This window comes from Mixophyes fleayi, chromosome 4 (assembly GCF_038048845.1).
Source record: "Mixophyes fleayi isolate aMixFle1 chromosome 4, aMixFle1.hap1, whole genome shotgun sequence".
Lineage (NCBI taxonomy): Eukaryota > Metazoa > Chordata > Amphibia > Anura > Limnodynastidae > Mixophyes > Mixophyes fleayi.
Genome location: NC_134405.1, coordinates 206,483,000 through 206,627,178, shown reverse-complemented (window position 1 = coordinate 206,627,178; position 144,179 = coordinate 206,483,000). Strand labels below are relative to the sequence as shown.

At 38.9% G+C, this 144,179-nt stretch overlaps 1 protein-coding gene across 4 annotated transcripts; it reads left to right on the top strand.

The window, feature by feature from the left end:
• The first annotated feature begins 50,174 nt into the window (after window positions 1–50,174).
• CPLX2 (complexin 2) lies at window positions 50,175–143,263 on the top strand. 4 transcript variants are annotated; one of them, XM_075209202.1, is made up of 4 exons: window positions 50,175–50,401; window positions 113,492–113,590; window positions 122,568–122,743; window positions 140,280–143,263. In XM_075209202.1, the coding sequence occupies exons 2-4, from the start codon at window positions 113,560–113,562 to the stop codon at window positions 140,475–140,477; spliced, it is 405 nt and encodes a 134-aa protein (XP_075065303.1). In that variant the 5' UTR covers window positions 50,175–50,401; window positions 113,492–113,559; the 3' UTR covers window positions 140,478–143,263. The 4 variants fall into 4 exon arrangements, with proteins under 4 accessions (XP_075065303.1, XP_075065305.1, XP_075065304.1 ...); XM_075209204.1 differs by having other exon boundaries at window positions 50,175–50,405; XM_075209203.1 differs by lacking the exon at window positions 50,175–50,401 and adding an exon at window positions 88,458–88,476.
• Window positions 143,264–144,179: the final 916 nt, after the last annotated feature.

The window sequence follows — 144,179 nt, the reverse complement described above, 5'->3', positions numbered from 1 at the left end:
ATGTTGTTGTCATTATCTTCAGCTTCATGCTCACCCTCATCAGTGTGTACATCATCCTAACACAATATGAATTCAACCCTGCAGGAAACCACCATTACAGAAGACTCTGTAACATAAATGTCAAAAACAAAAATGTAAAAAAAAAGCTTTTACCTTTTTAAAGAAAAAAAACACATCTTTAATAAAGATGAAACTTTACTGTAGAAAAACATAAAATTGCCAATATGTCATTTTACCCAAATATTAATAAGCATTTCAGCAAAGGCCTTCCTCATGGAATTTGTAGTTCATTTTACAACACACCTGTCACGACTGGAGAGTGACAAGAACAATGCTACCTCTGTTTTTGTGTGACCAATGGCACTGAGACTGGAAAGTGACAAGAACAATGTCACTGGAGAGTGACAAGGACACTGCCACCTCTCCTATTTCTGGGTGAGCTATGGCACAGTAGAAGGTGACTGGAGACTTCTGAAAACACTGCCAGCCCTATTATTTCTATTTCAGCAATGGAGCAATGGTGCGTAGACTGGCAAGAACACTGGCATCTCTCCTGTTTCTGTGTGAGCTATAATAACACAGTACAATGTGACTGCAGATTTTGAAGAACACAGACAGCCCTATTATTTCTATTTCAGAAATGACAATTAGCAATGGAGCAATGGCACGTGGACTGTAGACCGGCAACAACACTGGGACCTCTCCTGTTTCTGTGTGAGCTATAGCTCAGTAGAATGTCACTGGAAACTTTTAAGAAAACTGGAACACCTCCTCTTTCTGTTTCAAATATGACGCTGCCCAACTGCACTAGAGACTGCCAAGAACCGTACTACCCCTTCTGTGTCTCTCTGTGAAATGGCAGCAGATATCTGTGGAGTGCGGTACTTATAGAATCCAAAACTCACAAGATCCGATGATGCAGCGATGACGTTTTGCCTCGTTTTCACTTCCGAGGACTCGCAAAGTTAGGGAGGGCTCGGTTCTCGGTGAACTGAGCCCGAGCATCTCTAATTACAAGTATAGTTCATGTGAATCTTGAATGAAACAGTTTACCTTTCTTCACTTATTTCCTGAGAGTTGTTTAATGGGAAATTTGTTTTAACAAATTCAAGGGCTACAGCAATTTGTGGGTAACCACAGGTACACTGGTAAGCAGTGATTTCATAAGTTGGTGTAATTAATATATGGCATCTACACATGTTCAAATACACAATCCAACTGTAGACTAAGCACAAGCAAATATATAAATGTTGTAGCCATTTACATAAATGTATGTAAGAGGTAAAGGGCCCTTGGTCATTTTAAACGAATACACAATATTTTAAAATGTTGTTTGGTCTACTAAAGAAAATTTGATAACAGTTGCTATTTTTTTATTGATTTACAGGTTAATTTTCTACTCACCAAATATATTAAATACAAATTGACAACCTGTAAATCATCAGTATTCCAATTCTCACCAAAAATTACCATACATTGCCAAATTACTGTAATCCCCAGTGTGTCTGTGTTATAGAATAAGAAGAATCTATAAAAAATTGATTTAGTAGATCACTGTGGGATTCACAAAATATAATTTCACTGGTTTCAGACACTTGAGATTGCTTCAAAACCAGTGAGATGAGTGTGCTGGGGGGAAAAATCATAGTGTTGGCCCTTTGAAATACATGGTAGTTTCCTCATCAATTGCAATGGGCCCATTCATTTAAAGATATTCAACCCTGTTTAAAGAAGTAAATAAATAAATAAGTAGTCAGCACCCTTCCCCCAAATCCTCAATAAGTGCCAGTACAAGACAGCATGGAGTGGACAGAGAGAATACACAGAGAAAACCAACTTGCTTCTTCTTGTGGGCTATGGGGATCAGGGTAATGAACAAGATTGGGACTCCTAGAGTGGGAACTTTGCCCTCCCCCCAGTGGTCTCAGTATAATAGACATGGGCCCTAAGACCAATGCCTATTGTATCAAGAAAGTGGGGAAAAAACAAAAACACACACAATTTGAAAATAAATTATAAATGCATTAAACACTCACCACACTCTGGATAGCCACTTTATTAAATATAATATACAATATTTGTACCTGAACCATTGTAGTCCAAATGGTAAATAAAATATTTTCTTCTTTCTTCTTAGTCGGATGTACTATGAACCACAGTACATACTTAAATGCAAGAGTATGTAACTTACCTGTACAAAACATTATTTCTACACATTTACAGTTGAATACATTTGCGATCTGAGCATAGGCATAAACATTTTGTTACAAAATGACAGGAAGCAACTAAAATCCTAGTCCATTCACTCAACATTTTTGTCTCGTCGATTGTAACCTACTTCTCACTGCCCTTCCTGCTTCTTACTTTTATGACCTTTAATCCATCCAGAATGCTGCGGCTAGGTTCATCTTTCTCTCACATCGCTCCTCTTCCTCTACTCTACTGTGTAAATCATTTAATTGACTCAATATCCAAAAATCGTAGTAGTTTTCATATTATTTCATATTATTCACATGAAAAAAGGAAAATTATATCTGATGTATCAAGCTTAATAGCCAAATGTGTTTTTTGCTAGCAGTTGCAAAGCTGGGCGCATCTTGTGATGTGTGCAACTCACCATAGGCTGCGTGTGAATAGGCTGTTTTTATGGACTGCTTTTTTAAGTGTAAATTACACTCAACATGTGTCCAAGTCAGCATCAGACACACTGTCATAACACATTGCATATATTATTTATTGTGCTTAGGAGTGTCTATTCACATCAGTCAACTATATGCACTGTTGATTCTCACATATGTTAGCTGGCTGGTCTACAGAAGCACAAGGAACATGCACAAAACTCATTTTTAATTGGATATAAAAAAAGGCATGTTTGTAGATCACAGAATGTCACTGCATGTTCTGGACTGAATCATGCATAAAGGTCTACATTTTGACCCAAACTGTAATAAAACCTTATTTGTTCATTTTTAAAAGTAGAATAATAAATATTGTGTAAAACTGATGACAGGCACAATGCCTACTGAGCTACAGCAGCAAACCATACAGCTCCTGCGCTCAGAATGCCTCTCACTTGCTAGGTGAATAAATTATGCATTTGACTAAGATGACAAAGATTTTCAATTAATACACACACTGCCTGAAGAAATAAATTTCTCTTCTTTGTTAGCTTCCTTGGAGAACGTGTTTGAGTACACATGCTGCATAATAGATCAAACGTTGCTTTTACATTGCATAGAACTGTTCACGCTGCTATAGACTTTATATTAAAATAAAAGTAGTACTTTCCAACTATTTTATAGCCAAATGTATTTGTAGATGGTCATGCTGCTATTCTGTAATACAGTGGTCACCAAGGAGCTGTAGTATCAAAGACCAGGACATTTTGCAACTTCTTTTTTATGAACAAACTTGTATTATATTGTCTTGGACTGAGAGCTCTGTATACAAAGGTTTGCCATAATAAATCTGTCAATCTCTGCTATCTGACAACTCTTATTTGCCAGAATCAATAACTGTGGTAATAACTTGAGAGGACCACTATTTTGCAGAACAAATGACAAATGACTTCTGATTTATTCATTCTTGGAAGTTTTCTCATTTATTTGATTATTGTAATTGCTTTAAAGGACATTCCTGGTTTGAAAGGTTTGTCCCTCTTCAAATGCTGCACGGCCTCCTTTCTATTAGTCTATATGTTGGATTCATTTCAAAGTATCTGTCTTTACATTGTATAATGTATTAATTAACATTTGCAATGGACTGTTATATCAAATTTAAAAGGTATGAGCAATATTATTCAATGTGATCATGTCATGATGATGGCGCTGTTCTCTGCATCATTTCAGGAGACAATTTTCTAGTGTATTATATACCTACCCACCAGAAAGTCTGACCTGGCATTTCAATTTACACTTTGACAGCTATTGTATTGGTGTAAACACATTAAAATGTGTCAGCTAGTGTTAAAGACCTTTTAGAATCTCCAGTTACATGGTTCTCCCTCTTTTGCCACACAAGATCCCTCCCAAATGTGTACGGTGTATGTTGAAGCTCTATCAGTTTTAGTATTTGGACACTTAAAAAATAGAGTTTGATGGTCTTACAGTTCTTGTGGGGATGTTCAACAAATAATTTATATAGTTTTTACAACCATAGGCATTATAAAAACTTAAGAGAATTAAAGCAATTATTAGTCTTATGGGCAATAGAGCTTGGATAAGTGGTGACATAAAATAACTTCTACATTACTTTATTGTATTGTTCTCTATTCTCACTTGTCATATCCCTCCTTTACGAAGCGGGTGCAAGACAATAAGAATAGGATGAAAAGTAAACAAGTTTTCTGCATAAGATAGCAATACCGAGTATGACAAATGAAGTCCTGCAAAGGGCTAAATGCTCTTAAACACCAGGCTTGTGGGCTCCCATTGCACTTTCCTGCATGTGTTAAATATCCCCTTCTTTTTTGAATTTATGACCAGTAGCCTCCCACTAGGAGTGGTCCAAACAATCATATATACCAGCTAAGAACAGAAAGTTCTCTCTCTTTCCCTCTTCCTCATATTCTTTCTGACTCTGTTGTCAGCACCCGGGAATCTAGGCCAGTTGGCCATTCCTATTGTTTGAAGTCTAGTATTAACTCAGTAGTTGAACTTTCATTGCTTTCTTCGAACCACCATCATTGATCCAATTAAAACTGTAACCTTTGTTTGCCAAAATTAAAATCTGTGTTTCAGGTTATAATTATGTATTGTTATAATATGCTTGGTGGAAGATGAGATTAGCAGGCATTAGGCTGCTTATGGCTTTTCAAGCTGCCCATATTTAAGCTATTGAATGAATATGTTGGTGAATTGTAACCACATTTAATAACATATGGGGGTAAATGTATGAAAGTCCGATTTGTTCAACTCGCCGGAAATCGGCGACTTTGCAGCTAAAATTTAAAGGTGCGATGGTCGATGGCCCATGGACTAATAACCAATGAGACCGTTTTTTTTCAAAACTATACGCAGGCAAAATAGTGACAAACACAAACACAAGTGATGCACACACAAATCCTTTTGATTTGTGCACTCTCTTCTCTGTGCTGCTTGACTGGATCTGCCTTTGCATCAGGTGCCACAGGGGCAGAAGGGTCAACAGGTAGCACAGGGGCAGGAGGGGCAACAGGTGGATGTCCAATATAATGAACATTTATTTAGTCTCACAATATTATAGTCAATTGAATAGTTAATGCATGTATTCTGATATGAAATTTACCTGGGATTGTTGTTGTACTTATGCAATCAGAAATCCGCAAGATCCGATGATGTGATGACTTTTTGCCTTGCTTTCAGTTCCGAGGAAGAGGGAAAGTATCAAACCGGCTCGGTACTGGGATTTGGGATGTTAAAGGATGGCTCGGTTTTCGGAAAACCGAGTCTGAGCATTCCTAGTTAGGACCACCTTGGTGAGAATGAGAGGAAATTAACACTGTGTATTACATATTACATCGTGTCCCATTCAAACTATATATTGAAGTCCAATTTTAGCCATCTGCATGAATTTTTAAAAATCAAGGGGGACAGACTCTTCACCCTCAGCAACACTTCTGCAATTGTGCTATATAACTTACCTGAAACTAATTTAATTATCTTGTTCCGTATAAAGAAATCTTTATATATAAGCACAATACACAGCATTTGAGTGCATATATATATATATATATATATATATATATAAAATTATTATTATTATTATTATTATTATTATTATTATTATTAATATCATTTATTTATAAGGCACTGTAGATATGGGGTTAGAACATACAAAAAAATGGCACAAATACATAAGTTGAAAAGTGACAAACCAAAATAGATACAACCAACAAATTTACCTAATTTCAACCTACATAATCACATAATCCCTTAGATTGTACGCTCCTCTGAGCAGGGCCATCTCTCCTCCTGTTTCCACCACTTCTAACTCTGCTCTCCAGCTACTTAGCCCTCCTCCTCAAAGGTCCTCCACCCCACATCCACTTTCGCTCCCTCCTCCCCCCTGGGGGTCTCCCTGTCTTCCACGCCCCCCTTCTTGGGCCCCATCATTTTCGGATCCTCCCTCCCCCTTCCCCGCCCTCTCTAGCTGTGCATTGAGCGTACTGAGTTGCTGTGTTTACTGTACTGTGCTGTCTCCCATTGTATTGTGATTTTGTTTGTCTCTGTACGGCGCTGCGGATGCCTTGTAGCGCCTTATAAATAAATATTAATAAATATTAATAATTACATAAGAAAAATGCTAGATGATAGACTACTGCTTCTAAGAGAGATAGGAGGACACTAATATTTTAGGAATAACTACTGTTTATGAGGGGCATTCCTGGGGTACCATTATCAGGTAAGTAAGTAGCATTACAAGTTAATTTATAGTACTATATGTTCAATTTAGAGAAGTATATGCAACTGCATTGGACAAAATTTAAAATGTAACCTTTATTGCATAGCAATAAATATGTTAAAAAGCTAAATATTCTTAAGGTTAAAATAAATGAGTTTTCAGTCACTAGATACTTTAATGTTTGCCAGGAAAAAATCCTTAATTGATTAAATTCTATTGAAACCAAATTAGAATTTTATATCATATAAGTACTATAGTATAAGCACTTTATTTGTATGGCATATTTACCAGTTAAGAGGAGAGCTGGTAGGCTTGAATGGAAATAAGAGGTTTAAGGGCATGTTTGAAGGCTTGGAGACTAGTGGATAGTCTAATTTAGCATGGGAGTGCATTTCAGTACCTGGGGGTAGTGCAGGAGAAATCCAGAAGGTGGGTGTGGTAATCATAGGGGAGTTAAGGTGGCAGTCATTAGCAGAGCATTGTGGGTGGGAGGAGTGGGGAAATTACGTTGAAGATGTAAGGAGAGGAATGGTTGGGGGCTTTGAAAGTGAGAGTAAGGAGCTTGAAATGGATTTTGCAGGGGACAGGTAGTGAATGGCAGAGGTAGAGTTAAAAGAGAGGAAAAATAATCTGGCAGCAGTTTTTATGACAGATTGAAGTGGGAGAGAGGGGATTAAGGAAAGCCAAAGGGGAGGAAGTTACTGCAATGTGAGAGATAACGAGTGGATGAGAGTTTTAATTGATTGGTTGGTGAGAAAAGGCCTTATCCTGGAACTATTACAAAGGTAGAAGTGTCAGACATTGGAGAGGGACTTAATGTGTGATGTGAAAGAAAGGGAGGAGTTGAAGATGACATCCATGCAGCAGCAGACATGGCAGACAGAGGAGAGGGTAGTGTTGTCAATAGAAGAGGGCAGGAGGGGAGGGGAGACAATTATTTCCATCTTAGACATGTTCAGCTTGAGAAAGCACTGGGACATCCTAGACAAGATGGCCATCTGGAAAACACAAGAGAAGGAACATAAGTCACATTTAGCAAGGCAGAACTAGTTTCACTCAAGTCATTCAGAAGGAGCAAAAGTTATCACCGCTTCAGTACCTTCCAGCTTGACACACTAAACCATCTTGCCTATATAAATAGGTGTGCCCTCACAATAATAGGCATGTCACAAATCTTCACATGTGCTGTGAGCCCTAGTTTTCAGATTTGTAAATGCCTTATACTTTTCATGAATGTTTTACCTGTCTTTTGGGCATACTAAGAAATTCTGAATATTAAACCTTGAGAGCTATTTGTGACAGGATGGACCGCCAATGCCACCCTGTCTGTTGTTGCTGGGAACCAGCTGGGCTTACTTTGCCAACGTTCCCTTTCGTTATCCCAAATGCACCCTCTTGCCGCAGTAGGAGGGGCTTATAATGCTGCCACCATTGAGCTCCTTCTATGACACTCAGAACCATGTTCTTTCCTGGTCACTGATGCTGCTAGTGTACCTCGTTGCTGGTGTACCTGGGCTGGTTACTCCAGACCTCTTACTATGGATCCAGGTTGCTGTGAATGGATCCCCCTTGGCCTATCACATGGACCAGGGCTGCTTGGTAGCAGGCAGACCGGTGGTACTGGAAACACTTGGGTCCAAACCTCAGACACAGTCGGAGAACGGATTAGATTTGGGTCTAATCTGTAGATCACAGGAATACAGCTATATTATAGATGTTTCCAAGCAGATCTTTGAAGCAAGATGGTTTATTTTCTCTCACCCTGGTTGAAGGTACCAAGGTGATCAGGTCAGAGGAAGTCAGAAGAACACTTACATGCTCACACAGCTCATCTTTTATACAGTTCAGTTTTTAGAAACAGGATGTACCCTGTTTCCCAAAACATAGATTTACATGCATTTCAAGGCTAACAAAATTTACACTTATCTATGAAATTCACTCTGGGCAAAAGGCCACACAGTAACGACCCCCTGCTGGGCCTTTGGCCAGAGCAGGCATAACACTTCATCACAAAACTTCGTTGGCCATTCCTGGTATCAGACTTCCTTGCACATATGCCTAATTGGAGGTTTCCACTAGCAACCTTACAAATCCTAAACAATGACACTTCCATACTAAATACATCCCAATACACACAAGACCTCTATCCACAAAGGCTCATTGTATCAGATATATGCATCAGAAATAAGGCATATCCTTTAGTAAGGTGAAAACAGGAAAGACCAGTTTTTACCCTGGTCTCAGAATATATACAATACAAACAAATAAGTGCCTATGCAATTTTATAAATATGCGCCCTGCGCTATTTCCCTTCAATAAATTGATACCATAAGTTATTTATGAGTGATCCAGTCACACTATTGTTTTAAAACTTGCCAGAGATAACGCTACACTAACCGCATCCACTAGGCAAAAATCCTGTGTGTCGCAGTTAGATTGATAACACTGTTTACCTTAAAGAATTGTGCTCCAACTGTTTAGTATTTCACCAGATCTATAATGCATACTTGCCAACCTTCTTCAGCTCTCTTCCGGGAGCCTGCCAGTGGAAGTGGGTGTGAGGGGGGCGTGGCGGCCAAAATCGCGCCATTCACTTCACTAGGAAGTGGGCACAATTCAGGAGATTGCCACACTCACCCGGGAGTCCGGGAGACTATCGCAAAATGCGGGAGTCTCCCAGACATTCCGGGAGAGTTGGCAAGCATGCTATAATGTTTAAACACATCTCATAAATATTAAAGATATTGTATATGGCAGGAAAACAGATATCACTTTGAAGATCTTGTATTTCATGGCTTGTTAACTACAGGATGGGAAGGTCAACATGCTTAGCAGACATTTTATACAGGTGTAAAATGGTACATGTTAAAGTCTTACAAATAAAAACACACTAATAACTACAATGTAAAGATATGCCTGGCATTGTGGAATAAAATGTGAAAAAACTGAAGAAGGCTAAATAATAGGATTAACTATTAGAAATGCAGTACTATAGCCAGAGAAGTAGAAAATGCCGTAGACCATATGTTTTTAAATCCATTTTCCTTTTAGTTTCAGTATTCATCTTACTGCTGTGACACAAGGTCAGCCACAAAGGTCGCTATCACCCTGCTGTTATAGAGTCAGTCTGCAAAGATTTCCATTTTTATTAAGAATTCACAGGCTGCTGACTACAGAGCATTTGATTTACAGATGGGAGGCTTTCGCACAAAGGTAAATATTTATAGAATTCCTTGTTTTCACTCCAGGGCTTAGATTCACTAAAGGTCATAAATCAGTGATAAAATTTGCATTCAGAAAGATCCACATGCAAGATAGAACAAATGCATAGCTATAATTATATTTACAGTGTTTTTCAAGGGCTGGCATGCTGAAAAGAGCATTCAATAAAGGGAGTAAATACTCTGGCCGAATTGCAACATTTATCACTATGGGCTGATAGGACTTACCTGGTCAAATAGAGCATCCCAGGGTAAGTTGACCACTTGGCAGTCATATCCTATATTAGCATGCCCTCTTCATCCTGGTACACCTGCTGCTTCTGACCCTCTTGACCAATCACAATAAATGTTGCAATTCATCTTGGGGTATTAAAGTCCTTTGACCCACATTTTATATTCCAAAAGTGATTACATGAAGCATAGTATAAAGATTTAATTTGCTATAGTTCATTAAAAATAGATTTGCAGTGGTAATTGTGTTACAGAATTAGGTCAGACCGGTCCACCAGGGTACAGGTATCAATCAACGAAAAACAGGCCCTCAGCTTTTAAAGCACAGCTAAATCCCAAAACGTACACTCATGCAACTTTCCAAGTGTGCGACCACAATGGCGGAGAAAGCTAGCCCAGAAATGGGTAAAACAGTAGTGGTCCACACTTGAGGAATAGTGAATCCTGGTAGACTGAGTGTACAGGCAAGTTCTCCTTTTAATTTTTTGGGACAAACATACAAAATACTGTTGCTGCAAGTAGAAGTGAGTCTTGCAAATATGGAGCACTGAAATTGGTTGGTAGCTAAAAGAACACATCTGTACTTTAGAAGATAAAGGGCTCTTGGCAATTGGAATGCAGTGTCCACCTACCATGAGGAGCAGGGACAAGAAAAGAATACAATGCCTACCACACCTCTTCAACATTTTGGCTGGAGCCACACTGACCAGAGAACGTTAAGAACTACATGCACAGTCAGAGTATTCAGTTTGCAGCACACTGTTTCACTTGCAACATCCCACATGCCCACAAGTAATATTTAATTGGTTATAAACATTACGGCACAAAAATACATCATGCTCAGTATCAAATACACAAGAGGCTTGAGTGTCACACAAAACATTTGTACATTTTTTAATTGGCCTCTTAGAAAATGTAATCTTAAGATCCACAAGAAGGAATTAATAATTAATTTAAATGTGGTGCATGTGATGATGAGGTTGGGTGTTTTGTGTCTTTTATTGTATCAGTTGAGGGATATAATGAAAAATAAAAGATGGTGGGGTCAGTGCATATGGGCAGCAGGCTATTGAAGCACTGTAATTTGGTTACTGTATACTCTTAGGTTGTTGAGTTTGGGTAGTGAAGATATCTCAAGGACCTAGGCAGGTAGGTATTATTGTTTGGTGTTAATATTTCCAAGGAGCTAGGATTGTTTCATAATCTTATAACTGGGATTTTACAAGGAGGTGAACTTGCTGTTTTTTAACATATATTGCAGATGTTTTAGGATTATTTTGCAATGCTATAGTGAAATGAATGGGCTAAAGCAGCGGTTCCCAAAGTGTGCGCCGCGGCCAAGGGTGCCGCGGCGCTGTCACTGGGGTGCCGCGAGGCAGACATAAAAAAAAGAGAAGACAGAGGGGGCAGCGTAAGAGAGAGGGCTGAGGAGGGGGGACAGCGTGACAGAGGGCAGAGGAGGGGACAGCGTGACAGAGGGGGCAGAGTGCCTGGATGCAGAGGGGGCAGAGTGTCTGGATGCAGAGGGGGCAGTGTCCCTGGATGCAGAGGGGGCAGTGTGTCTCTGGATGCAGAGGGGCATTTTTGCATACTACTAAATAAGTATTTTTGTCGTGACCTAAATACTTATTACAATTTTTTGACCCAACTACTTCTAAAACAGGACTGCTCAGTAATTATTTTGGAGGGGTGCCTTGAAAAAATTTGGAGACTCTAAGGGTGCCGCGAACTGCAAAAGTTTGGGAACCACTGGGCTAAAGCATAATAATAATAAAGGATAGTGATAGGTATAATATTTTAGTATTGTATTTATTATGACTTGCTGGGATTACTGCATTTTTTTCTTGATATCAGTGGTTGCTTGGTCATAGAACAGTACTGAAGGACAGGGAGTGCAATAGAATATGACTATGTTTTCCTAGAAATTGGGTGTAATGTTTTATAAAGCTATCTAGTGGCTATGTATAATTACTTTCTGTCTGACAACGCAATAAAAAACATTTTATAATTTTTTTGTTAAATCCCTACAAAGCTTTAATAAATATGACTACGCCTATTTGACATAGTTCAGTGGATCCCAACATTTTTTAAATTGTCAGACACCTGCCTACACGATTTATTTTTTATGACATGCCACAATTTAAATAACAGAAAACAGCTTGGACCATGAATAAATATGGGTATATTTGAAACCCAAAGTAAATCCAATTTAATTAAATTAATTTACACATAACCCCACAGCATATATTTATCATATTTCTGAAGCTTTTCCCTGTTATCCATAAATTCTTGTGAAACATCCAGCCTGGTATTGTTACATAAATGTGTCAATGATCCACTGCTGGGTAATTACTGGATTAAATTATGGCTCCCTAGTATCCACAAACATTTTATTCTTCATTTGTGGATATTTAAGCCAAAATATTTATTTTCTTTTAAAAATTTTTAGAATTCTACTATAGTTCATATGGTAATAAAAACCTGTGACATTGAATTTCTCTGCATCTACTTTGTTATCAGTTTTGACATCAGCCCATTCTGCACCTGTGTGGATGATCACAATTTGCATTTTCTCATTGTTAGAGATGAGTGAAATCTTTCAAACTGTTACTCGCAATATTTGCCTAATTCGATATTTGGGCACAGAATTTTTGCATATTTGTCCAGCGTAATTGGACTTCATTCCTCCCAGCACAACTTATAGACTATAATTTTTGCAAAAGGTAGACTTTGCTGGCTGACTAATTATGATCCTGGGCTGTTCCTCCATATGTTATCTGCTTCCATTTGATTATCTGGTACCCTGTAATCACTATCAACTTCTGAGTTGATGTGCTTAAGACCTGGGGACAATTGAGCACCTGCACACCTATTAGAATGGGTATGGTAACATTTGTAATGTCCAATATAAATTAATAGGGACCAACTCTAATTCTTCTGTATTTTAAAAGTAACAGGTGGACAGACACCTGCAATATAAATCTAGACTTCAACAACAGCATTCATGAGAAAAGGGTACCTGGTGGGCAAGAAACTATAAAGAAGAAATATATCCTAACATTACCTGGCTCTCAGGGCACACTGACTATTATTATGTAGCAGCAGAAATCATAACATATTTATAAAAACGTAAATACTATATAGTACACAAATTATGTGAGGATACATATAATCTCCTGTAATTAATACTTGTGTAGACAATGGGTTCTGATATTTTAATTTATAATCAGTGAGTTCTGCTGTCATCACTTCAGTGTTTATTGGGAGAACTAGATTATAAGGAATAATGAACACCCCGCCCTACCTGTAAATTATTGTGGATAACAGTCACCTTGGATTTCTGTGACCTATATAAAAGCACTTGACATCCAGCTTTGTGCTTTTATACAGTCTCTAAACTCCTCTGTGATTTCTAATATCCATATAGTTTATAGTATGGATCATATTATATGACTAATCCATATAAACTGATAGGGCCTGAGTCATTAAGGAAAGTAAGGCAAAAAAAAGGAGTAAATGTTCTCCGGGACAAACCATGTTACAATGCAAGGGGTGCAAATTAGTTTATTATTTTGCACATAAGTTAAATACTGGCTGTGTTTCATCTAGCACACAAGTACTTGATAGCTTTATTTTCATCCTGAAATTTAAAGTTGATCTAGGACATGCCCTACCCCAACTATAACTCTGTCCCCACATTTTAAATTGACCTCCCCCTCCAAAGCAGCATGGTTTTGCCAAAGTGCAAAGTTACTTCTTTTTTACGCTTTGCTCTCCTTAATGTCTCAGGTCCATAGAGTGTACATTTACCATGTAATGGAATAATTGTCAACACATTGAATTTGCACGTCTTTATTTCTGATAATGGTGTAAAATTGTGTTATATAACCAAAAATACATGGCACTCCCTTCGTGATTTCTGATTTCGCACATAGTAATAGCCAGTGGTTGAAGTGGAAATTTAAAAGTGGTGGTATGAAATTTAGAAGTGGTGAATGGAAAAATGTAAGTGGCTGAAATTTGATCATTTTACAATCAAACAAGTAGGCGAATTGGCTGTATGGCATTCCACTGTATACAAGCCCACTTTCACCACTGTTCATAGCTGGTATAAAATAAACATTAATATATCATTTCACAACAGATTCCTGTAGAAATCCAAACTGCTTTGCTCCAGTAACACTTGTCTACCACCTCCATTTTAACTGTTTGCAATCTGCAAGGCATTATTTGTGAGTAAATTTAAATCTTTTAATGGCCTATCAAATGGTATTAAACCTTTGTTGCCAGAGGACAGCACTAGTTTTTATCATTTTCACACTTCTGTGATACAGTAGTGTGACAGGACCGGTCTTACTCTGCCACAGTCAGTTACCATCTTGATGGATTATTCTTAGGCTTGGTACACACTGGAGAATTTTCTGACCAACGTGTTATCTACAATTATTGTAACCACGCTCCACATATTTTAAACGATTAACGATAGACCATATGTCCGTGCATCGACTTTTCACAGCCATATTGTCATGTTAAAATATTTTGATTTCCTACACACTGAAATGACATATGATGTCCCTGCAGCAATATTGACAAGAAATTTAAATACTGGGCAGAACATCTCCGGTAAGAACTTCCAAAAAACTTCATTCATTCTATCATTATATTTTTGCTTTTCTCTATATTTTTCATCAGATAATTTTTGGATATTGTTCAACAATAAATGTATTGGATTAACAATGTGTATTTTGTCTACTATCGATAAATTTATATTTATTTAAAACAAAGGCACAAGTATAAAATATGTCCAACAGACATGTATGGTGTTCCAAAACACATCTACAAAGTACATTCCCATGTGATTTTCTTAATCACTAGATGTACACAGGTGTATAATTATGCAAGCAGACATATCCAACACACATCTATACAATACCTCGCTACATGCTTTTCTTGTAGACTGCAGACAAAGTATGAAAAATTAGATAAGCAGACATATGTTATACACATAAATGCAATAGACAGCTTCTATTGCTTTACCATTGGAAGCACCTAATTGACAATTGACTGATGTGCGAACACCGTACCATGTGGGAAAGCTAGAGACATCAGAAATGTACAGACACACGCTCCGAAAGGAGTCGCAGTTTGAGGAATTATCGGCAGTTGGTCGTGAAATCTGTCGTGAAACCATACACACTGCATGATTGGAAGGTGATTGGAATGAATTTTAAATAGTACGACCAACCAAAAGAACCAACAATCGACACTTTGGGATGACTTTCAACCAGTGTGTAATTATATACACCATGCGGAATTGTGTCATTGAATGAATATGAACTCTTTTGCCCTGAATTCCCTACAATTACATGTTGCTCAAAATGCTTCATTCCAAGCACCCTTTTTCTATACTACTGTTACGAGCCACGGCGGTACATTGCATCCTGGCGTGAGGTAGCAGCCGAGCACGTGCATTAGTGACAATGAACTGTTATCTTGTGGCATAGAGTAGGAGGGTGTAGGGACATCCTCCAACTCCAGAGGGAGCTCTCGCATGATTCTATTTGTCATTTATATTTTCATACATGCTCCTGGTTTGTGATATGACCTATGCTAGTTCTAAGCTAGTAATTAGTCAGCAGCCTCCTGAGGCTGATTGTCAGGCCTGTCCTCCTCCTTTCTGATTTGTCCATCAAAGTATTTAAGGACTGTGCCTCACTGCCGGTTATAGTTCCTGCTCTGTGCATACTTACCTGTTCCCTGCTCTCTTACTTTTCTCTGCCTTTGGATTGATCTTGCTGTGTATGACCTTGGGCCGTGTACTGGACTCTGTTATATTGCCTGTGACCCCGACCTCTGCCTGTTACCTGGATTCGTTGTTTGCCGCCAGCCCTGACCTTTTGCCTGGACTACACCTCCGCTGCCCACTGTACCCCATGACCTCGGCCCATTTGGACTTTGCTATTCTTCCACCTGGCCCTCGAATGCGCTGCAGTAGGTTTATAAACTTGTACTACTTTGAGCTTAAGACCTGGGGGCATCTGAGTACCTGTGAGCACGTTCAGCTCTAAGGGAAAGGCGGCTGCTATAGGCGAAGACCTCTGTGACCAGTTCACAAGTTTGACACCTGCCGTCAGTCATAACAATTACCAGGTTAGGCAGGTTAGGGAGGTTAGTGCAAAATATTAAAAAAATAAGTGGAAAAGAGATTGAAATTAATTTTCACTTTAACTGTAGAGCAACTTGTTAAGTCTTTGTGTCCTGCACATCTATGTGTCCCCAGTTTTCAGGAAAGAATGACACGCAGTAAATCAGACAATTATAATGTTAACAACAGCTCAGGCTACTTCAGTAGCTGGATGTGCTGATCTTGTGCAAGGCAGTGAATGTTGACTAGATTGACAGTAAGTGCCATGATGCGACAAGGTCGTACATACTGTCTTTTTTTTGCTTTTCATATTCATATTAAAAGAGTGAAAGGACTGCCAATGCGTCTACAACCAATAGTTTACATCCTACTTGCCCTAACTGCTATGGCGATGCAGCATGATAAGTCACATGTTGTGGACTGCATGCAACCAACTTCTAATTGACCACAGAATTAGAAGCCAGTTAAGACAGTGCTGGGAGACAAAGAAAGTGATAGTTTATCAAGACCAAGAGACAGCACCGAGTGTAGTTCTTGTAAGATAATTACTAGGCAAAATACATTTTTACTGGTTAAATTTCATCATGTTGGGAATTATTATTGGGGCAAATGACATCCTGCTGGGCATTATTACTGGACAGATTGCATATTGCTGGGGGCATATTAGGTCCTGCTCTGCACTATTACTGGAAAAATTACATCATGCTGGGAATTCTAATTGGGCAAGTTACATCTTGCTGGGCATTGTAACTGGGAATCTTAATTTTTGTTGGATACTTTACTGGATAATTAAATGGATAATGCTATGAGAGTAGTTTGACTTAAGCAGATAAGACTTTGACTTAAGCAGATAATGGTTATGAGTCATTTGTGTCCTCTATGTTTAATCTGACATTACTCCATTTTACTGAAATAGAAGCAATTTCAACTAAATGATTAATATTTGGGAATGGGCCAGGGTGGCTTTGTGTGGGGCCATTTATGTCTGCTTAACAGTTCTCCATGGTAGCTCAGCAAAAATGTTATGTTTTTGGTATTGAACCCCACCCACTTTTCATTCACTATTCCTCTCTGCTTTCTGTATCTACCACTGTGAGTTTGGGAGGGTGAAAGTTCGATTTTGGAAGGAAAAAGGTTATCTAAGAGCATAAATTAATAATTTGAGACACTTGTCAAACTGATGCTGGAAGATTGTGGCTCATACATTCACCTCATTTTGCAACTGCATGCAAACATTAGAATAAACTATTCCATTTTAGAACATTTTGGTGATCATGTTCCATCTCCACTTCTTTCATTACTCTGTTCACTCATCAATATCAATGACAAACATTTCTTTAAAAAATAATAGAATGAAATAGATTGGGTTTTTGACAAGCAAAGCCAAAATTTAGTTATTTTTATTAAACATTTAATCAGATAATTCTAACTACTCACTTGCAAGAAGTACAGAGAAATGGAGGTTTTTTCCCCAAAATAGTTAATTAATCATGATGATGAAATTTATTATGACAAGGCAAGTAACATCTGTTGCCGATTGTGGATATTACTAGAGGGGTTGATATGTTAATAGGACCAATATTCATTAAATCACATATTAAGGCAGGTATATGCAGAACATTTGTATCTCTACATTCCTCAGAGTTATGGGCTATCTCTAGGGGTAGATTTGGGTGCATTAGGCAAATAATTTCTGTTTATTTTTTTTATAGGCACCAAAACCTTGATATGGAGAAGGCAGAACAGCACACCGGACCTCAGTGACACTATGCAGTTATAGTGGACCAGGGCTTACCTGAGCTTCAGAAGGGAAATATTGTCCACAGCTAAGATGGCATTGTCTGGTGGGGGACTGTTACCTTCATAATATCCCATTGTGGAATACTGCAAAAGTTGCATAATATGTAGTTAACACATAGGGTCTGATTCAAGTCTGGACACAACGTGAATGTAAGTTGCATTTTAAAAAAGAGCATGGAACTTGTGCATAGTTCTGACCATATTCAAATCCATCTAAAGATTCTTTTCCATTGGAATCTGGGTGTATGTACTCTGTGCCTCCACAGTATTTGCAGTATAAATTGCAGTATATACACAAGTGTATGCAGCACAAAAGGTCATGTTAGAACGCATTTAAAAAAATTTGATCATGAAGTAAAATTAAAATAAAAACCTGTTCTCAGCATAATAATTTGTATACATATTCAATTTTAAATAATAATTTTTGATTATTTTTTTTACATTACACAAATATAATTTCATTGCATACTGTACATACAATCCATTTTGTATAGTTTATCTTACTTGCATACAGATGTTCTGTGCTAACTAGTGGCACCCATATGTGTGCTTATAGATCCTGATTCATTAAGGAAAGTAAGTTAAAAAAAAGGAGTAAGTTTTCTCCTGGACAAACCATGTTATAAAGCAAGAGTTGCAAATTAGTTTATTATTTTGCAAATAAGTTAATTACCGGCTGTTTTTTCATGTAGCACACATATACTTCATAGCTTTATTTTTACACTGAAAGATAAAGTTGATCTAGGACATGCCCTAACTGAGCTATAAATCTACCAACACATATTAAATTTACATCCCCCTCCAATGTATCATTGTTTTGCTGAGGTGCAAAACAACCTTATTTTTTCTGTTTTACTTTCCTTAAGGAATCAGGCACATTATATCAAAGACTATGATGTAACAGTCATCTCTATCAGTCGGCATTTATACAGCCCTGTTGTGGATGCAAATGATGCAGCTGAAACGAAGCGCACTTACAATAAACCCAGCATTTGAATCGGCTACATCTGCATCAGAACGCCCTTATTGTACACAGCTAGCCTGCCCCTTACCTCCTCTGTTCCACTTCTCAAGTTGTGGGCAGTAGTAAGTGACATTTGCATTCAGGCATGAATTTCAGACAATTGACTTCATTGGCATAATATCCATTTCTGGGCATGTGCAGATCTTTTTCACACAAGATACGCTACACAGATGAACATATGTCCGGACATGAATAATAGTGTGCAGTACAAGGTCCTCCCACGTGGACCTGGCACTTCCTCCATGTTTATTATTTTGGCACAACCTATTCCTGGCCAGATGCCATTTTTACAAGATGAACTTGCAGCCATGTTAAACTGAAAAGTAGGGCACCTGTTGAGATGCACAGTTGCAACAGCAGCAAAGAGGGGGGGCAGAACTTGCTGAACATTATGGAGGACCATGCAGGATTATTTGGTGAATTTGCGATGATATTTTATTCTGAACACATTTATAAATAGATACATACATACAAAACAGTCCTGAGTATCTGGATCTATAAGGAAGGTTCCATGGCTTTGGCTTACCACAGCTTTCAATGCCCTGAAAAGAAACTCTGTTTCAGAGTGGTGCATGGTGAATCACAAAATCACATTGGCTACTAGAACTGTGTGCTTGACACTATTGCTACTGCTTTACCTACATGTCTTTGTGATGTTACGGGGCTGCTTCGGTGTTCGTACACAAGGTATATGAGATTGTGCTACAACACCCACTAACATGCAGTGGCTGCTCTACTAATCTCTACCCAAACCAGAAATGTTTCCAGTGCTAGATTTAACATGTGGGAACTAGCACTGCTAGCATCCCCAAATCTGATCATAATTTGTGCTCCACATTAAATCCTGCTGCCCTTCTGCCTTGATTGCAAAATATTTTTGCAGGAAAATGAGATTAGACATCTCAGACATTCCGTTGAGTCATCTTTTGACTTGGATCTTTGTACTAATGACAGATGCCACAGACAGAATAACACAGGAGTATTATGTACAGGATATGCAGTGGTGTCAGACACTGAAATTGTAAAAGCTGGTCCTTTAGGATCACCATATTCAGCTCAAGTAGCTGAATTTGAAGCATTGACAAGGGCTTGCTCTATAACAAAAGACAAATCTGTGGCTATTTACATGGATTCATCATGTGCATTTGGGGTGGTTCATGATTTTAGTGCAATATAGTAGCTGAGAGGGGTACCTTACCGCCTTAGGAAATCTCATTTCACATGTACAAGTCAAGGAATTGATTGATGCAATCCAGTTGCCTAAACAAGCTGCAATTTTAAACCATGATCAAGCTCACATGAGTGCGCAACTGAATGTATTTCAAGAAATTGATGAACACAAACTAATTGACATGCAAAAGTTTTGTACCTCACAGGAAGGAGCCAATTGGAAGTCAAAGGGATGTGTGCAAGATACCAATGGTATCTGAAAAGATGGACAAAGTAGGCAGGTGGCTTCCAAATCAATTCTGTCAGCACTAACTGAAGCAGCACATGGGTTAACCCACATTGGAAAAGAAGGTATGTGCAGAATGATTGGGAATCACTGGTGTTCATCCAGATTCTCATCCCATGCAGTAATGAAAGCATATTAATGCCTCAATCTACAGATTGAAATCATACAAATGCCAAAGGTCAATTTTACAAAATATGTATTGAATTATATAAGAAATTATTATTGTGTTAAGAATTATAGTTTTGATTTGTATAAGACTAAATTAAATATTATAGAGATTTGCATTCATTAACATAAGGTATATAGGCAAATTTAGAGCATAGGTATATGTGGGTAGGAAGCATACTATATACACTGCACCAGTCACAGGTTGAATTTAGAGATTCAATTTTCAACTTAAAGTGGATTAAGGTAGCTACAGATGATGACATGAGTAGATCAGAGGCTTTTGCTATGTTATTACCGGTAAGCGTACCACAACCGAACCACTACCAAGCTCATGAAGAAATGGCCGGAGAGACCGTGCCAAGTGGCCCTACTTGGACTATGTAATGATTAGGAACTTTTTACTGATTGTTTAATACCAATAGCTAAAAAGCTGAAAGGAGACGTTTGGTATTGAAAGAATGTAGTCGACCGGGCAGAGAACTCAAAGCCTCAAAGAAGCACACAAAGGTCCAGAGACTGAACCATTTTCCAATATTTAACAATTAAAGAATCAGCCGAGAAAAAAGGAGTAAAAAGCTGAGATAATAATTGATTATGTTTGACAGAAATAATATAGGGAAATTGGTTAGCGGTATACACAAACACAAGTAGGATCAATGGGTATGTGGTTGTGGATGTAACAGAGGGCTCAGAGTGCCCTGAGGAAAGCAGCACCAGTGCTCACACGACAGCCCCTCCTGTTATATCCACAATTAGAAAGGTATCTCCTACACCTGCTGAAGGCACAATCACAGACATTTGTCACATTGGAAGTGACAACAAGATTCACTACATCTGTCACCACTACAATGGAAACTGAAGCTAACAAAGTTACAGTTACATCTCAGTGCATAACTGCACCCAACACTACCTGGAGTTAGAGCACATGGTGGATATTACATACTACAAACTGATCCCCCTAGCAAATTAGTAGGGAGAGCTGCAAATGCCACTATGATAGACAATTCCACTTGCATATCTAATGTCACTCTTTGCTCTTTACTCTTTATGGAGCAAATATTTCAGGGTTATTATGGTCATGCTCTATACCCAGGCACTCATTACGTTACAACTGACATTTCATAGGCCCTACCTTAAGGTTTATATTATGCATGTAGTAGTGGGGCCTATAAATGGCTATCTATAAATCCTTTTGGGATATGTAGGAAAAGGATTGCAAGTTATTAAATAAGAACTGATGCATACTGACTAGTTCTCAATTTTCTTACTGCAGTGACCTCAGGTAATTGTGTGACCCTAGAAATTGTTTTTGGAGTAAAATGTTAAAATTTCTTAAATTTTGAAGAAGTAATTGAAAAAAATGAATTAAATAATCCATATTAAGAACACACACACACACACACACACACACACACACACACACAGACTAGGATCAATTTGATAGCAGCCAATTAACCTACCAGTATGTTTTTGGAGTGTGGGAGGAAACCCACACAAACACGGGAAGAACATACAAGCTCCTCACAGATAAGGCCATGGTCGGGAATTGAGCTCATGACCCCAGTGCTCTAAGGCAGAAGTGCTAACCACTTAGCCACCGTGCTGCCCTAGAGAACATAATTACACAAGTGTTATACCAGATTCATGGTTCTCTTGGCTTGACCCCACTACATGGCTCTCAGGACTAGGTAACTGGTTTGTGCAAATTTTACATTGTTTAGGGAAGCTCATACTTACTGCAATCATTTTTGAAGCCATTTATCTGTGTCTTAAGATATTGTAATACATCATGGATGAACACACTGAAAGGCATGATGCCTATTAAAAATGTCCTGTAGTCAGAATACTTTTAGAGGGTGGAGCTGTTAAAGAAAATGTATTATTATCTTTCTTTTATTTTCCATTTGTATCTAGTAAAGTATTTCCTTGATTAAGAATATATATATATTCTTAAAAATATCTGCTTTATGGAACAATGCATATTATAAGTAAAACACAGCTGTTTCATTCTAGCATCCTGTGGTTGGACAGCATCCTGTCTCTAGCAAATGCTGGCTAAAGTTAGCTTTTTTCAAACAGTGATCTTTTTAATTATGATAATAAGTGTTAGAGAGTGAGGACAGCCTATTCTTGGAATTAAGGAAGCCGTGGAAAATAAGATAAGACTGTAAGCCCTCTTCAATCAAGCCAACAAATGAAAATAAAGAACCTCTTCTTTAAGTCACCACGTCCTTAGAAGTTCTTGGAATGGGCATGAGCTTAAATGAATATTACTGAATTATGCATAAGCTGTTTTACTATAGATGTATAAAATCAGACTATTGTAACCAAATATATGCTTTTGGTGTTACGAGCCGCGGCGGTGCCCAGCCGCCGCGACTCACTCACCTGCATCCCGGCCGTCGCTATGGCGACCGGGACGTCACTTCCGGCCCTGACCCGGCCGTTGCCAGGGCAACGAGAAGACGCTTCAGCGCTGCGTCCCGGCAATGAGAGGAAGCCGGGCGCAGCGCTCACCATATTCTCTAGCCTGTGGGCTAATTAATGCAACTTATTAATTATGCTGGGGGCTGTGTCTAATTCAGAGCAAGGCTCTGATTGGTGACCACTGGTATTTAGGGCAATGAGGTCTGCTGCCTCATTGCCGGTTATAGCTTCTGTGCTCCAGTCTGCTGACCTGCTTGTTCCAGTTCCTGTTTCCTGTATCTACGTTTTGACTTCCCGTGTATGACCCTTGGCTTCGTATTTGACTTCGCTTGTGTTTCCTGTGACCCTGATCCTTGGCTCGTTTACCCGTTCTGCTACTTTGCCTGTGACCTCTGACCTCAGCTTGTTCGTTGTTACTGTTACCTGCTGCCGGCCTTTGACCTCTGCGTGGACCTGACTCTTCTTGCCTGGGTTCTCCCCAGCTGGTACACACTTCACGACCCTCTGTCAGTCTGCAGCCCTAGTCTGTCCCCACCATCAGGGGCTCCAGTGAACACCTGACTGGCAGAGTAGACTCCAGGTTGTGTTGTGCTGGCTGGAGGGGTTCCTAACATTATAACCGGCCCACTCACGGAGACGAGGTTGGAATGGATGCAAGTGGATCCTCACCGTCTCCGGCACAAGCCCTAGCAGCCCATGTTGAGTCCTTATATCAGATGATCCAGGGATTGGCTGAGCGTCTGTCTGTTCAAGAAGAAGCCGCAAAAGTGTCACAACTCACTCCAAGTTCCGTCTGTGAACCTAAGATGAACTTGCCGGATCGCTTCTCTGGAAATAGGTCCCTGTTTCGGAATTTCAGGGAGAGCTGCAAGCTCTATTTCCGATTGAGACCCCGCTCCTCTGGGTCAGAGCATCAAAGAGTCAGGATTATCATTTCCCTTCTACAGGGTGACCCCCAGTCCTGGGCGTTTTCCTTGCCGCAGACCAGTCCTGCCATGCAGTCAGTAGACGCTTTCTTCGAGGCGTTAGGTCTATTATATGACGACCCGGACCGTATTGCCTCCGCTGAAGCTCATCTACGGGCCTTGAAACAAGGCCGGAGCTCGGCAGAGGAATACTGCGCTGAATTCCGTAGATGGTCACCTGATAGTGGATGGAATGATCCTGCCTTGCGGAGTCAGTTCCGTCTTGGCCTGTCGGAACAGGTCAAAGACTCTTTGGTGCAGTACCCATCTCCTACCTCTCTGGAGGATCTGATGCACCTCTCCATTAAAATAGACAGGAGATTTAAAGAGCGGAAAGCCGAAAAGGAGACATCATCACATCTATCCGGCTTCATTCCTGTTCCCACGGATGGTGAGGTACCCATGCAATTGGGAGCGTATCGTCTCTCCCCTGAGGAAAGAGACAAGAGAAGATCACAGGGCTTATGTCTCTATTGCGGCACAAAAGGCCACTTCTCCCGTTCCTGCCCGAATAAGCCGGGAAAAGAGCATGCCTAGGGAACGAGGGGAAAGTTCACCTAGGTCTGCAGATTGTCTCCCCGAAAAACGCCTTATTGATCCCTGCACAGCTCACGTTTAGTGCTCGTTCAATGGACCTGTCCGCCTTCGTTGATAGTGGAGCTGCAGGCAACTTCCTGGACATCGGGTTCGCCCGAGCTGCTAAAATTCCGATGGTAGAACTCAAGTCCGCTATTACTGTCTGTGGCTTAGATGGAGGTCCGTTGCCTGGTGGCAAGATTTCCTGGGAGACCTCACCACTACAATTAAAAATCGGAGCTCTCCATTCAGAGTCAATAACCTTTCTCCTTATCGATTGTTCATCAGTTCCCTTGATCTTGGGCCACCCATGGCTTTCCCGTCATAACCCTGTCATGGACTGGGTAAAAGGAGAAATTGTCCAGTGGATCTCTTACTGTACACAGTCCTGCTTGTCACTGCCCTTGCGGGTGATTCAGTCTATTCCGGAGCAGCTTCCCTCACAATATCATGAGTTCTGGGATGTGTTCTCCAAGAAAGCTGCTGACACCTTACCACCTCACCGTGACTTCGACTGTGCCATCGAGCTTATTCCTGGTTCCAAGTTGCCTAAGGGTCGCCTGTACTCCCTCTCTGGTCCGGAGACCAAGTCCATGCAGGAATACATTGAAGAAAATCTGGAGAAGGGCTTCATCAGGCCATCTAAATCTCCCGTAGGAGCAGGATGCTTCTTTGTATCCAAAAAGGACGGAGGACTAAGACCCTGTATTGATTACCGGGGATTGAATCTTATTACAATCAAGAATACCTATCCCCTTCCGCTCATCTCCGTATTATTTGATCAGTTGAGAGGTGCTACTGTCTTCTCAAAAATCGATCTTCGTGGAGCATATAACCTCATCCGTATCAAGGAGGGAGACGAGTGGAAGACGGCATTCAATACGCACTCTGGCCATTATGAATACTTGGTTATGCCGTTCGGTCTTAGCAATGTACCTGCAGTATTCCAGGACTTAATCAATGAGGTTCTTCGGGACTTTCTTGGTAGTTTCGTGGTCGTCTATTTAGATGATATCCTCATCTATTCTAGATCTCTGTCGGTACATCAAAATCACGTCAAACAAGTTCTACGAAGATTGCGAGAGAACCACCTTTACGCCAAACTAAAAAAGTGTGAGTTCGAGGTGCAGAAAGTATCCTTTTTAGGTTACATAATCTCTTCTGAGGGATTCTCCATGGATCCAACTAAGGTTCAGGCTATTCTAGATTGGGTGCAACCAAACAACCTCAAGGCGGTGCAGAGATTTCTGGGCTTCTCCAATTATTATAGAAGGTTCATTCCAGGTTTTGCGGACATCGTGGCTCCCATTGTCGCCCTAACCCGTAAAGGAATGGATCCAACTAATTGGTCGCCTCAAGCAGTAGCCTCATTCGAAAGCCTGAAAAAAGCCTTTGTCTCTGCTCAGGTCCTTAGACACCCAGATCCAGCTAAATCATTTGTTCTTGAGGTTGATGCCTCTGACGTCGGTGCTGGGGCCATACTATCACAGAAGGACCCTCATACTAATCGTCTACACCCGTGTGCCTATTTCTCCCGTCAGTTCTCTTCAGCAGAAGCCAACTATGATGTCGGGAATAGAGAACTATTGGCAATCAAATGGGCCTTCGAGGAGTGGCGACATTGGCTGGAGGGTGCTCCACATCAGATCTCTGTCATTACCGACCACAAGAACTTGCAATACATATAATCGGCCAAACGTCTAAATCCCAGACAGGCCCGTTGGTCGTTATTCTTTACCCGGTTCAATTTCCTGATCACCTATCGACCGGGTTCCAAAAAAGTCCAGGCAGATGCTCTGTCCAGAAGTTTCTTGGCACACCTCGTTCCAGTTTCTAACCCAGAGCCTATTATTCCTCCTTCCATAAACCATGCTGGATTAACCCAAGATCTGAGTATCACACTTCAGAGATTCCAGAGATTGGCCCCTGATACTACTCCGGAGCAACGTCTTTTTGTTCCAGTCCATCTAAGGAAGGCGATTCTTGAAGAGGCGCATAATAGTAGGTCTGCGGGACACCCTGGAGTTTATAAGACGCTGGAGATCCTTTCCCGTACGGTCTGGTGGCCATCCTTGTCCGCTGACGTCAAAAGTCATGTCCTCTCATGTGAGGTTTGTGCCAGGAACAAAGTCCCCAGGACTCGCCCGGTGGGTCAATTGCTTCCATTGCCCATTCCTGCAAAACCTTGGACACATTTGTCCATGGATTTTATTGTTGATTTGCCACCTTCTGCAGGACATAATACTATTTGGGTTGTGGTAGACCGTTTCAGCAAAATGGCACATTTCATTCCATTAACCAGGATTCCTACAGCTCGAGATCTGGCCATTCTCTTCATACAACATGTTTTCCGGCACCATGGACTTCCTTCCGATATTGTTTCTGATCGTGGTTCACAATTCATAGCACAATTCTGGAAATCCTTCTGCACCCTTCTCGGAATCCGGATCAGTCTGTCATCTGCATACCACCCTCAGTCTACCGGGCAGACTGAAAGGGTTAACCAAGCACTTGAACAGTTCCTCCGATGTTATTCCTCAGAATTCCATGACAACTGGTCCTCTTTGCTGCCTTGGGCAGAGTTTGCCTACAATAATTCATCTCACTCATCTACTCAAACTTCCCCGTTCTACTGTAACTTCGGTTTTCATCCCAGGTCTAATTCTCTGTACTCTCTCAAATCTGCTGGTATTCCGGAGATTCATTCCACAGCTGCTGATCTGAAAGTAATTTGGGGGAAAGTTCAGTCCTCCTTGTAAAAGTCCTCATTGTCGGCCAAAAAAATTTCGGATCGCCACCGTACCACCTGCTCATTCAAAGTGGGCCAGAAAGTATGGCTATCAACTAGAAATCTTAGGCTCAGGCAGCCTTGTAAAAAACTAGGGCCTAAATTTATTGGGCCGTTCATGATTACCAAACAGATCAATCCGGTAGCTTTTAGATTGAAGATTCCTAGCTCACTAAAAATTCCGAACACATTTCATTGTTCATTATTGAAGCCGGTATTGTATCCTAGCCAATCCTCAACTGTGCCTGGGGGAAGTTCGAGTGAGCCACTAAGATATGTGGTTCAAAGGATTTTAGATTCCAAAAAAGTGCAAGGACAGGTGCACTTCTTGGTGCAGTGGAAGAACCGCGGGTTAGAAGAGCGATCTTGGGTTCCGCGGAGACTACTCCATGCCCCTAAACAATTGAAGGAATTCTTCAGGAGGTTCCCAAGAAAACCTGGATGTCGGGGTCCCTCGACCCCTCCTCAAGAGGGGGGTACTGTTACGAGCCGCGGCGGTGCCCAGCCGCCGCGACTCACTCACCTGCGTCCCGGCCGTCGCTATGGCGACCGGGACGTCACTTCCGGCCCTGACCCGGCCGTTGCCGGGGCAACGAGAAGACGCTTCAGCGCTGCGTCCCGGCAATGAGAGGAAGCCGGGCGCAGCGCTCACCATATTCTCTAGCCTGTGGGCTAATTAATGCAACTTATTAATTATGCTGGGGGCTGTGTCTAATTCAGAGCTAGGCTCTGATTGGTGGCCACTGGTATTTAGGGCAATAAGGTCTGCTGCCTCATTGCCGGTTATAGCTTCTGTGCTCCAGTCTGCTGACCTGCTTGTTCCAGTTCCTGTTTCCTGTATCTACGTTTTGACTTCCCGTGTATGACCCTTGGCTTTGTATTTGAGTTCGCTTGTGTTTCCTGTGACCCTGATCCTTGGCTCGTTTACCCGTTCTGCTACTTTGCCTGTGACCTCTGACCTCAGCTTGTTCGTTGTTACTGTTACCTGCTGCCGGCCTTTGACCTCTGCGTGGACCTGACTCTTCTTGCCTGGGTTCTCCCCAGCCGGTACACACTTCACGACCCTCTGTCAGTCTGCAGCCCAGTCTGTCCCCACCATCAGGGGCTCCAGTGAACACCTGACTGGCAGAGTAGACTCCGGGTTGTGTTGTGCTGGCTGGAGGGGTTCCTAACATTTGGACTGAAGCTTTCTGAGATGTATACATTCTCTTAGATTCTTAGATGGCTGCTGTGTTAATCATTTTCTGAAATATTAATTGAAGTAAACCTTTATTACTTTAAATTACTTTTGATCTGGACAATCGGCTATTTCTACCTTAAAATATACCTTAGAATGCTTTAAATGTGGATTTGAATCTTTACATGATTTTTTGGTTTATTTCGAGTAGAATAGGTCACCTTATTTATTATTTTGGTGTTTAAGGTGACCCAGGTTGTAGTTGAAGTTTTAATACCCTTTCATACATTACAAACAAGATTATTTTTAAGTTTTAATCAATCAATCTATAATCAATCTATAAAGCTGTGCGATGCCCGCACAGCTTTATATATGTGCACAATTTCATCCAATCCATGGCGGGGGTGGGGTAATTGATCACCACCGCCCCCCCCTAACGCTGGAACGCACTACCTCCCGACCCTCTCTTCCCTTACTGACTGTTGGGAGTGACGTCATCATCACGTCCCGACAGTCAGTGAGGCGCCCGCCAGAGTGGAGCAGAGCAGCAGCATGGAGTAAAATTCCTGGTAAGTACAAGTGTGTGTGTGTGTGTGTAGTGCTGCAGGGGGGGGACATGTTCAACAAGGGGGGAGACGGTGTGCTGCAGGGGGGAGGACATGGTGCTGCAGAGGGAGGACATGGTGCTGCAGGATTGTCAAGCAGGGTGGGACATTGTCAAGCTGGGGACGTGGTGTGCTGCGAGGGGATATTGTCAAGTGGGGGGGCGTAGTGCTGTGGGAGGGGGCATGATCAAGCAGGGGGGGGCAGTGTGCTGCAGGAGGAGCAGATTGATGGGTCATTCTCAAAAGTTTTTTGTTCCCATATCTAACACTTGGATACTTCCCTCTAGAAATCATGTGTTTGCCCAGGGGCAGCAGTAGAGTTTGGACAGCGTTCTACATGAAACATCACTGCATCCAGACTGCTGGAGGAGGTAAGGCTTATCTTCTTTTTTTTTTTTTTAACAAAAGTGAAGTGTGTGAGGGCCTGGGAAGTGGGTATTTGCTATGTCTTGGGGAGAGGGGGGGCATTTTGAAATTTTGCCTAGGGCGCCGAGAAACCTTGCACCATCCCTGTGTATATATATATATATATATATATATATATATATATATGTGTGTGTGTGTATATCTATATGTATATATATATAGTATCATATACATATAGTATCATGGTATCATAGGGCATGTCCTAGATCAACTTTAGATTTCAGTGTACAAATAATCTATCAAGTATTTGGTGTGCTACATGAAAAAACAGCCAGTATTTTCCTTATGTGCAAAATAAAAAACTAATTTGCTCATGTGCACCCCTTGCATTGCAACATGGTTTTCTCCAGAAAACCTGAGTAAGCAGACTTACTCAATTTTTTGTTTAACTTCCCTTTATGAATCAGGCCCAGTATATCTACTGAAGTTTATTGGGCATGTCGAAGTCAGATAATTGGATATGGTCATTTCATTTAATATCTAACAACTTGGTTGTCTTTTGTCTGAAGTTATGCGAATAGCACGCCACGGCGTGGAGGAGCGTAACTAACCGCAATATGTGGCAAACACTTATACATGCATTTACACGCACAAATACACTTGTAAATAGTTCACATGTAAAAGTAGTTGCAACACATAGTCATTTAGTTAATTGTAAAGCGCTACGGAATTTGCTGGCGCTATATAAATAAATGTTCATGATGATGATGATGATTTAGGTAGAAAGTAGCAGAGTTTATGGTTAAATATTATAATGTTATATACATGTTAGTGAGATCTAGGGTTCAGGTCACAGGAAACATATCTAGTCTGGTATCATTCAAATTCCCTATTTATTCGCAGACATCCGGTTCAATCACTGAACTGATCGCACCTTGCGTATGCTAGATATGAATTGTAGGGAATAAACGGTTAATAATGATATTGTCTGTGTAATGCAAATAGACCAGTTTAAACAGGTTCGTGGCAGGAAGATTAGGAATGCATCGCCAGGAGACCTGACCCCCACCTATGGATGTAATCTTTTGAACTGGCCAATGACCTGCATTGCACTGGACCCTCCTGAAGCCTAAACCAATGGAAGCAAGCCAACTCATCTGTATTGCTTTCACTGTACCGCTAACTGTATGTAAGCAGGGGTCCTGGGACCAGTATTCAGTCTCTTTGACCACAGACTTCTGGATTGAATGCTGTATACTGGATCCAGGGTGCCTGCTACATAGCGGCTGTACTTATTTTATTCTTGTTATTCTGCTACTTTTGGCTATTAAATTACATTGTGCATTGGAACCACATCACTGGAAGTGGACAATCATTATTGGATAGCAACTAGACGGCCATAACAGGCATCACACACTTTCTTTTTAAATTGGTTTTCTAGCCAAATAAAAATTCTCCCAACCCTTCTCCAGCTAACAAAAATGGAAATCTATCTGGATTTTTTTTTCTATTTATCTGGCTTTCAATTTCAGATGCAGCATTTTAACACAATGATCTGACAGTTTCTACTAATATGTATAGAAATAGAAAAAAAATAGGTGCTAACAACCATACAAATAAACAAGACCATATGAATAAACAATGTTTATCTGAACTACAGTTCTCAATATTAGGACTCTGAATCCTGTATAACTACAATGAAATAAAAAGAGATAAATACAAATTTATTGAACATAAAAATGATAATAAACTCGCTGTATATAGCTATTGAAGAGATAGTTGTGTCATTAATCACAATGCATAAAATTCATAATACACCACACAAGAGCTGTCCAAAAACAGCAAACATTGCACAAAAGTATGATGGTAGTCTCTCAGACCATATAAAAAAATCCACAGCCCCCTTAATTGGGGGAATTAGAACTGTGTCACCAGATGTAATATGGGTAAACAGATTTCTTTACAGTCTCTCCTTTACTGATCCATAGATAAGAAATCAAGCTGTATAAGGAACCCTCCAGCAATGGAGACCAGCCACAGCACACCTACAACAGCACTGAAAATGTTTTTGCCGCAGTTATCTTCTCAGTGTCAGCGGCAGTATCCGGAGAGGTATTCAAGAAAGCAGTCCCAAAAGCAGTTCAATAATAATGGTGATTTTCTCAGATATTGTCAATAATTACCGAACCCCATGGTTTAGATAGGCAGAACTCCAATAGCAAATAAACAGAGTTGCCTCATGTGTTTCTCACCACCACTGAGGTGGTTTCTTCAGAGGCAAAAAAAAATATATAAAGTTTTATGGATAGTGTTCAAGTTGAAAAAGATGTAGTGGAATATTAATATTCTGTTTAGTTTCTGCAAACAATTAGCTAAAACATAATATACTTTCTATATACATACTGTAGATTTTCATGGTGGCAGCCTTCTGTTTATATGTCAGGATGGCGATAATTTTCAAACAAAAATCCAATTCCCCTTAATGATTTCTAGCACTAATCTGACACATGATAACTGAAGATTCATAGTGCAGTAGCAAAGATAAACTGGACCAGTACAGGTCACCCTACAGTCCATTGGCTTCTGTAACATTGGACATTGGGCCCGTAGGTGACCCACATTTCCACATTCAAAGCATGTTGGGCAACTTGTTTTCTCTAATGAAGCTCTATCCAGCAGTGCAGTTTCAGACATAGAGGCATTTTGGTCTTTTGCACTGTCTTTGTATGTGGAACGGACATAGTCAGAAATGCCAGTGTTTATGTTATCAACTGCTTAGTGCCCAATCTCTCCACAATCATAGTGAGTTCATCAAACATTTGTGAGTTGCCTTGCACAATCCATTTCTGAAGTTCTCTGTCAAGACCTTGAGTGAAGTATTCTGTTGCTTTAAGCTTAGCTGGTTTCTCACTCTAAAACTGCAAGCCATGAAACTATTGAACTCATTTGATGCCAGAGTTTCTTGCCTCAAGTGTTGATAGTTCAGTGCTCCTATTTCAACTTAATCTACGTAAGCTTGTTGGGCTTCGCTGCACAAACATGGTGCTAGAATCTCAACTCACCTCTCCCCCACCTGCCATTTTGCACACTTAATGGCCCATTCAATCCCTATTAGGTACACCTCGACATCGTCTGCTGGTGTCATTTTCTGAAAAGCCGGACTGCACTACCTTGTCCTGTATTGCCTATATTAAAAAATTCAGTTGCGCATGCAACAGACACTACACTCCTCCTGAGTGGTAATCACTTGCAACACTTGTGATTGCTGTGTAGCAGTAATTTGCAACAGGCTCTTTATGATCTCCTCCATTTTGTCTGTTTGGCTTGGAGAAAAGTGGAATCTGGCTTCTCTAAAATCTCAAGATCACACCTCTTGTAACACTGATATCTTCAAGATGATACTTATAACATATTTCTGGTATAAAGCTTTCTTTTAATTTGTTAGGGGGGGCAATAATATTCAAACAAGTCCAATTTTCCCATGGCTATCTCTAGCACTCATCTACCACTTTCAACTTTATACTAGATTGACCAGCTTGTCCAGCATCAATATCCCTGCCTACAGGAAAAACATGTCTTTCTAGCCCTGAGCTCCTCCCCAGCTCTAGACTAATTGACAAGTGTCAAACCCATGGTTTTCTCCCTCTGAGTCTGACACCTCCCACCTTCCCTACTTTAAAGGTGATCAGAACAGGTGTTCTGTCTGCAAGACCTCATTACGCTGCTATTTCAATCCTGTACTCACATCTTTGTATATGTCAATGTGGGGTGCTCCTTATGTGTCCAAACCTATTTTTCCACACAAATATAAATTAGAGAAGCCACTCACCAAGTGTTCAAAGAGAATTTTTAATTTATTCATTATTCATTTCAGGATGCAGTATTCAGATGCAAATATTATATATTATAAGTTTTAGATCCCACCAGGACTTTTATCACGACTATCGACCTCAATAAAATATAACAACAAGGACCAGGAATTGGCAGCAATGAAAAAATAAGAAACTCCTTTTGAATGCCTGGTGAGTGTTCTCTCTAGATATATGTTTTTTATATATATATATATATATATATATATATATATATATATATATATGGAATAGAACACAATATCAGATTGGCGCTTTACCCAATGTATGGATAATAAATACAATGATAATCAAAAAGTGATAATAAACAAAGATATAACTAAACATAAAACATAAACAAAACACCTCCACAAATATGTGTGGCAGCCAAGTCTCCAATATCGAATGGTTAGACCGAAAAGAGGTATCAAAGTGATAAGTTATGGAAGGACGGCGCCTTCAGGTGCAAAAACAGATAATTGTAAAGCTTACTGACTATATATACACAATTATCTGTTTTTACACCTGAAGGCGCAGTCCTTCCATAACTTATTATTTTGATATATATATATATATATATATATATATATATATATATATATATATATATATATATAAATATGCACACATATATATAGTGTGCATGTATGAGGTATGTCTATTAAATAATGAGACTGTAATTCCACCTAGAAACAAAGCAGTCAGAACCGGTTATAACTGCATACATAGTAACCTTGAACCTGTCTGAACCTGCATGACAAGCTGCAACACTCTATGATGTTCAGTTGATTGTGAGTCACCATTTAGTTTGGTTGTGTTTTCTGTAGAGTGCCGAAAAAATGGTAAGTTTAAAAGTTGAACAACGTGTCAATTTGAAATTTTTAGTAAAATTGCACAAAACATCAACAGAATGTTTTCAAATGCTTACTACAGCCTATGGAAATGACTGCCTGTCTCGTGCCCGTGTGTTTGAGTGGCACAAAAGATTTAGCGAGGGACCCGAGAATGTCGAAGATGATGAACGCCCTGGACGACCTTGCACTTCAAGAACCGAAGAAAATGTAGGAAAAATCAGTCAGATTGTTCAAAAAGACCGCCAATTCAGTGTTCGAATGATAGCTGAATCAGTGAACATTGACAAAGACACCGTATGGAAAATTTTGCGTGAGGATCTTAACATGACGAAAGTTTGTGCAAAGACGGTCCCAAGGGTTCTCACACCAGAGCAAAAAGAGCGTCGCAAGGAATGTTGTGTTGACATTCTGCAACAACTTGACACAGATCCAAACCTGTTTCATAAAGTAATCACTTGTGATGAAACCTGGATCTTCCAGTACTATCCTGAAACCAAAAGACAGTCAATGCACTGGAAAACCCCGTCATCACCAAGAATGAAAAAAGCTTGTCAAAGCAAGTCAAAATTCAAAGCAATGCTCATTGTTTTTTTCGATATCAAGGCTGTAATTTTGGAAGAATGGGTTCCAGAAGGAAACAACAGTTAATCAGCATTATTATAAGGAAGTTTTGCAAAAGCTGAGAGAGAGAGAGTCAGAAAGAAACTGCCGCAATTGAGGAAAAATGGTTTGTTTCTTCACCAGAACAATGCGCCTGCTCACACAGTACTTTCTGTGAAGCAGTTTTTGATCGACAAACACATTACTACACTTGAACATCCTCCATATTCACCCGATTTAGCACCTTGCGATTTGTATCTTTTCCCTAAAGTAAAACCAGTGCATAAAGGGACACATTTTGAGTCAGTTGATGCTGTAAAGAAGAAAATGGCAGATATGTTAAAACAAGTGACAGAAATTGATTTGCTCCATGCCTTCGATCAGTGGAAAACAAGACTACAGCAATGTATTAGCGCAAATAGGTAGTATTTTGAAGGGGACAAACATTAAATTTGTAATCCCAGAAAAATAAAGGTGAGTTATTTTTTAATCAGTCTCGTTATTTAATAGACATACCTTGTGTGTATATATATATATATATATATATATATATTATATATATTAGAGATGAGCGCACTCGGATTTATGAAATCCGAGCCTACCCGAACGTTGCCGATCCGAGTCGGATCCGAGACAGATCTGGGTATTGGCGCCAAATTCAAATCTGAAACTGAGGCTCTGACTCATAATCCCATTGTCGGATCTCGCGATACTCGGATCCTATAAATTCCCCGCTAGTCGCCGCCATCTTCACTCGGGCATTGATCAGGGTAGAGGGAGGGTGTGTTAGGTGGTGTTCTGTCCTGCTATATCTCGTGCTGTTCAGTTCAGTGCTGTGCTGTGCTGTGCTGTGCTCAGTCCAGTGGTGCTGTGTCCTGTACTCTGTCCTTCTGAGGTCAGTGGTGCTGCTGGGTCCTGTGCTGTGTCCTGTTTAGTCCAGTGGTGCTGTGTCCTGTGCTCTGGGCTTCTAAGGGCATAGTTATTTCCCCAATATTCCCCTGTGTTTAAAAAAATAAAAAAAAGTTATTTAAAAAAATACCAAAAAACTAATTTCATTTTTTTTTAATTACCACAAAATTTGCACAACCAATCCTGCAGTATAAGCCCATTGGTACTGCAATATTACCAAGTTCACACATTCAGCAGTAAAAGTCCAGTGGTACTGCAATATTACAAAGTTCACACATTCTGCAGTATCAGTCCAGTGGTGCTGTGTCCTGTGCTCTGTCCTGCTGAGTTCAGTAGTGCTGCTGGGTCCTGTGCTGTGTCCTGTTCAGTCCAGTGGTGCTGTGTCCTGTGCTCTGTGCTTCTAAGGGCATAGTTATTTCCCCATTATTCCCAAGTTTTTAAAAAATAAAAAAAAAGGTATAAAAAATATTAAAATAATTTTTTTTTTTAAAAAAGTAATTATAGCCAAATTTGCAAAACCTATCCAGCAGTATAAGTCCATTGGTACTGCAATATTACCAAGTTCACACATTCTGCAGTATCTTGTGCTACATATAATAGAGACAAAAAATTTGGAGGATAAAGTAGGGAAAGATCAAGACCCACTTCCTCCTAATGCTGAAGCTGCTGCCACTAGTCATGACATAGAAGATGAAATGCCATCAACGTCGTCTTCCAAGCCCGATGCCCAATCTCGTAGTACCGGGCATGTAAAATCCAAAAAGCCCAAGTTAAGAAAAAGTAGCAAAAAGAGAAACTTAAAATCATCTGAGGAGAAACGTAAAGTTGCCAATATGCCATTTACGACACGGAGTGGCAAGGAACGGCTTAGGCCCTGGCCCGTGTTCATGACTAGTGGTTCAGCTTCACCCACGGATCTTATCCCTCCTCCTCCTCCCCCCCCCTACAAAAAATTGAAGAGAGTTATGCTGTCAGCAACAAAACAGCAAACAACTCTGCCTTCTAAAGAGAAATTATCACAAATCCTCAAGGCGAGTCCAAGGGTGTTGGTGGTTGTCAAGCCTGACCTTCCCATCACTGTACGGGAAGAGGTGGCTCGGGAGGAGCCTATTGATGATGTAGCTGGCGCTGTGGAGGAACTTGATGATGAGGATGGTGATGTGGTTATTGTAAATGAGGCACCAGGGGGGGAAACAGCTGATGTCCATGGGATGAAAAAGCCCATCGTCATGCCTGGTCAGAAGACCAAAAAATGCACCTCTTCGGTCTGGAGTTATTTTTATCCAAATCCAGACAACCAATGTATGGCCATATGTAGCTTATGTAAAGCTCAAATAAGCAGGGGTAAGGATCTTGCCCACCTAGGAACATCCTCCCTTATACGTCACCTGAATAACCTTCATAGTTCAGTGGTTAGTTCAGGAACTGGGGCTAGGACCCTCATCGGTACAGGGACACCTAAATCCCGTGGTCCAGTTGGATACACACCAGCAACACCCTCCTCGTCAACTTCCTCCACAATCTCCATCAGATTCAGTCCTGCAGCCCAAGTCAGCAGCCAGACTGAGTCCTCCTCAATACGGGATTCATCCGAGGAATCCTGCAGCGTAACGCCTACTACTGCCACTGCTGCTGTTGCTGCTGTTAGTCGATCATCTTCCCAGAGGGGAAGTCGTAAGACCGCTAAGTCTTTCACAAAACAATTAACCGTCCAACAGTCGTTTGCCATGACCACAAAATACGATATTAGTCACCCTATTGCAAAGCGTATAACTGCGGCTGTAACTGCAATGTTGGTGTTAGACGTGCGCCCGGTGTCCGCCATCAGTGGAGTGGGATTTAGAGGGTTGATGGAGGTATTGTGTCCCCGGTACCAAATCCCGTCGAGATTCCACTTCACTAGGCAGGCGATACCAAAAATGTACAGAGAAGTACGATCAAGTGTCCTCAGTGCTCTAAAAAATGCGGTTGTACCCACTGTCCACTTAACCACGGACATGTGGACAAGTGGTTCTGGGCAAACGAAGGACTATATGACTGTGACAGCCCACTGGGTAGATGCATCCCCTTCCGCAGCAACAGCTGCATCAGTAGCAGCATCTACAAAATGGCTGCTCGTGCAAAGGCAGGCAACATTGTGTATTACAGGCTTTAATAAGAGGCACAACGCTGACAACATATTAGAGAAACTGAGGGAAATTATCTCCCAGTGGCTTACCCCACTTAGACTCTCATGGGGATTTGTGGTGTCAGACAATGCCAGTAACATTGTGCGGGCATTAAATATGGGCAATTTCCAGCATGTCCCATGTTTTACCCACACCATTTATTTGGTGGTGCAGCATTACCTCAAGAGTGACAGGAGTGTGCAGGAGATGCTTGCGGTGGCGCGCAAAATTGCTGGACACTTTCGGCATTCAGCCAGTACCTACCGCAGACTAGAGGCACATCAAAAAAGCATGAACCTGCCCTGCCATCACCTCAAACAAGAGGTTGTGATGCGCTGGAACTCCACCCTCTATATGCTGCAGAGGATGGAGGAGCAGCAAAAGGCCATTCAGGCCTACACAGCCACCTACGACATAGGCAAAGGAGTGGGGATGCGCCTCAGTCAAGCGCAGTGGAGACTGATTTCTGTGTTGTGCAAGGTTCTGCAGCCATTTGAACTTGCCACACGAGAAGTCAGTTCCGACACTGCCAGCTTGAGTCAGGTCATTCCCCTGATCAGGCTGTTGCAGAAGCAGCTGGAGAAAGTGAGGGAGGAGCTGGTAAGCCATTGCGATTACACCAAGCATGTAGCTCTTGTGGATGTAGCCCTTAGTACGCTTTGCCAGGATCCGAGGGTGGTCACTCTTTTAAAGTCAGAGGAATACATTCTGGCCACCGTGCTCGATCCTCGGTTTAAAGCCTATGTTGTGTCTCTGTTTCCGGCGGACACAAGTCTACAGCGGTGCAAAGACCTGCTGGTCAGGAGATTGTCCTCTGAAGAGGACCGTGACATGCCAACAGCTCCACCCTCATTTTCTTCCACATCTATGGCTGCGAGGAAAAAGCTCAGTTTTCCCAAAAGAGGCGCTGGCGGGGATGCTGATAACATCTGGTCCGGACTGAAGGACCTGCCAACCATTGCAGACATGTCTACTCTCGCTGCATTGGATGCTATCACAATAGAAAAAATTGTGGATGATTACTTTGCTGACACCATCCAAGTAGACATGTCAGACAGTCCATATTGTTACTGGCAGGAAAAAAAGGCAGTTTGGAAGCCCCTGTACAAACTGGCTCTATTTTACCTGAGTTGTCCCCCCTCCAGTGTGTACTCGGAAAGAGTTTTTAGTGCAGCGGGGAACCTGGTCAGTGAGCTGCGAATGAGGTTGCTTCCTCATAACGTTGAAAAAATGATGTTTATAAAAATAAATAATCAATTACTCAATGAAGTACAGCACTGCCCTCCAGATAGTACAGAGGGACCTGTGGTTGTGGAGTCCAGCGGGGACGAATTGATAATGTGTGATGAGGAGGAAGTACACACTGTAGGGGGAGAAGAATCAGAGGTTGAGGATGAGGACGACATCTTGCCTCAGTAGAGCCTGTTTAGTCTGTACAGGGAGAGATGAATAGCTTTTTTGGTGTGGGGGCCCAAACAAAACAATCATTTCAGCCAAAGTTGTTTGGTAGGCCCTGTCGCTGAAATGATTGGTTTGTTAAAGTGTGCATGTCCTATTTCAACAACATAAGGGTGGGTGTGAGGACCCAAGTACAATTCCATCTTGGAACTTTTTTTTTTTGCATTATATGACCAATCAACAGTCGTTTGCCATGTTCAAAAAGTAAAACCAAATTTAAACAAATTCAAGAAATTAAACCAAAAGTAAAATGCCCTGTCATAATTTAAAACAAGAGGTATTGACGTGCTCTAAAACTACTGTATTGTTGTTTATATTTTATAAACACTACACTTGAAAGCTTGAGTCTTTCAATGAAAAAGTAACTGTCCATTGCACGAATATTTGCAACAGGGACAATTTTAGGGTTAAGAAAGTCAACTAATAACACTTCGACGCTGTCTGTCTTTATAAACACTACACTTGGAAGTTGGAGGAGGTATTGTGGCCCCGGCACCAAATTTACTACCGGGGCCACTCCACTGTGCAGTCCATATTTAGGTGTATCAGATATTAAACAACGGTGACAGTTGATGCCCAATTTTTTAATTATGTTGTTGGCGCTGTAAAAAATTGTGTTCCGGGCACACCACACTACGCAGTCCATACCCTTTTTTGGTGGAATTCTGACCCGTGGAGAGTTTTTAATTATATTGTGGCCTCGGTACCAACTTGTGTACCGGGGCCACCACACTACGCAGTCAAGATAGATAGATGCGTATCATAGATAAAGTACATTCAGTGGTGTGGGGCAAATTGAAAAATATTCAAAATGCACTGACATTATCAAAAACAAGAGGTTGTCACACGCTGAAACTCCAACATGTATATGATGGAGAGGATGGAGGAGCAGCCGTATGTGCAGTGTAATGCAGACCTGTTGAAGGTTTTTTATATATTTTATTGTGGTGCCCAGTGCCCACTACTCTACGCAGTCCAGATACTACTTTTGGGTGTAATTCAAACCTGTTGAAGGTTTTCTATATATTTTTTATAGCAGTGCCCAGTGCCCACTACTCTACGCAGTCCAGATACTATTTTTGGGTGTAATTCAGACCTGTTGAAGGTTTTCTATATATTTTTTATTGTGGTGCCCAGTGCCCACTACTCTACGCAGTCCAGATACTATTTTTGGGTGTAATTCAGACCTGTTGAAGGTTTTCTATATATTATATTGTGGTGGCCAGTGGCCAGTCCTCTACGCAGTCCAGATACTATTTTTGGGTGTAATTTAGACCTGTTGAAGGTTTTCTATATATTATATTATGATAGCCAGTGGCCAGTCCTCTATGCAGTCCAGATACTATTTTTGGGTGTAATTCAGACCAGTTGATAGGTTTTTAATTGTATTGTGGGGAACACTCCTCTACGCAGTCCAGAAAGATACCTCGTTGCAACGTTTTGTACTAAAAAAAATAATTATTGTGAGGTGTTAAGTGTTCAGAATAGCCTTTAAATTAGTGGAAATTATTGTTATTGAATGTTATTGAGGTTAATAATAGCGTAGGAGTGAAAATAAGCCCAAAAACTTGATTTTTACACTTTTTAGTTTTTTTTCAAAAAAAATCCGAATCCAAAACCTTAAATCCGAACCAAAAAGTTTCGGCAGGTGTTTTGCAAAACAAATCCGAACCCAAAACATCGAGAAAATCCGGATCCAAAACAGAAAACACGAGACCTCAAAAGTCGCCGGTGCACATCCCTAATATATATATATATATATATATATATATATATATATATATATATATATTTGTGTATATATGTATACCGGTATATATATTTGTATATATATATATATATATATATATATATATATATATATATATATATATATATATATATATATATATATATATAAAGCGTCTTTTACACAGCTGACAGCAAAACTAACTTGGTTTGTCTGCAGTGAAGGGCGCACTTACAGAACTCCTTCAGAGTACACTCTTTTAAAGGCAAGATGGGAGTGTCACCTGTCCATCAAGCTAAGTCTGTGTGAGGAGTCTCAATTATGATAACCTGTATTGTGCTACAATGCATTGCAACAGATGTCGGACAGTGGCCGGTGACCAGACAGGAAAAGTATGTCTAGTTGGTGTCATCCTGACAGAAGTGTGTGCTCTTTTATTGTAATGGAACAATAAAAGTACTGCTTATACCATAAGAAGAATTCCGTGTGTGCATCACTAGAAGGGTGACCGTGTCACAATAGCATCACACAGTTTTAATAAATTTGTCCTCTAGCCAAATTAAATATTCCTCAACCTGATATTACTCAACCTGCCATTATTAATTTATTTACATTTCTTACCTGGTAGGCAATTTCAGTGCTGACCTCAAGATGCATTTTCAAACAATGATCTAGCAGTCTCTACTAATTCATGTAGTTCTGTAAAGCAGGATAGGCACCTGCTGGGCCAGCTCCTCTTCACAAGCTGCTGCTGTCACCTCCTCCTCCTGGGCCAGCTCCACTTCATGAGCTGCTGCTGCCACCTCCTCCTCCTGGGCCAGCTTGAAATGTGAAATATCCAACACCCCACATGCTCCATAAAGGAAATGGTTAGCGTTGATAAAAAATCAGAAATATTGTTCATAGGGCCACAGATATGAGCATTGATATTTATTTTATCCAATTTACTGACATCAAGAATTGTCTGGCCCTTTGTCTTTTTGCTGTGCAGTTACTCCCACAGCAGACATTTGCCATTCATGTGCATAACAGTTATACGTAAGTAACACTACATGAAATTTGGAGTAAAGTCATTTTTATCATTAAAAATGTTAGTTGGCACCTAATAAACGTCGTAGGTTCAAAAAAGAAGTGAGGATCCAAGGCTGAAAAGGGTACACGTTATCTCCTGGAACGAGAGACAAGAAAGACAAAAGAAAAAGTATGAATAATAAAATGATAGGTCCATAAAAAACATAAGCAATATGTTTGTCAGGATTTAAACCCAGGGCTTCTGCCTCTGTGGACTGCTGCTCTGCTGACTGAGCTATTCTGGATGTTGGACAGTTCCTTGTCTTTATTCTGTGTTCTAGATCAGTTCCTGTGATCTCCTGATGTCCCAGCATGCCTTAGCTCCACCCCTTGACTTCCTATAAAACCCTGGCCAGTTCATGTCTCCAGTGCCTGATATTGTGCTCCTTGCCTGTGATCAAGCTCCTGCTCCTGTTGCTTTTTCTGGTTCCAAGCATTAACTACTCGTGTACTGACCTCGGCTTGCCCTCCACTTCGCCTCCTCCTGAACCTTTGGACCTCCTCGCCTCACTGTGTACCGATCCCGGCTACGTCTGACCAAACTTTCCATCTAATCTCCTGTTGGCCAGCCTTCCTCACTGCCACTGGGCTCCTATCCTGTCTCCGTACCGTGACAATGTTGCATGACAAACAGTGCCATATTTACAAAGTAAAAATAGCAGATACATTACTACAGAGACACGTAGATAATATGATCTTCAATGTATTTTTTATACAACTAGGGTAGCTACTTTTGAAATGTTTAAATGTTTTTTTCTTTGGAGCTGTCCAAGTGGACAGATGAATGACTGGATGGGTGAATGGACAAATGAATGTATCGAGTGTCCGGGACTCATACATACACACTTAAATTTAAAGATATTAGAATGCTCAATGATAATCTGCCTGCATACTTAGCTATAAAAGTAAGGACATGAATATTAACATTTTAAAGTACTACATATATGATGTATATATAAAAAATAAATTCTTTAGTACCTAATATCCATGAATCTGGAGAGACGGGTCCCATATAGCCTGGATGTTTATTGAGTGGAAATGATTGTGTTTCAAAAATTTGCAGCATTCCCACCCGACAAGACCAATGTTACATGAGTCGCATCTACTGCCCCTATGATGTGCAGAAAATTGGTTATGGTTGCAAACCGCCGTTTTCTGGGCACAAGGGACTCCTCATCTAGTGGCAGATGTATGAATTGCCTAACCCGTGACAGGACCACCCGCAGAACAACCTTCAACACACGCCTGAAGGACTTCTGGGACATCCCTGCCGCATCTCCCACAGTGGTCTGGAGAGACCCTGTGGCGCAAAAGTGCAATACTGCCAGCAGTTTGGTCAATGGCGGTATTGCTGTAGTGATGTTGCGCATTGGCTCCAGGTCATTTTGTACAATGCACAGGGTGTCCAGGATGACATGAGGCGGGAGCCGATAATGACGTACCATCTCAACATCAGACATCCCAAAGAGGCTGACATGTGGCCTGAACACACGCTCCCTAGGCCGGCGATGATGGACTAGTTGCTGGCTCTGGAGGCGTAGATAAAAAATTAACTGAAATTATTGTAATACCATTTAAAATGACAGAAAACACTGCCAACCACGTTGCTGTTGCTGTTTAGTAATATCTTATCTCACACAGTTATATTCCAATCTGCTTTATTATATAAAAATATATAGCTGATGATTAGGTAACGACAAACAATAACATTTGGTCTTCCTTGCTCAATCCAGCTTGCGTCTGGTTGAGGCAATGCTTTGCTACACTTCTTCAGCACCTGAAATGGTAGAGGGAAGAGGAAAGTAATAGCTCCAGACTAGAGATGCTCAAAATATTTGAACCAGTTAAAAATCTGATTGAATTTCATTGATTCAACATAAACATGTTCAAGGTAAAATCATCAAAATAACCCAATCCAAAATTGCATTTTGAAAGTAGCAGCTTGCATTAACCATTCTCAATTTGTGTTCAAGGTTGGTCTTCGTATTTGTGGATAACTGTTAGTGTTCACAGAGTTTAACCTTTTAACTCTGCATAAAAAATTGGTGTTTTAAATATTTTTATTTTAAACACTATCTAAGTAATAATTTGAAATAATAAAAAAAAATATATATTTTAATATTTTATCTTTTTCCACAGTCACACTATTGTGTTTACCATTTGCAATTAAAAAACAGTAAATATATCAATTTAAACTCAAATGTGTTTAAGCCGGCTCATGCATGTGCATTTCGACTCGTTCATGTTCAAACTGGCTTGAACAAATGCAAACTTTATGTGGTTGAACTTAGCTCAGTTTTTTGAATTGATACAAAAAATTTAAAAATCCTGTAATATTTTAACATTTTTGTACTTTTACAAACTGGTTCAAGAAAAGTCATGCAACCAGTTCAAGCAAATCTATGTCCAGCCTACTACTTAAAAAACTGTGGGAACTGAGCGAATAATGATTATCTGCCCTAACTTAAGCAATAGGGTTATAAGCTGGGACTCAACTGGTGATATTGTCAACAAGATATTACACTTATCTATGTCCTATGGACAATTGAGGGCAGCTCATTGTATTTGAATAGTGCTAAGACTAATCCACCTAAGTCCTTCTGATGCCAGTAGCTAACATAGGTATTATAGTATAAATATAATTAGCATTTATTACCACTTCCAGTCTTCTCAATATCTCCAGTTTCACTGAGAGATGTGGTACTTATATATTTTACTACATCTTGTGCATACCTTCTGTGACAGGATGGACCGCCTAAGCCACCCTGTCTGTTGTTGCTGGGAATTGGCTGGACTTACTTTGCCACCGTTCCCTTTTGTTATTTCGAATACGCCCCTCCTGCTGCAGTGGGAGGGGCCTGCTGCCACCACTGAACTCCATTATGGCGCTCCTTCTGGTTAACTGTCACTGTTGGTGTACTCCTGTGCTGGTACACTTGGTCTGGTAATTCCGAACCTCTTACTATGGATCCGGGATGCTGTGGATGGATCCTCCCTGTGCTATCACACTGACCAGAGCTGCAGGTAGCAGGCAGAGCGGTGGTACTTTAAAAGCTTTTGTCCACATCTCAGAATCAGCCAGAAAACGGATTCGATTTTAGGGTCTAATCGGCAGGTCACAGGATTACAGTAATATTGAAGAAGTTGTCAAGCAGGTCTTTGAAGCAGAGTGATGTTTTATTGCTCAAGTGTCAGTGGTCAGGTCAGATGGAACATCAGAATGATACATTACATTCTCACACAGCTCATCTTCTATACAGTTCTGACATCTAATTAACATGTGGCCTTTCATCAGACTATTCGGAATACATATTCACACAGAACAACAAAAACCAAAAGCAAGCTAGTTTCCTACATCACAATACATAAGAGGCTTTGTAAACACAGGCTCATTGTATCAGATATATACATCAGAAATATACAACACAACAGAAAACAGCGCTGATGACTGATAAACACAATCAATATACAACCATCCGTGGGTAATAAATGTATATAAACACTTTATTTAAAAATGAACCATAAAATAAGCAACACTGGCCAGTAGATAACAACTTGACATATAAAAAATCAGATGAACCGACTGTGTTAACCATCGATAAGGCTGATGAACCATGTAATCAATCACTCCTAAAGAGAACCAGCTAAATGTCCCACATCAAATAGATACTAATGTCCAATGACCCCGTGGAAGATCATGAAGTGGAGCTTCAAAATAAGTGTGGCCACACTGATGGTGAAAAGTATACGTCACCGCAATGATGGTGAACCCCACTTCAATGCTTCTAACACATGTAGTATGGAGGAGAATATGCCATATATGTCACAATGAGAAAACCGCCACTCCTGAATGGAAATCAAAGTCGCTAAACTGCTTGAGTAGAAAGCGCAATACAGACCTGGTCCGATACTCAGTCCCGTATTGTGGTCTGTATGCGCACGCACCTCATACCCAGAATGAACTCCGGGACCTCCGTGATAGATATGCAGGTGAAGACGGCAATCCGTGTAAGTGGTAAATTAGCAGCTAGCACAATCGTGGCACCAATTGTATAGCGATGATATGGCTCAAAAAAAGGCAACCTCCAAAAATCCACTAGGGATATGAGCTGGGTCATGGATTAGTGCTATCCAGCGGCTCAGTGAACATCCAAATCACCTGACGCGTTTCATCACCTGCCTGGTGATTTCTTCAGAGGAAGTGCTCTGTTGTGCTCCAATGCCTCTTTAAGTATCCTTGATATAATTACTCAGTCTACAGCTGGTTCATAACGGGCACTTTGTACCTATACCATACTTGTAGTGGGATACATAAATATGGTTGATTTAATTGGAAACATACAAATATCTTATATACAAGGAAATATCAAATACTTATAATTCATATAGAGCAACAAACAAAGCACTATTAGAGAGAACAATACATATCAAAACATATATATATATATATATATATATATATATATATATATACAGAAATTATCATAATGATCATACCATCCTCCCCACATAGAGCAAATTGGATAAATTAGGACTCAAAGAAAACACCTTAGAGTCCTAAATTCTCACACTGATACCTCAACTACACATATATAAATATGCAAATGTAATAATATACAGACACATATCTACGTCAATCTAGATAAAACAAACACTAATAATCCAACCTGAATGGACAGTGATAATAGGTTGTATAATTAATATAGAAATATAGAAGTTACAACCCAAAGATTGAAGCATAGGTAGCCACTCGGATGACTTAAAAAAGTGCTAAAAACACACATAAGGAAATATGGGTGTATGCATCGGTCAAGAGATAGAGTAGGTCCTACACATATCATAAGTGAACTCGTGAATATTACCAAATAAGGACCCCTAAACTAACACATCAGACCCACAAATAGACTAATGTATCTTACAGGCGACTAAGATAAATTCAAAAATACTCATGAATAGAGAATGTAACTTAAAGGATCAGGTTCAGGACAACACCTCATTGAGCTCAAGTGCTTCATTCAATCCTCTAGGACTCAAGGCATCCAATTGATGGATCCAAAAGACCTCTTGTTTACATAATCTTTTAAATACATATATACATCAGATATAGGCATATCCTATAGCAAGGTTAAACAAGAGACAAATTTCTTCCCCTGGTCTCAGAAATAACGATTTCCTATCTTACAATATACACAATATCAAAAAATAAATGCAAATGCAATTACATAAATAAGTGCCCTGCGCTATTTGCTTTAAATAAATTTTACCAAAAGTTATTTAATAGTGATCCAGTCACACCTTCCTATTCATAAAATATTTAATTAACCTCTTAATACATACCAAACCTCATTCAATATTTCTTTGGTGTCAATCCATGACATTCTTGAATGAAGTCCTTGGCCCTCTTTTTCATTAGTAATAAAGACAACAATGGGGATTAGAATTAAAAAAAAAAAAAATGAACAAAAGAATCAAATTTTTGCCTGAAAAAGGAGTATATTAAGAAATTCTCAGAGAATAGTCTCTTATATTGGCTTTTCTTTCAGCTCTATCTCAGATAGTTTGAACCAATTAGAAAGCAATATAGAAAAAAGGCTAATTTGTTTCACTAGTTGTCATGTTTCTGTTTGGTTGAAACTCTTACAGACATTCCTCTTATGTCATCTAGGTAATTGCCAGAGGGTTCTGAAGAAGGCAAAAGTTCAGATGACAGATGAAATAAAAAGTAAGAAGAGAATGATAATAAATTAACTGAATATATTGATTCCTATACTGACTATCTTAGGATTTAGTTAACACAGTAAAGGGGATGTCAGGAACCTTTCTTAGCATGCCCAATTGTGAGCTCTGTGCAGAATATATTCAGAGGCTTGATTACAAATTTGTGTGAGGGATTTAATAAATTGCCGAGTATACTTGGTCTGCACCCCTCTCTGGTATGTTCAATGCTGTTAGGTGTTTCTTTCCACAAGACAGCTGCTGCTACTCACTGAAAGCACTGGCCTATCCCTCCTGATAGTGATGCTATCAGTAAGGGTGATGCTTTGTCAGTTCATTTACATCAATGTCTAAAGCTTCAAAGCAGTTTGCCCTTTTCCATGTTTTTCAGTGTACTGACACTGGCTTGGATCTAAATATGTTCCACTCTTGCCTCTCTGACCAAAACCTTTGTTCCTGACTTTGTTTTTCTTCTACCTCCCCTGATCTCTAGCTTATTTTTCAACCATTCTGCCAATCTCCTGCCCCTGGGCCCTGACTTGCCTAACCATTCCCCATTCTTTCTGAGGATTTCTCTCCTTAGTATACTTTTGCCTGCACTAAAGCTTGCCTATGTTTGTATAATCCTATTCCAGCAAGTCCCATGGTTGCCAGAATCTGGAGGTTCCACCTCCAAATGCACTCCATTTCATCCAAGCAATGCCAGCTGCTAGCAAACCCTTCTAAGCACATAGTCCAGGTCCCTTGTCCATGCTGTTCACAAATAAAAAATGACATCACATGTCATTCTCTTCCCATGTGAGTCATGACAGGGAACTCTACACTGGAATTCTCTATGCAATCAAGCTACTCAGTCAGACCTGCATAGCTCAGGAGAACACATTACCACTTTTCACTCTTGGGTAATTGGCAGGGATCCTATCAACACCTTCTCCAATAGTGAGGTACCCTGGTGAAGTGACATCATTTTCACTTGTAGGAAGTTCCAATTAACCTAGCTGCCAGTAGCATAACTGTAGCTGAGAAGAGTAAGTAAGCTTTTCAGATCTAGGATTGGCCTAGAGATTAAATCTCAGTGGACCAATAATTTTTATTCTCCACACTTCTAAAAAATACTAAAATAAGCCAGCCTTACACTGATCAGTCTAAGGTGTAGTTAACATGATAAAGGGACAATTCCATTCTATAATTTTCCAGCAATCCTGTTGTTACCATAACTAGCCGACACTCGCTCAATTCCAATTTAGAATTGGAGAAAAACTCCAACCCTTTCCTACATTGGGTAATGTATTTAAATTATTTTCTAAGAGAGGGCAGAAATGGGGCCTTTATTCTATTCCGTAAAGTAAACAATTCTATTTCCATAACAACAGCAGAAACAAGTATAAACATCTCATATATCTGAAGAGGTATAGATTTCATACATTTTACCATGAGTTAAGAATGTGAGAAACAAAGGGTATAAGGAGATCACTGAAATGGAATTAACTAATATGGTTCATATAATTAGATGATAACACACCAGTAACATATGTTATCCCTGAATATAAACTGCTTTGTAGTAATTGGTTTAAATAGAAGCTTATCTCTCTTTAAGCTGTGACTGCTATTTGCTTTTCTGATCTGTCCAGATTAATAGTTTAGAATCCTATTTTTGTGGTACAAGATCTGCTTTCGGTAATAGTCACTCAGTCCCATTATTATGATTTACTGTACTGAAGTCAAATAGATTACAATGAAAGAGACTATTACAAATATTGACTTTCACCCTGATAACTGAGATCAAAGACATTTATGGATACTGCATGTGTGAAGTGAAGTGAGATTTATGATAATAGAAGGGCAAATATTATGTCTATGAAAACTACATAATTAATCTAAAATTGTAGGTATATTTTCACCACTGCAGTTACTAATTTTTTTAATTATCAACTTAATAGTTAAGATATGTTGTTGGCATATATCTACTTATTATGCAAATGTTAACCAATCTAAAAAAGTAATCTGGGTTGAAAGTCTTGAGAGAGTAAATTGTCCAATTTGTACAATCAATTTCATGAAAATTAAACTGACCTTGGAGTGAAATATGAACTGAAGTGTCTCATTTAACCAAGCATGACATCAGTCAAACTTAGTGCAAGCACTCTGCATCTCTAAAATACACAGTCAAGAGTTTTACATTCAAAACAACTAAGAGGACGCCAATGCTGTAATAAAGATACCTATTATTTGCCATATTTATTGTGGATATTTTATTATAATTTTAACCACAAACATTTTAAAATTCTACATACTTTTTCATAATGATAAGTAAATAGTATATCCCTCTCCCATCATTTGTTCTGCAATTGTATCTTTACATTTTAATTCTCCATAAAAAGAAAAAGATGTAGTGCCCTGAATATCTGCCTGTTAGACGATAAGAGGTATAGAAACAGACATTAGACTGATATAGTATAGAACTGGCTGGGAAAGCGTATGATACAAATTCAAGCAATGTATAGGATGTGCTAGTTTCGCTGCCAGGCGTAAGAGAGCTATTTTTAGCAATCTTTTCTTGCCGAGCAGGAGTGGGAGAGCTGTGAATGGTAGAGAGGCACAGAAATCTAGTGACAGAAAAAGAAAGCAAGGAAAAACACTGGAAAATACAAAGCAGCGGATCTGACTCCCTTTCAGGAACACAGCAATCGTTGCTAAAAGCATCCAGATCGCCTGAGAGGTAGGTCCGTATATTTTATTCATAACATGTCTGATGCACCTGATTGGTATTGGTGGTGTAGGCCGAGATGCTCAGTAAGACATTGTTTAATTATAGAAATGCACACCCTGTTTATCTCGTGCATAAGATTATGTGTACGGTATGCAGCAGTGGGGAATGAGCGCTCTGTGTGTGTGACTAGAGCGGCCAGAAGTACGTGCCTGTTTCAGCACCATGGCTGAGAGGACAGCTCAGCATAAGACAAACACTGTAACGCGCGATGTGTTCAGATGTGCAATTATTATATAGACTGCTGCAATGAACTTGGCTTTCCCTTTGCTGTTTATATAATCGCTACAGGTGTAGAAATTGAAATGTTGCCCCATACAAATCAGTATAAACATGGATTCCCCGGGTCATTTCCGTTGTAAATATGTTTCAATATGGTTGGAGATAACATTGACCTCTATGACTTTGTTGCAAAAATCTTGAACCCTGACATCAATACTACACCTATTCCAGCTGACCTCAGTGGTACTAAAAAAATTCTGCACACAAGGCCTGCATCACTAAGTATAGTATTTGAATATGTATTGCATGCTTCTGTACAGGGAACACTGTATTGGCACTATAGTAAAATGCTTTAAGTGTACCCTAGTTTATGTGTCCTAATTAAACTAACACACACCAATTAATCAACCTCAGAAATGCCTAGTTATTGTAGGTTTCAAAACATATACCGTATTTCCCCATGTATAAGACGAACCATTTCCCCCCAAATTTTGGGTCTAAAAAAAGGGGTATCTACAATTAAAAACTTGGCAACAAGAACATTAAGAGCATTGTGCTCTTTTAAGATTCATCGCTAAGGTAGCTAATTTATAAGGGTCCAATTGGTCCAACTACACATTCTGAGCCTACCACCACCCATTGTGTGCACTTTAACAGATCCACCTTATACTTCACTACACATATTCTGGTAACAAGTGTATAATGCAGGGGCAATTGTAGTGGCTAGTTTAAAACTGATTATATTAGGGTTGTTAATATACAAAACAGCTGAATCTTGTGGCAAGTAAATAAGCAGTGCCTAATCTGATATCTGGTGTTAAAAAACTAAGGATCTGAGTCTAATCTGGTGGCTAGCAAGTAAAGTTGATCACAAACTGTTGGTTAGTGTACTTATATTACTACAGTCCTCTGACTGTTGTACAAAAGTGATCTAATCTGGTGGGTGTTATATACAGTGCAGAATGCAGTCTGGTGGTTAGTTTACAGTTAAAACATAATCAAATAATTAGCACACAAAGAGGTGCTGTTGCAAAGAAAAGTGGAGCTAACTGGTGCTATTATGGACTGATTAACTGGTGCTATTATTGACTGATAGTCCCAATTTGGATACAAATTGTTTCAGAAGCATTGTACAATGACTGGTTCCTCTTCCTATCACTTTGCACTCAGTACAGTTGTGATCATGCTAAATTGCACACTCCCATTATTAAGTAAAACCCATTGTATGAAATGTTGGTAATTTTATTATTTAACATTTGTGAATAGCAGAATAACTAACAGTTGTGAGAGACAATATGAGAACTCTTTAAGCTGACCACAGAAAAAGCTACTGCAACATGTTACCAATTAATTGGCACAATATCCAATTTGGCCACTTACATAGTGGCCAAATTGAATGAAATCCAGACATTCAGCCCTTGGGCCAAATCTCTAGGTAACATTCAGCAAGACGGGCCTGTTAATATGGCCTATAGAGGACTGCAAACACAAACTGATAGCATCATCTTCTGACAGCTTTTACAAACATGCCCGAGAATCATCTAAACAATTATAAAAGTGATCTGTTTCCCTGTAAATGTAACCTGAAATGTCCCTGATCCTAACAATAGATCTGCTTTAATAAAAGCAACACTGGTATTTTTCATGACTATATTGAACATATCTATTCAACATTCACTTTCTTGAAAAAATATGTAAATGCCTAGATTCAGTAATTGGTGGAACCCCCATTATCGCTATTCACATCTACCAAACATAATCTGTATAATACCCAATGATCAATTCTACACATTGTGGTGGAATATAGTTTTGCCCATGCCATTTTATTACACTGCTTCAAGTCATTGCTATTATTGGGTTGTGTTACATGAATTTCATGTACTTTATGTTATGCAACAACATTTCAATTGGGATTAGATCATGACTCCCATCATGCTGTTATTATGTTGTTTTCATACACAGAGAGTAACCTGGTTCCTGATACTGAAAAGCAACCCTAAACCCTTATATATTCCCACTACTTGATCTCACAGTTGAAAAGAGATTTTTGATGCCATAGCATGTACTGTTGTCTCCAAACATAGCATTTATCAGTTATACCAAAACATTCCCCTTGACTACAGTGGCAGTGTTCATTTATAGATTTTTGGTGTCCTCATTGGTGTGCTCCTACTCTGGTAAGAGTTGTCCTTATGGTGGATTTATGAATATTAACTTTTATATTTGATTCAGAAAGGACTATAGATCCTAAGTAGATTGTCCGTGGATTCTTGTGAGAACCCTGTGTACTGTATGCCTTATTTCCAAGCAAAAATGTGATTGAAGAAATTTGGCAGGAGAGACACATTAGTGATTTGCTGTTGAGGTCAAAGGAGCCAGCTCTGTGGGTGCTAGAGCACCCTAGTACTTGTGCAGCTGCAGCCACTAATCATGTATATGCACGGCATTTTCAGTCATATGGGTGGGTGTGGGGGTGGGGTAACAATCATTGTATGGTTGAGGTCATTCAGCTCTATGCACTTATACCAGAAGGAAATGTAACTATGGTAGAGACCAGGGGCCTGATTCATTAAGGATCTTAACTTGAGAAACTTCTTATTTCAGTCTCCTGAACAATACCATGTTACAATGCAAGGGGTGCAAATTAGTATTTTGTTTTACACATAAGTTAAATACTGGCTGTTTTTTCATGTAGCACAAGTTGATCCTTAATGAATCAGGCCCCAGTACCTGAGCTACACTTTGGTAGATTCAATGTGGTCTGAAACGTAGGATTATATATGTTATCACAAGCTACCTCACTGAGTATGGAGCCAGGAGTTAAACGCTAGTCAGGTGAATTTTTGTTTCACTTGCACTTAGGATCATTTTTGAGTATTCTAGCACCTTTTATTTGTGATCTATCACATTGTACTATTTTATATAATTTCATTTGGATTTTGAGCATAGATTTTTGCCACAATATAAAACATCAAATAGTGATTCTTGGTTGAGATTCTATAAACACTGCAAAGTGAATGTACATTTTTATAATGTTATGCCCCCAATCTAATGTATTATTCCAGTATTATGATATCCCAGTAAAAGTAACACAAGAGCTCTGGGACCAGCCATGGCCCCACCTCAATAATCACAAAATAGGAGCAAGAATATAAATTGTATAGAAGTCTTGCATAAATGTAAATTATAACTTTTTAAGATAAACTAAGCTCCATTGTGCACAATTTTTCACAGGACAGTTGTTTATGAACAATTTTATTGCCTTTCCGGCAATGCCATATTTGTAATATCTGCCATTGTTCATAGCAAATGCGTTTTATTTTAGGGATTAATAATTACTTAGCTTAAAACATTTTTCAGTGCTTTCGATGCAATTAGATTTAATTAGGAAAGCAATGTAAACGAAAATTTTCAAAACATGTAAAAAGCACTACTCTGATTGAACTCTATGAGGTATATTTATCATGTGGCGGTTCCTTAGAACCGCCAATTCCCAGCGCTTTGAAGTAATTTTCTTCAAATGGCAATTTTATTAAAGACAAAACCAGATGAGCTTTGTCTTTAATAAAAGTACCATTTTAAAAAATTACTTCAAAGTGCCTTAGAGCCGCCGCATAGTAAATATTTGTCATAGAGTTCTATTGGGGGGAATTCAATTCCCCCGAAGTACCGCCGCATTGAACGTATTACCGTAATTACGGTAATATTAACCCGGCTTTCTGAGCTGCGAGCAAAAAGCCGGCATTACAACTACGGTAATAACGGTATTTACGCCCACTATTACCGTCACGGTAATAGCACGCAGGCCACGTTACTTTTTCAAATAGCGCAACCAATTGAATTTCAAACTATGAATCTCATAGAGTGTCTGAATCTCTGACTGTGTACACAAGATCACAGAGTGATTTTCTATATTTTAAATAACCTAAATATCCATGACTTGTTAAACTCTTTTTTTGCTAATGCAGGCAACTGGATGAAATTCAGATGAACCTTGGTAGCAAGGTGGCTTAAAAAGGTTTGTTAAAGTAGTCTTTGTTAATGTTTTAATGAAATATATAACAAACATTAAGGTACATATAATGGTGCTGGATTAGAGTTGGAGTCTATTTTGGCCTGTAAAAATGTAACTTGTGTCTGTAGTGTTGAGCGTATGTTTGAGTTGCTTGATCTTGGAGTGTGTCAGGGATGTTAACATGTAAGTTCAGTACGTAAGGGTGTGGAGACACAGCTCAATCATGTCCCTTTCAGATGAGTCTGCTTTTGACTCACACTCAGCCTTAACTTACACCTTGTAGGGGGTATATCTTTGTGAGTGATCTAGGCCTGGTGAAAAATTCAGTGGTGATGATAGTGATGGTCATATCTTTTCATCGTGTGCATCTACACATTAGATTACAACTTGCATGTATGTTACGATACATGCCACTGAAAACACAGCCGCAAAACCGTAGCTGTATGGACGCCATTTTTATGCATACCAAAAGGCGCAATTTGCATCCATCCCTAAATGAGGACCCAATATATCTATTATATCTATTACTGTTCACATGTAAAAATTGGATTAACAGCACAGCTTCTGGAGACCTTAGCATTGCTGGTTATATCTGTAGTAATGACCTGATGACAAATAGCAGCTTGGAGAGTAAATACTCAAGACAAACAAATATAAGACAACATTTTTCTCTTTCATTTTGTTGTTTTTCTGCCTTTCCCAGTTTTCACTTTAACAAACATAGCAACTTCAAGCATCCCGGAGCAGAGTGTAAATCAGCAATTTGGGGATTAGTCCAGTCTATGTGCCCTGTGCTACAGACAGAAGGAATAGCTTATTAGCACACATATCAAGTCAAAGAATGGAAGCTCAGCAGGGATGTAGTAAAACACCTTCTTACAATTGAACACTTTCATGGTAAACGTGTACTACTGTACAATTATACTGGTTTATTATGCTGATATTAACACCCAAAGGAGATTGTATTTTACACTGCTCTGATGTGTATATTTCCATAATTAAAACTCCTGGCATCTCATTTAAATCATAGGGCATTTCCCATTCTATAAACCTTGTGTAAATGTTTATTACCAATAAATGTCATCAGTTATTTCTTATTTTTTTTCTGAATAGATAAAGACAGAGATATCCATAGTGTTAATTAAAGCCATGAAATCAATGGCATTACATTTTTCTTATTGTTCCAGTTGTTTTCATGGGATATGTATTGCTTCCCAGCTCCTGAACACTCCCACCTGTCAAAAATAGGAATTTCCCAGAAAATAGCACATTTGCATAATATACATAATCAACACCCATCGTGTAGTTGCCTTTCAAATGCGATCAAACATCAATTACATACACAGCATAATATTAAAGAGCCAGGATATCCATGATGTTCAGCCAGCCTCTATAGATAAGCAGCAGCCTGAATATAAAATGTCCTTCTCTGCAGTAAATATATCATATTGTCCATGTACACACTGCAGAACCTCAGCCATAGGGAAACTCAAACCGGATGGGCCCTTTTCCTGGGATTAATCAAATTGTCCCAAAGTTCCTTTGTTCTGTCAGAAGTCGTTTCGCTTGCATTGGTGGTTGATTTTTCAGTTTTATGTATCTAACCTAAAAATGTGTTATCATTTTAAAGACAAATGTTATAATGTTTTTGAAGCCTTAACTTTTATTTTCAAAGTCTTAAGTTGTGTACTTTTATGTTGCACATATAGGCCTCATGTAGAGTTAGAAGCAGGTGCATTTTTTCTTGCATGACATATGCATGCGCATGAAAAATGCATAAATCCTTATGCACACTAGGCGCATCTTACACTTATTACTCTGTACACTTAGGTAGAATGGGGATGAGAAGCGGTGTTTCAACATAGGGCAAGTAAAATAAAGGCGTGTTTGCTTCCATGTTACCTTTGTAGACATCGAGACAGCAACGAGAACACCTGTCAGGAGGCATATCTGTAGCGGGTGCTTGGCACCTGTTTTCTTTGTTGCTTGAAAAGGGTGCCCTCCCTCTTAAAACTGCTACTAGCACTAGCATTCATAGGGGGACAAACAGCATGTCACACATGAAAATGCAGCTACCAGCACTAGATTATGACAGGCTGGGTTGGTGACACTACAGGGTAACCTGCAACATGTGGTCCCCAATGCCATATTGTCAGTCAGACCTAGACTGTTTAGCTCAATAGGAAAATCTGACCTGTTTAAATATGCACCGCCCCTAGGAAAAGCAACCCAGTGCTGAGAGCACTAGGATTCTTCCCACACTCCAGGAACAGTGGGTGTGGGGTAATAAAGAGTTAAATGATATAAACTTTTTTTGCTTGTGCAGTGCTTATCCCAGCAAGCCCTATAAGTCCTAAACTGCTAATGTATGCTGGCATTTGTAGAACTACAAGCTGCTAGGAATTGTGGAGCACCTCTAAAAATACACTGAAATAAGCACACACACACACACACACACACACCATTACAAAGTCCTTTATTTTAAAAAAAAGACTCCCACACACAGATCCTCGTTTGCCCATTTATTGCTCACCTAAATCGTTGCGGGGATCCTTTTCTTCCTTCCAGCTTTCAAACATATGGGATGCAAAAAACATATACAACAACAAACTGCTCCTTGCAAATCTTTTAAAGTGAATGGCAGGCTAAGCAGCCTATCAATTCTATTGATTACAGAGTGGCTTCATTCCCATTGGTCTGAACATGAAAAAGTCACTCTGTATTGGATAGTAGTGGTTATTGGGTCTCACCACTAAACACAGTAATCTACATTGATACAAAGTAGTACATTGTTAACCAATACAGAGAGGCTTTCCCACGCTATGGTTAGTAACACCAGTATGCCAAGTGTGGCCAGTACAGCCTATATCCACACAATACCTAGAATTGTGCAGAAGGAAAGGGGTACCATTCTTCTCAATAGAAGCCATATTAATGAATGGTTGATAATGGTGGAAAACAATGTCTTACGCGTTATTCCATAATATCGCATAAATGTTCAATTGGATTCAGATCTGGTGACAGAGAAGGTCATGATATATGGATAGCATTAGTGTCATGCTCTTAAAATCATTGGGCAAATTTTCATGCTGTCGATGGCGGCATTGTCATCCTGGGAGACACACTTCACATAAGAATAAAAGTCCTACAACATGGAGTGAAGATGATTAAGATGATTACTCAGTACCATTAATGAATGACTGCACCTAAACCATGTTAGAAAAATGCAAAAATGCATATTTAAACAAACACTTGTGTCGTGCGGAGAGTTCTCCAGTGTTAGTGGTGCCAGCCTCAGTTTTTGCTAGTATCAGCCTAGGTTGGCAGCCCTAGCGTGAAGCTGTTTGGGTGGGACATACTGTTTGTTTGTTTTTAATATACTTACAAGTTATTTATTTCGTTTTTATGTAGTGCGAATTGTATTGCCAGAAGAGGTGCGACTGTTTGATTGTTTATTTATTATTTTATTATGTAGTGCCGGGCGGCAGTAGTAGTGCCAGCATTGCCACTTTGAATTTAATATTTTCTGTCGACATTGTGACTGTCACAATTTCAACATTTTAACTGTAACAACATAATGATCATGATGTCTTTCTGAATGTTGACAATTTAACTGTGTTGACATTCAGACAACATTGTGTCGCCATTCAGAATGGCAACATTTTCATTGTCGACATTTCTTTACATCCTATTAGTCGAGCGTAAGTGAAGTAATTTTTTTTATTCATTATCCTCCTGTTACTAATATGTGAGTTGGTAGAAATCTTTCAAACTGCAGAATACTACAATCTCACCCATGACATCCATTCTACCGGCCACTATTATTAGCTTACCTGCAATACCCATGCCATGCATTCAAATCCTCTATGCATATTATAATGGAAACAAAATTTCTAATTAGGAAAATTTCATTACTCAAAACTGTGTAGTTTCATGGGTCTGCGGGTCAGGTTGATGAGCATACATTCAATTAATTAAGACATTAATTATATTCCAGAGAGATATATGGGGCCTTATGGCACTGTTTGTTTAATTCATTGTTTTACATTTTTTGTGTATTCACATTTACATTTGTATTTCACTAGATGAAGGGTGTGGTTTATGCCTTTATGGTCTCCCCTCCCAAGTCTTGGTCTAGGCAGTGTGGCCATTAGTTTCCCAGCTCCTTAAAGCCATTGCAGGCTTACTCTTCTATGGGAAACCAAGGACTAGCGCCAGATGATGATTTGATTAAATAAAAAAGTAAAGGGTTCTGACCTTGCATCAAAGAAAGCCTTGAAAAATCCTTTCTCTTAAGGGGCCTTATGGCTCAAGAGGATCAGGAGTAAAGGACCATTGATGGGGATTGCCCCCATCGGTGAAAAGATTAGTCTCATTTCGGCGTCGATGGCTTCCCCATGCAAGGAATGTAGAAGCCTATGTAACAAGCACTACAGCAGTACAGGTACCACCACAATCCTTCTTCTGTTATCACCATCATAGCATGTGATGGCAGAAGAAAATTAATGAAAAATGGTTTATTATTGCAATAAAGCATTTTTCCCATCAGAATTCTTTTAAAAATATTTTTTATTTTTTGATATTTTTCTTCTATTTTTAATTTTTTTTTACAAAGTATTTCCATGGAGTGGAACGGAAAGTCCAAGTCCAGGCTTTCTGTTGAATTATAGGACGAAGTCCTATCTCTGTCGAAAACAATTGTGTTCACCAAAGATAGGGCGCTAGGCCCTTTAATAGCTAAAGCCTGGTCTAGGTTGAAGTTTCACTGTCAAACAACATAGGTTTCTACTTACTGTTTTATTGATAATATATAAGTTCTGCCCCCTCACATCTTTGTAAATAACACTTTTTTTGACATCTACATGGCTGCATAGGAAACATACAAAACAGTGTTTTTCTGTCTTTTTTGTGACATATTCAGTTATACATTGCAGTTACTTTCTTATGGAGTCATTTACCTGTTCTTCCATTTTTTCTTTATTTCCCTACTTTCCTGTGTCCATAGTTCACTGCCTAAATAACATAATCCTATTTACTGTGTGTAGTAATAAAAGCTTTAATGTATTTTGTACTTTTTCTGCAGCTTGTAGAGTAAACGTTGCATTCACAAGCTAACTTTTGCGCTTCTTTCTGGAATCAAAAACTCTTTCTCGTTCCTTTCTATAACTGTAATTAGTAATACTTTTGCAGCATCAATCAAGAAAAACTTTATGTTAATTGGATGACAATTAATACATGTTTTTGTTATTTCTGTCTACATTATGGGTTTTTTTCAACAGTTTAAAGAAAAAACTCCTCCTAAAGCTGAATATGTTGTTTTTCGTTGAGTTAACTGTACTAGTTAAAAGATAAAATACAGATATTTAATTACATGTTCTGTGTCATGCTGTTTTAACTTTTCTAAACACTAGAAAATTATTTAAACATATATTGATTTCATGACCACTCCTTTAAAAAGAATGGGGTTAAACCACTTTGTAAACTAATTCTGATTAGCTTACAGGGTTGAAAAAAAAGCATCATTGCCAGTCATTAATTAGAGGACCAAAATGAGATCACAGTTCCTGTAGAGCTTTGTGTAATTCTCAGTCCTGTATCATGTAATTACATCACCTTTAGCCTCATTTATTTCACTAACAGTTTCAAGTTGCAGAACATAATACAGTTTCAATTGTTATTTAGAAGTAGCTGTATTTTTGCTAAGTAGCCGACAGCATTTCAGATCCATTTTTGTAAAGCTTTAATGTAAAAAGCTTTATTGGGATAATGGCAGCAAAACAAATTGGAGAATTGTGAGAATACGGTGTTAATTGCCATGGCACCTGACCAAAACACAAAGCTGCTAGCGACCAGTAATGTAAATCCAGACTACCAGGCAACACAAAGGCTAGAGTCATAAAACAACAATGTCAAAGCTTTAATACATAGATCTCATTTTGACTGTCCAAATCTTACTACTGCAGCTGACCTTCTATATTCTGCACACTTTCTTTTGTTTCATAAAGCAATCCGCCAAGAGACCCTCTAATTGTCCACAGCTCCAACTCACACATTTGGCTGCAGATGGTGACAGCCGGTTCAGCAGGTAATGAAGCATCAATCCATAAATTGTTTGCCAAGCTGCTCAGCTAAACTGTTTCTGCCACCTTCATTTTCATAGACACCAGGGGGTAAAATTATCAAGCTGCGGGTTTGAAAAAGTGGAGATGTTGCCTATAGCAACCAATCAGATTCTAGATATCAATTATTTAATACATTCTACAAAATGACAGCTAGAATTTGATTGGTTGCTATAGGTAACATCTCCACTTTTTCGAACCCGCAGCTTGATAAATTTACCCCCAGGTGAGAGGGGTATGGTATAGGAAAGATGTTGCTTGCAGTCACTCTTATGGCGGTGGGCACATTTTGGGACAACAGTGAAGTCAGCAAGTGGTAACAATAAATTGATGTATAATCCCTCCAGCATAAGAAAGTGGAATGTTTATCACATCATTGGGATTCTTTTCTCCTGTTTATAGAAATAGAATTGTAACATCAAATAAGCCTCCTGGAACTACAGTGAGCTGAGTTTGTGTAAAGATGTCTAGCGGATATGCAGTATAAAATGTGAAGGCAGACATTATGGGAATTGGCAGCAATAAAAAATGTATTAGTATGGCCAAGGATAATGCTAACTACTTGTCACTTCAATGTAATGAGGAAGAATAAAATGAAATTTTGTACATTTTATTACTATATTTTGAAACTTGCAATACATGCACATATTATATATTATCATCCTGTGAAAAAATATTTATTGAAATACATTACCAAAAAAAATCTATCTTTGCCAAATAGAGATAAGAAGACATGCAGGGCTTGATATAGAGCTGTACACAAGTCCAACTTCAGGCTGCAAACATGTGCATAGTAAAACAAAGCATAAATATAAGCTAAATACATGTGGCACTTGTGCCCAATAGGCCTGGAGAGGTGGATCGGAGAAATGCAAACACAAGCTATTTACAGTGAGGGAATACACGCATGACAGTAACATGACTCCTGGGAGTAAATGTATTAAGCTCAGATTTCCGCAAGTTGCCGTAAATCGGCGACTTTGCAGGGGAAATTTAATGCGGCGATGGCTTGTAAAGGCAAGTGTAATACATTTACCCCCTGGAGTTGTTGACTATTTAGAGTAGGCCACAAGTCCAGATACACCTATATCTGTTGCAGATCCCTTTGGCGTGGTGTAAAGGTAAGTGCTGATGATGATGATCAACACATATCTTTTCTGTTGTAAAAATAGATTAAATATATAAATCATTTTGTTTTTAGAAAGTGTCCCTTCAAAAAAAGAATAACCAGCACCAGTGTTTATAGCCTGGACTGATTACCAGTAATTTGAAGTGGAGTGGAGGGGTTAAGAGCATGGGGTCCCCCCACGAATGCAGCAACCAGCATCATGTAATGTTAGGCTGGACTGGTCACACTATATTAGGGAGACCCAAAGCATTGGGTTCCTCTGTCATAATGTGCATCAGCACCAATCTGGACAACAGGGACATAGGGGAATCATGTCTGCCTAAAATATACACCCTTCCTGCTAGCTCAAACCAGCCCCATGCTGCATAGCACTGGGGCTCTTCTGGAAGCCGTGGCTGGTGGTTGTTAGGGTACTAGTTAAAATCGTTATGAAGTCCCAGCAAGAGCTGGCAGCCAAAAACTGCTTGAGCATGCTGACACTTATATATCTACAAGTGCAAGCAAGACCTGGCAGCCAGTGCTCACTGAAACATTTAGTTCCACAAATCTACATTATAGTGAAGAAACATAAAGACATATACATTTTTTTATGTATTTTCGTGCAAGCATAATAATGACTACTGCACAATGAACAATCCAATCCACAGGATAACCACTTTTTAATACAAAGCCCAAGGGCTAGATTTACTAAGCTGCGGGTTTGAAAAAGTGGGGATGTTGCCCATAGCAACCAATCAGATTCTAGCTGTCATTTTGTAGAAGGTACTAAATAAATGACAGCTAGAATCTGATTGGTTGCTATAGGCAACATCCCCACTTTTTCAAACCCGCAGCTTAGTAAATCTAGCCCCAAGTCTTGTTCTTGTGATCATAATACAGTATATGACCACTGTACAATGCAGTCAAAACAGAGCCCTATTCTGGGGTCACTATACATGACAGAGACCCATTCTGGCAACCATGTGTATGCAATCATTGGCTTAATACAATGTATGGAAACCAATATAATACAGTTGATCTGCCTACTCACAAAGTGACTCGAAGTTTTCACCAGATTTAGGGCTTGTCCCTATTTACCAAAGTTCCCAGCCAATGAAGACTATTGCCGGGTATCACCTGTGGTAGCCTTGCTGGGTGTCTCTGATGAAATTTCCCCATACATGATTTATTATAACAATATAGCACCGATTTGTTTTTAAATAAAATTATTGTTTTTTTAATTTTTTCATTATAAAAAAAGCAAAAAAAACGACTTAATTTCATTTAATTTTATTTTTACGAAACTGCTCAGATGGATCCTGGACTGCCCTGACGAGCAATAAGACTCCTCTTACCCCTGCCAGCCAGTATAGCCAGGAAACAGAGTATTGCTCAGCTGCCCCAAAGAAATTTTATTTTATTGTGGTAAGCAGCAATAGAAAATCAGTGTTACCCCCCCTGCATAATAAATAGGCCCCTAGATCTACAGCGATGGGCAAAAATTGTGAGAATGACACAAATATTATTTTTCACAAAGTCTGCTGCATCAGTTTTTATGATGGCAATTTTCATATACTCAAGAATGTCATGAAGAGTGATCAGATAAATTGCAATTAATTTTAAAGTCCCTCTTTGCTATGACAACGAACTTTATCCCAAAAACAACATTTTCACTGCATTTTAGCCCTGCCACAAAAGGACCAGTTGACATCAGGTGGGGGATTCTCTTGTTAACACAGAGTATTGACGAGGACAAGGCTGGAGATCATTCTGTCAGCTGTTTGAGTTAGAATAACAGACTGGAAGCTTTAAAAGGAGGGTGGTGCTTGAAATCATTGTTCTTCTACTGTTAACCATGGTTTTTTGCAAGGAAACACATACAGTCATCATTGCTTTGCACAAAAAGGGCTTCACAGGTAAAGATATTGCTGCTAGTAAGACCTAAATCAACCATTTATCGGATCATCAAGAACTTCAAGGAGAGTGGTTCAATAGTTGTGAAGAAAACTTCAGGGTAAACTTAATGAAAAGCCTTTGACACTTATGAAATGCTTGTAATTTTACTTCAGTATACCATAGCAACATCTGACAAAAGGGTCTAAAAACACTGAAGCAGCAAACTTTGTGAAAACCAGTATGTGTCATTCTCAAAAATTTTGGCCATGACTGTATATATGCTTTGAACAATTGCTGTTGAGCAAGATCAATTATTAGAAATTGTGTTTTTTGTACAGGGCTTATTACAGAATTCTGTAACATTCTATAGAAATAATTAACCATTAGAGAGTAATAGACTATGCAAGAAATGTATCATTAACAGTTTAAAGAACATAGAGTTCCCAAATGCATAGTAGGTAACAGTGGTTTTGTTGGTTCCTCTTTATAGAAACTTTACATTAGTTTTTTCGCATACTGGTCTAAGAAAGAGACATTAGGTGTCTTTTAAACTTTGATTTCACACTACCACCACCACCCAGTATTCAGATCCTACACAACTGGCAGTAATACTATTTAAGGTGATCGCACACCATGGGTCTGATTTAAAGTTGAATGCAAGTTCAAGTGCAGCGTGTAAAAAAGTATCAAGCTGCAGAGAAGCTTGAACAATGAACCAAGGCAATATACAGAATAAATAAGGTGAGGTCAAATATAGTACAATAAAAGATTTCATGCACAGCAGAACACTTGACAAAGAATATGAGGTTTTCAAGATAACCTTTGTATAATTATTTGTAACTTTCGCCAATATTTTTTGTAAATGTTACTACTATTCAATAAAGAACACATGTCAGAACCAAAATGGTTTACAGAATTCTGGATTTGGCAAAATCCAAGATGACACAATAAGTTGAACTTCCTTTCTATATGCCAAAGATAACCAGATGCCTTTAACCATGTACCCATACCGCTAAGCAGCATGTCAGTGCAGAACATTTCCATTGCCCAATATTGCCTTTTTTAACCATGCATAAATTGGTTTGTGACCCCTAAGTGTTTTTTTTATGATCCATATGCACAGATGACTTGCACAATCACATTTCAATTACAACATCTTCCCCTATTAAGTATTAACTTTTTCTTTTTTAAAATAATGTTGGCGGTATGTGTTATATAATGTATAACAGTAGGGGTTATTTGAATTTAAACATTTTAAAAGCATTGCTTTATTTAAATGCATTGGTTTATTATAAAATATAAAATTGAAAGCTTTATTAGCATTGATTTATCACAACCACCTCTAGCCAGCTACAAACATTATGTTTGTATAATATTGGAAATACTTTCACATATGTTGAATTTACACCACTAGTAGTTCAAAATAAAGTTTGCAGATCTGCCTATTATTTAGGATATATTATATTCATTATGGAATTACTGGTCCAACTAGGTTTGCCAATTGTCAAATAATTACTCATTGTTTAATTAGCTCTATTTTGTTGCATTCATCCATGCAAGAGTCCATAGACATAACAGTGGAAAAATAAATATATGTAGGCAGTGGTCGAAGTGGAAATTTAGAGGTGGTGAAAATATGAGTGAATCGAATTTGACAATTTTATAATTAAAACAGTAGGAGAAGTGGCGTTGTGGCATACCATCGTATACCAGCCCATTTTGACCACTGCATGAAGCAAGCTGTTTTCCTTTCCATGGCAAGATTGGCAAAATATGCTTCCTCAGCCATGAGCCATTTACTGGTTTGACCATTACTATTCACACACTAACGTGTAGACAATGTACTGGTACAGTATCTTGTCCCACACAGTGTAGTGACCCTGTATTCATCCCATTCCTGTGACCAGTCTCCCATTCCTGTGACTAGTGTAGACACTATTCTCTGATGGCAAATATATTAAACAGAGCCAAGTTCCTCTTAGCTACTTTTTATTATGGAGTCCATATCCCTGGGGCCAAGTGTCTAATATACTAAGTGTATAGTACCATCCCCAATGTCCATTTCCTGGTGACCCGGTGTATAATGTACAGCCATTCTTTGGTAGCAGGGTATGCAAAAAGCAATTATTAAGCACTTCTGTGGGGTCAACTGTAGCCTCATATTATTCACAACACTCTGAGAAGGAATCCTTTTTTCTTTTCGTTTTACTTGGCTTTTGGAACAGGAGCCAAACCATTATTATGAACACAATATAAAATCATATATAGCCTTGGAACTTGCACACTTGGGGATATATTTACTAAACTGCGAGTTTGAAACGTTGCCTATAGTAACCAATCAGATTCTAGCTATCATTTAGTAGAATATACTTTATAAGTGACAGTTAGAATCTGATTAGTTGTTTTAGACAACATCTCCGCTTTTTCAAACTCGCAGTTTAGTAAATATGCCCCTTATTGTGTTAGTGGATGTGGTGTCATCTTTATCTCCTGGTGCTATGTCTCATCCTGAATCTTATTTAGAGTCCTCAGGGTAGCTGGATCTTCTTCCTCTACTAGGGTTTGACTTGGGAAAGCCCTACCTAGCTCTTTACACATTTATACAGTGAGAAAAACCATACAGAGACCGGTTGAAAATCCATCTGGTATATTTATTAGCCAAGTGCATAAGAGAAAGTTGGCAGAATGGTTTAGGAAAGGACATAACATTAAATAGCTGATGGAACCTATAATTGTATCACTGAAACAAGTCAAAGCTCTCTAAACAAGTTTTCAGCTTTATACAAGCAGCAAAACACATTATAATAGTAAACACTTGACATTATTACAGAACAATATTCTGAATAAGTACCTTGATTAACATGCATATGGATCTCTACATTGCTGGAACAAGGCCTATCAAGCACACACATACTGTATGTACAAGTGCTAAATTACACTCAGCAGTTAAACCTCGTACATCTGTCACATTGGCTTATACTCACAGTAATGTGCCTCACACTAACTACGATGACACAAGTAATACAATACATATAACATCAATTTAGTAGTGAGCTAACAAATTATGGTAACGGTGGTACAATTAATATGTTAGTGACGTGAGCGGCTGATGGAGAAAGCACAATAGTCACATAGTTCCTTGCACTTTTTCAGGGGATGCAGTTCCGTGCACAGAGTATGTAACTTGCACAGAGTAACCAAATACTCTGTACAGGTAAAGTCTCAAGCAGTGAAGGTCAATTTCAAAATGTGTAGCTTGAAGTGGGTTTAGGACAAATCCCTATTCAGTACAGGAAATGGAATATTGGTCAATAATTCTCAGTCTGGTGGGAATTGTATGCTAGCTCCCAACACCACCCTGTCTGAGTTAGCAAGATGTCTCAAGTGGCAATAGCAATAGACAAAATTACTCACAGTCGCAGGATCTTGATTACTAGTATATTCACAATCCTGGTCACCTGGACATCTAGACATGCTCTGAATACTGGACCTTGTGAATGCATAGTTGTCTCTCAGTCCATTTTGGACTTTGGTTCTATTCTGGACTCTGGATCAGTTTTAGACTCTGGAGGCTCAGTTATCTTTAGATACATTCTGTACTCAGTGACAAGCATACTTGGGGATTTATTACAAAGTCTGGGGACAGCCATTAATGCCCCAGATGTCCAATCCTTGCCTACCCTTGCAAACCGACTCCCATGCCACGATAAGTGGTGGGAGTTACACATAATAAAACAATATAAAGACGAAGTGGATTGGATGTCACTGCATCCAACTCAACTATGCTCAATGAAGCACGGGTTGTCAGCAACCACTTGGACAAACCAGCCACTCACGTGGTCTTCATTATAGAATCACTGCCACCACCAGACTGCCTCACGTCTGGAACTCTCACATGGGCAATGTGTACCTCTTTCATGATTGCTCTGATTTTCACCTTCTACACTATTTACTTTGGATACAAAGAGTGCTGATGGAGATTGCTGATCTCAACACAGGACTGCCATGAGTAGTTATATTTTGTGCTTTATTGTGTTGATCACAGGAACAGATATGGGACAGGTGACTCAAATGAACAAGCAGGATCTTAATGGTAGCTGTTCCTATCAGTGCATATATACACCAATGAAAATAATGAGTGTATATGTTATACAATTTACATGGGCTTCTAGACCTTCTTTTATACCCTTTTTTGCACAGATTTTGGAGAGGGTAAACAAACTATTGGCCCCATAGCCAATTCAGTTATTGTTATTATTCACTTATCTATTCATGAGGGTTGGCCTGGTCATGTTACATTTACTGAAGTGAAATGGGGTGCATCTTTAACTCTGTACATGTGCACTCAGCTACCAGGAGCTTAGCCACTTCTTGGCACTGGAGGCCTATAAGTCTGGGCTCTGGGATCTAATATCTAAGGGCATGATTCATTAAGGAACGTAAATGCTGATACGTGCTGTATTTTGTGTTAAACTGCACTGCACATGCTCAGAAAGAAACTATACGCCAGTGAACGCAAGTGTATGTAATTCATTGTTCAGCCACGTCCGTCAGCCTACGATTTCATGGGTGGAACGGGGAAGGGGAAACTGTAGACTGTATTATTAGGTCAACAATAATATCCATAACCCTAACCCCATCACTAACCCTAACCCGATCTCTAACCTTATTCCTAATCCTAACCATATAATACTGACTACATTTGAATTGTAGACCTAATAATACTGTAGACCTAATAATACTTTTGACATCTGAATTGTCGACCTAATGTTGTCGTCTTTCTGAATGTTGACCAAATTAAGGGTCTAGCTGTTGACTGCATGTTCCTGATTTACGGACATTTTGAACACACAATATATTCGTTTTGCGTTCCTTGATGAATCAGGCCCTAAATGTTTAGCTCACCCTTTTTTTCCAGGAATTTGTCACTGGGGTCTAACACTACCTCCAAACCAAGAAGTTTTGGGACTAGACTGTTTAGACTACCAGGAAGCAACTCTCTTTCTGGGAACCCTTCCAGAGCTGGTGGCAGGGTTTTTTGCACTGCCATCATCAAATCACTTTTCTTGGAGACTAAAGGTGCAGCAACAGCTGAACTACAATATGTCTCTCTAGGCCACCAGACAAAGGGATCTCTAGTATTGCCTCTCCGGTCGCCAGACTTGGGACGGAAGGAGTGAGCTGAACTGGGTCACAATAATGGCCCCACTAGTGATACATTTTTAAGGATACAATTTCACATAATTTTTTTAAAATATACTGTACCTATACAAGGTTCTGTGCCTAAATATAACTTAATAATTCCCACAGTATGGGGGAAGAGGACTCAACAAGAGAGTGTGACTTGCAAACTGTAGGACAGTATCCTTCTATGCATATTTCTTTAAAAGAAACAGCAGGATTCACATGTTTCCATATTACAAAGGGCTCCTATGCAGAACAAAATTAAATCTGCATTACTATCTAAAATGCTCATTCCTATCCCCAGAGGGCCCCCCGCCCTCCCCCCCTCCCCCCCTCCTCGGGGATGCTCAATGCAGCTATTTTTTCCAGTGCTCTGAGAGTAGACTCAAAGTCTTGTCCCAAAACCAGGGAGGTGAAGTGCTGTTTATGAGGGGTGGGGGGTGGTGTGTGACAGACACATTCTACTTCCACAGCTATTTTAAAGCGCAGAAAATGACTGCATAGAGCTGCCTCCAGGGCTCCAGGTAAGGAAAGAAGCATTTTTGTAGATTTAACTAATAAGCAGCTAAGCAGCTTCAGACTTCAGTAGAGCAAAATATAACCCGACCAAGGTGTTCAGTTAATACAATTAAATAGGCATTGTTACAGTTAAATGTATTTAGGTCATTGTGTTATTAGTAGAGGATGTTCTAGTAAGAATGACCCATATTGACTATAAAGCTCAAGCGCCAAATTCATGTAATTTATCTGCTTATGTTGCAGCTACATTTTCTTTTACAGAAACACTTGTGTTTAATCATTTTTATTGGTGCCTTACACAATTTCCCAACTCATGTAATATGTGTCTGGAATGTAATGCGCACAAACATCTGTATAATTAAAAAAGAAAGTAAAGTCATATAGTTTAAACTGTTATGAATGCATGTATGTATGATTAAAACCCTTAATTTTTAAGTGTACCTGAAATGAAATAAATAATTTTGTTGCAACTTTTACCTGATTTAATGGTAATTATTTTAACCCCTTTTTCATCAGGCAAAAACTACCTTGTAAACAGGGTCGAAGGAAGCCCTGGGGAAGCCTTAGTCAGCACCCCCCCTCCCATGTTACTGCTGTTAAAGGATTGGCCCTTTAACAGCAGTAATAATACTGTTGCTTTCACGAGTGACGTCATTCTTGGTAGCGGATACTCGGTCTGTGTAATTTCTGACAGGTCAGTTTTTTCTACAGTCGTCCCGCTGAGGATGTCGGGAATGCTCGGTTTGGGATGATGCTGGAGGGGTACGTAAAGTCGGTGTGGTGGTAGTCGGAAAAAACGACTACCACCAGTTTGTTTAATGGCAGTGTCAGCCCAGTACATACTACTCATATCTGAACTGGGGAAAAAGGAGAGCCTACACAGTTTTTTGAGCTCACATATCTATTTTTGTACAAATGGCTTGTTTACAGAGAGAAGCACATGGATTAGTAGGCCAAGTTGGCATCAAGTATTGGGTGGGGGGATGCAAAATGTAGCATCTTCTGATGGGATTAACTGGGTGGATCAAGGTATTCTTTGTTGAACATCAGCTGGGCACACTTATGCAGGGTCAGACTGGCCCACCAGTGTACTGGGAAATTCCTGGTGGGCCTCACTGCCCAAGGCTCCCATGCTCTAGGCTAGAGGACAGGGACTCAGACTGCACTGCTCCCTGCGTGTGTTCCTTTAACACAGAATACGACAGCGTCATGACGTCATTAAGTCACATCTATGACGCTGCTAGTGTTGAGTGACCTGGAGGATGCAGGAAGCCTACCAAAGCCTGCGGAAGAAGAAGCAAAGAGGAGCTCCAAGGTAAGTTAATGAGAGGGGGGGGAGTTTGTGTAGAACAGCAGAGTGTAGATAATAGGAGGTGGTTGGGGGGGGCACATTAGTGAGGTCAATCCACATGATACTGCCAGTAGCAATTTAGCTACAAATGGAAAAACGATCTGTGGCAAATAGTTTTTGGGAGACTTGCAGCTACATACATCTGTATTATTCCATCTGATTGCTGTGTTTTACCAGAGAGACTTTGTGGCTGCATATACAGTATATAATACAACTCTGTTTAAAATTCTAAGCAAATGTTTAACTTCTGTTTTAGTATATATTGAACTGCACATTTATCAGACAATTTGAATCTGTAAGCAGCAGTCCGTATAATGTTTGCAGATAAGTTCTTCTCTATGTTATAAGCATGATTTAATTTACAGCAATACTATATGCATTTGTGTAAATAAATATAAATACTGAAATCACATATTATTATTATTATTATTATTATTAATTTTTATTTATAGGGCGCCACTAGGTGTCCGTAGCGCCGTACAGGGACAGACAGAAACACGATACAGGGTGAGACAGCACAGTACAGTTAACAGAAATCACAGTAACTCAGAAGCTCAATGAACAGCTAGATTAGAGGTGAGAGCCCCCAGCGGGGCAGAGACAGGGGCCGGAGGACCTCGCGGAGGAGACAAGGAGCTGGAGAGCAGAGTTAAGGTGGTGGAGAACAGAAATGAGGAGGCCCTGCTCGGAGGAGCGTACAATCTAAGGGGAGGGTAGGACGGACAGAGACACAATGGTAGGAGGAGGGAATGGGGATGACGGAGGCAGGGACGGAGGGGGGGGAGAGGAGAATGAAAAGGAGGGAAGTACGAGGGGGACAGGAGAGGGAGGGGGGTAGGGGGAGACTGGGAGGAGGTCAATGGGTGGGGGACTGAAGGGCTTTAAGGAAGAGGTAGGTTTTTAAGGCCCGTTTGAAGCTGGACAAGTTGGGGGAAGTTCTGATGGAGCGGGGGAGCTGGTTCCAGTGGAGGGGGGCAGCGCGGGAGAAGTCTTGGATGCGAGCATGGGAGGAGGTAACCAGGGGGGAAGAGAGGCGGCGGTCATTAGCCGAACGAAGAGGGCGGGATGGAGCGTGAATGAAGATGAGGTTGGAGATGTAGGGAGCAGTGGAGTTGGAGTGGGCCTTAAAAGTAAGAGTGAGGAGCTTGAACACGATTCTGTAGGGGATGGGGAGCCAGTGGAGGGATTGGTAGAGGGGGGAGACAGAAGAGGAGCGGCGAGAAAGGAAAATGAGCCGAGCGGCTGCATTGAGTACGGAGCGAAGGTGAGCGAGATGAGAGCGGGGGAGGCCAGTAAGGAGGAGGTTACAGTAGTCCAAGCGGGAGATAATAAGAGAGTGGACAAGGGCTTTGGTGGCATCTTGGGAGAGGAAGGGCCGAATGCGTGCGATGTTGCGCAGCTGGAAGCGGCAGGATTTGGCGAGAGAGAGGATGTGAGGGACAAAGGAGAGAGAGGAGTCCAGGGTGACGCCGAGGCAGCGAAGTTGAGAAACAGGGGAAATAGAGGGGTTGAGAGCGGTGATAGAAAGGTCGGAAGGGCAGGGGGAGTGAGTGGGGGGAAAGACAATAAGTTCGGTTTTTGTGAGATTGAGTTTGAGGAATCTAGAGGACATCCAGGAGGTGATGGCGGAGAGGCAGGCGGACACCCTGGAGAGGAGGGAGGGAGAGAGATCGGGAGAGGAAAGGTAGAGTTGGGTGTCATCCGCATAGAGGTGGTACTTGAGACCAAAGGAGCTGATGAGTTCACCGAGGGAAGAGGTGTAAAGGGAGAACAGTAGGGGTCCGAGCAGAACATATAATATATTCCCACACACTTATACGTGTCTCTTATGAGATCCCTACTAAAAGGAAAGTCTTGTCATTACTTTTATTTAATGTTACATAATAAAGTCTGCACTCTGTCCCTGGTGTACCAAGGTGGGCAAGATGTTATAGAATTCTTTATCAGGCAGAGGAACATTTTTTTCTGCATTGAGCAGATGTGTTAAATTGATAGGATTAAGGCACCAAAGCACTTAACTCTGGCCCTGAACTATATAAGGCCCTGTATTATATAACTGTAAAGGCAGTTTATAAAATGAAAAAAGTACATTTGCTACTAAATGGTTCATTCAATAAAGTTGTTTTAATGTTACTATTTTCCCTTTAATTTTCATGCAATTCGTAAAAAAATATACATTATTTATTATATTTAATTGGCTAAACCCACTTTTTACTCTGGTTCTCCAAATATTTATGGTGTAAAACTGATATAATGTATTTTTGATGCAGAGAACTGATGGAGGGGTTTATGTAATGTGAGGAGACTAAAGGAAGTGTGTGTGGGGGGGGTTCTTTACCTAATGTGGCTGGAATGAGTGGGCTATTAATTCAACTGTGAGGGTAAGGACTAGTCATTAACAGTAAATGGAAAATATTAATTTATTGGTAGGGCTTTTTATTTGATGTGGGGGTAGGTACTTAAATTAATAGAGTGTCATGGTAGTATCTATTAATTTAAAATGGGTGATAAAACTATTTTAAAATGGAGTGGTTTCAGGGGTAATATTTGAATGTGGCGCGGAGTTTGGGAGGAAATGTCAGGGCTGTTTGAGGGGAAATGGGTTTATATTTTAAATGTTAATACTATAATTTAATTGCAGGGCAGGTTGGGGGTAAATCATTATATGTATTAAATGTGATTGCTGTTCATTTAACGTTTGGGATTGTTGCAGGTAGGGAGACCTGTTTATTAAACATGGGTGCTATTGTTTTAACATCAGCTGGTTTGGGAGAAGGAAATTTTGAGGTTCACTCATTACTAGGCTTTCCATTTTCCAAACAGGGACCTAACATTCCAGGATCCAGAGAAGAAGCAATTTATCTTAAGACACAAACCACAGCAAGTAGTGAAATCTGCAAGAACAGGTAAGAGATAGCAGGACAGCCTATCAACTGTCCTGGTTCTCAAAGGACAGTTCTTATTTTGGGTGACTGTCTGCTCAGTCAGGACTTTGTCCCCATTGCAGGGACAGTTGGGAGGTATGTCCCACTTTACAGTTCTCTGCTCTTGAATGGTGAGCTTTGTGTACCTAGCAGTAGTGCACCACATTGCTTGTGTATTTCAAGTGGGTAGAAAGGGGTTGGAGAGCAGCCTTGTACTGGTTAAAAAGATAGCAGCACCCCACAGACACTGAGCCAAAACAAAAGAAAAATCACTGTGAGGTTATCGGGGCAGTTATTGTTTTTGTATTTTACACCCTCTAGTGGGTGGCACTTCACACACCTTCAGCGGTGCAGTATTTTGGGGCCCCTATCAATGCATTGCATCTGGTGGGCCCGTTATTCCCCAGTCCAAAACTGCACTTATGTGCCTTGTATCGCACCCACATGCTTAAACAAGATTTCATTTAGCAAGACAAGATATATAAATAATGTTCAAAGGGTGGGCAGGCCACATTTATTTAGATGTTCCCTAGTTAGCAGTTGGCTACAGAATCTTTTTTTTCTACACAAAAGGAATATTGGCATGCTTTTTGCACCAAGTGTATTGTATATGAGTAGACACATTTAATGGCTCATTTAAACCAATGTAATAAACACTAAACAACAACACAATAGTGATAGTCAATCCCAATGTACCTTTGGTGTCATGAACAATATTACAGGGGTTAGCATTGCTAACATGGACTTACAATAAGTGTTTTCGTATCGGTGGTATGAAGTACACTGTAAAAAATTGCCTTGGAAGCTAAAAACAGCTTTCTTAGTTGTATAAGTTGTACAAATATATTTATAGGTTAGAGTATAGTTGGTTTTCAAAGAATACTTCTCACTTCTCAGAACCGTATGCATATATACTAAGGGTGTGCACCGCCACTTTTAGTGTTTTGGGTTTTGGGCTTTGGGTTCTGATTGCTTCCTTGTTTCTTCCGTGGCGCGACCTGTGGGGAGAAAAGATGGGGATTGGGAGGGAGAGGGGGGGGGAGGAGAAAAGAGAGAGAACAGGCGAGACAGTATACACGATTTCGGCCGTCCGGTGGCTCTTCTGGAGTGGGAGATGTTTATAGCTCCTTTTGCATTATTTGTTTATAGCTGTTTTGCCTAGTTTATAGCTCTAGTGCCGTGTATACTGGGGCGACTATATGGGTATACAGAGTATTAAACTCTTGGGGGTGGGCCGGGCAGTGGGATTACGGTGCCCGGTTCCAGGCTACTTGGTTAAGAGCTCTGCAGTGAAACTGCTAATTAGTGCATATGCTTGCTTATTCTGGAATAGTATAGTGTGCGGCTGGAGGGTGAGGGGGTGGTGCAAGCTTTATAATTAAAATATAAATTTGGTTATGTTCCCTTTAAGAGGGAGAAGCAGTGTGTGTAAATAAAGACAAAATAAGTTTAGGTGGAATGGGAGACAATTATGTGGGGAGTAAACAACTAGTTAATTGAACAGAACTGTGTTGTGGGTGCTGTGGAAAATGTTTAGGTGGATGGGTGATGCTGTAGTAGCGTTTTGCTGTTAAGCTCTAAAAAGAGCAGTTCTGTGTACAGTATACCTTGGGTGGGCAGGTTGGCTGCTGCTTTGGGTTCTGATTAGCTTGAGGTTTTGGGTTCGGATTTGTTTTGCCAAAACACCTGACGAAAGGTTTTGGTTCTGATTTAGGGTTTTGGGTTCTGATTTATTTTTAAAAAAGCATAAAAAGGGTTAAAATCAAGTTTTTTGTTTATTTTTCACTCCTACGCTATTATTAACCTCAATAACATTCAATAACAATCATTTCCACTAATTTCCAGTCTATTCGGAACACCTCACACCTCAAAATATTGATTTTAGGTACAATATTTGATTTTTTGGTACAGCAGCAACAGTGAACGTATTTTGAAATAGCAGTACCTATTTTTTGGTACAGCAGCAACAGTGAACGTAGTTTGGAATTGCAGTACATATTTTTGGGTACAGCAGCAACAGTGAATGTAGTATAATATCTGATACTTATCTATGTGGACTGCGTAGTGGTACCGGGGCCACAATATAAAACCCTCAACGGATCTGAATTCCACTGCACAGCTATCTGGACTGCGTAGTGGAGTGGCCCCGGTACCCAATTTGGTATTGGGGCCACAATATATCACCCTCAACTGGTCTGAATTCCACTGCACATATGGCTGCTCCTACATCCTCTGCAGCATATAGGGTGTAGTTCGAGCGCGTCACTACCTCTTGTTTTTGACGACCATGGTACAGAGCATTCATCATTGAGATCCCATCAAGTATGTGAAAGACAGACAGCGTCGAAGTGTTATTTGTTGACTTTGTGAACAAAAAAACTGTCCCTGTTGCAAATCTTCGTGCAATGAAGAGTGACTTTTTCATTTAAAGGCTCAAGCTTTCAAGTGTAGTGTTTATAACATCATAACACCAACAGGTAAAAATCCTTTTAATTGGGATAATGGAGCCACAAAGGAAATTGCACATATGTAATGCCCGCACAATGTTACTGGCGTTGTCTGACACCACAAATCCCCAGGAGAGTCTAAGTGGGTTAAGCCACTGAGAGATTATTTCCCTCAGTTTCTGGACTGATGCACCACTGGACTCAGCAAGGACAGAGCACTGGACTGATGCACCACTGGACTCAGCAAGGACAGAGCACTGGACTGATGCACCACTGGACTCAGCAAGGACAGAGCTCTGGACTGATGCACCACTGGACTCAGCAAGGACAGAGCACTGGACTGATGCACCACTGGACTCAGCAAGGACAGAGCTCTGGACTGATGCACCACTGGACTCAGCAAGGACACAGCACTGGACTGATGCACCACTGGACTCAGCAAGGACTTTTTTTTTTTTTTATGTTTTTTTAAAAGGATTTTTGTAGAATTTTTCTTTTTTTTTTCTTTTTATGGAAGAATTTTTAATACTTTTAAAATAAATATGCACTTAGCAGAACAAAGCACAGGACAAAAGCCCCGCTGGACTCAGCAAGGACAGAGCACTGGCCAAAAGCACCACTGGACTCAGCAGGACAGAGCACTGGCAAAAGCACCACTGGACTCAGCAGGACAGAGCACAGGACAAAAGCACCACTGGACTCAGCAGGACAGAGCACAGCACAGCACGAGAAATAGCAGGACAGAGGACCACCTAACACACCCTCCCTCTTCCCTGATCAATGCCCGAGTGAAGATGGCGACGGCAAGCGGGGAATTTAAAGGTTCCGAGTATCGCGAGATCCGACAGCGGGATTATGACTCAGAGCCTCGTTTTAAGTTTCGGAATCGGCGGGAATACCCGGACAGTGCTCGGATCTGACTCGGATCCGCATTGTTCGGGGGGCTCGGATTCCAGGAATCCGAGTCCGCTCATCCTTAATATATACCAGCAAAAGTGTCAGATCATATTTCAAAGCAGTATCGCAGTAATTAACTTACCTCTATTGTGTCAGCATTGTGTCATTGTTATATTAACAATAGTGGACCTACCATGGTTTAGATGTGACCTACACATAAATCAAGACTGCTTATAGGGAAATAACCTGCAACCGTATTAACTTTCTCCTCAACATGACCTGTACAGCAGATATGGTGCCTTATACCGAGTGAATCAAATCATCCAAATCTGAAAACCATACAAATTAAAAAGACATGACGAAGTTGGCCCAAAGTTAGTTTGAAATACATAAGAATCTGTAGCAAAAACGACCAATAAAGTTAATCATAAAAAGTGCCATTCACAAAGCAAAAGCCACCATCACAAGACCATAAGCTCAAAAATTGAAGTGAACACATCTAAAGAGGGTTCTACTGCAAAATGAAACAATTAAAGCCAAAAAATTGTATTTGCACTGTAATGACTTATCTTAGTTTAGAATACATCTATCACTGTACAGTATTTTTTTACATTGCACATTCATTTTTATTGTGAGTTTTGCATGGGGTGAGGGATGAGTTTATGGGCTATTTAATGTTATTCATTTTTAGAAGTGTCAGCATTACATTTCCACAGGCAGCACTGAACACAAGCTCAGACGACATGCTAGAACATGAATGAGTTTCAATAGCAAATTTTTTTAATTCTGGCCAATGGTCAAGCTTCTTCTGGCAGAGCACAATCAGGGGCAACTACAGTACTATAGGGCAATTCAGGATTTCTTCCACCATTTTCTGTCCATAAGATGCAGAACTGGGTGGCTTGTATCCAGTTTTTCAGAAAAAATGAAAATCATTCCCATCAAAATATATATTTTTTTAAATTGGTAACAGATTTTCTCTTTCTCTGAGTGGGAGTTTTGATGACAGTTTGATGGATTTCATTATTATGTTAATTACCACTGACTTGAGTTTGTTGTGAACACACTGGACTTAATTTAAAAAACAAGCAGTTGCCCACGCACAGCACAAAAAGGTCTTTAGTGGCAACATGCCCCTCGATTTGTGCTAGTGTGCTTAGATATCTGCCACAGTGTTTGAGTTTGCGAAGCTAGATGGCGTCATTTACAAAAAAGCAAGAGCTTGCACAAACCTATAAGAGCAGTTGAGGCAGAGAGAGGGCGGTACTTGCTAGGTATGGAGAATTTGTTCTTTTGCATCTAATTTTGTGGACCATTGCAAGAAAAAGATATTTATTCATGAGAAGCAAAATTATTGAATTTAGATAAAAGCATAGGCGTAGTTACTGGAGCAGCAACTGTTATGAGGCCCAGCTGCTGATGGGGGCTAGCAGGGTGTCTCTATAAGTGTATCTGCCACCTATGCTGCTTCCCTTCACCTTGCTTCCTTCTACATCTCCTCTAAGCATTCTGCTTTAAAAGAATCGTGTTGGGTCAGTGATCACTCCCTTCTTTGTGAGCACCAGCAATGACAGGCACTTGAAGCCGCAGAATGCAGTCCATGCAAGCTGACATTCTAGGTCTCCAAAATTTAATTATGCTCAGAGGAGAAGGGAATGCTAATGCTCAATTCCTCTCTAAGTACAGAAATGGTGTCGTGCAGGTGAATGGCCTAGCAAGGTATCTGAGTGGAGGGGAGGGTGTTCTTCCCTAGAAACTTTGTGGGTCCCTTCAAAATGTTACTATATATATATATATATATAATATTTAGTTACACCTCTGGATAAGATTACGGAGAGGGTCATTCGTCGTTCCATGTGGAAGAGCACAAGGCTATTTACAGTCGAACCAGCTCTGAGTTGCCATTTTGCACATTCCCAATGCACTTCAGCTGAGAAGGGCATTTCTACATGCACATTGCCCAATATAAAACAAAACTTCAAATACATAAAAGTGCCACATGAAATAAAGACAGTCACCAATATCTCCCCATTTGTATATTTTACACTGTGCAGTATTTTAGGAGAAACATGGAAATGTTTTAATAAATGAAAGAGGTGGTTCTAAAATGGAAGGAGTTTTCAAGAGGCATCTCCTGAGAATGGAGTCTTGGCTTGCACCCTAATGTGGACTGGGTGTACTAGCTAGGCCTTTTGCGCTGCACATCCAGTATTTGTCATATAATTATTGTGACTTCCTTGTTGTATGAATGACTGAAGGGGTTGTGTAAGAATGTCTGCCTATCTCCTACTAGTAATGTTTTAACAAATAAACTGTTTACTATCACAAGGATTTGCCTGTGTATTTCTACACCTAGTTTTGCAACGGTGCTAATGACAAGCACTGAAGAATGTTGCTCTGTGATTGCAAGCTGTAGGCTGTATTATTATAGTAAGGGTATAAAATGTGTAAGGGAAATAAAGGAAAAAATAAATAAGTCAGACTAATGCAGTCCCCATACAAGTGTACAGTCTGGACTACTATTAGTCATAGTAACAGAGAATATTCACAGATGTTTTCCTCTATTACAATGCAGGGATAATGAGTGTCCCAGGGGCTGTAAGTTCCTTTTATAAGGCTATAGACATGTGACATTTACTGATGCTTTTCTGAATTCATTGTACTGCAATCGGCTTGATTTTCCAGTGGGTGTTATTTATCCTGTGCATATTTTAGGCTAAAATTTGGCTTATCTTCAATTCTACTCGGGACCATTGTGTCAACTTTGATTTAATTATACCATATATGTGTTTATTGTGACACCATGTGCCAAATTCCCAGAAAAAGCCTCCAGAACCAGCTAGTTGTTGTCTTTACCTTGAGCAGTCACTTTTCTATTAGAACTGAACATGCTCACTGGTACTCAGTTGCCCTCTGGTCTTGTGCATGCAGCAAGGGAGGCTTATTCAAAGAATGATGCTGATGCAGGAAACATTTTGAGACACTAATCAAAACCTTACAGACGAAAAAAAACATGGAAGAGTAGGTACTCAACCAGGCTGGAACAAGGTCTAGTGTCTAAGCAGAGGTCTAGCTGGCAGCTAACCAAGAAAGGTCAAAATCCAGGCAAAAGTTTAGGGCAAGCAGCAATCTAGAGAATAGCCAGGTCCAAACAAAGGTCAGAGCAGGTGGCAATAAAGAGCATAATCAGAGACCTGGAAGGGTCAGAGCAGGCGGCAATCTAAGGAATAGTCAGAGCAAAGCAAAGCTCAAAACTGGCACCAGTAACAAAACCAATAATAATTTGCCCCACAGCAGTAACAGGAACAACTACTAACATGGGTGAGGAGCTACATAGCTAACTGCACTAAAAGGGGCAGGCAAACAATAAAATGACTCCACAAGAGCAGTGCCACCTTTGCAGCAATTCACCACAATACAATCATGTGATTGCACTCTGAACTACCCACCAGGCTACTCTGAAGCATCAATGGTAACCGAGCAGCCAGTGGGGAAGCTGAATGGGATGGCCACCGCTCCTAACATTTACAGTGTAAATGTTATGTTTACACCTTATTTAAATACAGCATTCAGAAGACTTTTGGCTGATATGTTTGATATCACAGATTTTTTTTTAATATCATGAGATATCCCAGTGCATGATTGAGAATTAAAATTAACATTAGAGAACAATACATGAGAAGTGGGCCCTGCAGAGTTCATGTACCTTTAGCCACAGGAAAATATACAAAATGTGCTTTGTAATAGATCAAGGCATTCAGTGGTATCTAGTTAAGTGTTGATAGACGTGGATGCAATTAGTTCTAAACATATTAACAGGTATACATTTGGACTAGTGTTTGGCATCCAGTTGAGATACAAGGCTTTCAACCACTTAAGAGCAGTAGGCAATATTTTTGTAGGTACCTGTATTAATGGAAGTCCAGATGTACAGTGTGAGTGTACACAAGAGTGTGTCTGCATTGTTCACATTATTTGTCTGAATAATAGCTCTGCTGCCTAGATGTAAAACAGCAGACAAAGAGCTAAGGCAGCGAGTATATTCCTTGAATCCCCATAGGTAAAAACTGATCATATGCTTTAACATGTCTCATCAGCTTGTAAAAATACAGCAAAGGACGAGAAAAATTGTGGGTTGACCTGTCATATTTGTGTGATGTTTGTTTTTTATTTCAGTACAGCCTCATGGAAGCAAATCTAAAATACAAGAACTGGATTTATCTGCTAAAGCCAAATATTTAGTGTGATATTTCTTATATGCCATTTATTATTAAAAAAAAAGAACGCTTCAGTTTTTCACCATTACCAACATTCACATGATGCACAGTGCATGCAGGAAATATTAATCATAAACAGATTACATGTGTCTTTTCATGCTGAATTCAAAATTGATATATCCTGTTTTCTAATGTAGAATTCTGTTACGTATTTGCGCCAAAAATGTTTTGTTCCTTTGGATGAATAGTAATAGTATATGTGATTTATTTAAAATGTATGAGATAGGGCTGTAAATGCAAATAAGTACTGCTGACATCTAGGCAGTGGATCCTCCGGTTGTCATTGACACCATTGTTTGCCTGTTTTTTTTTTTAATGTGGCAAATTATAATAAAGAGTTAAAGAGATATCCACCCTAAGATGATTTTCATTTATTGAATTGCACGTGATTTTCCACTATTTCTGCTAATTACATTGCATTTTCTATGCTTTTTTTTACCTATATCTCTATATCACCAGGCAAGATATTGTTTTTGCCCTGATATATGACACAAAATCGGTTTCTGGATAAAATTATATCCAATGCAAAAAGCACAACAAAGAAGTGTCATACTTTAAAACAAAATAAACAACTCTGCGGGATGATATAAAAGCATAAAAAATCATGTGGTGCAAAATACATGCTGCAAAAAAAAGGCACATTTATGTTTTTTAAGTCTTTTTTCTGTGACATTACAGGTTCCAGCAGGACAAGCACCATTACGCTGGCACTTGTAGTTCTACACGGGATTGCATACTCAAGTACCTTATTGCAGCTAGAGCTTTCTAGAATCCTTCTTAAACTGTTAATCACATTAACACCCTTGTGGGAAGTGCTCTAGTGCTTTCAGCATAGGGCTGTTTTTTCCCTAGGGTAGGGGCCCTCATTTTTTGGGTGGACATAAGATATGTGCAACTCAAAACAAATATGTCAGTACGCCATTTTAGGGGCACATATATTATGAGTGCATGTTGAAAACAAATGTGTCCAACTCTAAATGAGCCCTAAGTGTGTTCATGATCCCCTAAAGTTGTGTTCATGTATTATTATATTTTACAGCAATCATTGTCCAACTATTAATTAGCAGTTTAGTGGTGATCTCAGGAATGGAAGCATCCAGCTCCTCTAACGTTTAGTCACCAGCTAATGGCTACCAGAGCATGCCTAGTGTCCTGTCCATGTCTGTGGGACAGTGTACTAAGAAATGTTTTCATTATATATCTTAACATAGATTTTGACAAATGTTTACTATAGGACTAGTTTGGATAAGAATAGACCCTGTTGTGTAGGACTGTAATTATTGACATCTTAGAACAAGCTGTGAGCATCATTGAGATAAATAGAAAACAGACATCCTGTTCTGTACAGTACTAAATCCAGATTATCTGCTCCTTTGTTCACTGTTTATTATGCTGTAATGGTTGGTTTATTTGGTACATATTCAGCAGCTGTCATCATACTTACATTCTGGGGTAGATATCTAATACTGTGGAGCATTGGGAGACAAAATATCACTGTGGATCAAATCTTTTACACAATCACTCATGAATCTTCATGATCCTTTAATCGATAATGGGCCCATTATGCTATTCCTATAGGCATTCTAAGGATGTTGTTGCAGCCAGTACTATCACTGAAAGAACATCTTGGGGCTTATAGGACACGCTAAATTGGGTAGGGCTGTGTGTTGTCATTTAACAGAAGAAGTCATTTTCCATCCTCACACTATCATGCCTGAAACCCTAACTAGTGCCTTTGCTATGTAAACAGTAACCATTTATCCTGAGAAACCAAACTGCTGTGACAAATAAAACAATATAAAATATTTGCTAATTACACATCACAAAATTATGTGTAAAATTGCTGGTCAGAAAAACAAACAATTATGTATTTTATAAACAAAAGGAAGGCTTATGAGGTTTATTATGTTTCCATCTAAACTTGTATTTTTTAATATTAATCTATATGAATTTGTATTAATATTAATGCATTTTCCCAATATTAAATTGTTATACTACACATTGCAAACAGTGGTAAAATGTGAACATTGTTTGGACAGCCCAGAAGTATTAGGCTGTTCTACTTTTATAATATAACTCATATTTGCCAACTTTTCCGGAAGGACCAGGAGACTCCCGAAATCTGGGACTCCGGGGAGAGCAGGGCATTCTCCCGCATCTGCCCACTTCATTTTGCCCCAAAATGATGTGATTCGTCGAGCCATGCCATGCCCCATCCGTCATCACACGCCCAACTTCCCTTCCGGGATCTCCCAGAGGGCAACATTGAAAAATTAGTAATTATGATAGAACTCCATAAGACCATGAGTAAGGGACATATATTTGTTAGCCATATACTCAGGATAATTTGGTAAGTTTAATGTTGGTAATCTGGGACTACTTCAAGTATGTAAAATTAACTATGGGAGCAATAATAAAAAGTATTTTTGTGATTTTTTTTTAGCTAAGACTCATGAAACAAAACTTCTCATTTCAATATGTTTCCAAAAGAAACCCTTATATGTCCTTACAAAATTATACACAAGTGGCAGGTAGAGGTGAGACACAGGGCTTATGTGCTAAAAAATATTAAACTATGTATTTGGGTACCAAAGAACAAAATTATTGAAATAGTTTAATATTTTGGTGTATATTAGAGACATAACAAGTCCTCTTTAGAGTTGTGTTAAAACCAAATATAATTGTTTTTTTGCAATGTTTTTACTAAATTAACTGTCTTGTCATTCCCCTCTCATGTATACTGGGTCGCCTGCTTTTCTATAATACACAGGTGTCACTGTTGCTATTGCTGTACAAAATGAATTAGATAAACATTATCTAGTTCCACACAGCAATCTAGCGCAAATTACTTATAATCATTCCATAAATTACATAGATTCCTTAATCCTTACACCCAATATACTTCTTCCTCAATACAATATTACTGCTCCCAGTAAATATCATCATCTCTGCTCTCAATAAATATCATTATTTCAGCTGCTAGGAAATCATATAGTGTTCCATATCTCTGCTCTGCTTCCAGTATGTGCCATAATGGTACCATTAGTCCCATATAAGCTGTCCCATGTCATACTGATTTCCCGAATATTGTTCCATGTTCTAACATTCCTTCCGTTTCCTGATTTGGCACTCTGCAGTCTGTTTGTGTACCAGCCTGACTATGTTGACCACATTCTTCTTGCTGTTGACACCAACTTGTCATGCCTGGAGGCAGGGCAGAGGGTCATGACCTGCGAATCCACAAGCAGCAAATTCCACACATCCTTGTAAATGGTCCGTGGTGAAAACCAGGGGTTCATTAGACTCTGAGTCTTTGTTATTGCCATTGCTAATGCAGGTTGGCGAAAGAAAATTCATTGTATCCGTTAGAATCGTGACACAGCCACATGTACATGATGTATATGATGTTACAGCACATTTGTGCACATGCACTGGTCTGGATGGTGTATGTGCATGCACATCTTGTGCGCATGCAAACCCTGAGCAACCAGCAGTTTTCACTATGTGGGGACCTGCAACATACTGTGCAAACACCAGGCCTGTGTGTGCTCAGTCTGGTGCTATCACATGGAACACTGAACCCACAATGACATAATCATAGGGGGAGGTGGAGGAACAGGGTAAAAAATGGCAAGGACAATGTAGGCATCCTCCCCTTCACGGGGACCACAGAGCACCTTACAGTATATATGACAATGAAACTGAAAATTAATATAATGTGAACTTTATAACGCAATAGACAGTGGCAACCACAAGATTTCTAAGATGAAAGGGATGCGACAGTTATTGGCCCAGAGGTAACGTCTTAAAAAAAATATACTATAAAATGAATGAACCACTCTTAACAATATAATAATTAAGTATAATATGGATGGAATAGAAAACTTTTTTTTACATTAAATATATAAATTGAGAGGCTTTTAATGCGTACTGTACATATGTGATGTAACAGGGTTCCATTGTGCTGAGGGCTTTTTATTCATCACTCATTTCTCACAGTTTATTGTATTTTTTAATCTTTGGCCCAGTCTAAGTATATACACCAGAGCATTAATGTCATTTGTTATGATGTGTAGCTTAGATCTGGGTTGTTAATAATGTAGGCAGAACGATGTCTTAGTGACTGTTAGATAGCTAGTTGGCAGCCCAAGTTAATTAGCTAGGTCAACAGGTAATCTGGGAGGTAATTAGGTTAGAATATACAGGGGGTGTGCAATGTGTCTTCACAGTACTATACTGGCTGAAATAGCCCTGTGAAATGTATTAATATCTATCAATGCAAATGTTATTTGTATCAAAATTATATTTCAAACTGTAAGGTTGTATATACAATGTGGCAAATATCTTAATGTTTCACACAAGTCATGTTCCCTGATTTAATATTGTAACCCCTTGCTAAGTGTATCGAGCCAAATAGCTGATTCAGTCAAGCCATTCTATTGAATAATCAAGGTAACAGAAATGGTATGTCTAACAGTTAAATTATTTAAGTATCTACTGATAAACCCTACTTCCTGTGTAGACAGCCAGGTATATAAGGAGAGCAGTATGTCAATAGATTCATTCTATCTTGAAGGATCCTGGTATACCTAACACCAGCAAAAAGGACTCTGGGCCAGGAATCGCAGTGTCTCTGGAGGAAACACTTACAGGTCAGGGTCTGTGTGAGCCAGTATCCCAGGCTGGATAACATAGAGCTGTTTATTTAATGGTAGCAGTAATACAGCGGGAGGATAAGACTCTGAGGACTCAGAAGCTGTGGAGGTTATTACTTTGGGGTGCTGACTGCAAGAGGCTGCTGGTATAGGATACCATTTACCATGAACTGTATATTATGTTTGTGCTGTCAATAAACCTATATTTTGTATGTACCCAGATCTGCCTGAGTGAGTTGAATTCCACAGATGGTAACCACCTTCCCAGCTAAGAGTGGCTTTCTCACAACTTACAATATGTTTTTATAGTCTTACTGGCATATACATGTTATGTGCTTGCTAGCTAGTGGCATGCATATGTGTAGTTTTTAAAACAAAGACTATACTGTGTCAGCCATAACCATCAATCAGCACTTACACAAGCCCTGTAGCTGGTGCAAATGATACAGCTGACACCAAGCATACTTACGTGAAAACCAGGACTTGCGTCGGATCGCCCTCAGCATGCCCTTACTGTACAAGTCGGAAGCTTTTTTTTTAAGTTTTATTTGCGTTCAGACATGAATCGCATATGTCTGAGCATTCCCAGAGCCTTTCACGCAAAATACACAATACATACATCCGAACATGAATCAGGCCCTAAATGTGCAAATGTATGCATAAGTATTTTAGTGGTAGGTTTTAATAATATTCCAAAAGAAAAAAAAGGACAGTTTTCGGTAACATGTAATAATTGGACAGAGTCCACTCAATTTCATCAACAGGGAACTTAATGTTAGGTCAGATATAAGTGGAAATATGAGTTTGGTCTTTAATAATTTTGAGACAAAAGTAGACCATATTTGAGATCACTGTTGTATGTATTATCTTAATTGTCAAACAGGTTTTCTCCATAATGGTTGCTAAATAGTCACAGTAACAGAACAATAACAAGATAAAAGGTTTCATGAGTGTAAAATTCAAGGTTTGCGCAGTTGGAATGCCTATAGGTATCGCCGTCAGAATGAATTAACTTACAACATTGTCAAACAGAGTTCTCTTTAGATCGGGGCTCTTCATTGAACCTTTTCCTACTGTGTACTTGCATTCTTCGCTTCTCCCTGACCTGCTCTTTTGGTCTCCTAGCAACCAGTAAAATAAACATCCCTCCCTTGCTTTTCATTTGATTACAAAGGTTAGCGTTGAACCTCCCATTCAGATTTCTAAAGAGCCTCATCTTACAATCACATGCTAATGAGTTGGCATTTGGTGACAGCTGCTCTGTGCTAGCTACATATTTACTTTCCTTCACATTTTCATTCTTTCATAATAGTTTGAATCTTTAGATACAATAGTGATACAAGCTTTGCTTATTAGCTTTTATAATCCGCTATGTATTGTACACCATTACATTTGTTTGATATATTTTCTCTAAAGGTTTTAGCAACATATGGATGTCTAGTTCTTGCTGAACCACAATTAGAATGTATTGAAATGGCTACCAAGGCAAGCTGGGAATCGCAGATAAACAACAGGTAAATTATTATACGTTGCCTATCCTGAAATTTGGATTTTACCCATGATATGACATGCATGGTTGTAAAACAATCTGGGAATTTGTTTGATAAATATCTAAATAGGAAGAGATCAACATTTTCTTACAGATGGAAAACAGTTTGTTACAATACATAGTGTACCTTGACTATTAAAAAAGTTGAAAATCTGTGTTTTCTCTTGCAATTAAAAATAAGTGAAATTGTGTTTGCAAAATTGCATAGCTACAGAGTTAGTATTGTCAAACTCAGGGGCGGGCTGGGCCGGGAGGCAGAGGGGGCCACTCAGTCTATCCGCTTTTTGGGCCGCGTCCCCCCCTGTCAGCGCACAGGCGGCCGCATCACTTCACACGCGATGCGGGCGCTTCATCAATGATGCGACCGCATCGCGTGTCATGTGATGTGGCCGCCTGTGCGCCCCGGGCTGACATTTGCCAGCCCGTGCCTGGTCAAACTCAGCTATTGAATAGTTTCCCCATGGATGATACTGATATTAAATAATAATAATTATGCCCTATATTTGTTTATTCATATTTTGCAGAATTTATAGTTAATGAACAGAGCTGAGATGATGTTGGTTAATCAGCTATGCTGTATGGTGTGATTGGAGTTAGACTGGGGACAAATTCTGCTAGCAAGACATGCCAAGTTTAAAAGCCACATGTGGAATGGGGTAAATACTGGGGTAAATATAACATATATCTGATTAGTTCCCGCAGTGAACAGCTCAGGGTATTCAAGCTAATAGCAAAAAACGTTTTGTGCCACAATGCAGTGTTCACTGTCATAAACTCTACTCTATTTCTATATTGATTTCTTAGGTAACAGAACCATATATGGAAAATTGTGCTGAGCACTTTGCCAATACTTTCAACTAAAAGGTATTAATAATGTAAAGAAGTGCCATTCAAGAGCATTTATAAGCATAAATATAATATTGCTTTCTGTACCATTTTGTCATTACAAGCAATAGAACAAACAAAAACATAAATTGTATACTATAAAGTGAAATAGGTGTTCTGGGGATCCAGCTGCAGATTAATATATGGATACTGCTATTTACTATGGAATCACAAGTGCACTTACCCTTATACTTAGTATAATGTTTTGTTTCTTGCATCATGTATTGTTTCAAATGCACTCAGTTTTGATTTAGAGATTACATTTTCATGTTTTTTTTATTTTCAATGGCAGATTCCACCTGCCTGATGCAGCATGTCACATTGGAGAGATGGCAGCTTTCCGCTCTGTTAGTAGAAAATGTTTATTGCATGTCTAGATTATGAGCAGCTTAAAATATAAAACATAGATGCTTGTGAAAGTGAATGGAAGCTAAAACACCTGGCTTTGGCAATGTTATTCATAAAGAGAAGCATTAGTAGACAATAAGGATAACATTTTTATACCAATGCATTTTACTTAAACCCTGTTGGCAGTATAATTCAGGGCTATATATCCCCATTATTAGTATTATTAAGTATTTGTGTAGAGAAATGTGATGTGTTTAAAAATGAGTAATAGTGATAGTAGCATCTGATATTGACAGTGTGTCTTTAACTCATTTTTACATTGATCATCATGATGTGAAAACCTTGACTCATTATCACCGTGATTACAAAGAAGGCAACAAAATACTCTGGTTGTAAGACTTACACACTACTAAACTATACACAATTAATGACACAATCAACTGTGTATGTTTCTGTATGTTACACATCTTCCCAACCATGATAATTATTTTGAATTGCTTGGTTGGAAGAAAGATCAGGCAATCCCAAAACATCCCCATGTACACAAACTGTTTTCCTGAGGATAGGTGTCCTTCAGTATTAAGAGTACTACAGATGGCAAAGGTTAGCAAATTTCAGGTGTTTTGAAAGGAATTTGACAATGCAGGACCCACATTCTACCCAGAGCCGGATTTAGACCTCATAGGGCCCTAGGCAGGATACTGTTTTTGGGCCCCCTCCCTGAAACAATCCATAGTACTATATTTTTGCAGCCTACTATATACCCCTATAGTTACGTAGAAGTGAAAGCATGTGCCGCCGCATGCCTACCATATACCCCTATAGTTACGTAGAAGTGAAAGCATGTGCCGCCGCATGCCTACCATATACCCCTATAGTTACGTAGAAGTGAAAGCATGTGCCGCCGCATGCCTACCATATACCCCTATAGTTAAGTAGATATGAAAGCATGTGCCGCCGCCAAAGGAGATGAGGGCGTGGCTTGCATCTTTGGGGGCGTACCTAACATGTGAAAAGAGCAAGGCCACCCTGCTGCAGAAAAAGGCACCCCTAAATAATTACCAAGCAGTCCCGTTTTTTTAAGTAGTTGGGTCAAAACAACATAATAAATATTGAAGTCAGGGCAGAAATACTTACTTAAGTTGTTTGCAAAAATAATACGCATAAATCCAAGTATGTGCTCTTGTCACTTTTGTCCTTCTATCATCACACTGTGCCCCTTCATTGTCACTTTTGCCCCTTCACAATATCACATGTGCCCTTTCACCATCACCTCTGTGCCCATCACCATCACCACCTCTGTGCCAATCACCATCCCCACCTCTGTGCCCATCACCACCTCTGTGCCCTTCACCATCACCACCTCTGTGCCCATCACCACCTCTGTGCCCTTCACCATCACCACTTCTGTGCCAATCACCATAACCACCTCTGTGCCTCTTCACCATCACCACCTCTGTGCCCATCACCACCTCTGTGCCCTTCACCATCACCACTTCTGTGCCAATCACCATCACCACCTCTGTGCCTCTTCACCATCACCACCTCTGTGCCCATCACCACCTCTGTGCCTCTTCACCACCTCTGCGCCCTTCACCATCACCACCTCTGTGCCCTTCACCATCACCACCTCTGTGCCAATCACCATCACCACCTCACCATCAGGTGCCTAGGTTGCCTAGCGGTAAATCCGGCCCTGATTCTACCACAGGCCACTGACCATCATATTCTCTCCTCCACAGGCCACTGAACATCATATTCCCTCCTAATGATATTGGGTATAACCCTTGCTGAACATATTTCTTCTTTAAAAAGTATTTTCGGAGTATGGCCTAAAATCTATATCATTGTGTACTTCTATAAGGTATTGTAATCATCATCACACCATGGGTCACATGTTGTCAGTCAGAGGTGTGTCTAGCCATTGTGCTGCCTGCAAGGGTCACTGAAAGACCACACTTCTTATCATTATACAAATTACCAGAAACATTTTTAGATAAACTGAGTGTACCTTTAAATATTAAATATTATAATCTATAAAAAGGATTAGATCTTCCAACAAGGTAAATACCACTAATGGTTTTACATCAAGAAAATTGACATTTTCAAATTGATTCTTTTCATTTTGCTATCTGTGGTTGTTGCCACAGGTTGCCTCATTCCTGGTTAGTTGTGTGCTTGTACTCAACCTTTCTCCAAGAAACATCTCTCCTTGTGATACCAGCTTTCTGCAAATGATATATTTAGCTGACGAGGAAGAGGCAATTCATTGGCTGTAAGGGTTAGTTCAGACAGGTGGTTAAAGAGCCATTAGTAACAATGTACTCACTTAGGTTCCAGACTGAACACAACATGATCACATTGCTTTAAATATCAGACTAACAGCAAGAGAAGCTGATGGTCAGTCCTGAATGCTGGAATATTGTGCATGATAGATATTCCGGTATTTCTGGTTGACCCATGTATAGATAAGCAATTTTTTTTCACTGATACTTCCACTTGGAATTACCCATCCTCTCCCAAACACAATACACAAGAGACTCGATTAACCATCATCTCCCCAGCTTTATCTACTGACTATAAATTCAGCAAAACTCAAATTTACAAATATAGTGCAAAATGGTAATTTGCAGACTGAAGAAGCAAAAGTGTAGGGCTAGGTACACAATGGAGCATTTTCGTTGAATAATCGGGCAAATCAGCCGACATCCGACTGTTTGGTCAGATAACGTGTAAGTGTGTGTACGTACACAATGATCTAAAGTCAAATGACAGAGCACACATCGTTATAAAATCGTACACAGGAATCGGTATGTTGATCGGGACTTTTTTTTTGTAGTAGCTAAAATAGGTGAAACTATCGCATCGGGAGAAATTTCTTGCAGTATATACCTAGCCGAAATCAAAGATGGTGTTGTTGGAACTTTGCACCCTGTGACACTACCTGTGATCTCAGTGTCTGCAGGATACTCAGAGCGGTTTGCATATGTTTTCTTATCTTGTTGACCTGAACAAGGCCCTCCTTTGAACTACCTGGGTCAGTGAAGAGGCCAGTTAAAAGAATGTATACAAACCATTTAAATGGCATGTGGAATTACATTACTAGATGAGAAGGTGCTAGTGGATGTCCTCTCTGATGATTTTCATAAAGGAGGAAGTAGTAAAAGATACAACTGTAAAAACTCGTAACAAAATTACTTTTACATTCCATTCAATTTGGTTCATCATTATCTCAAAATTAAATTATTATTATTATTAGTGTGAGTGGTCATGACTTCTAAAACTACATGCAGGTAATTTATGCAAATTGTAATTTTAAATTTGTAGAAAAACACATTTTTTATAAATATTAACATACTATGTAAGTACACTAGTACGTACTAGTACATCTAACCATGCTGAGATGAAAAAACATGCTCATTGGAAATATGACTGTAGGTGGTTCTCTTGAGACAGTTATTGTGAGGTTTGGAGAGAGAGAAAAACGAATTATGTGAAATCACTAACATTTATTGAAAGCCAAAGTCACAGTTTATTGATCTGTAACCTACTGACCTTGGGATCATGTTTTCATCAATGAAGTCACTAGGCATTGCTGTGCAATATTGGAAGAAATAATTTTGTAAGAAACAGTAGTAGTGTATAGAAGGATGCATAATGGAAACTGAGCTGTCACAGAATAAACAGTTTAGGTGTGTCTGGCATTGTGTAGTGTGGTGGTGGTAGGGGATGTGTGTGTGTGTGTGTGTGTGTGTGTGTGTGTGTGTGTGTGTGTGTGTGTGTGTGTGTTTGTGTGTGTGGTGTATGTCAGTCTGTGTTTGTTTACCTCTAACATGGTCCAGCATTACCTCAGGTGACTGTCTCAGGGAGCCTCCGACTGAATACCAGCTATGATTACTGAATGTCAAACAACCTGCAAAATATGGTTCCTTCCAACTACTATAACAATGATTTTTAGAAAGCGATAGCACAGTCGGTGAAAGACATGTTTCAGGAAACACTATTAACAGTTCCTGATTTGTGCATCTAATGCCAGCAACGTAATATTAGTAGCCTGATGTGTGTGGGTTATTCATGAATTTCTTTTCCTGGCAGCAGAACGAGTTTCAGTAGGGTGAATCTCCTCTTTTCTTTGTAGTCAGGCATGATTAATATTACACTGGCCAATGAAGCAAAGATGACAGAAATAATGAAGTATCTCATTAGGATCTTTACACGAAGGTTAAATGTGGGTTGGGCTCCGGGGGACCCAGCCTTTAAAGCTGGTAGTGTTGTTGTCAAAACGCAAGGTCATCCCTCCCTCACTAAGACAATTCTCCCTATTTCTGTTTATCTTTGTTACATTATAGCATGAGAGGCGCCTTCCATTGCAATAGGCAGTGTAGACGCTGCACAGATTTTCTGTACAAAGCTGAGACCCAGCTGATCACCATCAATCAACGCAGAGCAAAGACTAGTTAGACTTTCCCACTGGTGAGAGGGAGCAGAGATAGACAGGAGGAGGGGAGACACCACGTCAGTGAGTGAAGGGAGTGACTGCTGAGAGTCATCAGCTGGGGAAGCACAGGAACATAACACTTACTCTCTGCAGCAGTGACAGCTTTCAGCGCTTAGGACACGATTCTATTTCTCGAGAAATCGTACCTACACTGCAGTGCTAATATCACAGCAATCCAGGTTAGTAATCAGTGTGTAGAGAGGAATGGATACAAGTGTTATTTTACAGCATTTAGCTGCTTGGTGGTGTGAATGGAGCACCGTGGTGCTGAAAGGACAGCTCCCTATGTAGAATTCAAATTATTGGGGATAACCTAAGTAAGTTCATAGGACTGGCAACTAGTTCTAACATAAACTGCTAAGTTGAAAGTTATGAGTGCACTTTAAGTGTTGTGAGTGACTATAAATAATCTCAGTATGTTAGTGCTTAAAGTGGACAGGCTTCGCATGTGACATATGTTGTCATATTAAGCTGGATGGTCATGATTGTTTTATTGATATGTTGAAACTTACATAAATGACAGTTGGCCATAGCACAGAAAAGAAACTATGTGTCTTTATCACTTATCAAACGATGTACAGATATTACACTTTCTCACTTCTTCCTACTCACACAGGTTACTGTCAGTGTATGTCTACATAGTAAAACAATTTATGAATAAAGAATGTTCTGTTCACATCTAAATTAGGAGGGTGCTAACAGGATTGCACAGAAGGATACATATTTTGTGTGGACAATGACACTAATGATATAATAGTTATTTTGAAAAATGAATCTGTCGCTTATGATAGATACACATGAACTTCCCCTGACAAGTAGTCAAGTTCATTCTCTGACTCCTCAGATTATCCTGGCTGGATAGAAAATTACATGCCAAATGATAGTTGATGAATGATATTAATCAAGCCAGGCTAACAGCTTTTAAATGAAAGTCAAACTGATCTTCTGAACAAACATAAAACCACCAGATTGCCCTACACCTCTACTAAGAGCAATTATACATGTGGGTGCAGAAACTCACCCTGAACTGAAACCCCAGCTGCTTCATGCACTCTTGGGCAATTAGTTTCTCTGAGTCTGCTATGTTTAGGTGTGTGAGATAGTGATAGATTTTTTTTCCAATAATGTCAATATTGCATCATTTCAATTTTTCAGTTAAAATTAATTGATGTTTTTATAATATCTGCATGTAATGGTTACTATTTATAAATCAAGGAAAGGTACAATATGTGCAAATAAATTACACTTGATATTATATTTCAAATCCCTAGATAATTTAAGATAGTAACACACATTCACGCAAATTGAAAGTATGGAAGAGATAACAAATATTTGGGATATCTATATATATATGGCCTAAATTTGTATTTAGATGTACTAATATCTAGTGTGTTTTGTGTAGTTTACCTATGCCTAGTATTATCATCTTCAGAAATATTGCATTTATATTGCTAACACAAAAATTTCCAAATACAAGTGTAGCCATGTTTGTTTGTTTACAATACACACTGTATACATTAAGCTCAGATAAGGCTTTATAGGCTTTATATATTTCCCACGTCCTTTTGAGTGCTAAATGCACATCTCCTCTTGATTAGATCTGTTTGTGACTATCAGCTGCCAGGGCTCAGCTCTGTATGAAAAACTTAATGTACATGAAAGTGAGGTGATTGTACAAATTATTTTCAGTTTATTGATGTTTTATTAATATATCTGGTAACAAATATTGACATAATGTTATTATTATTATTATTATTATTATTTATTATTATTATTATTATTTACCTAGATTCTGAAATTACTGTTATTAAAAATATATAATATTTATAGCTGTATTTTATGTAGTGAATAACTGATTTAATGGATAATTAATAATGTATAGGTAATGTGTGCACATGCACAGAAGTGTTTTATCTCCATATTCTATTTATTGCCTGAGGGATGTTTGGATACAATCACTTGTCTGTCAAAGAAGTAGTTAGCTGATCAACCTAGCAGGACTCACTATGCTTTAATCATTAATGATACCAACATTTTCTGTTGATGATTGAATTTATTCTAAAAATGTCCATAAGCTTTACATCTTCTCCAATCTTTGCGCATTAACAAACTGTTTGGGCAAGCATCATTGCTTATCCCACCTATAGTAACTGATCCTGTGATACAGTAAACTCTGCTCCCCCCAAAGCTGAGCTTGTTGATGCAGATATCAAAGTCCTGTGTTGGAGACTGTGTCTTTCAGCAGCAGGAAATGAATTTCTACAGTGAGTGACTTGGGGATTTCATCTAAACCAAAATGAAATAGACTTGCTTATCATTAAAGGGCGAACAGTGCTGAAGAATGCAGAAAATGTGCTCATATATAGAAGATATTCTTATGAGTGAAATGTATCGGAAAATTAGATGTTTTTATTTATTCATTCATTTATTTATGTAATGCTATTATAAAATGAATGTGGTATTCTGGGATATGCAGCCTATGCCCCCCCCCCCTTCCCGAAAAACCAACAAAACACATTTATAGGAGCCAGTTTTGAGGTCTATATTATTCTAAAGCTATTGCAGAAACAATAAGATTTTTTGGAGTTATATAAAACTATCAAATGTGTGCAGGTGCAACTACATTATTTATTTCCTTACATCATTTTCTTTTATGGTTCCACCTAAAAGCTGGAACTGACAAACTGAAATGATGCATAATCCTAAAATGTACTTAAAATATGATTAAGTAAATTGCAAAAATCACTTATGTTCTATTTTACATTCAATTTTACACTTTCAAATATGTTTGCGGTGATACTTTGCCTTTAAGCATAAAGATAGCATTTAGTATATAGTTAGTTCTGCTATTTGTCATGCTCTGTAACAAGACAATTCTGGGTATGTATACATGCATCAGGCCTGCTGTTTGTACATTGCTAGTGCCTGAAGAACTAATAAGGCAATGAACTTTTTTTTATAGTACATTCCATCCATATTTTCCCTGGCATATACACAGGAAAAAAAGAATATATTTCCTATTGATTATGCAAAGGTATCACAAATATCATTAAATGTGTGAATTGTCTGCTATTGTAAGGGCCATGATTCTGCTTCAGACTATAAAGTTAAAGATATTAAATTATTTAAACAAACTAAATTCATTCTAGCATTACAGTATTCTAGTAACATTTTTGGTGGTTGAAGATTGATGGATGCTTGGATTGACTCTTTTAAAATAGCAATACTACTTCTCACTATTTGTACCATGGTATTTGTATAAGAAATTGACAAATGTTAATATAGGAAAATCTGTATTTTTGTTCTATGGACAGTTATGGGCCAATGTAATGGTTTCATATATTTACTATTAATTTTGTGTTCCACTTTATTCATTTGTGACAAATAGGGGCTCACGCAAATTGTGCTTTCAGCATATAATGAGCTTTTTTACTTCTGTGCAAAAGCACAAAACCCAAGCTCTGAAACTTGTGCTTTGTGTGCATTCTCAGAAGCAAAACAATGTATTATACAAAAAACGCAACTTGCATCCAAACTACATGACCCCCACAGTAGTCAAAAATCGAATGCGCTACCATCCCTGTATTAGGGGATTCTGTTGACACTGTTTCATGTATGGAAATCACAAACAAATCACGTTTTGTATTTTGTTTTTTTAATTGAAGTAAATAGGCAGAATTTATCTGCTGGTGCAAGGGATGAAAATATTACAGACAAGGTGGCTGATGGAGGGTGGAACCTACAACAGTTTGTATAGCAAATCTTGAGTGAAATTGCTGTGTGCGTGCCCAGTAGTTGGGTGCACACATATGCTCCTGTGTAGATGTGCGTGATTCTGACACTTACGGCCGACTGCGCCTGGAGAGACAGGGTGGCGGAGGGAGGGAAGGGGCGTGTAAATACAGGCAGAGTACACTAAAGTACACTACATGCGTATTTAGCTGAGGAACTACCATTAGTGCAGCAAGGCCCATGGCGATAATGGCACCCAATGCATGGGAAACTAGTGAGCTGTAGGCACCTATTCCTTCCTCCCCACTTCCCTACAGCGGGGCCCAAATCTCGCTAGTTCTGACTCTGTGCGTGTTCATGGAAATGCAGCTCATGCAGCCCTGCAGAAACACACACATACACCTGTTAGGAGCTGTATGTTTGGCAAATGCTACTGGGCAGGTGCAAATATGTGCTGATGGTGAGGACTTATTATAAATCAGACACATATGTTACTGATGCCGAGGCAAACATAACTAAAGATAAGTACAGCTCTGCATATGAGTGGAAAAAACAACTCTATATCAGCCCCAAGGGGTCTATTTGTGAATGGGAGAAAAACCTTTTCTCTTCCAAAAACAGGTGTTTTTGCCAGAAATAGGGTTCGGCAAATCTATGAAGGTGTTACCACCAGTGATAGGTAGCCCCAGACGGTGAACAGTTTCAGGTTTTTTTCCCAGCTTTAGCTTTCCCATGCAAAGCATGGAGGAAACCGATTTAATAAAGACAACAACAGCACAAGTGATGGATGGAAATAGCAGGGAATATTACATGAGTTTTTTTTTTATTTATTTAAATAGAGGAATAGATCATCAGTTTTATTTTGTTCTTATTTTTATACATTTTTAATAATGAATTTTTTTTTTGCTCTGAATAAAGTGGAACTGAATGCCCAAGTCAGGGATGCCAGTTCAAATGCACATGTGTTAACTGGAAAAGCCAGAGTCACGCATGCGCAGAGGAATCTATGACTGGCTGATGAAGAGGTAAGAGTACCAGCCTGTCTCATCAAGGAACTGAGTATTACTCTGTTGCTCCAGCAACAATTTTTTCTATCTCTGAGATCAGCTGCGATTGAAAACCAACCGTATAGTCACTTGAATGTAAAAAGGACCCCAAGTGACAGTTATATGGATGTAAGGGCTGATACTTCTTCCCTAAGGTTAATTTCATATGCGGGCTTGTAAAGCACAAATTTTATAAATCATTGCAGATGTATAAATTTGAAGTGTAAATCTAGCCTTTAGGACTCATTGTAAAATATATCATAGGTGTCTCCATATTTTAGGTTACACCTTATATATGTGTATATGCACTATATGGACAAAAATATTCGGACACTTGACCAAACACCAACAGGGACTGTAATGACAATGTATTCAAATACATATACTTTAATATGGAGTTGGTCCCCCTTTTGCAGTGATAACAGCTTTCCATCTTCTTGGAAGGCTTTTCACAGGATGTTGGAGTGTTTTTGTGGGAATTTGTGCCCATTCATTCTGTAGAGCATTTATGAGGTCAGGTGCTGGTGTTGGACAAGAAAGCGTGGCTCGCAATCTACAATCCAGTTCATCCCAAAGATGTTTGATGGTGTTGAGGTCAGGGCTTTGTGCGGGCCAGTGAAGTTCATCCACACCGAACTCATCAAACCATGTCTTTGTAGTCTTTGCTTTGTACACTGGGGCACAGTTATGTTGGAATAGAAAAGGACCTTCCCCAAACTGTTGCCACAAAGTTGGAAGCATAGTATTGTCCAAAATGACTTGGTATGCTGAAGCATTAAGATTGCCCTTCACTGGAGATATGGGGCCTAGCCCAAACCCTGAAAAACAGCCCCATACCATTATCCCTCCTCCACCAAACTTCACAGCTGGCATAATGCAGTCAGCCAGGTAAAGTTCTCCAGGCATCCACCAAACCTAGACTCACCCATCTGACTGCAAAACAGAGAAGCATGATTTGATACTCCTTAGAACATGTTTCCACTCTTCCACAGTCCAGTGCCGGAGTGCTTTACGCCACTCCATCCGACGCTTTGCATTGGTATTTGTGATGTAAGGCTTGCATGCAGCTACGTGGCCATGGAAACCCATTCCATTAAGCTACCACCGCACAGTTTTTGTGCTTACATTAATGTCAGTGGAAGTTCAGAACTCTTCAGCTATGGAATCAGCAGAGCGTTGGCCACTTTAATGCACCATGTGCCTTAGCAGTTGTTGACCCCGCTTTGTGATTTTACGTGGTCTTTCGCTTCATGGCTGAGTTGCTGTTGTTCCTGAACACTTCTACTTTCTAATAATATCACTTACAGTTGACCGTGGAATTTCCAGCAGGGAAGAATTTTCACGAACTGTCTTTAGGTGGCATCCTATCACAGTACCACGTTTGAAGTCACTGAGCTCTCAGAACGACCCATTTGGTATCACAAATATTTGCAAATGGAGACTGCATGGCTAGGTGCTTGATTTTATACACCTCTGGCAACGGGTCTGATGGAAACAGCTCGATTGAATAATTAACAGGTGTGGCCAAATACTTTTGTCCATATAGTGTATTTTATCCCAGCTACAGTCATGGCCAAAATTTTTGAGGGTGACACAAATATAATTTTTCACAAAGTCTGCTGCCTCAGTTTTTATGATGGCAATTTGCATATACTCCAGAATGTCATGAAGAGTGATCAGATAAATTGGAATTAATTTTAAAGCCCCTCTTTGCCACGACAATGAACTTTATCCCAAAGACAACATTTCAACTGCATTTCAGCCCTGCCACAAGAGGACCAGCTGACATCAGGTCAGTGATTCTCTAGTTAACACAAGTGAGAGGCTGGAGATCACTCTGTCATGCTGGAATAACAAGAAAAAACAACACATAATTGGTGCTTTACAAGCTGTGGTACAGAGGACAGCTGCGAGGGATCTGCAATCCCCCAAAAATAAGTAATATGGCACAAAGTTTGCAGCAATGAACTCTGAACCACAAAAAGAATGTGTACTGCAGATAATTCACAAATTAGCTCATTTATTAAGGTATTAAAATACAACACATGAAAATGTAATCTTAAAAACCATGCCCTATTTAGATATAACCTGGATATAAGACTTGCACCTTAGAATATACATTGCTATTCTTAGAAATAAAGGTGATTTTTTCATGAAAGTCGTTGTTGTTATTTAGATAGATAGATCAAATGTTCTATACAACTAGAACCTCAAAATATTTTCAGTAATCAGAATATTACACCCCAAAGTGATCCAGAATCAGCGTATTATTCATCCAAACAAAGCCATTTGTTTACTAACATATTGTGGTCCACTTCATGTAAAATTCCAAAAGTGTATAGTCCTCAAAATACACACAATAACATCAGCCAATTGCATAGACTTGCTGCAGGGAGTATAACGGACGATCAATTTGGGCTGTGTATATAGAAATTGCTTACCGGAATCGTGAAATTTAAAGTCTGTCTTATCGCACAGCTCCGTGTGCATCCGGTAATAATACGGACCTCTGTGATCCTACAGCCGCTCCATAACCCCTCCTCTGCTTCACATAGATATGTGTTTCCAGCTGTCTTTATGTTGTGTACGGACGCGACAGCTCCTTAGATTTAATTTTCAGGCCAATCTCTATGATTGTATAGGTAAGAACTGCAAAATCGTACCACTTGTTTAGAGCTCACAGATCTCGGGACTTCTTGATATCTCCAGGCATCAAAGGAATATATTAAACCAGACTGACGAGTTTCATCGCCTTAAAGCGATTTCCTTCATTGGATCATTAAGAATTTCAAGGAGAGAGGTTCAATAGTTGTGAAGAAGGCTTCAGGCTGCTCAAGAATGTCCAGCAAGCACCAGGACCGTCTCCTAAAGTTGAATCAGCTACGGGATCGGGGCTCCACCAGTGCAAAGCTTGCTCAGGAATGGCAGCAGACAGGTGTGAGTGCATCTGCACGCACGGTGAGGACTTTTGGAGGATGGCCTGCTGTCAAGAAGACCAGCAAGAGTTTTCACAAAGCAGCAAACTTTGTGAAAACCAATACTTGTGTCATTCTCAAAACTTTTGCCATGACTGTATAATTATACAAGCTCTGCAGCATTGAAATGATTTTCATTGATAACAGTTAGGGCCCAAAGAAAAACGTGAGAGGCAGACTTCCAGCCCCTCTGAAAAAGGGCACATTAGTATCAGCACCTCTTTTTGCCTTGGAGCTTAGTGCAGCAATGTATAATACAATTTTCCTAATCAGAGCAGTACAGTAGTTTGCAGAGCTCAATAAAACACATTAATATTATACGACATTCAAAGTTGACTATTGTCCGCTTCAAAGAATGTTTCAACTTGCTGTAAATGTCTCCTTGTCGCCCTCTTAGAGTCTATGACAGTGCGCACACAGGTTGCAGGAAATCGCAGCGATTACAGAATTAACAATAACAACTCCTGTGCTTCTGGAGCTCCACCAATGAGCTTTACTCACATGAATACCCTATAAAACAATACGGACTACAGTGTGCATCACATGACCATTTTAATCTGATTACATTATATACTGTGGAAATCTGGATCATGATGGTTGTGAGGCAGATATTGTTGAAGCACATCTTTACTTCTCACCAGGTATCATTTTCAAGGGGGTCATGCAGGGTTGACGGCCCAGCAACCCAGCCACTATATACAAATATGTTGATTATACCACTCAAAGTCACCTTTTATAGAGAATTATTTATTAAAATATACCAATAATTTTTCCTGTTCTCATCCTATATTTGCTACTATTTACAAATGAAAGCAGTTGTTCTTCACTAGAGATGAACCTGAATGTTCAGGTATCTAGCAAGAATGCAGGATACTGTAGCTAGATGCAGTTGAAAGGCACAGGGGTGAATAGGCCACCTATTTTCTGTCTTGTGGCAGTGAGAAGGCTGATTCAGCATCACTAGTGACACATCAAGAAGCAATATGGTTAAGCCCACCCCTTGTAAGGACTTGACTGCCTCATAATTAATAGAATACAAACTCTCAATAGACCTTGTAAAGCTCAGGGGCGATTTTCAGGGTATCTTGCCAAGTTAGTAATCTTGCACCACTTTAAAATGTAATACAGATTTTGTATTTTAATCTTTACATACAGCTTGGTATGATATGACCTAGTCTATTTTATCACATCAAATCACTACATCTTGACATATGGTAAAATGGCATCCTCCACTAAAGGAAGTTGTTTGCGCTAGCAAAACACATTTTTTTTTATTTCTAACACTGGCTATACCATCAGTACAAATATATGTAAAGTACAATATCATGCTTTGATATTTCATGTTTAAAATGTCATTTAAATGCGAATAACAAGATTTCAATATGCACTGAAACTGCAATATTACACCAGTGAGTGGTGGCTGCATTGGCTCAGTGTTTGTAGTGACCTTTAAAAGTCAAACTATGTTACTTCTGATGCAGATTATGGGTTAAAAAGATCTAGTTCAGTGGCTGGTGCCTGGGGGAGTGACATAGTTTGTAGACAGTGCTAATCCTGCACTACTTTTATAGGTTTGTTACTTATTCTATCTCCCATGAGCCCTTTCACTGTATCACAGAATGTAGCACTGAGTAACCTCCCTTCATCCTCCAGGTTTCAGCCTTACCACCTCATCCATATGTTTAAGAAAATCAGTAAGCATGTACAATTACAAGTACCCTTCCTATTAATTAAATGCACGGTGTGATTTCTGATTTGGAAGGTAGTAGTAACTTTTTGTCACTTCATAAATTATTCCCCACAAATTGTGATTTTAAAATCACCCCTGATTGAATAACTTGTTTGCCCATTTTATTTTGATCATTAGTGGTATATGTTTGCATTTTGTTGCAATCTTCATTTAACAAATGATTTCCTTTACCCAGTATCCACATCATTGCTTATATGTATTTATTTGTTTATTTAATAATTAAAATTTACTATTGACATATACAAATTTAACTATGGTGTAAAGTCCTTAACTATGGCGTAAAGTATAATTTCCCTGTATTTATTTTATATAGGTGGGAAGCAATGGAGATGGAGATGAAGCCATGGAGAGTTGAAAGGGCATGGTACATACAAAGTTGTAAAACATGTAAATTTAGGCGTATCTTTACATTAATGTTTTCTGTCTATACAGTCTACACCTCATATGGTTAAAACATTACAAAGCCTAAATAAATTATATTATAGAGTATGAACTGTACTGTAATTACTTTCCTGAAATGTCGGCTTTAATCAGAAACACATGTCTGTTCACTTGGGGTCACTGGCTTACTACATAAACTGCTCCATAACCATTTATGGTCCATACTGAGCAATGTAAGTTACATGAACAATGTGTTAACTATGCCTTTATTACAAATAGATACAGTAGTCAGAGCAAGTCATTTAAGTATTTTTTGTGTTAATAATATTTTTTCATTTTTGTGATTTAAAGTTTTACAAAAAACAAGCTTGCTAAAAAAATAAAAAAGTTGTAGAGAAGTGTGAATTTATAACAATTGTAGTCAGTGAACAGTATAGAAGGGGAACTAGCATAATTCAAATATGAAAGGAGCTAGTATCATGTAAATGTGATTTCATAGCATGTGCAAACAAGTGTCCATTTAACAATTTAAAGTTGGAGGGGCTACGCCAGTGGTTCCCAAACTTTTGCAGTTCGCGGCACCCTTAGAGTCTCCAAATTTTTTCAAGGCACCCCTCCAAAATAATTATTGAGCAGTCCTGTTTTAGTTGGGTCTAAAAATTGTGATAAGTATTTAGGTCAGGACAGAAATACTTATTTAGTTGTATGCAAAAATGACCCCTCTGCATTTAGACACTCTGCCTTCAGGCACTCTGCCCCCTCTGCATCCAGACACACTGCCCCCTCTGCATCCAGACACACTGCCCCCTCTGCATTCAGACACACTGCCCTCTCTCACACTGTCCCCTCTGCCCTCTGTCACGCTGTCCCCCCTCCTCTGCTCTCTGTCACGCTGTCCCCCCTCCTCTGCCCTCTCTCACGATGTCCCCCTCCTCTGCCCTCTCTCACAATGTCCCCCCTCCACTGCCCTCTCTCACGATGTCCCCCCCTCTTCTGCCCTGTCACGCTGTCCCCTCCTCTGCCCTTTGTCATGCTGCCCCCCCTCTGTCACGCTGTCGCCCTCCTCTGCCCCTCTCACGCTGTGTTCCCCTCCACTGCCCCTCTCACGCTGTGTCCCCCTCCACTGCCCCTCTCACGCTGTGTCCCCCTCCTCTGCCCCTCTCACGCTGTGTCCCCCTCCTCTGCCCCTCTCACACTGTGTCCCCCTCCTCTGCCCCTCTCACGCTGTGTCCCCCTCCACTGCCCCTCTCACGATGTCCCCCTTCTCTGCCCCGCTGTCACCCTCCTCTGCCCCTCTGTCACACTCCTCTGTCACACTCCTCTGCCCCTCTGTCTGCCTCTCTGTCTGCCCGCTGTATGCCCCGCTGTGCCCCTCTGTCTGCCCGCTGTCTGCCCCACTGTCTGCCCCGCTGACTGCCCCTCTGTCTGCCCCGCTGTCAGCCCAGCTGTCTGCCCCTCTGTCTGCCCGCTGTGCCCCTCTGTCTGCCCTGCTGTCAGCCCCACTGTCTGCCCCTCTGTCTGCCCACTGTGCCCCTCTGTCAGCCCTGCTGTCAGCCCCGCTGTGCCCCTCTGTCAGCCCCGCTGTCAGCTCCGCTGTCTGCCCCTCTGTCTGCCCTGCTGTCTGCCCCGCTGTCTGCCCCGCTGTCCGCCCGCTGTGCCCCTCTGTCTGCCCCTCTGTCTGCCCCGCTGTGCCCCTCTGTCTGCCCCTCTGTCTGCCCCGTGTGCCCCTCTGTCTGCCCCTCTGTCTGCCCCTCTGTCTGCCCGCTGTCTGCCCTGCTGTCAGCCCCTCTGTCTGCCCGCTGTCTGCACCGCTGTCACGCTCCCTCTCACTCCTCTGCCGCGAGCCAGCCATAGGAAAAAACAAAGAGCACATAAACTTACCAATCCGTGCAGCACCGGGACCCAGCAGACTCCTCTCTCCCGCAGCTGTCACTGAATATCGACGTCAGTGACAGCTGCGGGAGAGAGGAGTCTGCTGGGTCCCGGAGCCGCGCGGATTGGTAAGTTTATGTGCTCTTTGTTTTTTCCTATGGCTGGCTCGCGGCACCCCAGTGACAGCGCCGCGGCACACCTGGGAGCCGCGGCGCACACTTTGGGAACCGCCTGGCTACGCTCATATTTCCTTGTAGTATATGCGTTACTTAATCTCATTGGGAACACTGGAGGAAAATATAGCATAATAAGCATATATGAAAACTTGCCCCCTTTCCCTAGTTTATGGGGAATAGTACTGTTTTTCTTGTAATACAGGTTGCACAGAGAGATATGGGAAAGTAGGTCATTGCTGCTATTTAGACAACAGAGGTAAGTAACCCTGACACATGCAGACTTTAAAATAAAAACAAATAGTTTATATATGTGTTGATAAATTTAGACTGTCTCCTTTACATCTACAGTCACTGCTGCAGTCTGTGTCAGGGACAAAATCCCATTTTAACCCTATAAATAGTTTTTGTCTTTCAAAAAAATCAGAATAAAATGTTAACATGTTTTGAATTTTGGGATGACTCTGATTGCCAGATGAGGTAAATATCATACTTGCCAACTCTCCCAGAAAGTCTGGGAGACTCTCGAAATTCGGGTCAGTCTCCCGGGCTCCCGGGTGAGCTGGCATTTCTCCCGCATCCCAGGTTTCACCGAGAATCGCGTCATTTGACGCGATTCTCTGTGATTCACGCCATTTTGCAGGGCGGAAGGGGGCGGGGCGAGTTAAATTGCATCATTTTGGCCCCCCCCGCGACGGGCTCGCGGGGGGGCGGCCCAAAATGACGCAATTTGCCTCGCCCCGCCCCCTACCCCCCTCCAGTCACGCCCCCTCTCCCGGAAACTAGTTTCCGGGAGTTGGCAAGTGTGGTAAATATCAGATGGCCAAAAAAAAAAGACTTGTCTTATTGAACCACTCATGAGTGATATTTCTTTGTTGATATTCACCAGTACAATAAGTAATTTTTTAGGGTAGGGCCATGTGACAGTGGTAGAATGCTGAACTTTTCCAGATAACACGGTATTGATAGCACTGAATTATTCACATAGTGTCAAGTTGAGGTGAAGAGAAAACACCCCTCCTCTATTACAGGAGAGTGCTTTAGCTCTGAAGACACTGTATGTTCTTGTGTATCAGCGGACAAGTATTTTCCCATCACTATAATGAGTCACTAATGGAGTAAATCAGGGCTAAAGATAATTGTGCAAAAGTGCAGAATTCACTTCTTGACTTGTGACGTTCCACTATGAGTCTATAGATAGTCTGGTGTCTGAAGTGTACATGTCATGTAGTTTTGAAACTTCTAAAATTATTACAGCCCAAGCAAGAAACGTTATGCAACATACAGTGGAATATGCAATGTAAAAGAGTCTTCCACTTTAGGTTTTATATTTTTTATATCATATTCCTACCTTAAAATAGCACTTTGGTCAGTGTCCAGTCCCTGGGCAACCTTAACTAACACCTAGCAGTAGGATACAAATGTGGGGGCTGGGCATAATAGCACCCCGAGTATATTAACATTCATTTTCGAGTGAGCTGGGATAGTCTGAGGTCCTTGTACCTGACTGTTTGCCATCTCCTTTAGAGGTGTCTTTTGGTAAGTGGGATGCAATACAATGTCATCACTCACCCTGAACATTTCCAGGTTATGTTACATGAGAATCAAAAGCGACAAGTTCTGAATGATTCCATTCAGTCACATGCCTCTGCAGATTCCAATGCTGGAAGTGTAATCAGGGCCATTTGAACAATTCCCCTTCCCTCATATTTTATTTCTGACTAATGACTTTTTGCTTACATCACTAAATGAGCCAGTTTAACATGTTGCAGATCTGTGGAAGGTAAATCCGAAGACGTATTTCATAGATGTCCACCAGCTGTTTGGTTTTGGATGTCAACCGGTCCCTTTGCAGAATGTTTCCTGCTGTCTCACAATTCTGCTAAAATTATCTGTGTCTACCATCCCCTAAGTCACTTCAAACTTCATTATCATGAGACTTGGCATACTGCTGTCTCTCCTGCTTCTGGCAGTCCCCATTTCAGAGTATAGAACAGACAGCAGATGGACACTTGGTTCACACCGGCGCCAGTTTCACCTCCTCTCATTCTTATTTCTATTTTTTCGCTGGTGTATACTTTATTTTGTTTATGTAGCTTATGTATTCTATAGCTTAGTTTGGGAAGGTGTTTAAAAATAAAAAGATCAGGTGTTACTACTTCTAACATCTTGCACAGAAGCAATAGGGTTTAGTGGTGATTTGTTGCAAATAATGGCCTCCAAAACTAAAGTTTACCTGATCGATAATCAATACCACAGATGGGATAAAAAATATAGCTACATATAGAAGTATGGTTCACAGTTATCAATGGTCAAACATTGTATCATCCCAGAAAAGAACCAGAATTATTTTTTATAAAAGTATTGTCTCTTTTCAACAAGTAATTCATGTGTGCTGCTTTGACATCAATATAAAATAAATTATATTATAAACCTTGAGGTGTCTGAACAAACTTTATTATTTTAAACACATTGCTCAAGGTGCTACATTGCAGCCACTGAATATGTTACATTTAAAGGGTCAGGAGTAAACCTGAAATAGCCAAGAACATATATACATTGGAGAAGATCCCAGGAGCAACCCAAAAATGTGTCCTTAAGATGTATACCTGTAGATTATGTTTGTAAATGTAAAATGACTTTATTCTTATTTTAGCAAATTACATTGTGTACAGTTTGTACTTAGGAGACACATTTCCCTCAAGTTATCTCTAGAGGGTTGAGCTGAAATGTAAACAGTCATCACAAAAAATTGTAAGTGTAGTTTAATATGTTATGGAATCTAGTTTCTACAAGCAGTGTCGGACTGGGGTATAAAGGGCCCACCGGGGGAATACAATGGTAAAGGCCCACCAAAGGGGGTGTGGCAAGCTGCTAAAGGGGGTGTGGTCAGCTCACAGAAGATGTGGCTAACTCCATAGCGTAGTATACAAAGAATGTAGTGTATTTAAAAAGTGCTCAGTCTGGTCCCTGCCCCTTAAATTGGGACAAAGTCCTGAGTGTACAGTCCCAAACTTACGACTGCCCTAACAGGATCAGAACAGTTGGTAGACAGTCCTGCTCTCTCCTACCTGTTTTTGCTGCTGTAGATGGCTCTAGATACCTGGTTCTGCTGGTGTCTAAAGCTCGGTTGTTGCTTAGCTGGGTCCTGGAATGTTGGGGTCCTGTTTGGAAAAAAGATAGGTACATGAAAAATGGAAAGTTCAGCAATGAGTTAACCCTCTAAAATCAATAGCACCCATGTTTAATAATTCGTACATTGTCCCTGCAACCAGCCCTTACATTAAATTCACAGTATTCACATTTAATAAATAAAGTAATTTTGCTTAATCAACCCATACATTAAATTAATAGCATTCACATTTAATAAATACACCTATTTCCCACAAACCAGCCCTGACATTAATTATTTTACAAGTGTTTACATTTAATAAATAGCCCATGAAGTACATTAAAAACCACTTCTTTAGCAGAAATGACAGAATATTCAGTTTGATGTATTAGAAATGTCCCCAATGAAACAAAATCTAATTTAACACCAATAATCTTTTTTCAATCATTTCTTAATTGAAAAGAATATTATCACAATAATATAAATAACTTTCTCAAAATACAAGACCTATAAATAATAAAAATAAATACAGTAATACTAGTTTCAGACTAGAGGAGGACAGAAAGGTAAATAAAGGATGAGGGGAGCTGAGTGGTACTTTATATGGCAGTCGCTATTGAAATAAGGGAGTCCAATGGATCCTACTACTCTGCTACTAGGTCTAGATCAAGCTGCATTGTTAAAACATAATCTAATTACATCTTAACATGTTGGTTTAACAGTGGGCACTTTCACACAGAAAAATAGAACTCTTACCTCACTTATGCGCCGGCTTCTATTTCTTTCCTGGCTAAACGCGGCTCCTCTCTGCTCCTCTTTCTCCCATTGGTACTGATCAGCCTAGTAACGTCACTGCTGACAGCGTCGCAACGGGCTCACTGTCGGCTGTAGGCGGATCCTCTCAGCTCCTTTTCGCCACAACAGGGCTTACTCTCCCCTGTCCCCTCTTCTCAGTCACAGAGAGTGGACCCTGTCCAAACTGATAGGGGGCGGAGCAACTAGGCAGTGGGGCCCACCAGTGGATTTTCCGGTAAACCGGTGGGCCAGTCCGACACTGTCTACAAGGTTATATGTTACACATAATTTAAGTGTTTAATACAGAGCACTTATTCTGTGCAAGAAGTGTGTATTTAAGGGTTACAGTTGTTGATTAATTTCTACATTATGTGGGGATGATTGACTGCATTTTTCAATCACAATTCCACCAGCAATACTAAATGCACATACATATACAATGTACTAAAACATGGGTAGGAGAGTGTTTCATTTGGATCATTTTGGCCAATGTTGATGCAAACCAAAATCAGGTGGAAGTAAAATATGGCAATTCAGGTCTACTTCCATCATTTTCCATACATAAATTACAGTACGGGATGACTCATCATCTTGTTGGTTTTTTTTTAAGTGTGTAAGGGAGGGGGGGGGGGGGTTGGAGACAGTTTGCTGAATTTTATTATAACGTTAATTACCTGTGACATAAGGTTGTTGTGAACACAGTAATAAATTATTTTCTATCTGTTTGAATGAGACAAGTATTAAGTCCCTTTCTGATGCAGCAAAAACCGACCCATGGTCCACCTGTAGTGTGAGTCCAACAGGGATACAATTAAATAATCGTGACTTTTATTCATATTTTCAAAATGTTAGTCATTATACATGCTAAGTGACATGGCTGCTAATTCAGTCACCTTATTATAAGGGCGCAGCAGTTTTCAAATGTCCTCCATTATTCACTATTGCCTTTGCCTTGATTACAAGTCAGCAAAGATATCTGAGCCATTGTCAGCTCTCCCTCTTCCAATTTTAGTTTTCTGGAGGAAAACTAAATCTCAGTTTCGCAATATATGCAAGTCAGGATTTGGATTTATATTTGATTTCTAACCCAAACAGAGTAAACAGAAGGTGGCAAGGAAACACATCATTTACTCCTTATTTAACAGTGTGGAAGCAAATGGCAATAACAATGATGATGATGGCATTGATGATGGGGAACAATCTGTGGCTTAACCTTATTGGATGCACAAATCATCAATTCCCCAAATGATGTATAGTCAACAAACTTGAATGGCATTATTCCTCAAACTATCATCACTCTGCACTTCTCTATTGTGTGTTCTTTTGTACTGTTTCCTTATCTTTTTTTACTTCCATCAGTGATGGTTGGCGGTGACAGTTTTGGTTGTTTTGTCATTTTCCCATGGAATTATTACTATCATTAACTGATGATGATTGAGAAAGTCAGAATTGTCATCAGGTGCAACTTCAATCTCATAACAATCAACAAAACATCATCACTTTCATCCCCATCAGCAAGAACAATGACACTAGATGCCAAATAACATGTAAACATCTGGATTGTCAGGTCTTGTGTTCTTCTCTGAAAGGAAACTATCATGTCTTTTTATATGTTGGTTTAGGAATGACATTCTGAGCTTTGTTCCCTGTACACATTACGCACTTCACCTTTGACATTGTTATTCATGCCATGCCCAAAACATGTATACAAAATGATTTTTGGATCAGGAAAGTGGCTTAGGTTTCTTGGCTTGGAAGTTGGTGCAATGGTGCATTTGATTGTATATATACCTGGATAGCATAAATTGAATATAGTATAGGGATGTGTATGTAAGTGTTATATACCTCCTGGATATGCAACCTAATTAGACTTGGACACATCCCCAGATATGCGTCTTAGGAAGTGTATCTGGTATTAGAGGCCTGGTGTGAAGATACGAGGATGACGCTAGTACCTTCTGGTTGAGCTCTTGCTTATTGACCTCTCAAACTGATAGCACTTTATTCATTAGCACTGTGGCAATGTTATAACAAGTTCCAGTCATCTACCCAGATTACTTATTTGTCATTTCCATTTTGCCAACTGCTGGAAAGAAGACTCCCATTGGATTTTTAAAATGGTAAACAACAGGTGGGGTGTTTGTATTTCATTATATTTCATATGGAAAATGCTATTTTCACATTTTTTAATAACAATGTCATGACACAATTCATCCTTGTGTATATGACACTGTATTACATTATATTGTGTATGAATAGGGTAATGAAACTTTCTCATTTGCTACTAACACTGTCAAGCATCACCTCTACTCTATCTTGGGGCATAAGCATGTGCATTTGTATGCCTGATGTAAGTCTGATACAGAAAAAAATGCTGTTTTTTAGTAGGACATATGTGTGCAACTCAACATGCACACAAGTATTCTTTTGTGCAAGAGACTTTTTAAACGTACATTCGGAGTGCCAAAAGCGTCCAACTCTAAATGAGACCTTTAGTGGTCAGATAGCTTTAGTTTACTCTACAGATTTTGTTAGTACATCCCAGCACATTATTACAATTGATCACTTGTATGATGTTAAATGTAGTCTTAAAAAAAAACAGTTTTGCAAAAACATCAAAAATTGGTGGAATGAATTTCATAGATGTCAAACATGTAAAGTTGTCATGATACATACTTTTTCATGATGAAGGGACTCAACAACTGGCAATTGCACATCTACTTTACAAGACAGCAGCTGAAATTGATTTAAGAGAATATTGGAATTACCTTATTGGGAGAGAGAATCTGTTTTAGTTTTTTTCTCCCAGGAAAAAACATGAATTTATATAAACAGTATAAAAGCACCCAAATAAACAATACATTTATTGCTTAAAAATACTGAAAGGATTCTGTGACACCTGTATTAGTGACATGTTGCCTTGTACATAATTATGCCAATCATTGCATCAGTGTGGTAAAGCTCTGATGTCTAGTGTCATTAGTTGTCAGACTTGTTTTTTATGAAACAGACTGTTTTGTAAAACAGAATATTTTTCATAAGCTTAGCTGAAAAAAGAAATACAAGAAAGCACTAGGTGAGACACTTTAGGGTGTTTTGTTTTGTTATATAATATTGCTGTACTTTTAGTTTTATAAATGTAAATTTATTCAGCAAGCATTTGGAAATAAGGTGTGCTTTTATTGTTTCTAAAAGGTATGATATCTATTATAGAAATACTTTATGTAGACGGACATGTATACAGATAGTTTGGCAATATCTGAATTTGGCGGAAAGCACAAGTAACTGACCTATACCGCAATAGCTTTACACTATGTTTACAATATATACAAAATGATAAATAGCTGAAATGAGTAACATAGAAGATGTCCTATGGGACATAATTTCAGGTCTTGAAAATTAGGTTGGTGCCTTTACTCTCGTTTGATCTCTTGAACCAGATAGTGATGGCTGCAATACAAAACAGGCAATAAGAACTCAGATAAGGTTCCCACTATATACCTGAATATTTATTACGCTTAGGGATACAGAATCATTCCTTCTGTAATAAACTGTATCATTTGAATACTTTATAACTATTGCTCAGGCATCCTTTAAGAATTTATCACACAACTGCATGTGAACAAAAGAACAAGACTTTCATATTAACATTGACAGCAGAAATGCTTTGAAGTATTATTTATTCCTAAGCATTCCTCAAACAGACAGGTGTCAGTGCGGCTTCTGGAAATTAAAAGTGATGTGATGGGTAAAAAGGATTTTATTTGGTATAAGAATTTGGAATCCCCGTGACATGAAGTTGCCTGACACATGTAAAGCCTGTGTGATCACAATTGGCTGGATTGTTCATATTTATCTGTTGCCAGTCTTTGGGCACTATCTATGACAGAAATGTCCACACTGCAATGCCTAATCTATCCAGTAAATGAGGAGAAGATAATCCCATTTCCTTGGATTTATCTTCCATGCTTCCTTTTGGTTGTTGAAAGTCATTCCTCATTTACATTAAATAGTAGCTAAATTTCAGATTTCCATAAGAAATTAGGGCAATTGGGATTGTTTTGAAGCCTGAGAGCTGTTTTATGCCATTGCCTTTGATGGTAAGTAACAATATTGGGCAACACTGTATAATATATTTTGTATACTGTTGTAGAAAAATACTGGTTGCATGAGTTTGTTCTAATTGTACATTTCTGTCTTCATGTCTGGCTAACAAGTAACATTTGATGTCTTGTTCGATTTCTTTAAAGTGTTTCCCACTTCTTAATGTGTTTGACCAATGTCGCCTCTGTCTTTGTTATGTTGTTAATAGCGTTTCCTAACAGCTGTACTGGATGCGAATACTTCTCTGACCAGTAAGACAAAACTCATCAGAGGAGAATGGATTTCGTTATGAAACAAGCTTTAGGGGGTAAGACTCATGTTATTTTTTTACCATTTCTTCCTCCTGTGGACTTCCTTCTTTATACATATGGAATACAGTTTTAACAGCATGATTGAGCAAATGTCACATGAAACATTGATGATGCTTTCACTCTGCACTGCCATTGGTAAACAAATGCAAGGGCAGAGTTACTATGGCATGATCCAACATGTCCTCCTCAGTTTTGGGGCATTGCTTTGTGCCAAGTTCCCACATGCATCATAATTCATATTTATTTATACTAAGATTGCAGACTGTGAAGAAATGGGCTGCTGACACCATCAAAAATGGTAATGGCCAAATGCATCCCACTGTCAAAGGATAAATGACCAAATTTTTGTCACCTCTATCTGTTAAGCTGGGGCACATGTATGGACATTATTGCAATACTGGAAGTGCAACTTTATCTCCAGACACAAGTTATTTGAAGCTCAACTGTGTTATGTAGAGCACAGTGATCATAATGAAGGACCATACCACCTTCATATATCTGTAGAAGCCAATATCTGGGAAGACAACAACATCTCTATGATCAATGTCCCTGTGATGTTGTTCTCAGAAGAAGACTCTGCAGCCAATATACACCACATTGATAGACTCCTGACTGCACAACATTGATAGACTCCTGACTGCTTACTTGGACCTTGAGCTGCAAAAATGCAATGATTTATCTCTATACTCCCGGGCCGAAATAAGGTGTAATAGTCTGTATGTATTCAAATGTATACAGTAGCACAGCCTGAGTGTATGGTCATTTGTCAAATGTTGTAGTATAAGGTATGGCCACCAGGTGAGTTTGATACCAATAAAAGTAGAATGCATGTGAAAGGATATATTGTATTCCAGGATTGGTAGCAAAACAAGTATCCTTGCTAACCCTTCTAGTTCATTCCCACTGAACCTAATGGTAACCCCTATTTTGCTCCATTATGAATTATGAATTATATATGGTTACTTATAAAATTGTGAGTTTAGCTGTTATTGGCCTGTGGACCAAGGGAATTATAAAAAATACCTACTGGGAGAAAAGAACAGACAGACCTTGAGGGTAGTATATTTCCTGTAGTGTTAAGTGCTTAACAAGGGGCAAACTGACGCTTTTCAAGTCATCCCCAAGACATTTTGGAACCAGTCCTTACCTTACTATTGAAGACTGACAAACAAAGAATTACCTATTCAAATTCATATAATAAGTGATCAAACTACACCCCAAAATAGTATCCTTAATGGATTCCCTGCCAATAAAAGAGTTTCTAAGTGTTGGCTCTGTGGAAAATCTTGGTTCTTCTTTTCCTGCCTATACTAGTGATACACAATCTATTAAGTATCCATACAGGGTGCACTGCTAGTGCTGGCAGCGAAGCTTGAGACTGTAAATCCTTTGTGGGAGATTAATACTCTCTTGGAGTACCGACTTGGAGTCTACAGGCTTATTGAACTATATTCTATACAAGTTAACCCGTGCATGATACTCATGCAATTTTTTGCCAAATAATGTCAGTATACCAAATTTCAGGTCATTCGGATGAGCCCTTTCTGAGAAAAGTTTTTTCCACACACACACACACACTAACACACGCCGCTACACATGCAGGGGCGGATCTTGAAAATGTTTGTTCCCCGGGGGGATGTTAGGGCGGGGTGATTTAGGCCCCGCCCCCTTTCCGGCTTCTGAGGCTGCACAGTATGTGCAGGTCCGCTCGGCAGTGACAGGCAGGGACAGTGTGCTGCCCGGCTGCTCTGATTGTGTTTAAAACACAATCAGAGCACCCGGGCAGCACACTGTCACTGCCAAACGGACCTGCACATACTGTGCAGCCGTCGGCAGCAAACCCCTGCTAGGGGGGGCGATTGCCCCGATCGCACCCCCCTGGATCCGCCACTGTACATATGTGTGTTCATGAGGTAAAATTACCTCACGAAAATGAGTTTGACCCCTCAACTCGTCAATAATGTCAGTATACCAAATTTCAGCCCTTTTTGAGGTTTTTTTTTCCACACACACACACTAAGAATTTAGTAGGTCAGTTAACCCGTGCATGATACTCATGCATTCTAGTCAAATCAAGCTACTTAAGGTGTTAAAAACTCCCCACTGTCACCCCCAGCAACCACCAACCACTCCCAACTGTCACTTCTCCTTCAAGAAATATATAGGTCAGTGTATAACTCGGCCCAGCAGGTGGCGCTGCAGCTTGTTTTTTTTTTTTTTCACACACAGACAGACTAACACACGCCACTAGCCATTTATATTATAGATATCCTGTTAATAGTTGAAGATCTCCTGTACCCTTTGAAAATACCTTTCTCCTGCAATTGTCACCTTTATGTCTGCGACCAAGCAGGAAAAGCTTAAAACTCAAATTTTTTTGCCTCTTTTTTTCATGAATTGAACTTACATCTCCATACCTTGGCCACAGCTACTACAATTATTGATCTTGAGCTGTGGAGACTATCTATCTCAATGGCCATACACCATGTGAAGCAGGATTTCCTATTGGGGTACTCTTGTAGATTATTGACCCTTTAATCAGATGAGCCTGAGACCTCATACACTTTTACGTTGTCTCATAGACAATACCCAACATGTTTTCCTGTCCCATTTGCCCTATCGACACATTCACCCATGCCTCCCCTCCCTCACATAGATATCTTCAGCATAGTCTACTGACAATTTCTATCTGCAATAAATTGTCAAGCTATAGAGGAGGAAAAATTTAAGAATGAGAAGGAAATTCTGTAAAATGCAACTGGTTAATAATGGCTCCTACATAATTAAACTACAGACACTGAAGCCCAATTACTAACATTGCGTTACAGTGCAAAATTTACACTAAACCTCAGCAACCAATCAGCAATTATCTTTTATCTGTCTAGTGCAAGTTAAACAAGGAAAGCAACTGTCCAATTGGTTGCTATGGTTTAGTGTAAATATTTTACCTAATTGCATTGTTAATAAATATTGTAGGTGTTTCAAACCCTTTGCTGCTGTTTCTTGCTTTGCTACACAATTACAAAAGCTGTGGGATGCTGTGTAGTTGGAATATTAGAGTAGATATACATTTCGTCATAATTCCATTAAAGAAGGGAAATGGTGGTAGAAAAAAGTTTATTGTGCTCTCCAAAATTTCCCAATTCCACATCAATTCCACAGTATGACTGCCAGTTTCTACCAGAAAGACAGATTAGTTAATGATATAATGTTTTCACTGAGCCACTAAATTAAATAATTCTGGGGTATAGTTTTAGTTTTTCTAGAAGGCACATACATGAATATTCAGTAACACCACCTGCTGTTGCATGCTCCTGAGACAAGTACTATGTCTGCTTCATATTGAAAAAAATATAGCAGCCTCATATTAAAATGTATCCAATGACTGTTTATCACAAGGCAACCTGTCTTGTGCATTGTTTTGAATAACTGGCTGTCCGGGGTCCTAACAACTTTGATTCTATGCATACTATTCAATTGGACGTTAAGTTTTGTTAAGTCCTAGAGCAGTACATGCAAAATTGCTTCCAATGCACTTAATTAGTACATACATAATTTTTTTTGATTAAAAAAAAAGTATCTTTATTTTGTATAAAGGTACAAAAAAGCATACCATACATTATATTAGTTACATTAATGATGTATCAGGTCCCTGCAGAGTGAGTACACAGCATATAGAAGCAGCCAGTATTACTGTAGTATTTATCAGATTTATGTGTGTGGAGATGATTAAGGAGAGAGCTGAGTGATGCTCTGCAGGACTCTGGCAGATGTAACGTCTGCTGACAACCTCTAGGCATTGTTAGAAAGCTCTCTCTGCTCCAGCTTTGTGTTAGCAGCTGAGGATGTTTCAATACATTTCAAAGTTTGCCAAGTCCCTTCTCAGAAACAGTTTATGAGAAACATTTGGCGTTGTCTGTTTTTGAGCAGCTCATTAACCATTCATCACTCATTCTGCTTTCCCATATAGCAATCTTTTGCAAGCTTCAATAAATGCAATTTCATCATAGTCCTCATTTACTCCCATTCTAGAAACTAAAGGGTATATTTGCTAAACTGCAGGGTTGAAAAAGTGGAGATGTTGCCTATAGCAACCAATCAGATTCTAGCTATCATTTTGTACAATGTACTAAATAAATGGTAACTAGAATCTGATTGGTTGCTATAGGCAATATCTCCAATTTTTTAAACCAGCAGTTTAGTAAATATACCCCTAATGCTGTGTCAAATGGTCATTTATGAACTTCCAAAGTGCAATGAAAATGTTTTGTCATGTCATGCAACTACAATTGCATTTGCTGGGGTGTACCATATGATGGGAGGAGTTAGGAGGATTGTAGTAGTTCCTTGCTAAGTGTGGGTTAGGCACACAAGATCACCTACTTTTGCATTTAAGAGATTTTGTAGATGGTATTATTTAAATAAGTGGGGAGATGGTGAAGACTCGTTTAGGGAGGTGGTACAAAACTGAAATTCTCCAGCTGATCAGATGCAATGGAAAACCAACACAGTTCCTACTAAACTTTTAATGGGATGCATTTTGCACCTGCGAAATAGTGTATTTCAGACAATTTCAAATAAGACATTTTCACTGTTTCTATCTTGCATGTTTTTCATAGTGTCAGCAAAACTGCAAAGTTAGGTGCAGATTTCTTTTACAAGGATGTGTTCCCAAAGACTGGGAAAAGGGTGTGCACCTTGAAGTTGGTGGACTTCTATGTGCAACTTGCTCCAGAAGAGAAGCAGGGTGGGACTGCATTTTAGTGTGTTTGCAAATGAGCCGTAGGTGTATATTTACTAAACTGCAGGTTTGAAAAAGTGGACATGTTGCCTATAGCAACCAGATTCTACTAATCATTTATTAAGTACAGTCTACAAAATGACAGCTATGAACTGATTGGTTGCTATAGGCAACATATCCACTTTTTCAAACCCACAGCTTAGTAAATATACCCCTTAGAGTCTAGTATACTGCCTATTTGTCGGCTTTCAGAACATTTCTTAAAGTGGAAGTACACACAAATTCCATAGACAAAAAACCTTACAGTTCAACATGTCCGATTAAAGATTATTACACTTAGACACCATCTGTAAATGTAAGAAAACTATTGAAACACTTCGCTCAAATTCCAAAAAGCAATGAAATCCTGACAAATAAAACAGAAGTCTTAATGGATGTTCCTTGCGCAGTACAGACATGGTATGCCATCAAATCCTGTGGTTAGCTGCAGATTCAGCACTATCATGGAGTGAGATTGTTGACACTTATAAAATGGTGGAGCTACTATTTCACAGAATACAAACATGCAGTCCATGGAACTGAAGGTCTGAGCAGCTATGTAGCAGAAAAGATAATCCCCACATCTATCCCACTCAGTCATGATATATAAATGGTAATTTTTTTAAGAGTGTATGCAAATATGGTGCTACCTACTGAAGCCTGGTTCGTGAATGTACAGAGATTTGCCCCCATATTGATGATTTAGTATTGACTAGTTCATAACTCAAGTTTGACCACCAATACCAGTTAATAAACTGGCTGTTTCATTTTGCTATATGACTTTGTCATATGGAGGACCTTTTACTTTCACCAGTAAAGGACTAATTTGGTTCTTTAATTTTCTCTAAAAATGTATAACTTATATTGTGTGTCTACCTGTATATGCTGATTTTAGCAGTCATTGCAGTAGTTTAACATTGTACTTTGGGCTTGAAGTTTTACGCTATTAAGAAATAAGTCTTATATTATTATTATTATTATTATTATTATTATTATTGTTATTATTATTATTATTATTATTATTATATTTTACTTTTAATTTGGGACCATATTGCAATATTATGTATATACCCCTTGCTGCTTTTTTTTTTCTAGTGCTCTCTGTGCATTCGGTTTATACTACTGTGCAGTTTACAAATAAAATATTTCCTGCTAAAGTCTTGTTAGCTTTATGTATCCTTGAATTGTTGTTAAAACTCCCCATAGGCCTTGTAGGGGAATGTAATGGCAAGCATTTCTCACTGAAAACCAAACTAAGCAGAGGCTTCTATACCAATTAAATGTACATTAAATATATTGTTGTTTTGTAGTATATTCTGTAGTGCTAACTTTTTATAAAGTTGCTCTACTGTCTCTTTCTAAGACACTGAGGTCCTAACTACGGTAAAGCTAAACTAAGAAAATGTAATACTGCTGCAGGGGAGGGCTGGCAAATTTTGATTCGATTCAGCAGCCTATTTTAAAGGGAAAAAAATGCAGGTGGCCCAGTGACCCAGCCTAAGGTAGCCCACTACGGGACCGGTCTGGGGGGCATATGCCTCCCTGCCACCCAGCCCAGCCTGCCCGACTGTATATGTGTATTCTAGTGAACACATAAATCTGTGAATTAGCAGCTCCACCATTTTGTGGCTGACAGCAATCTCACTACATGATAGTGCTGAATCTGCTGCCAACCACAGGATGCACAAAGAACACGTCCATTAAGGCTTCCCCCTTCACCATCACAATTTAATTTCATTGCTTTATGGAGTTAGAGTGGAAGAGATTCAATAGTTTTCTTACATTTTAGATGGTGTGCAAGTGTAACAAGCCTTAAATGGACATGTTAAACCGCAAGGTTTTTGTCTATATAATTTCATAGCTGTTTGTAAAGTTAAAATATTTAAGTGATCAAATTCTGAAGCCTGGAATTTGACGGCAGATAAGAACCACTTAGCCCATCTAGTTTTCACTATTTTCTCCATTTCAAGTTAATGGGCCTGAGTCATTAAGGAAAGTAAGGCAAAAAAAGGAGTAAATGTTCTCCTGGACAAACCATGTTACAATGCAAGGAGTGCAAATTATTTTATTATTTTACACATTAGTTAAATACTGGCTGTTTTTTTCATCTAGCACACAAGTACTTGATAGCTTTACTTTTACACTGAAATTTAAAGTTGGTCTAGGACATTAGGACATGTCCAATCCCAACTATAAATCTGTCCCTAGATTAACCCCCCCCCCCCATCCAATGCAACATGGTGTTGCCCAGGTGCAAAATGACTCCTTTTTTTATGCTTTGCTCTCCTTAATGACTCACGCTCAATGTCTTTCTCTCACACATTCCCTCTTACCCAGCAGGTTCTCAATCACATGCAACTACCCCACCCACACACACTGTCTTTTCTCTCACATTCCCTGCCTGCCCTCCATGTCAATCCAGCTTTTCTCTCATGTCACCCCATATGCACATACATTTTTCTACCACATATTAACCCATATGCCCACCAGCTTTTCTCTCACTTGCCACCACATGTACTTGCCAGTTTTTTCTCACATGCCACCAGGCGTGGGCTGGGAGAGGGAAGCCCGGGGGGCACACAGGCGGCCGCATCCCATGAAAAGGGATGCGGCCGCGTCATTGATGACGCGGCCGCATCCCCTGTCATGTGATACGGCCGCCTGTGTGCTGACGCGGCCGCATCTGATGTCATCAGATGCGGCCACGGGGGAAGTGCTGTATTTTGCCTCCGGGGGGCGGCCGGGCGGCCTACCCCCCCGGCCCGAGTAGCAGTCTGACCGAGCGGCCCGGGGGGGGCGCTGCCCCCCTGCCCCCAGGACCAGCCCGCTGCATGCCACCTGATGTACTCACCAGCTTTCCTGTCACATACCATCCCAAATGCCCACAATCTTTTCTGTCACATGCAAGGGTTAAATCACGTTGAGCCACAAATTTAACATAAATAATTAACAGTGACTGACCATTTACATGCAATACACTTGTATTGGAATCCGTTTAAATGTCCCGCCCCCTCATTGATATCATCTACTTTATTCACTGCACTGGGGGTGGCTCCGTAAGGCTGATAATTAAATAAATAATAATTTAAAAAGCAGCGTGGCCCCCACTTCAAATCTTAACCAGCCCTAGTGCTGCCAGCCTAAGCTGGTACTTGAAAAATTTGGGTGACAAAATGCATGTGGTCCTTATAAACTTACAAATATCAGTACTAAACTTTGCCAAGATGGGCTAGTGGCACTATAGCAGGGAAACCCGCATTGTGGGTCTCCCTGACAGAATGCCAAACTAGCCCCAGGCTGGTCAGCTTGGGGCTGGATTCCCTAGAGAGATCACGTCTGTGAGAAAATTTTGCCCCCCCCCATAGGCTTAATCAGCCCAATCCTGAAAAGCACTAGGCCTCTGCACACAACTCTGGGGTGGTGGGTGTGACGTAACAATAATTAAGCAAATGATAAAGAACATTTTTTCCCTGGTGTACTACAGGTACCAGGCTGAGGTTGAGTGTTTGGGCATGCTGGCATTTGTAGTACTACAAGCATCAGCTTCCAGGGCATTCTGGAACTTGGAGAACCCGCTGGAACCTGAAGTGTATTTCTATCTAATCCCTCTCTTGGAAGCCTCCCTTACTACCTATACATTTATTGAGAAACTTGCATTTTACAATATGTAATACACTTCCCTAATATTGTGGCAGTGGTGTAAGCTTGTCTGAGAATTGGGTTGTGGTTCGATGGTGTCAACCGACAGTAGATGAGGCAAGAGCAGAGCTGTAACTAGAAATTCAAGCACCTGGTGCAAGACGAAAAGCCGACAACCCCTATCAATCAGCTTTTATCCCAAAATATTCATTATCCTGCCATCTAATTCAACTTTTCACCCTGGGCAGTTGTCCCTCTCACACAGCCCTAGTTATGGCTTGGGGCAAGAGAGTGAGAAAATGGTGTACACACTATAAAACGAAGTAATTCAAAATAATGTACTGAAATTTAAAATGCATCTCTTTGCCAATACAGATGATAATCTGCTTCTTGATTCAGATCTGGTTTCTCCTGTACCAAGGATTTTAGGATGTGAGCAACACTAAAGCTCTAACTTTTTGGCTAACAGAGAAAGATACAGACTTGAGCTAAATGTAACTATGATTTTAGTTATTAATATATTGCAGTAATGTTGTATTCCACATTATACCCAGGGGCAACAAAGGATATGGGAAAGATGTTGGGTGGTGAAGAGGAAAAAGATCCAGATGCCCAAAAGAAGGAAGAAGAGAGACAGGAAGCTCTACATCAACAAGAGGAGGAGAGGAAGGCCAAACATGCCAGAATGGAAGCAGAAAGAGAGAAAGTCCGGCAACAAATAAGAGACAAGGTGCTCTATTCTTGCTTTAGTTTTTACAGTAGGATTCATAGGACACATTATTATAATAGTCTAATGAGTAAATAACTACATTCATAATATTTGGATTGACTAGGGTCACATTCAGAATACGGCAGTATATTTAGTGAGTCCAAAGATATTGATTATTTTTGTTAATGCCATGATTAGTTGTAGTCCAAATCACTTCCATTCTCTACTAAATTTGGATATAGCCTGTGAGTTGTTCTACTCCATCTAGTGAGGTAGGGGTCCTTCCTATCGTTCCTCGCAGAGCCGTAACTTAAAATGTAGGCGCCTGGGACGAGAAACAAAAATGTCGCTTCTTAGCTCTAACTTTAAACCAAATGAACCTAAAATATTCATAAAGTGCGCCTCCCTTCAGCGTTGCGCTCTGTCTGGTCACCAATATCGCACAGCTCTAGTTATAGCCCTGGTTCCTCTAATGGCACTAATTTCAGGGCCAGAACAACTTTCACACTTACACACTTTAGGGCTCATGTTGAGTTTGCAGTATTTGCACCTGCATATAAGCAGGAAAAGAAACATTCAAGAAAAAGCGCATTTACATGCATATGTTCAGTCACACGCATATAGACTTGCGTCTAGTTGTAAATCACTAGCATAAGCTAACGTGTAGAGATAGCATAGAGATGTGGCTTAAAAGTGTTTGTTAGTAGTAAATGCAAAAATCACATTACCCACTTTTTGAACAATCTAATAATATAATGAAGTGTCATATACACATATGTGAATAGTATCTTGGAAGTTATTAATAAATGAGACAGTCGCTTGTTCCACATAAAATGTAATTACATTGAAATACAAATAAAAAATACAAGTACAAATTAAAATAAATACATCTGTTGTTTCCCCTTTAAAATCTAATGTGAATCTTCTTTTCTGTAGAATGCCAAATGGAAATGTCAATTAAATAATGTAAATAGACAGCTCTGACTTCATATAATATAGTCAAAACTGTACAGTACTTCTTCATTCAGTAGCAAAACATGCAGAGTAATCTGGTGGCATCATGATTATCTCACCTGGAATACCCTGTGTGGTTGTTATCATGATAGCAGTTTAGTGGAGGTCAAGATCAGATCTCCCTGTCACTAAAAGTAGTAGACCCAGTTGTGAAAACCCACGCTGTAAACTTGGACTTGGGTATATAAGATATAAGAACATTTGCGTTTCATTGCCTCGTTCTGCCTACTGAACTGTTCTCATCGGGCTGTGTTAGTTTATTGTACTTTTTGTTCACATGCGTGTCCTAAAATAAGCGAATATATTTCCTGCGTATTTTAGTTTATTGATTGTGTGTTAGAAGGGTTTATTCTTAAATATCGCCAGGTGGAACAGTTAATCAAAGATAAGACAGGATTAGGGGTTTGAGCTAAACAAGGAGAGTAAAGAAACTTTATATTATCCACTTTTTTCCTATAGTCAACAACGACATTGTTTGATAGTACTCTGGCCCAGACTCCTAGGCATCCTCTCCCCACGGAACCAATGGTCACCAGTAAACAGGGGGGAGGACTCTCCGGGGTTAGCTGGTCATATTACTACCAATCACCAGTAAGTTACCGCCCTAATATACTCCCCATTAGCTTTATGACCGTGAGAATGATCTGTGTTATATAAACTGTGTTTTTGGGGTCTGTGATTGTAACATGTGTGATGACTAAGAACAGCGCTTCCGTCACGTGCCTGCACTGTGCTTCTAAGGAATTAGAATTTGCCTGTTTTGCCTTCTGTCAGATAAACCATGGTTTGGTTGCAACAATTTGCCTAGGTAATTTTTGAGCGAACCCACCCTCCTGCAGATCAGTGTTACCTAGATCTAATAGCATTATATGCACTGCTATTAGACCCAAATAAACTGGATCTAATAGAGATAGTGTGCAGGGTAGATCTATAGTGCCCCTCCCCCCCCCTCCTTAGCATTGAGTCTCCCAAAAGTGTAAAAAGGAACTGTTATAAAATAAAAATGTTAAAAAAATTACAAAATGTTTTAAGAAATAACCATCAAAAACAATTTCCTTTCCTCCCAAACTCCTGACTTTCATACCTAGACCATGTCACTCCATCATGAAAATGTGTAAATACCACAAAAAGCGATAGTCACTTAAACTATGCCAGTCCCACAAATTTCCCAAATTCCTGCTCTTTCTATGACATTGTGTGCTGTGGTGGTACACCATAAGTCGGAAAATATAGAATTAAAATATACATCTAAGATCTTGTGCTTTATAACTGGTTTAAACCTTGTGTAAATGACTCATATTCGTTATTCAAGAGATAACTAGTTAATTATATTTTAATGGTGAATATATAGGGAGCTTTGTAATTGTGAATAATCAGTGAAAAAATATTTTGTATAATATTTTAGATATTGTGATCCTATATAATGTTCATAAAATAATATAATGTTTTTTATAATATACAGCCAACAGAAAGCTCTATCTGTTCTAAAATTCAACATCAAGTTAAAATGTATAGTGTAAGAATTAAAAAGTATATTTAAATCCACAATTCATAAAATGTGAAATTTTGTCAGGTCAAGGTTGCTATTTTGCCACATAATATATTACCCATTATAAATTAGTTTTTGAAAAGAAACATTACTCTTTTGAACACTAAATCAATTTTGTGAGCTACAAAATAGATTGTGAATCACAAAATCAATTTTGCATTTTACAAAATATATTTTTGTCACTAAATCTGGATATGTGTTAAAAAAAATAAATGTGCCACAGAATCAATTTGTGAAATAGAAATAGTTTTGAGTTACAAATTATTTTTGTGCTTCATAATCAATTTTGTTTGTTGTAAAATTGATCTGGGGTTGTTGAAATAATATTGACCCACAAAATTAAATTTGTGCTACAAAATAATGCTTGTATAGTAAGAAAAACTTTTATCATGAAAATCCAATGTATTACCCTGATGTATTTTACACTCTCTATATTCAAAATTGATAGTAATTTGGATAAATTAATTCAACTGGCAGCTATTATAGATACAAAAAATATAGAAAATATAATGTAATAAATAATAGATTCAAGTGAGTCCAAAGTACAGCAAGGCATTCGCAACTGAGGATAAAGGTGTGAAAGTGATTTCCTGTCAATATGAAATATATAGAATCATATTTATAAACCTTGGGAACACTGCAGTGCATTTAGATGGTCCAGCCAGCGCATATTAGGGTGCAAGCCTACTCTCCACTCTGAGACACCTCCACAAACTAAGTGTGTTTTGGTTCACAGAAAATCTGAAAAGGCGTACTGTGCAAAGGTGTAAACATCACATTAAAAGTACAACTTTTTAACACTTTAGAACCACCTCTTTCATAAAACATATTTTTTTTATTTTTTATTTTATTAAAATACTGTTCAGTTTTCTTCATTTATGGCTTAAATTATCCATGAGAGTTATGGACATTGGGTCTGTCTTTATTATATGTGGCACTTTTCTGTCTCTGAAGCTTTGTTTATCATTGGTCTAAGTGTACCTAGACATGTGCTTTTCCACTGCAACCGTAAGGCACAAGAGTCAGCACATTTAAAGTATGGGATGAGACTTGGGGGTATATTTACTAAACTGCATGTTTTAAAAACTGGAGGTGTTGTCTATAGCAACCAATCAGATTCTAGCTGTCATTTTGTAAAATGTACTAAATAAATGATAACTAGAATCTGATTGGTTGCTATAGGCAACATCTCCACTTTTTCAAACCTGCAGTAAATATACCCCCAGATCTCTACCTTACTTTATCTGGTGCAAAAATCATGTCAAGTCTGTACTGCAAGAAAGCCCCTGAAAACAAACCCTTTCCATTCCTTTACCTTTTTTTTAATAAACTTGCATCGCAAATGTAAATTTAATTTTGCACCCCTCTGCAAAACTTTGCCTACCCCATACTTTACAAGGAAACCCTCACTCTGTCCCACTCCCTCCATTGACAGGTGCAAATGTCTGCTCCTGTGAAAACACTGCAATCTTGCTTTCTAAACCTATCCTGTACACTTTCTGTGGATATTGAGGTGCATTTCACCTCAAAATAGCACTTGACTCTGCACCCCAGAGCTAGTTGCACTGCAATTAGCTTGCACACATGCTACATGTTTACAAAGTAAATACTACATGCATGTAGCCTGCATTGAACTTGTTGCAGTGCAGCCATGCACCATGTGTTATTAATATGTATCGAGATTTGCATGGCTGACCTGGTAAACACTATATATACTGCATCTTAAGCTATTCAGCCTGTGTATTTCATATGACTCACCTTTCGAAATAAGACAAAAATATGTAAGATATGTGTTTTACACAACTGACTTTGTGGCTTCAAAATTGATTTTGTGTCATAAACTCAAAGTACCTTTTTTGGCATTGGATTGACAAAATGGATTTTGTAGGTACAAAAGCAATTTTGTTGATACACAAATGTGTTTTGTTAATTTTTTTTGGTATCGAGTTTGTTCTACTATACTGACTTTGTGGTAGAAACTTGATTTTGGTCCTAACTCCATATGTTTTTCATCCAATGAACAAAATTATTTGAGAGTATATGCAATGATTTGTGTCAACTGCCACATTTTGGAGAAAATATATACTGTTGGCAATGTTGCTTCATAATTAAGATCTGTGTCCAAGCACGGTGGCTTAGTGGTTAGCACGTCTGCCTTCTGTTAGCACTGGGGTTGATTCCTGACAATTATCTGTGTGGAGTTTGTATGTTCTCCCTGTGCTTGTGTGGGTTTCCTCCCACACTCCAAAAACATACTAGTAAGGTTATTGGCTGCTATTAAATTGACCTTAGTCTCTCTCAGTGTGTGTGAGCTCCAATGCGTCAGGGAATGACGTGAGTAAGTCTCTGTACGGCTCTGAAAAATTAGTGGCACTATATATATCTATCTATCTATCTATCTATATATATATATATATATATATATATATATATATATATATATATAATGATATTCCCTCTTTTATAGTGTTAACAATTTCTTAGGATAAATTCATTCTGCAAGGTTACATAGAACATCTAATAGCAGCCATTCATGATTGAGTTTTATTAACTCTTTCTCTTGGGTGTTAGATGGATGCAACATTGCTTGCTATTCTATAGCCCTTTGTGACTTCTGTATATTTATATTTCTTTAGAGATTGTACATTGCACATAAAAAAAGAGTGGACCATTTGGTTACCATGAGAACTAACTTTTGTAACACTAAAATATGTAGAATCTAGAGACAGCAACAACAATATACCCTGCTTACAATTTATTACCATATTAAAATATATGGTTTACTCTATAGTAGTTAATTGAAAGAGAAGCAATTCATTTATACGATAACTTAGAACTGACCATACTCCCTTTCCCACTTTTAAAATAATCCTTGTTCATGATCTGCTGCATAGATCTGTACAAATATATTCCTTATTGACTCCTAAAATTATATGACGACCCACCCTGTATACCACTATGTGATTACTGCTTTGCTATATAGTATTATGTTTCTTGTAAACAATTTCATCCAGAAGTCTGCTGTTCATAAGTGTGTCTATGAATACAAAAAAAATGCATAGTTTATGCTTTTTTAGGGTTAAAAAACGTCAATGTAGATCATTTGAAAACTGCATTACACATTGACAAGCCAGCGACAGGGAAGTTAATTGAAATAGCACTTTATAGGTAAATTGCTTTCACACACATAAAAGGTAATTTCTGAAAGTGCAAAACACAGGGCACAGAGAGACGTTCTATTTGCAGAAATGCACCCACCTAGTAACTTAGAAACTTCTAGCTATTTTAGCAGAATCGAGGGACTGACTGGAAATGCACATTCTAAAAGGAGTAAAGACTTTAAGTTCAACTTACTACCAGAAACTTTAACTTTTTAATTTATTTCTCCCAAAATACTACACAGTTTAACCTCATTTATGTCTTAAATTAGTCATGACAATGAAGAGACACAGGGAGTGTGTGTTCAAATGGTTTTATTACATTGGTAGAAGTTCACTTTCAAGTTTAAAGTGTGTCTGAGAGCAAAAAGTATGACGCTGAAAGTATATCAGAATCCTGACTTATACCATCTTTAAGGATAACTAAGTAAAATTCAAACCCTTTTGATTGCAGAAAAAAGCTCTGTACCCAGGGGAGGGCTGGCAAATTTTAGCCCGGGGGGCAAGATTCGACTCAGCAGCCTATTTTAATGGGGAAAAATGCAGATGGCCCAGTGACCCAGCCCAATGTAGCCTACTATGCTACTGGCCCGGGGGGCAGATGCTCCCCTGACACCCAGCCCAGCCTGCCCCTGTCTGTACCCCTCGCTAAACAGAGAATGCCCCTTTAACTTCTCCTTCTGATCCCTTTTACTTTTAGTTGAATAATCTCATCCCACAAAATGAAATTACAAACATCCACTTTCAGCAAGAACCTCCCCCAGTTCACCCAAATCCTCCCATCTGAAGATGCAGAAGTTTGCACCTCTAAAAACAACACTTTTTTGGACCTGAAATCCACTTCCCTATAAAAAAGGGCGTTTATAAAAATATTGGAATGAATGACATATGTACTGATAGAGTTGCATGATTTTCACTTTAAATTATTTTTGTATAATGAATAGAGGGTAGTAAGAATGGTTCTTACTGTTATTATCCCCATGTCACACCAACCGATATTATCCAGATATGTACCCCTAACTTTACAAAACACAAGGAAAAACAAACTTAACAAAACATAAAGAAAGTAAATGTTTTTGGTGTCAAGTCATGCAGTAGTATTTTTATTTACAGTTTTGCTTATATACATTTTATTTCTGCCATTTTGTATGGATTGCAAAAGACTTAAGCAATAAAAAACTTATGGCCAACCAGAGCATTAGAATGTTAGCAGCAGTACAAAATTACTTCAGCCCAACTTCTGTTTGCACATGTATAGGAAAAGCAGGAGACATATGCCAAAATATAGTAGTGATGTGAGGCTACTGTCAAACTGGCATAGGAAGATTGCGGGGCTACAAAATATAAATATATAAATAAATGATGATGATGATGTCAAACGTACCACCATATGAAATAAATTTCATGCCTTCAATTTGTGCACTGTGTCGTGAGTCAGCAAATTGGATAAAGTAATTTAAATTAAAATCGAGCAAACTTGGTTGTCTTTGTCTGAAAAGATGCGTACGGTACGCTACAGCGTACAAGGGCACGCTACGGCGTGGAAGGGCGTACGCAGCTACTACACGTGGCAGCAACAGTATTTGGTCTTTTACCATACATTCGCACAAACACGCATACTTGTAAAATAGTTGCAACACATAGTCAGTTATGTTGAAATATAGTAGTATTTATGTTTTATATTAAAGTTATATGCATATTAGTGAAATATATGAAACAGGTTGAAGGAATCATATCCTGTGTGGTATCATAATAAACCTCTTAACATTTGCCACTGTTTGGTTCACTCTGCGAAGGAATTGCGTATGCACTCTGCGAAGGAATCGCAGCGTGCATACGCAAGTTATGAATGATAGGGAATTATGGACTACTTAAGACTAAGGAATCTTGGCGGGAAGAGCAGAGCATACCCCCTGGAGAAATGACCCCCTCCTTTGGATTCTTTAGTATGAACTAGCCAATGATGACAACTCCTTGGACCTTCCTGAAACCTGGACCAATAGAAGCAAGCTATACCATCTCCATTGTATTACTGTATTTCTGTGTGCATATAAGCAGCAGCTTCTCATCTAGTGTTCAGACATCTCGTCCCCAGACTTCAGGATTGAATGACTGTACACAGGATCCAGAGCGCCTGCGATAAGTAACGGCTGTACTTATTATCACTTCGCTTGAATATATTATACTACTTTTTGCGAATAAATCTTTGTGCGTTTGAAACACAAATCGAGGTTCGACAATCGTTATTGGTTAGCGACAATACGCACTTAACAATTGTTATACGATTAAATATAAAGAAAGTAAATTAAATGTAACATTTTGTTATTTATACTTATTTTATGTGATGGCCCAATGTCTATAGACCAACCTCTCATTTATATCTTTCATTATAGGATTTTTAGATGTTGACCTACCTTAGTAGTGATTGCAGGAATATAAGTCAAAGCAAATTGATGTTAACAATAGTTTGTCATTGGTATGTTTCTTACTGCTCCTGAGTTATTCTCAGATTTATCACTTTTATTGCAAGTTCTAACCAGACCTTTCTGGTAATTCATCTTAACTCTAGAATATATTGTATTTTTGACATTGATTAGATCCTTCTCATACTCTTCCACTCTCCTGTTAATGATAGCGTTCCTTCCTTTGTAAAGTGAGTGATATTTATGTTGGTCTAAAGATTTTTTTAAACTCTCTAAATGTCCTCTTCTATTTTATTCACTTTATGATCTCTGTATTTGATCAACAACCTTGTGACTGGGTAAGAGCAATTATGTAGTGTTTAGTTCCAACACTCGATCAGCTTTGTATCACATTTTTTTTTGTAAACTAGGCCTATCCTTCCATTGTTTTGTAGGGAACTGCTATTATGAATGGAAATAATGAAGAAAATAAAGCCCACGTTACTGGTGTCAAAATGTAATGAACCTAAAATATTGAATAATAATAGTCACAGTAAATATAAATAATACAGATCAACTTATAATAATATATTAAAAAATGTTCTATTTATTACTGTAAGTTAGTATATGAATAAATGAATCATTAAAAATGTAGGTTTGCTGGAATAAATGTTGGACTTCTGCACTTTCAAATTGTAAAATACTTATATACTCTTATATTAATATTATAATACTTAATACTCTTTATGATAATATTTCATTTATGAATGCTATCATTGTTATAGATATTTCAGTTTTCTATTGTTTTATCCATATTGGTGAATATTTCAGGATATCATTTAAGAATATATTTTGACTTAATCCTATATTTGCTACTGTGCAAACTGTTACATCAGACAACATAATGTATTGCCTGGCATAAAACATAATTTGCCCACCCACAACTGGCGACATTAATAATACATGTAGCCAGTCTTTTGCCTATGTACTCTAATTTTAACATTTCAGGAACACCAAGAATTGACAGTTATGCCCTGATGTGAGATCATGAAGTCCTGCAAATCATATGGTTCTTGGTCTTTAAAATCTTTGCTCTTCTGTCTTTTTTTGGTTTCTTGACATCTTCTCTGGTTTGTACTTCAAAGTCTTACATCTTTTTTAGTTATCTTTATGTTCCCCATAATCCAAGTAAATTCTTACCTTCTTCTATAAAGCCCTCAACAACACCGCACTGTCATACATCTCAAACCTTGAAATACTCTCCTTCTCATGCCCGTTAGATCCTCCTCTAACGGTCATCTTGCTTCATCTCTAATAACCACCTCTGAGTCCAGCCTATTAGACTTCTCCGATGCTGCTAACCACTTATGGAATTCCTTACCTCTCCCCCAGTCTTAAAGTCTTTAAATGCTCTTTGAAACATCTCTTAATTAAAGCTTTTTCTACCTCTTACCCTAAATATGGCATATCGAAAGCAGTTTGTGATGGCAGCACTTTAGTCCAGCTCTGTACCCTACCTCCCACATAAGCGCATTCTCACAAATAAAAAACAGTGAAAATTTGTAACGGCATGGTAATGCTGTCATTACTCATCACAAGATCTATTGAGTACAGACTACCTAGTTATATAGACTGTCATTGCTGTCGCCATCTCTGTTTCTCCTTTGGTGATCTCCACTGCCTCCTTAGTGGCCGCAGTTGTGGTCGAACATGGGAACATGTGCCCTAGTTCTGTTTACAGCAGCAGGCATGCTGCTAAACACAAACATCAAGCTACACACAGCTACTCCAAGCTGGCGGATAACCACAAGAGTGCCTATGCAGCACAAAAGCAACAGCATTCTCTTGAACCAGAAGAGGGAGGTATTCAATTAAGATAACTGTTGAAGGACAGTCATGGTTGCCAGCAGCTGACTGTAAGATTTCTACAATGACTAGTTCATGTTATATGTCTCCACCTCTCAATATCTCTCCTCATTCCACTTGTACCACACCATTGGTAACTGCATAGAAATATCAGCCGCCAATGGCAGTTTTATTATTAGTGTCTGATATTGTTCCTGCCTTGCAATAGCCAAACACACTTTCTCTAATAGTTAACACAATACCTGGTGTGTACCCACGTCTCATAAAATGTATGCTTATTTGGGCACGGCCCTCTTTAGTTTTCTTTTCATGTCATTGCATGTAATTTGTTAGGGATCCCTTCAATGTACACCACTGTGTAATATATCAGGGCTTTATAAATAAAGGATAATAATAATAGTAATACTCCGTATACTACATACATAGAGAATTTTCAGATAATAAGGGGCAATCCGTGCACAAAATATATGAGTAAATATTCAAAAATATTGGCCATTGGGGCATGACCTAAAGAGTTGCCCTTTGACATGAGTAGCTTAAAGAGACTCCTATAGTTGCTCTGTGCTGCTCATTTGGAAATGACCTCTTTCTAATGTCATTTTGTTTTTCATGATGAATTCTTCTGTCACAAAATAATGTATGTGATGGAAATACTAACTATACCTTTAGTGAACAACTACAATGTTTATGTATTGTACACTGCTGACATTATTTATCCTATTCAACTTCAAAAGCTTGCCCGTATATCCATAATACAATAAGGGATTATCTTAGCTGCTGCTTTATGTGTATTCCATGTGAAACCATGAAGGTAAATTGAGTTTATAGAGAGTAGTGATGGAACAAATATAGTTAAGAATAATCACTCATTGATCGCGTGTAATGTTCGTTGAATGCAACAGCTGTTGCACAATATCTGACAGGCATTGTGTTCCACAACAGTGAATGAGAGGTGAATACATAATATTCCCTTTGGATGGTGGATGTTTTGGAGATGCAACCAGATTTCTGTTATCTTATATGGGTTGTATTAGATGATATTGCTAGTTAAATTAAATATAAACAAATATATAAAAATTGAGTTAGAAAACTGTGTCTTGTTATAGATGGGGTCTTCTCAGTAGGTTTATCAGTATTATTACTTAGAGTACATCATAAATGCCAAAACTAGAATGTAAACAGTACAAAGAGTGAGGAAAACCATAAGGAAAAGGTAACTGTATAAAATTCATACATTTTCCCCATTAAACTAGTATGGGCCTGATTCATTAAGGAAAGTAAATGCCTATACGTGTCGTATTTTGCATTAAATTAAATTTCTCTGTGCATGCACAGAACCGGACTATATGCCAGAGAACAAAAAGACATTTCTTCAGATCTACTTCTAGTTGAATACGGACATATGCGTTTTAAAAGAAATTCATATTATGTTCATTTTGCATGACTTAATGAATCAGACCCTATGAGTTAAAACATAATAATGCAGAGCATGTTTTGATAATATTTCATTTATGAATGGTATCATTGAAATATAAATATTTAGTTTCCAATAGTTTTAGCCATATTGGTGAATATTTCACGGTGTCCTTTAGAAATGTAGTTTAATAGTAAAGGTGTATTTGTCACAGGGCATAGTGTTACATTAGACAATATAATGCACTGCTTGGCAAAAAACATAATTTACCCACACATAACTGGTGATATTGTAAATACACATAACCATTTCAGGAACAGCAAGAATTGACACTTTTGCCCACCATGTTCATGTGTGGAGACCATGAAGTCCTACAATTCTTGGGGCATTTGTCTTTTAAAAGTTCTGCTGTTTTTGTGTTTGTTAAAATGAAATGCCACTCTATCCCTATTATAAACAGCCGAGACATAAATCTGGTGTGTATAAAGATTATTCTTTCACCTTATTTTTTTTCTACTGTTTAAGAAAAGTAGGCTTGAGTCAATGAGCCGTGCCTTCCTCTATCTATTACTATGTCACCAAAGACTGGCAGGCACAAAATCAATGGTCCATGGATCCCTTCTTATACTTCCTTGATTTAATGCAAGGTCACCTTCAAGAAAAAAAGGAGCAGTTTCCTTTCTTTTCTATCCAAAGCTAGACTATTGTATTTAAAAATTATGCAAAAGAGAATGGGTGTCAAAGTATGTGTGATAAATTAATTTGTGTCTGTATAAGTGCCCATCAGAAACTTAAGTGGTCCAAATAAATTAATAAGTAGCTAAGTAAAACCATTACAAGCAAAAAAAAATATGATTATGTGCACTATAGTATATAGAGAAATCTGGCAAGTAAACTTGCATGAATAAATTAGATATGTCGATGTTGTAAACAAAAAGCATATTAAAAAAAATAACTTGATTGCAGGTCAGCGATAGTTTTGCAAACGACAACTCACTTTCAGCAGGGGCTGCAAGGTTCAGTGTGTGTTGATTTAAAACTGTAAACTGTACAGTTAGTGGCACAATACAATGGGAACTTGCAACTTGAACTTTTTTGACACCAACACATCATAGATAAAATTGAGGTCAATCCATTGGTATTCCCATACCACAGAAACTTAAACTGGTCACACACAGACCAATTAGCTCATTCAACAGAATCACCTTACATTTGGTCAAACACATAAGTAGTTAAACTGCAAGAGTTCTATCCATAAAGAGCTAGAATTAAGGGGTCGGATCACTTCTGGCTTTAGTTCAGGCCTGTTACTGTGGTCACAAAATAACAGTAACACGAGCCAATAGAAATCATTTATGGACAATGATCTAGTCAATATTGCATTTGCATTACCTAACACCAGTGTTGTTTTGGGGCAATGGACATGGCAGTGTTGGGCCAATTGGCTTCTGCAGCATATGTGCAAAGCTTTATACGAATACCCTATTATGGATGGCACGGTACATACCAGTCAGAACTGCAGATCCGTTCTACAACGTAAATTAATGCTAAGTAAACCCTATGTATTTTCTGCGGTATGTTTCCTTTAAAATTAGCCTGTGCTGCGTGATGTATATAGTGTAATTGAAATTAGACTGGTACAGCTGTGTGGTATGAAAGCACAAACTGCAAAGAGTGGATCAAACTCTTTCTTTCCAAATCAGCAGTGTGAGAAATAAAGGGCTCTGAACTCTGAGACAAAGATCAGAATAAGAGCAGCAGAGTGGAACATCAGAAAGATTGTGTCTGTACATCAGAAATAAAGGTCAGCATCACTATACAGTATGTCTATTACTATGTTTGTTCTACCTTCTGCTTAATGCAGAACTGTTTGTGCTTTGTACTATTTACTTGATGATTTATGGTTAATGTACATTTTAGCCTGGAAGGGAAGACTTCTCGTGACAACTCTCTTCATCTCATTTCAGCCCTTCTTTTTTGCTTTGTTTATTTCTGCTGATGCACCTACTTTTCAATCATAATGTTCAGTGTTCTGTAAGAAGTTAGCAGGCTGCGTGTGCCGGGTTTGTCCAATTAATAATTTATTATTTCCAGAGCCTCTTCTTGCCTTTTGTTTTCCAACATATGGTAGTAACTCTTTCATTCCTCAGTAAACAGTCTGACAGTAAAGAGACATTGAACAGATAAATGATTGATTTGAAAACAATATTTGCTTTGTGAATCGCTTGTTGCTTTACTAAATAAGATATTTTCCATCGCTGCTTGAACATAACATGAATGGCTTCATATAATTACCTGCCATAATATTTCAAAAAATTTGATGCTTTATCTGCATAAAACTTTACAATGTAACATGCATATATAAGACCATCTTAGAGATTTTTAAAATAACACATGTACAAAATAAAATAGTATAATTTGCATTATACATGGCACTATTGTTTCTTTTCTATTGTCAGTATTTCCATGGGAATAGTTGCATGAATTCACGTGCTCTGTTGATGAGCAAGGTCCTCTTTACTCTCTTCAGGTAATACTTGTAATAAATGTGCACTTATTTTCTTAAAAGAGTGGAGATATCTCTATTTTTGCCCCCAAGTATCACAGAAAGGGAAATTCCAAAATTGGGCTCCTCTCCTTACCTGTGATACAGATTGTCAAAACAGGCAATCTTACTGCCTGCAAAATGTTAAAATAGGGCAACTTAAGAATTCCTTATCTAGTAACATATGGGCTCATTATTATCTAAGTCAATTAATTGACCGGCTGGAATGAAGAAATATCAGGAAAATGAGGTGTTGCGATATTTGAGGACTTGGTTCAGTAACATTTCTGTTCACTGATGAACTCCTCTTTATTACAAATACTATCTAGGGGACAGCAATTACCTAATCAGGCACACCTATATAGTAAAATGTTATGATTAGAGAAATATGAGATAGTTAGTGCTTTGTGAGTATTTTTGTTTGTATAGTGCTAATAAAACTAAGAAATATTAATTTGTTTCCTGCTCTCAGTAAGGTTAACAATTGTAAGGTTTATAGTGCTGAGTTTATGTTTCCTTTAATAAATAATAGGTGATACATTTTGCTGTTGTCCTTCTCTGGCATTGAGTCAACAGTCTTTCATTACATATCTGAATTTGTATGCTTACCAAAATTGTCAGAAATAATTCCAGATCAGATTCATCATATTACCATAATAATGTAGTGAGCATGGAAAGAAACATTTTTTTTACATTGTTACTGATTTTTAAATGACAATGTTGCTGGCGATATTTTATATAGTGGTGAATTTGGAAGAGCGTAACATATTTTCCCTTTTGGTATATAACCTTATGAGATCAGACGTATGTTGACACTGAAGAGGTTTAAGAAAGTTCAATGTTATCAACAAATCGCTTAATATTAGAAACCTACTGGTATCTCTATCTATCATCTCCCTCGGGCAGCTCATTCCCTTGGCAGATGTTCCATCTAATCACAAGGTGGGCAGAAGGACACAGATCTTTAATATCCTGTCAGGAAGATGAGGGAGATAGTACACAATATATGGGCCTTCTTCAAATAATGCCATATCAGAAAAATAAGGAATATTTTTCTCAAAAGAAAGAAACTCTCTGCCTTCTTGTCTATTTGCAGCGTGGTGTAGGTAGAAATTGCATTTCTGTAAATTGATTTGACTGATGGTTCTAGGATCCAAATCTGTGTGCACTGTTTTCTGTTCTGATGTCTTTGTAGACACAAGGATAAAAAGGGTGTTTCCATGGAGCTTCTCTAGATGTAAGATGTTGGTTTGCTTATGTTGTTGTGTGCGGAAATTGTTTTTTGAGATATGTATTTTTGTCATGGGAAGAAAGTAACAATGACATTTTAAGCCTGTGATATTAAATATGAAAAATTCTAGCATGTGAAATATTGTATTTTGTGCCCTAACTGACAGTGACTACTCAGTAGAACTTTCACAAATAGTAATTAATGTATTCACTGTTCCCATCTCTCTTGCTGGCTGATGGATCACCAGCGTAAATTAATAATGCAATGAGAATAAATCATCAACTTGTTCAGTAAATATGACTTCCCTCTACCACCTCTGCCAGACTTTGCTTTCTGCTTTCAAAAGAAGCTACATAAACTTATCAATTTTCATATCATGAAAATAATTACAAATTGTTACTGAGTAACAATTTTGTGAAGTTGGATATTGTCATTGTGTATACACATATGTGAATGAACAGAACTAAAGGTTTATGTCTTTATACTCTTTTGCGATTAAATTGTTATGGTTGTTCAGAATGAAAGACAAATTGAGTGTTTGATTTAAAATTTGTTTTAATATTTTTTACATCATTACAAGGGCATCATAATTCAAGGTCTTAAAATTATGTTTGGCCTGTGTGGCATTTTCAGCCAAGACTATGTACTTACCTTGCCATATAAGTTAATCTTTTCATCATAGCACCTCTGTATATGTATGCTGTTCTTTGATACTGTAGGGCAACTTGTCAGGTCCACATGCTGTTCTGGTCTTTTTTAAAGTGGTGTTGTACCTGTACTTTTATGCTCCATCTTCACCAGAAAATGGCATTACCTTCCAGGATCCAAAAACATTTTGTCAAGTCTGTTGCCGCTACTACAAGACCATATAAAATATTACATTGTTTCTGGAGGTCCTATTTTAGTCCCAGACCACACCAACATCACAACTAAGACCAAAGTGCTAATGCTACATTTTGGACAAATAATTTCAGCATTGAAAAATTCAAATATAATTTCAGAGCAGGTTTATGGATATTGTTCAGCTGCTCATGGCTAAAAAATCTAATTATTAGTTGCGCATTTGTTTTTACTATTTAAGTGTGTTTCACACAGTGTATCTGTTGCATTCATTCTTCAACCAGTGAACAGTAAGGAGGTGGAGTGGGTGGTCCAGTAGCCAATTATAGCATTATATGGTTTTGCAGCACAGAGTATAATAGCTCAGCCAACTCCTGTATGTCTGTGTGTAGGCATCTTTGAAATGGGATTGACTAGGGAAATATAGCTAATCTGAGCATTTCAACATTAATAAGAATAGAGCAGCCATATGAGGTTTCTGCACAAGAAGAGTGGGGTGTCAAACACATCTCTATATGAAACAAAGTTCATTAATCAAGTTTGTTAAAAATGAATTTGTACTCTTAGTCACCATTATTCGGGTATTAATAGTTGTTGCTATAAATGTGTGTTATTTATTACATCTTGTGACAGAAATGAGATATCAATGTTTTGGGGGTGGGGGTTAATCTCTCTAACAAGCATTATTTAGACAATGATCCGAGGTACAAACATTTCTCCTCAGCCCATCTCCTCTACATCCTTCTCCAGTACCCCAGATGCATAGAATGGAGCTACTTCACCACAGCCAACCGTGGGTCTTGCTGTGCAACCTTATTAATGTGCTAACAGTAATCCACAGCCAGGCCATTAAAGATGTGGCCCATTCACACCACATTACAAACTCCACCATAGACCTGAGACACTTGGGATCGCCAGTTTAGTTACAGTCCCAACCAATGTGGAAGCTGTTGTAATTTTTAAAGTGGTGAAAATTAATAATTAATTCCTAATAATTTTCACTAGTGGAATAATTAATTTCTACAATATTATATTAGCTTTGTTAGGGTATATAATTTTATAACATAGCTATTAATTACAAGGCGAGATTAACAAAGCATCCTTTTTTCTATTAAAATGCTACTCTATTATTCCACTTTATGCATGTGGTATCTTGAATAATAAATATCAAGACATGAAGCTACATCTAGCAAGATCTAGGATTTAATCCAACAAGATCATTGTAAATGCAGAAATTATGTACTATTATCTGCCTCTTGAGTATTGATCCCTAGACAGATGTACAAGCGAAGTGCATCAAGCATTTCTTTTTATTTATAAAGCTATATATTTTACCATCTCATTGGGAGCTTTTAACTGATAAAGTGTAAATGGGCAGTAACCCATATGATCCATACATGTTCTAATATATATTTGCACTAGATTGCTCAAAGCTAATTGCAGGTTGTCTGTTATATCTTACATGTACACTGCATAAGTAAATAACCCATGATGTATAGTATATAGTATACTTGACAAGTTCTGTTTCCTCCTTACAGTATGGTTTGAAAAAAAAGGAGGAAAAAGAAGCAGAAGAGAAGGCAGCCATGGAGCAGGCTTGTGAAGGCAGCTTGACTCGCCCAAAAAAAGCCATTCCTGCAGGTTGTGGGGATGATGATGAAGAAGAAGAAGAAAGCATTTTGGACACCGTACTCAAGTACCTCCCAGGTCCTCTCCAGGACATGTTCAAAAAGTAACCATAGGCACCCAAATAGACTTCTCTAGCGAAACTTATTTTCAGCTACAAAAAATGGGACCATCAATGGAATCCTTGACTAGAAGAGATACACAAAAGCACACAAATGGATAACACAAACAAGCATTAGTGTAGCCACATAATTTTCTGTACTGACAAACATAAACATACAAGCAAACTCGCAGGCACAAACGCACACAAATGGATACAAAACTCCATGTCTTCTCTTAATTTACTTTTTTTGGACTTTATGCCTAACATTATATTACATGGACTAAGCCTGTCACTGCTGCTCAAAATGCTGGACTCAGCAGTGACAGAATTTACAAGACTTGCCAGTTTTGGAGCTGTAATTGAAAAGTGCTCAGTACTGAGCAGATTTAATAGCTGAATGGATAGATAGGGTTAATGTTTGTTCCCTATAGGTGTTTGGTAAATTAGAAAAAAAGCTCCAGCTCTTAACTGCTTGATTATAACTTAAAGCTTGTAATTATATTACGAGTGGTAATAATATGTGTATATAATTAGCTCCTCTTCCGCAAGGGTACAAAGTGATGCAAAGTGACAAAGTTCATATGCAGATTGACAGTCCACTTTGTGAATTTGGTCGCACACTGTGGGACATCTGGGAGTTTGAAATATGTCCTGAGATGCATGTGGAGAATCCCTGATGTGTTTCCATCTGTTCTGTATGCTTTATATTTTTTATTTGTCGCTCTTTATCCTCACCTTCCTTATACATTGCTAAGGGGACCTGTGACGCATAGCTTCTTTGATTCAGAATTTCTAAAATACCAATGCGGAAGCTGTAAACAAACCACAGGTCTCTTAGCAATAGTCCTTCAAAAGGAAACAATGAAAAAGTGGTTTGAGACCTGGAGCGGGCCCTGACATTAGACTCTTACTTGGACCCATAGATTTCTCTTCTAGATTTCTATGACTGTAATGATGATTGCATGCTTTGGAGAAAACAAGTGTTTGATGCCTTTTTTACAATTGCAAACACTGTCTGTCTTAGTTCTGTGCCTATCACTGTATTTACTGTTTACATTTGTAACATAAGGACCAGATTAGAGCTGTGCATCTGACTGTGGATACATGTGTGTGCATTTATCATAAGCCGCTTCCCTTGTTCTTTTTACGATAAGAGACTTTTTTTCTGTAATCAAGCCAAAGTGATTTATCTCTGTTATATGTCTACATATGTATTGTTGTTGTGTGTTTACGTCTACCGTCTATACAACTTAGTCAGTTTTCTTCCCTGAGACAAGATAAATTGCCAAGGACCAAATTACAGATACTGTTAAAGGAATAATTAAAGCTTAAAAATATTTTTATACACTGTAGCACAGGGTGACATCGTACTGCCTTTACTTCTTAGAAGAGCTCTGCTTACGCACAGCTGTTTGCTAATTTTACATTCCTGATCAATGCATATTGCCACATCTCTGAGGAAGCCTATACCTCAAAGTCATTGACTTTGAACATTCCCCTCTTGTGTGGCTTGTAAATGCAGCTCATTTTACAATCAACACTGTTAATGGTTTACAAGGCATATTGTTAGTCAATCAAGGTAATGCCTTTTCATTGTTAGTATAGACACCACAATGTGCACTTTGAAATAGATCGTTATAGTGGCTTCCAGTTGGCAAAAAGCTAAAAAGGCAAACTAGGAAATAGGAGATCATTACTTAGTAGTTAAAATAATCTAAGTATTTACATTTTTCCATTTTACCTGTAACATTGTATACTTTTCAGAATGATAGGTTTGTAAACTTTAATAGATTTTAATATATACATATACCGGGTCAGGCCAGAACAGGCTGCTAACAGGTGCATAGTATAACATTCCAGAAAACTCGCTAGGCCCAATGTTGACCTGGAGGCCAGTTGCCCAACCGCCCCCCCCCTTCCTTGACTATATTTTAGATAACTAACTATAGACTTCAACTGGATAGCTTGATAATAATGGTTGCATGACATAAAAAAAACCTTTACTACAACATATTCTGTTTCTATAAAGTGAATGTTTATCCTCCAAATAAAGTACAATAATAAAGACCTTTCTTCGCAAATAGGGTTTGTATATATTTTAATGAGTACACTTGTATAACTTAAAAACCTAAACTAAAAAATCAGTAAAATATTTAAACAATAAACAAAAGACAGGGACCATTACACTGTACAGTAAGATGGAAAGGATATAAAAGCAGTATCTTTGATGTATATAAACATCTACAATTAGAAGGCAAATGAGATACATATAGAATTTAGATGTTGGAATGGTCTTTGCTATCCTTTATGTACATATCTTATATGTGTGTCTATATATGTGTATGGCCAGTGTGTATGTATGTACATTTAGATGTTCTATGTTAACATTTATATTTCCTGTGTATGTTTATTGTCACATCTTATGACTTACAGTATGCTCTATATGTTTCATACATGCATGCTTCTTTTTCACAATGATACCAAGCTGCCCAGGTCATGTATCGACCAGCGGTGACCTGTCGTTGAAGCCTTGAGGCTTCTGTAGGAGATAAAGCCATAAAGCCATTACTTATTGTCTTGTATAGTCTGTTATGTATATGTTCATTCTGTTATGCACACGACTATATGGAATTCAACCAACTCGCGCTAGAGGTTCATATGGGGGAAACCTGAACTCAATGAAAATTGTTTGAAACTGTTCAAAATTGTGAATGGGATATTAATATACCATAGGAAATATTGCATATTCTTTTTTATTAAGCATAAACATAGTAAGAAAAATGAGTAATTAAATTTGTTTCTGTCTCTCATTATTATTTATCTTGTGTAATTAGTAAAGCAATGATATTTAGCTCTAAAACTGAAAATTAACATTGCAAAAGTCTCAATTTTTTTGAGAAAAATGTTAAAGAAAATTGATATACAAATTGGAAGAATAAGAAACATTCACACACAGGATATAAAGGATCAATGTAATAAAAAAAATAACCTCCCTGCCTATTGGCTTCAAGCAGCATCTTAAAACCTTTAATAGTTTGGACACTGGTACAAATACATATTTAGAAATGTTACAAAAGGTGTTCTAAATTTTTAACAAAAATGTGTTTATGCACAACTTATTCCACGAGAACCAGATTAGCAAACAGATTTCCAAAAAAATAGAATTACCAAGTAAATGTAACAAATAATGAACCATTGGAGATTCTCACCTCTCTATTCCAATGACTGCATTATGTCATTATTTGAATTACCTGAAAGTGAGTTAGATTTTGTAAATGTTAAAACATCTGTACTATGAGGTGGGGTTGCTTGCACACTGATGTTCTTTGTTTGTTTGTTTTTAAGCTATAAAATCAACTCATACTCTTAAATAATAAAAAAAAATGTTGAACACTACACCAATGGATCTGCTGTTAGAAAATTACACCAGTGTTTTTTTATGTTAAGGAAATTCATGTTGATCCTCATATAGGGGCTTATGTTAAGTTGAATACAAATTGCGTTTCTGATATATACTATACTTTTTTTTACATCTGATCTTGTGCACGCACCACTTTTTTCAGTATTAGAGCTTTGTGCACTTGCACAGGATTAAAAAAGCGTATTATACGCCAGAAGTGCAATTTGCATTCAGCTTAACTGAAGCCTAATTGTTGATAAGCCATGTTTCCACCCTACCTCATATTAGATACTTGATTATAGGAGTTAC

Excerpts from the sequence above, each read along its gene's own strand:
- CPLX2 (XM_075209202.1), top strand. The coding sequence starts at position 113,560 with ATGGATTTCGTTATGAAACAAGCTTTAGGGG. Across the intron at positions 113,591-122,567 it reads TATGAAACAAGCTTTAGGGG|GGGCAACAAAGGATATGGGA; the intron begins GTAAGACTCATG and ends CATTATACCCAG. Across the intron at positions 122,744-140,279 it reads GGCAACAAATAAGAGACAAG|TATGGTTTGAAAAAAAAGGA; the intron begins GTGCTCTATTCT and ends TCCTCCTTACAG.